Below are 144179 nucleotides of genomic sequence, written 5' to 3'. Positions count from 1 at the left end.
GAAATCAGAGTATGTGTTTCTAGATATAACCATTACCTGTACGATAGATGAATGAACGCATCTCCACATGCTCCACTCTGGAATCTGAATGTGTGTGAATGACATCTATGTCTTGCTTGTTGGGAACACTGAGTTTCTGCGTTAGGGGAAATACACTACTTACATACCTGTTTGGAGTCACTCATTCCTTCTCTGTTTTCCAGCACAAACTGCCTTTCCCTTGGAAACATCACTAGGCAACATGCTGAGAAATCATAGTAAGTGTTTCTAGATATACCTATGCTCTGTATGCTAGACAAATGAACACCCCTTCACATGATCCATTCTAGGATCCGAATGTGTTTGGAAGCCATCCTTCACATAGCTTGTTGGGAACACAGACTGTCTGTGGTTGGGGAAAAACTCTACTTACATACCTATGAGCATGCACTCTCTCCAACTCGGTTTTCCAGCACAAATTGCCTTTCTCTTGAAACCTGCTCCAGGAAACATGCTGAGCAAACAGGATAAGGGTTTCTAGATGTACACCTGCCCCTTGTGCTAGATGAATGAACGCTTCTTCACATGTTCCATTTTGAGTTTCTAATCTGTGTGGAAGCAGTCCTTCACCTACCTTGTTGTTAACATGGAGTTTCTGGGATAGGGGCACTGGCCAAATTGTATATATAAGGGAAGGCTCTCGATCCAACTCGACTTACCAGCACAAACTGCCTTTATATTGAAACCGGCTCAATGAACCATTCTGAGAAGCAGGGTATGTATTCAATATATATATTTCCATTTTGAGCTAGGTTAGAGAGTACTTCTCGTCATGTTCCATTCTGGGATCCGAATGTGTGCATAAGCCAACCTTCACAAACCTTGTTGTGAACACAGAGTTACTGGGTTAGAGTCACTGGCCTACCTATATATATTAGGGGATAGCCTCACTCCAAGTCATTTATTAGCACAAACTGCCTTTACCTTGAAACTGACTATAGGAAACATGCTGAGAAATCAGGGTAATTGTTTCTAGATGTACACTTGCTCTCTGTGCTAGATAAATGAATATTTCTCCACATTTTCCATTCTGACATTCGAATGTGTGTGCAAGCCCTCCTCACATACCTTGTTCAGAACACAGAGTTTCTGTATTAAGGGCACTAGGCTACTTATATATATAAGAGGAGGCACTCACTTCAACTCAATTTTCCAGCGCAAACAGCCTCTTCCTTGAAACTGGCTCGATGAAATATGCTGAGAAACCAGGCAAAGTATTTCCACGTGTAACCTTGCCCACTCAGCTAGAATGAAAGAATGCTTCTGTGATCCTAATGTGTGCAGAAACTGTGATTCACATACCTTGATCCGAACACAGAGTTTCTGGTTTAGGGGCACTGGCCTTCCTATATATATTAGGGGAGACACATGCTCCAACTCAGTTTTCCAGTGCAAACTGCCTTTACCTTGAAACCTACTCTAGGCAACATGCTTAGAAATGAGGGTAAGTGTTTCCAGATATACACTTGCCCTTTGTACTAGATGAGTGAATGCTTCTCCACATGTTCCATTCTGGGAACTGAATGTGTGTGGAAGCTGTCCTTTACCTAGCTTGTTGGGAACACAGAGGTTCTCAGATAGGGGCAGTGGCCAACCTATGTATATTATGGGAGGTACTCACTCCAACTCATTTTTCCATTGAAAACTGCCTGTACCTTGAAACTGACTGTAGAAAGCATGCTGAGAAATCAGGGTAACTCTTTCTAGATGTACCATTTCCCTTTGTGCTAGATGAATGAACGATTCACCTAATGTTCCATTTTGGGATCCAAATGTGTGTGGAAGTCATTCTTCAACTGTGTTGTTTGTAGCACAGAGTTTTTCGGTTAGTGACACTGGCCTACCTATATATGTAAGGGGAGACAATTGCTCCAACATGATTTTCCAGTGCAAAAGCCTTTACCTTGAAACCTGCTCTAGGAAATATGCTGAGAAATCATGGTTAGTATTTTCAGAAGTACTCTTGCCCTTTGTGCTAGCTCAATGAACGCTTCTCCACCTGTCACATTCAGGGATCCAAATGTATGTGTAAGCCACCCTTCACCTACCTTGTTGGGAAAAAAGTGTTTCTGGGTTAGGGGTAATGGTCTACCTGTAATAAAAGTGGAGTGAATCACTTCAACTCGGTTTTCCAGCACTAACTGTGTTTACCTTGAAACCATCCCTAGAAATCATGCTGAAAAATCAGGGTAGGTGTTTCTTTAGGTACTCTTGCACTTTCTGCTTGATGAATGAACACCTCTGCACATCTTTAGTTCTGGGATCAGACTGTGTTTGGAAGCAGCCTTTCACCTACTTTATTCTGAATGCAGTGTTTTTCGGTTAGTTGCATTGGCCTACCTATTTATAGAAGGGGAGGCACTCACTCTAACTTGGTTTTCCAGAGCAAACTGCCTTTACCTTGAAACCCACTCTAGGAAGCATGCTGAGAAGTCAAGGTACTTGTTTCTAGATGTACATTTGCCCTTTGTGCTAGCTGAAAGAAAGCTTCTCCACATGTTCCATTCTAGCATCCGAATGTGTGTGTGTAAGGCAACCTTCACCTACCTTGTTCAGAACACAGAGTTTCTGGTTTAGAGGCACTGGCCTACCTCTGTATGTAAAAAGGGGAGTGACTCTCTCCAACTTAGTTTTCCAGCAAAATTGCGTTTACTTTGAAACCCTCTCTAGGAACCATGTTGAGAATTCAGGGTGTTTCTAGATATGTCCACGCCCTTTCTGCTGCAAGAATGAACGCTTCTCCACTTGTTCCATTCTGGGATCTGAAAGTGTGTAGAAGCAGTCTTTCACCTACACTTTTGTGAAAATAGTTTCTGGGTTAGTGGAACTAGCCAAACTTTATATATAAGTGAAGAACACACTCCAACTCGGTATTCCAGCACAAACTGCCTTTACCGTGAAACCAGCTCAAGGAACATGATGAGAAAGGGTAAGTGTTTCTAGATGTAATCTTGCCTTTTGTGCTCGGTGAATGAACGCTTCCCTACATGATTCATTCTGGTATCCAAATGTGTGTCGAATCCTTCATTCACATACCTTGTTCTGAGCACAGAATTTCTCGGTTAGTGGCACTGGCCTGCCTATATATAAAAGGGGAGTCACTTGCTCCAACTCGGCTGTACAGAGCAAACTGGCTTTACTTTGAAACCAGCTTCAGGAAACATGCTGAGAAATGAGGTTAATTGCTTCTAGATATACCCTTTTCTTTTGTGCTACGTGAATGAACGCTTCTTCACATGTAACATTCTGAGATTCATCTGTGTGTGGAAGCCTTCCTTCAACTACATTTTTATGAACACAAAGTTTCTCGGTTAGTGGCACTGGCCCACCTGTACATATAAGGGAGGCACTCTCTCCAACTGTTATCCAAAGCAAACAGCCTTTACTTTGAAATCGGCTGGAGGAAACATGCAGAGAAACCAGGGTATGTGTTTCTAGATGAACCCTTGTCCTTTGTGCTAGATAAATGAACACATCTCAACATGTTGCATTCCGACATCCCAATGTGTGTGGATGCTGTCATGTAACTACCATGTTGGGAAAACAGAGTTTCTGGGTTAGGGGGTCTGTCCTACCTTTATATATAATGGGAGGCACATGCTCCAACTTAGTTTTCCAGAGCAATCTGCCTTTACCTTGAAACGGCTTGAGGAAACATGATGAGAATTCAGGGTAAGTGTTTGTAGATGTACCCTTGTCCTTTGTGCTAGATGAATGAACGTTTCCACATGTTCCATTCTGGTATCCAAATGTGTGTGGAAGCCATCCTTCAACAACCTTGTTGGGAACACAGTGTTTCTGGGTTAGGGGCACTTGCCTGCCTATATATATATAAGCAGATTCACTTGCTCCAACATGGTTTTTGAGCACAAACTGCCTTTACATTGAAACCATCACTAGGAAACATGCTGAGAAATCAGGATAAGTGTTTCTAGATATATCCTTGCCCTTTGTGCTACATGAATAAACTCTTCAGCATATGTTCCATTCTGGGATCTGAATGTGTTTAGAAACCGTCCTTCAACTACCTTGTTTGGAACACACTGTTCCTAGGTTGTGGACACAAGCCTATATATATATATATATATATATATATATATATATATATATATATATATATATATATATATATATGGCAGGACATATTCCAGCTCTGTTTTCCAGGGCATACTGCCTTTTCCTTGAAACCTGCTCTAGGAAACATGCTGAGAAATCAAGGCAAGTGTTCTCAATGTACTTTTGCCCTTTCTGCTAGATTACAGAATGCTCCTGCATATGTTCCATTATGGGATCCTAATGTGTGTGGAAGCTGTCCTTCACCTACCTTGTTGAGAACACAGAGTTTCTGGGTTAGGTGCACTGGCCTACCTGTATATAAAAGTGGAGTCACTCGCTCCAACACGGTTTTCAAGCACAAACTGCCATTACCTTGAAACTGTCTTTAGGAAACATGCTGAGAAATCAGGGTAAGTGTTTCTAGATGTACCCTTGTCCTTTGTGCTAGATGAATGATCGGTTCTACACATGTTCCATTCTGGGATCTGATTGTCTGTGGAAGCCGTCCTTCAACTACCCTGTTGGTAACACCTAGTTTATGGGTTAGTGGCACTGGCCTACCTATATATATAAGGGGAGACACTCACTCCATCTTGGCTTTTCAGCACAAACTTCCTCTCCCTTGAAACCAGCTCTTGGAAACTTGCTGAGAATTCACATTGTTTATACTTGTACCCTTCACTTTCAGTCTAGCTGAATGAAGGCTTTCCCACATGTTCCATTTTTTGATCCAAATGTGTGTGCAAGCTGTTATTCACCTACCATGTTGGGAACAAAAATTTGTTGTGTTATGTTGACAGGCCTTCCTAAATACATAATGAGAGGCACTCTATCTAACTCGGTTTTCCAGCTCAAACCTCCTTTAGCTTCAAACCATCTCTACAGAACTTGATTTTTATTTCAGGGTAATTGTTTCTAGATATACCATGCCTATTCTGGCTAGCTGAATGAACGCTTCTCCACATGTTCCAATCTGGGATCTGAATGTGTTGGAAGCTGTCCTTCAACTACCTTGTTGGAAACAGACTTTCTTTGTTAGGATGACAGGCTTACCTATGTACATAAGGGGAGCAATCACTCCAAATCAACTTTCCAGCACAAACTGCCTTAATTTGAAACTTTCTCTAGGAAACATGCTGAGAAATCAGAGTATGTGTTTCTAGATATATTTATGTTTTACATGAAGTTCTATGATTCATTTTGAGTTATTTTTACATAAGGTGTAAGACTTAGGTCAAGGTTCACTTTTTTCTATGCATATCCAATTGTCCCAGTACCTTTGGTTGAAAAGACTTTTCAAAAGTTGCTTTTTGTATCTTTGTCAAAAATCAGTTTCCTGTTCTTGGGTGGGGGCTATTTCTGGGTTTTCTATTCTGTTCCATTGACTTATGTGTCTATTGACTAATATAAATTTTATTTAATGGTTCTAAATATTTCCTACTATACAATCTAGTCGCCTGTCTACTGTAGTCTCCTGTTCATTGCTGTCCTCAACCAGGGACTCTTATCATTATGTTCCTGGTGTAAGTTTTTTGCTTTGGGGTTTGTTTTTTATTTTTGGTCTATAAAGAAGATATAGAGAATCTTGAATATTATTCTATTTAATGGTATTTTGTGAATTTCCTTGTGAAGAATTTAGTCTCTTTATTAAGCTTTCTTAGAGGGAAAGCCCTCAGCCTCACCATTGAGTATATTAGCTGTGGGCTTTTCATATGTATCATTTATTATGTTGAGGTAGTTATCTTTTATTCCTAGTTTGTTAAGGGTTTACATAATTAAAAGGTGTTAAATTTTGTCAAATGCTCTTTCTGCATAAATTGAGATGATCATGGGTTCCCTTCATCTTTATTCTGCTACTGTGGTATATTAAATTGATTAATATTTGTATGTTGAACCATTCTTGCATTCCAGGAATAAATTTCCACTTGGTCACAGTGTATAATACTTACAAACGTGCTGTTAAATTGTCTGCTGATATTTTCTTGAGAATTTTCATCAGGGATATTGGTCTGCAATTTTTATAGTGTCCTTGTCAGGATTTGGTATCAGTGTAATGCTGACAGCATAAAATGAGTCTGGAAATGCTCCATCCTCTTCAAATTTTTGGAAGAGTTTGGGGGAGAATTAATGTTAATTCCTCTGTAAATGTTTGGTAGACTTCACAAGTGAAGTCTTCTGGCCCTGAGCTTTTATTTGTTGGAAGTTTTTTGATGATTGATTCAATCTCCTAAATAGTTTTGGATGTTTAGATTTTCTATTTCTTTATGGTTCAGTCTTGGTAGGTTTTGTGATTCTAGGAATTTGTCCATTTCATCTGAGATATCCAAATTTTTGGTGTACAATTTTTCATAATGCTTTTATAACACTTTTTATTTCTGTAATATTTATTGCAATATCCCTTCTTTCATTTATGATTCTAGTTATTTGAGTCTGTTTCCTTTTTCCATAGTCAACCTAGGAAAAAGTTTGTCAATTTTGTTTATGTTTTCAATAAAGCAACTCTTGGTTTTATTGATTTTTCTCTGTAGCTTTTCTATTCTCATTTTGAGTATCTCTGCTTGAATCTTTATTATTAAATTTCTGCCACTAGTTTTGCATTTAGTTTGTTCTTTTTTAGTTTTTAAGTTGTAAATTGTTGATTTTGGAATTGTTCTTTTTTTAATATAAGCATTTGCAGGTATAAATTTCCTTCTTAGTACTACTTTTGCAGAATCCCTAAGTTCTGTATGCTAAGTTTTCATTTTCATTTGACTCAGGTTTCCTAAATTTTCTTATGGTTCCTTGTCTGACCCATGGGTTGTTTAAGGGTGTTAATTCCTCACATTAGTGGATCTTCCCAGTTTTTTTCTGCTACTGATATCTAGTTTCATTCCATTTTGATTTAAAAGATTATTTGTATGGTTTCAATCTTTTTAAATTTATTGAGACATTTTTGTGGCCTGACATATAGTGTAACCTGGAGAATATTCCATATGTATTAGTGAACAATGTGTTTTGTTGTTTTGTGAAGTGAAGTTTTCTATATATATTTCTCTTAGATTCAACTGATGTATAATGTTGTTCAAGCCACCTATTTCCTTATTGACCTTCTGTCTTGTTGTTCTACCTATTATTGAAAGTGTGTTATTGATGTCTCCTACTATTATTGTAGAGCTGTCTACTTCTCCCTGCAATTTTGTCAAAGTTTTCTTCATATATTTAGGAGCTTTTATGTTTGTTACATATATCATTATAAATTATATTTGTATAACAACTCAATTGAAAAATAGGCAGGAGACCTGAATAGACATTTTGCCAAATAAGACATACAGATGGCCAACAAGCACATGAAAAGATGCTCACCACCACTAATAATCAGAGAAATGCAAATCAAACCCACAATGAGGCATCACCTTTCACCTGTCAGAATGGTCATCTAAAAGAACCCAAATAACAAATGTTGGCAGGGATATGGAGAAAAGTAATCCCTCATATGCTGTCAGTGAGAATGTAAATTGGTGTAGCCATTGTAGAAAACAGTATGGAGGTTCCTCAAAAAGCTAAAAATGGAACTACCATTTGATCCTTGGTGTATATATATAGATACATATATACACACACACATACATACAATGGAATACTAATCAGCCATAAAAAATGAAAATTTGCCATTTACAACAACATGGATGGACTTGCAGGGTGTTATGCTTGGTGAAATGAGGCAGACAGAGAAAGACAAATACTGTATGATATCACTTATACGTGGAATCTAAAAAATACAACAAATTATAAACTAGTGAATATAACAAAAGAAACAGACTTATAGAGAACAAACTAGTGGTTACCAGGTTACATTGTTTGTCTTTGTGTTGCTTTGTTAAGTGACTGTGCTAGTTTGTCATCATTCAGGATCATCAGGGTGTGCTTAAATAACACATTTCTCATAATAATTGAATCATCTTACTTTTTGGAACTCTTAAGAGTTTCTTCATTTCTAACATATGAGAGTTTTCTCCTGCACAGTGAAAAAAAAGTGACAATGAATATATGTATGTTCATGTATAACTGAAACTTGTGTTCTAAACTGGAATTTGACACAACACTGTAAAATGACTATTACTCAGTAAAAAAAAAAAATTAAAAAGAGAAAAAGAAAAAAAAAGAAACTTTTTTAATACAAAATAAAGCACTAAAATATAAAATAGAGAAAAAAAAAGAGTTTTCTCCTGGATCCATCTCCCTGTACTCACTTGAAACTCTCATTTTAAAATGTTGCTTTATGGTTTGGTTTGAAGTTTCTAACACTAGTCTGTATTAACTTTTATATCTTTTCCTTTTTAAAGTTTATCTGAAAAGAAAACTAGAAAAAAAAACCCTCTTGCAGCTGTGATATCAAACAGAATTATATTACAATAAAAGTCTTATAAATGATGAAATGCGTTTTTAAACACCTGTAAACAGAACTTACCTGCATGAGGTATGGTTACTAAGCCTAATGTATGGATTTTCCTTGCTTCTGCTTTGAAGTCCATGATGCTGAACCAGCAGAGGGTGTTGTTGTTTTGTCCCTCCATGGTGTCATGCAGGTGGTCCCCCTATGGTGGTACAAAGAATGACCAGCAATACACCAGACAGGAGATCGTGTCTGGTATGAAAGAGATGACCATGGCCTATGCTGGGAAGAAAACAGTAAAGGTAGGTTTAATTTAGAGCCTTTTTATTTATGGTCAACAGACAAGCCAGAATTTCACTTTCAGCAGTAGATTTTTTTAAGATTCAGAAAACTTAATTCTTTCCTGTAAACTGAATATAGATAGTGAATGCCTTAAAATCTTTGAGCAACTGCTTTAAAGTAGAATAGTTACTTTGCTTTTGGTCTTTAACTTAAGGGAATATCCAGAAGTCCAGTGGCATTTCAAAAGCAAGGGCTTGATCCTTGCCTATTACATTTTTTAAGCACAGTAAGAATAACTGTAGACTAGGGTACTGTGGATAACTCAAGAGCTACTTGGATATGTTATATGAAAGTTATATTATCAAAAATTAGAAATATCATGAAAATCAATCAACCTTGGAGGTCAATTTGGTATAATTTATTCTTTAATAATGTAGATTTAGATAGCCCTTTTGTATTTGTAACACTTATGAAGATAAGTTGGCTTTATATAGCTCCTTTGTAGATAAATGATTAAAAATTTGATTTTTTTATCATTTGCTTCTTAAAAATAGAATATTAATTGCATAAAATATATTTTCCTTCAAATTCATAATTTTTCCCTATACTATCTTCACTTGTTTAGATAATTGAACCCACAATCTGATTTATTTTAAACACTCAGTATTGCTTCTGTCAGTTGCTTTATTAGATAGCAAGAATTCTTTATTATTTTTAATAAAATGCACTAGCAGGAAACTATACTGGGATTCTTCCATTCACAGAGTCAAGCAATGATACCTGTTTTGTTAGATCAAGTGTCTAAGCCTCTCAACTTCCAAAAGATTACATGGACAAAGTTAAAAAAGTCATAAGTGATCAACTAACAAAATTTAACATGTTCCTTGATTAAAAGTATAAATATGGGTCAATCTTAAATTCGGATGTAAAGCTTTTATGAATTACATGAGTTTTCTCCAAAATTCTTTAATTTGGGCTTTAAACCCTCCAGTAAAAAACTGGTTTGAAGGAAGAAGAAAGTCGAAAATAGATTCAATCCAAATTCTATGGGAATAAACAAAGCTAAATGTTTCAGTCATTTTTTGAAGCAGAACAGATATGTTTTCTGCACCATATGATTTTAATAGTATTCATCTTAACATACAGTTTAGACACCATGAGACCACAAGCCAACAAACAAGATCTCAGGCAAATCAAGAAAAACAACTAAGGGGATTTTCTATTGCAAAATTACCCCCAACTAGAACTGTAATAGAGGAGAACGAATCTGACGCCATATTGGATCTGTTCCTTTACTTTGAAGCACTGTGCCCTGTTTTCCAGGCTTAATCTTGCTGGCTCTGCATCTTTTGTAAAACAACGTTGCCTTTAGCCTAAAACCTACAGGAAAGCCTATTCTTGGGGCTCTGACCTTTAAGGATGTTAGCACTTCTGCACTTAGGCAGAGATGGCAAGTTGCAAAATAGAGAATAACCATTGTTTTGTTGGAGGTTTACAGGGACACCATAGCCTGACCCACATGGATGGCTACAAGAACAAAGAATGCCTGCAGCAAGAAGTTTGCACAATCAACCACACCCCCTCTCCTTTTTAGTTTAAAAGGAGCCTGAATTCTGACGGGCAAGATGGTTCTCCAGGACATTTGTCCCCCATCTTCTTGGTCTGCCAGCTTTCTGAATAAAGTTACTATTCCTTGCCCCAAAACCTCATCTCCTGATTTATTTATTTATCACTGTTGGGCAGTGAGCAGAACAAGTTTGGCCTCGGTAACAGAACCAGCTTTGTCATTTCCTCTGATGTGAAATCTCTCTGGGTGTACACGTGCTTGCCTGGTGGTGGTGGTGGTGGTGGTGATGGTGTTGGTGGTGGTGGTAAGCAAAAATATTTCACTTCTCCTAGATTTCAATAGGCTAAAATTTCCTGTTATTTAATTCAACTCTAGACTTTTACATAATCACCTGCAGATGTGCTTCTGGAAGCTACAAAAATTCCAACAAGGAAAACAATTCTATTGTCTCCTGACAAGATACTTTTCCTCAAAACTGAGCAGCTCTGAAATACACTGCAGGAGTACAGATAGATGAAGTGTGCTTCATTTCCCATGTTGTTCCAACACAATTTTCCACTTATATCAAAGTAAATTAAAATCAGCCTTCAATAGCAGATGCTCTAGCATGATACAATAATGTCAATTTCACTTATTTATTGGGCCAGAGCAGCTTTAGAATAAATTATTTGATACCAAACTCCTGCTTGATGCCCTGTCTTCTCCCTGGTGGCTAATTTCTTCTTCTTACTTCCTTAAAGTTCTACTGTTATGGGAAGTTAGCCTTTACTATGCACATTTGATTGGGAAGGCACAAATAAAATATGTGAGGGGATGACATACATGTTTAATTCTTACTTATACATATATACAAGCACACAGGACCTGTGTCTTGGAAGATGTCATTTCCTAATGTGGGCAAGAGGATGGTCTATAGTACAATCAATGATCTAAAAGCAGTTTTCTAGGGTATAATAAAGCAATGCCTGAGTTATAAGGCAGAACAACTACTGGATATGGATCAGTGGCACCAATCAGTGGGTGCACGTGTGTACACAAACACGCCCATGCACATGGAGCAGCCTTGGAGACAATCCATCTGTGTTGATGGAGCCAAGCCATGCTAGGGTGATGAGGAAAAAGTGCCTAATACAATCAAACCAGGACACCTGAGTAATGGGTAATAGGAGTCAATTGAATTTTCTGGTTAGCTGAAGGTGAAACAAAAACACTTTTAGTTACAAATGTCATTGCTAAAAATTTCCTTAAAGCACGGGAGCCCGCTTTCCTGCCTTGCTTAGTGTCATATGACATATTAAACATGACAGATTCATACTTCTCTGAATGTGGAACTCGAAAGGCCTCGCTGTCATATTTCTGAACATTAGTCTATGTTTTGCAGCACAGTGGATACTGAAAATGGGGCAATTTGAGTGAATGGAAATGGACATAATCTAGCAGTCATTGTCTGTGTGTGATTTGCCAACTTTCTCCAAAAAGTAGGGGTAGCAAGCAAATCAGATAAAGTGAGTGTTTTTGGGGTGGGGAGTCAGGTGGGCTGACAGCTAAGTGGTCCCAGGAATCTTGTTTTACTGTGTAAAATTGTGACTATGATCCAGACAGTGACACATTGTCAAATTCTTGTGCCTGTAGCTTTGATACCTGGCCAAGTCTGTGCAGCCAATTTTATCGATGGTGCATAATGAAGATAACTAACATTCCCTGAGGACCAGGTTGTGTGACTTCCATGCATTGACTCACTGAATTCCCTAAGCACTCTTTGTGGTACATAACAGTCTTAAAATATGCGGCAGGGAATTATTCTGTTTACAGATGATAAAATGAAGCTGTGAACAGTTGAAGCCTGGCCCGAAATCATGCAGATGGGAATCTGCCATGCTGGGAGCTGAGCTCGGGCCAGACTCTAAAACCTGAAGTGCCCAGCAAGTCCCCTAACCCAGGAACCTGGCCCACAGCCACTGCCAGGCCCTGTTCTGTTTCTATGAATGCTCATGGGAAAATGCCAGGGACTCAGGGCCAGTGTGACTTGATTAAGAAATTCACACTGCAACAGCCTTTTGTTGGGGACTGTAATCTGGGAGTGAAATTGGCAGTGTAGTAAGGGAGGAAACAGCCCTGGTTGTAAGGGTATTTCTAGGGAAGGAGGTTCCCTGATGGGCTGGCATGGGAATCTGTGGTTGTGAGCCCCCAGTTGCCCTGTGGGAGTGGAGGCAGGGAAGGAGAGAGATTCTTCAGACTGGTCATAGTCAATACAGTTTGTAAACAGCTGAGTTCTGTTCCCTCACAGCTCAGACACATTCAGGGCATGAGGATGCTTAGCTAATGAACAACAGTGTGTAGTAAAGGCCAAGAGTGGGGTGGGGAGGAGATATGTGACCACCCCCTGGAAGGACCTCTGCCCCAGGGGACCAGGAAGGTAATGAATGTTTGGGGATGCACAAAGTGTTTATATGGCCTCATCAGGTAGTTCCCACTTTAAACTGATAGTCTGGACTATATGGTAAAATACGGTGGAATGACTGCTCTTATTTTAGGTTCTACAAACTCTTAAACAGATAGATTTGTATCTCCATTATACAAGCACTGCTGGGTAACCTTTATATTCATGTTAGGATCAAAAGAGTGAGTACTTATTAATATTATTATCATGCTTCTACTGAATTAACACTCCAGCAACAGTATAATGGTCCCACTTCTTAACAACTGCTTCTGTAAGAGCCCTTGTAAGTCACAAATAATAATTATAAAGAAAATACATTAAAAATAATAATTACAGTTACAACAACTATGTTATTTTTAACGATGATAGTGTTAGCATCTCCCTCTCATATTAAACAATACCCAACACTGGATTCCTTAGGAAGGACCGCTAATGCATTTTTGGACTATTCAAGGTCTTCACCGTGTGAAGCCTTTTTACTCACATTGGTCCACCAGAGCCAGAATTGCTGTTCCTTGCATGATGGGCAGCCACGATCTGATGTCCTGGCCTTTTTCTGGCACCATGCATCTCTACTGGGTAGTCAAGTTTCCACGTGTCCACTCTGATTTCCAATATATTGTTCCCCAGAGCCAACAGTGGGGCCAGTGGAAAAGAGGCCACAAATAAGGTGGTGAATCTAAGTTGAATAACTGTTGAAGGAATGGACACACATCATGGAGTGGTGGATGGATGGAAGGACAACATATATTCCTTTACTCCTGTAAAGAGAGGGAGGCATATGGTGAACAAAATCCCAAAGAGAAAAGACGGTCATGGTAATAATAATGTTCAATAGTGAAAGAATCCAATCAAAAGACAAATATAAAATCTCTGGGAAGAAGACTAATTACAACCTGTTTCTTTCACGTATATACCCTTAATAGGAATAACATACTTAAGAATCTTTAACCAACCATAGTTATTTGCTGATAATAAACTTGGGAATCTTGAAGCATATTATTCATTCTCAGTGTTGAAATAATACAATCTTGGAAGATGATTTGTAATTGAGGATTAAAAAAAGAATATTGTGGAAGTATCTAACAATTTAAATAGAAATAAGAAATGTACCTTTGGGAAAGCTATGCATAGAGAATGTTGGAGGAAATATGCTGCAAATAGGCAAGTGAGCAAGCTCCCTTGAGTCTGGGAAGGTGAGTGCAGCACATCCAGAGAGTCTATGAAGTTGTTACAAGTCACAGAAAGGTATGCAATTAAAGTGTCTTCATAAGCAAAATATCCTTCTTCAGGAATTTTTATATTGATATTTCTATGGTCTGTGTGGTCACAGGAAGTGAAAATTATGGTGGTGGCTTGGAAGTTCTTTTCTCTTTGTCTGTAATTTACACGGCATTGTTACAGGTGGGGCAACAGAGACCTGTGGTAAGCTGTTCCATGGGGTGGGGGAGCAGTTAGAAATGATAAGGCCAGAGATCTAAAAGACTTTTAGACCCTCCCTTCCTAACTGGCAGACCTTTAAAGTAAACTAGCACAGGTATGTAACTAAGACAGTGGATGAGAGGCAAATTTATGATCCCTTTAGGGTTACTGCTCAGTCAAGGGATAGGGACTTCTCGTGCCAGGAACGGCAAGACCGTGGATGGGGTGGATGGGTAGGAGGAGCTGACATTTGCTTCTGACCTGAGAGGCAGGGTTGTGTTGCAGAAAAGCAGACAGTTTTGGAAAGATACAGCAGCTCCATAGCCCAGAAGGAGCTGTCATATTCAGGGAGGTCATAGAGGCAAGAACCAGAGTTAGTGATGCCACAAAGTCAGCAGCGTGGCAGCAGTGATGTCAGTATCTGTGTCCATAACCCACCTAACCCTACATGAACTCATCTGCCTACAGGGGCCAGGTAAGTAACAGAAATGTGTGAAGTGGGTGCAGTTACTGGCAAATTGGCAAGTGGATATCCTAATGAAATGCACTGCTCACAATCACCATATTGGAAAGTGGGCCCCACACTGTCAGATCTCCTTCTCATTCAAGAGAAGCTAGAAATTAAGACTTTATTAGAAATCAACCCAGTTCAAATCCCAGAAATCATTTATAATGAAAACAAAAGCACAGACTATTTAGAAATAAATTAGTGAAAAATGTTAAGATGGTTCTGATAAATGAGTTAAAAAAAAAAAAAAGATGATTGAATGAACATTAGAATGCACCATACTCTTCATTGGGCAGACTCAAATTTGGGAGACATAGCACACTTTTTCTGCAAAATAAATTTAGAATCTGAATGCAAATTTAGTTAATAATCCCAAATGGATTTAAGAAAAAAAGCTGAAAGGTGATGCTAAAATTCTTCCAGAAAAATACACAAATATACAAGTAAAATAATGAGGAGGGATGGTTGAATTGGTAATATTAGGGACCTTCTGGAAAAGGATAAAGTAGGACCAACTCTAGGAGGTATTAATCTATGGTCATGGAAACAGTTTAGAAATAGTGCACTGAGATTATGAATGAAATAGAATACATTTCAAGAACAGATGTGGATATTTATGAGATTTCAGTAATATTATAAAACTGACACTTCAAATCAGTGGATTACACTATTGGAGTAATTAGCTAAATCATTGGAAGTCCTGGTAGAGTGTCCTCACTTTTGACATTAAAATAAATTCCAGATAGCTTTTTTTAATTAAAAACTAGAACACCAGAAAAAAAAAAACCCAACATGATTTAATCTGTTCAGATATTCAAGCGAGAAGAACTTTCTAAAAAGCTTTTGGAACAAAGACCAACAACAACAAAGGCCTAGCAACTCAGCAAGGCCAGAAAAGCCCACTGTAAAACAAAACTAACCCTCACCTGACCTTCTCTCACAGCCCTGTATTGCTCTCTGATACTTTATACACTTTATTCTTCCCTTTAAATTCCAGTTTCTTGGGGAAGTACATGCGCTGAAAACTCCTCCAGGGCTCAGAGCCCTGCATCCCCCATGGCCCTCACCATGGCACTGAGAAGGATTTGCACTGTCGGTGGCTGTGAGTTCCAAACCAGTGGGCGTTTTCAGTAACTGTTTATTTGATTACCAGGTAGCTTTTGCTGTGGACAAATATTTTCCTCTCTGTGGAATGTTCTTTCCCCTTGAATTTTGTTTTACTTAAATAAAATTAAAAAGCCCAGGCAGATATACACAGATCAATTTTTTAAAGGCTACCTAAGTATAGTTCTCCTCCTCCATTTCCCCAGTCTTGGCAATTAAAGGTGGGCTTTAGCTCTTGCTTTTTTGCCCCACACACCCACCTTTCTCACTATGCTTCTTTTAGTCAGTGTTCAAATCCCTCTTAAACCAGGTTACAGTCTTCCCTGTGTTGCTTCAACTAGTTTTCTCCCAACTGCTCTGCTATTCTTCTTTCTCTTGGTGGATTTCTCTTCTCCCATTTGCCATGTACATGGCCATTTTCCCCAGGGCCTCGTCTTCAATCCTCTGCCTGGGAGGACTGAATCACCCCCATGGCCTCACCCACAGCACCTCTGAGATCCTGACTGGTGAATCCAGCTTAACAATGGACATCACCCCTCAGATGTCCCATAGACACTTCACACTCAAAATGCCACACACAGAACCACCTCCTCAAAACCAGCTTCTCCTCTTGTACTCCCCCTGCAGACCCACTCTCCGGATGGGTCGCTGGAAAGTCATCTCAGCAGCTCTGTGCCCCGCCGCCATGCAGTCACCTCTAGAGCAGTTACCACTTCTGCCGCCCATGTCACTATCACTCTGCCCAGGGCCTCTCTGCACGTGTGTGCCACTTGTTGTCAGGGTTACCTGGGGTGGCCCCCTGAAGTATCATTTCCCCCAAATATGGGCCTCCCCCCAAAATAGTATCTTCCATTCTGCTGCCAGAATAACCAGATATTCTCTAACATAAACATTATGCAATTCTCTTGCTTACAAATATTCCAATTTATACCTGTTTCTTTAAGGATACATAAAGTATACTCATCATGACAGAGGCCTTGTGTACCTTATATTTCCACCTGTGGATACTTTGTTCTAGCCCTACTTGTTCTTCAGTCTGGCCAAGCTGCTTCATGCCCGTGTACTCTTATATGTCTCCACCTCTCTGCATGAAGTGTCCACTTTCTCTACCACATGTTAGAGAACTAACTTCCATTCATCTTTCAAAATTCAGTTCAAATATCTCCAGGTCTAGGAAGTCCAATTTGCGTTCACCTGCTTAGTAATCCATCAACTACCCGCCATGCCTCACCTGGCCTGGGGAGTGCAGACACCAAGTCTTACCTGTCTTGGTCTCCCCAGCAGTTGATACAGTTTTTGGCATAGCAGGTGCTCAATGTTTGTTGGGTGGATAAATGAATGAGTGAGTAAAGAGATGAGCGGTCTACAATCCCCCCAGTTACTCAGCTGCCATTTTGGAAAGTTCATTCTGCAGAGACAAGGAAATCTCAGTGCAGGTGGTGGGCAGACAGAGCAGAGGTGAGGGCGTGGGGGAGACAGGCCTGGTCCTGGAGAGCGCAGAAGAGGTGTGGATGGGATAGCACTGGAGAGAGGGGGAATGAAGGGGGCAGGTGCAAGGAGATGTTGAAGAACAACTGATATTAACTGTAGTAAATTAAAAGGAGAACATATTATATGAAGGGAAGATCAAGTTAACACAGCACAGGTGGAAGAGGCAGTACCAGAGACAAAGAGGTCTCACTTCATCATTCACTGCATTTCACTTATGGCACCTGCCCTCTGGGAAGGCATCACCAAATTCTTGACAGACTGGTGTTTGTGTTGTGGGTGCTCTAAGTACAAAAACATATCTTATGGCTTCCAGATTTTAAGAATGATAGATTATTTCTCTTATGTCCCATGTCTGAGTTCTCAGACAGCAGGATCATTTGCTGGTGGGGGGAGAGCTATTGTGGTTAACAACTCATGGTTACTCTAATAATCTCAAAGGATGGTAGGGAATTCACTAAAACAACTAAAAGAGAAATTTCACTCAGAAAAAAACATATGCCATATAGAATCTTGTGGGGGCCTTGAGGGCAATGTTACCACCAACTCATCTAAGAGTTGTACATGAGTGTGTTGAAACTCCAAGCTCAAGTCACTTAAACACGTATGAGAACCAGGGTCCAGGCTGTGGTGCTCTGGACATGGACAGGAAGATGCAAAGCCTTACTACTGCCTCCAACAGGATCAGTCCAGCTGAGGAGCACAATGGACACGGACACAATCACACACCATCAAGAGAAGAATCAAGTGCAATTCATGCCTAGAGAGGAGAGCAGAAAATCTCTAAAAAGTGGAGGGGTTCCTGCCAAGGCTTGGCAAGAATCCTTCCAGGTAGAAAAGCAGAGAAAGGTACTTCAGGAGAAGGAGAATAGGGTTGATGTCTGGGTGCGAGGCCTAATGAAGCACAGGTGGAGGGCTCCAGGATCACCTCTCAGAAGCTGTTCCCCTTCAGCAGCTAAGAGGTATAACTAAAAAGGCAGGTGGGGTGTCATTAATGATCATGGGGAAAACTGGGAGAAGGAAACTGAGGTCAGGAGATCATCACCAAAGGCACTTTATTTTAGAGGAACAAAAATAATTCAAAAAGCAATTGGAAATTCTATCTCCCATGAACCAAAAGAACAAAAAATAGGTTTCACTCCAGCGTTGAAAACAGAATAACAGACTGCCTACTCTCAGAAATGGATTGAATTTTCTAATTCATTATGGATTATTTAGATAATAGGAAAACTAATAAATCTGAAAAATCTCTCTAGAATTGATGTTACTCCATCCTGTTTTGCAGGGTAGGGGGAGGCTGAATTATTTAATTGGTATTTTAATGAGACTATAAAGTTCTAAAAATCCTATCAATTTCTCCCGAAAGCCTACAACTTTTCCTTTCAATTCCCTTTATTTGACTTAACTAGAACAATACATTATTTCCAAGGCTTTTTCTGTGTGTGTTAAAATAATAAATGCTATGCTGCCCACAGAATGTTGTTGTTATTATTAATGCTGATAATAGCTCCAATAAGAAATATTTACAATTATGACTCATTTTGGAATAACAGATCATTGTCTTATATTCCTTTTGAAAATAAGCAAAATAAACGAACATAACTTCTACACCAGGGACTGCAGCTGCACCCTTAATGGAACCTGGTCATGAAACACAGCAAAAGCAAAAATGTAACTCAAATCAGTCCCCAGGCCACAAAGCATCACTGACTGAAGATGCCACAAGATGACCTTTCACTCACTGAGGGAACCAGATGCGTTTCCATGTATAATGTATATTTTTTAAAGCAATTATTTTATATATAGAATGTGATTTAGGAAAAAAACCTTCCCCTATCTCTAGACTTATAAACAGGAAGCACAAAGTGGTGCCTTTGCAGACATGAACCCTCATGCATAAATGCAAAGCTTATTGGCCAAAATCCTTTTCTGTCTCCTAAGCTTAAAAAAAAAAAACTAATTCAAGGCAGTGGTGAGCTGAAAGGGCTCAGATAGAAAACGTGCACATCATCAGCTTTCTAGTAGATAAAAGTGTCCCATGCATAATAGAAAAGATGGCTTTTCCTATGGAAATCTATTTTAAGATACAACCATTTAAAGGCAACTGAGATCTCAAAACCAAGCTCAACCAAAGAGAAACAGAGCCCAAGCAAATGTACAGAAATGGACAAAGATATTGGAGAAGGAGGGGATCTGTGCTTAACCGATATATGAGATCAGCAAGTTCATCCTGAATTCAAGCCAGTGATGTGCCATGAGGTCACTCAAGGAACCAGGCAGAAACCATCGGTCAGAAGAATGTGAAAAGGAACAATGTGAAAGGCAGGTGTGAGATGTTTAAGGGGTGACACTGTGAACCTTGCTGCCATGACACAGGATGCTCTTGCAGGCTTTCTGCACAGGCTGGCGGGCTCACATGACTCTGTTTAGAAGGATATCAGCCAACAGCTGTGCCACACGGGCTACATGAATATTCCATTTCATTCCTTTGCAGTAAATCTTCAGCTTTGTACAACATAAATATTGACAAAGATACACAGAGGCACCCTGTGTTTGAAAGCCTGACTGCATAATTGCATCTAATGGAGAAAAGCGGGCTCCGTTTCGGTATGATGGTCATTGTTTGGCTCAGTAACCGATGCTTCTGAGACCCAAAACATACTCTAGTATAACTGACAGCACTGAAATCTCCACTGATGACTTACTCATTTCAAGGTATTCATAAAATAACCCCAGTTTGCCCATGGGCTGCAGATGGCAGTACCGTTCCCATCGTGGGGTGGTCTGTTCTGCTTCCGAAACTGCAGCACCATTAGATTCATGACCCAGATGCCAAACAGATCAAATTATAAAGCAGGATATTATCAGACGAAGGTCATAAAAGTATTACTGACAGTCCAAGCTGAACACATCATCTTCCCAAGAATTTAATTTCTTGTTTTCAGGATAAATTTCTTTTTATTGCTGCCACCCTACCCCCAAACATTGTGAAAACTAGTCCTGACTACGTATCTGTGTTTACCAAAACTGTAATGACTGCTAATTTATCTCCTACCTCCTTTTCAGGTGGGCATTTTAGCTTTTAGAAGATACCTTCCCTCATTTGTCTTTTTTCCCCCATTTCTCTGCTATTATCCACCATGGCCTTTCCAGTCTGAAAATCATCGGAGAAAATAAGTAAAAGAAAGAAAGACAGGGTCTGTGAGCTGGTGATAAGTGCTGTGGAGGAAAATAAAGGAGGACGAGGAATTTGTGGTAGGGAGGATTGGGGATGGTGCAGTGACCTTTGAATAAGGCAAAGAATGAGGCAAAGGGGTGGGCAGAGAGAACAGTGATCACGGGCCTGGAGGTCCCTCACGCTGGACAGACAGCATGGAGACTGGTGTGGGCCAGAGCAAACAGGAAATCAGTGGTGGTTTTGGGGGTGGAGCCTAAGAGACCACAGTGAGGATGTGGGCATTTTTCCCTCTGTAAGAATTGGAGAGCCATGGAGGGTCACCGAGCAGAAAAGTGCTACTCTAACTTTGGATCAAACAGGTCCAAGGCCCTAATTTAAGCAGAATAAATCAAGGGTCAGAGAAGTGACATGCCGCCTCAAAGTCAGTGCAGAGCTTAAAAGAAACACAGCCTCGACTTACAGCCTAGTGCTCTGCCCCCTCCTGGATGCTGTCCCACAGAGCTGTCTCTAAGGTTACCATTTTTCCTCACTCAGAGGCTTGTGGGCCAACTGAATGCTTCCCCCTATTTCAAATGGCAATTTGTCCTGAAATGAAATTGGGGTTGGCAGTGAAACAAGGCATGGGCCTGTAGCCTACAGAGCTGTTGTCCCTGAAAGCAACAGCTGGCACGTGGCTTATTCATGGAATTCAGGAGAAGAGACAGAGCAACAACAGACAACTTAGCGTCTGGCAAAGCTTCGGCTGACTGCACTGCACGTTTGGATGGATTTCAAATTTGGACAGAGTGGCAGCTTCACACGAAAGGCCGGTGTATACACCGTACATGCACACACGTCTATATGCACACACACACGGACACACACAGAGTATGTGATGTGACTTGTAAAGAGCTGCCCCTGCTAGGTTTCCCACTGCCTCTGATCTCAGCTTTAACCTTTCCCTGGCCATGCTCCCAGGTTTGCTACGAGATTTCTTTGCAATGGAACATGCCCTTCGCTTCACAAACTTTCCCCACTGCTTTCAATGACATTAGGGGAAGAGCAGGGAGCTCTGGGAAGTGGTGGGGATATGGACTGAAGATACCCCTGAATCTGAATTCACACTTCATGGCTTATTTGTTATTTAACTTTATTTACATTCAAAATGCAATTGTTGCAGATCTCAGAAGATGATTTACACTCACTGCTATGGCAGAAAGTTGCGGTTAGTAGACCCACCACTGGATCCTCTTATTCAACACGTTCTTCCAATAATTCAGATATTACTGTATCACAAATGTCCATTTCTATATTTTGATATCTGCTTTTCAGTATAATTATCTTCCTTCTTTATTCTCTAAATCTTAAGATTTTAAAACATTTTTCTGAGAAGTGGTCCACATGCTCTTTAATTATGATAAGTAGATAAAGAGATCCTGGAGATCAAAACCACATTTAAATCCTGAGATAAACTCAACTCTGTCATATACATGGCTAGGTTTAGTCTGCAAATACCTTGTTTAGTAATTTTTGCATCAAACAACAAGGTCCTACTGTATAGCACAGGGAACTACATTCAAAAAATTTTAATAGCCGATAGTGAAAAAGAATATGACAAGGAATATATATATATATATATATATATATGTATGTATAACTGAATCGCTATGCTGTACACCAAGAATTAACACAATATTGTAAACCAACTATACTTTCAACAAAAAAAAGTTGAAATAAAATTGGGAGATGAAACTTCCACTGCCCAGGCTGCTGTCAGGATGAAACGATTCAGAGCAGGCCAGGTATTAGCAACCTCCCTAACACATCAAAATGCGGGATCTTCCTTTTGAGCAGCACAGGCTAACTGGCTGTGGCCACCTGTAAATAAGGCTGAAGTCAGTTAGACCCTTGGTTTGGGGACACTGTGGCCACAGGGTTGGGGGTCACTGCAGCACCTACGAGAATGACGGGGACAGCCTGCTGCTGAAGCTGCTCCCCAGTATGCAGCCCAGAGTGCTGCAGTCAGGTCTGAGGTTCGGCCAGGAGCACGCAGCTCCACAGCCACTTGGAGCCCTGCGGTGCGGGTGGCCCTGGGACCGCGCTCGTCCATCACCCTTCCTGGCACCCAGACTCGGGAGTCTCTTGGGGGAATTTTTCTCTGCCTCATACTTCCTGTCTCAGCCTCTTGTGGAATCCGGTCCATGTCCCACGGAAACAGGGCTTTTACCCTCCAGGACCTAAATCCATCACGGTTTGGATCCAGGATGAAACTTCCATGCTAACTCATCTGGCAATAACTTCTTGTGCTGAAATGCTCTCCCCCGCCGATGGTATTAGGTCATATTAGAAGTCCCGACTTGCTTGTCCTTAGCTAAGACTCTGACCCTCTTTATCAGTCTTCCTGAGTGGAACCACTCATCTGTCGCAGAAAATCTTGGGCTGTCGTCTACCCATCATTGTCCTCGGTCTTTTGGGTTTTCTGTTGGGTTATGGTTCTTGTGCAGGGATATCAATTTGCACATGCGAAGCACCTGTAGACATTTTAAAAAATACAGGCACTGGATCCTCCCCCCTCTCTGGCCAAGGCTGGAAGCTTTCTTCCTCTAGCAGGGGTTACACAATCATTTGCTTGGGAATTGACCACAGATTAGCATAATCATAGTAAATTGCCCTTTACTCAGTGCTTGCCACGTGGCACTTTCTACTTCATGTTGTCTTTGTACCTTCATTATCACATTTAATCTCTGCATTATAGATAATCACCATTTCTGTTGAGGACACTCCCACTTGCTAATCTTGAATAAAAGTATCTTTGATTCTCTGAATCTATTTCATTCCTGAGTTTCCTGTTCCTGAATTTAAAGAGTGAATTACAGACACATGTATTTAAGATTCTCTTATTATATGTCTCTGCCTCATCCTCTAACCAAATCATATCTGGAGAAGAGAGATTTTCTTATTATATAGTAGTGCATACCCGTGGTGGAAAATGTAGAAAACATAAAGTAAGAAAATTACAGCCATACATTATCTAAACACCAAAGGACAATGCTATGCCATTTTGGGCATTTAACTATTTTTCTTAATATTTTATCCTAAAATTTCTCCAGGGCATGTTGCTTAACCCTGGAGTCATACTAGCCTTTTGTCAAGTACAGAATAACATTCCCAGAAATGATCCCAATATCAAAATAGTATGTGAGGCTGGGAAGGCCACAGGGCTCTCAGCTTATTCTCTGAGTCCTACAAATAATGCTGTTAATTCACTGATATTATGCATTCGATGCCTGTGAGTCACTCACTCATCAGCTGGCTTGGACTGAGACCTACTATATACCAGGTGCTGATCCAAGTGCTGGGGAGACCCCAGTGGGAGCCTGGATCATGGCTTCACTGTCCTTCTTCATTTGCTCCCAGAATCCTACTCAAGAGCCCCACATGGAATTGGGGGGTGTAGGCAGGTGAGTTATTTCATTTCATTATGTTCCTTTGGACATATTTAAATAGCATGAAAATTGTCGCTAAATTTGATAAGTTTTCTTTTCCCTTCCTATGTATTTTTGATGATGGGTGTAGTTTTGGCATAGCAGGAATTACTGATAGATATTTGGTATGTTAGGATTTAATATGAAAAAGTAAGAAGGAAACTGTCACCTTATACAAAGAGAAGAGGCAGTGAGGAAAACACAAGCCACCTTCGAACTTGGCTACCACTCAGCATTCCTGGTTTTCAAACAAGGGAATTATAATTCAAAACATATTCCCTAAATATTTTAGCCCATAGTAGAAATACATGGAGGCAAAGTTCAGCTCACTGGAACCTACAACAATGAGCTTACTTAAGCAAAAGAATAAACAGACCACAGATACTATAATGCATCCTTTACTTTAAACTAGTTCATGTGAGCAAGTTTCATTTCACATGAATTTCTCAGTACCAATTTAGGAAATATATCCTTCTCCTTGATTGGTTAAAATAGCTCACTGACAACCAGGTTCAACAAAATTTAGTGTTAAATAATTAACCTATTTCCTTAAGGAAATGCTTTTGAGTAACCTGAGTTTAGTATTTCCTCTATCTGATCTATTTCTTTTCACAGAGAAAAATAGTATTATTTGCACATGAGCTACATTTACTCCTCTGGAAAAATCTGACTGTGGGCTCAGTGTAAGAGTTGTGCACTGCACAGTAGGGAAAAAAAAGATTCATTTCACAGCAAAGATCAGAATCTTTTTTTTGAGGGGTGTTGTGAGATGGGGGACAAGGGAAATGCCTTTGTTTAGAGACAGGCCCCAGTAATCCATACTGAACCATACTGAACCTTGTGAAGAAATGTGGAAGGACACGCTGACACCCAAAGTTGTTCACTCTGCAAAAACAGAAAGAAAGAAAGAAAAAATAATTTAACTGCCCTATAAAGAGAATGGACAGAAACTTGGTAATAAGGGAGAGAGAAGGAAGGTTTAGGGAAGGGAGGAGAAACAATGAAAGGGAAGTTGGGTGTGGTGGGCAGAATAGCAGGTTTCTGGAGCTTACAATGAAGGATGATAAGAAAAAAAGTAAAGTTTTAAAAAAGTAACAAAGTTTAAAATAGTTTAAAAATTAAAAAAAGAAGTTAAAAAATAAATTTTTTATAGTGGCATGGAAGATTTTAAAATGATGGATGTTTTTTATTTCAAAATTCAAGTTGTTTGAGTTTCTCCTCCATGCTCCAAACATCAGTAAGGCTTGCTTGTGTAAGTGGTTTTGGGGGACACCACAGAGAGGGGTGAGCTCTGCAGTTAGGTTGACCAGGAGAAGAATGCTGGTGTGGAAGGCAAGACAGAAGAGAGATCAACAGTTTTGTGAGAACAGAAACTGAAAGCCAAACATTATCCTAAAAAGGTTAGCATGGTAGGCAGAAAAATGGTCCCCCCCAAAGATGTCCATGTCCTAATCCCCAGAACATATGAAGAGGTCAGGGTCCCTGGCAAAGGGGGACTATGGTTGCAGATGCAGTTAAGGTTGCTAACCAGCCAACTCTAAGAGAGAGGTGGGCCCAGTGTAATCGCCAGGGTCATTAAAGGAGGAAGAGGGAGGCAGAAGAGGGGAGAGAGGAGAGGAGATATGACCACAGAATCAGAGTCAGAGGCACACCGTGCTGACCTTGAGAGAGAGAAAATAGGTCACAGGCCAAGAGACACAGGTGGCCTCTGGAAGCCAGAAGAGGCAAAGATACAGGTTCCCCTGGGGCCTTCAGAAACAGCCCTGCCAACACCTTGACTTCAGCAGGCTTCTGCATTCAAGAACCCTAGGAGGTTTAATTTGTGTTGTTTAGTGGAGACTTTTTCTTTTTTCCTCCTACTACCATGACGCTTGGGGATACTTGTTACAGCAGCAACAGAAAGTGAATACAGTAAGCTCCTTGAATTGTGCAGAAATTGCAGATAACACTGGACTGTCCACCTTGATATGGGATTGGGCTTATGTGAAAATCTAAAGGACAGTGTGACCTTAGCTAATATCTGCTTTTCTCATTTTTAGGAAGAGAACAGTAAGTCAAAACCTCTGTAGTTATTATTTTAGACAAGTGTCTCTTAAAACATTATGTAACCCTGTGCCTTAGGACCCCAAGAGAGCCTCTGTTCTTAGAAGAACATGGATTCAGAGAGATAGGGTCTTACATCTGAGTCCCACAGTGGTCTCTTATTGGCAATGAGAGCTTGGGCAAATCACTTACCCTCTTTAAGCCACAGGATCTTCATTTGCAAAAGGGAGATAAGAATAAGGATTGTTTGGGTGATTAAATTATACACACACACGCACACACACATATATGTACAACACTTAATACAGTGACTAGCACATACTAGGCACTCAACAAATTCCTGTTATGGATTTTTAAATGCATGTATAAAAGGAGGAGAAAGTTGTGGGAAGTTGTGGGAAATCTTAGCTCACAGCCCCAACAAGGGCCATCTCTCAAAGGGCTCTGATCAGTCAGCCCCCAGTGATGGGCTAATAAGCAGAAATTATAGCACTTGGGGATTTAAGTTAAACATAAAAAGAAGGTATTTAAGCATAATTATTAAACAGCAGGTACGTTTACACTGTTGGATGGATCTTCTTATCTTTAATAAGCAGAGTCTCCCCTGTTTTAGAGATGGGCATGCAGGAAAATGACTTGGATGGGTGGGCCGTTCTCACCCCAAGATCACATGACTTAGTATTCATGGAAGTAACACCTCTTGTGTGTTATTCCAGATTGACTGTCCTCCCATTATTATTGTCAGCTGTGTCATCAGTTCAAGGAGACAGCCACCTGGGTCACACTGGAATATTAGAAAGAAAATATCATTTAAATTTTAGATAGCTATAACATGAAATAAAGTCATTATTTTATGGCTAAAAAAATCTAAGGAACAGACAGTAAAGACACTCTTCTTTGAGCAACTAGGGGAAAACATGAACCAGGTTAGACTGTCAGAACACAAAGCTGTATTCACAGCACTTCATTTCTGTATTTTCACAGCCAATACATCGGATCTCCTGGATAAGTCACAAATCTGCCCTTAAAGAATGTGATGTAGAAACACGAAGAGTAGTAGTTGACAAACTGGAACAAGAACACCTCCATGGCTAGGTTGTTCTCATAGTCATTCTGGTCCTTGGGAGCTCTGCAGCTAGAATAAAGAAAAGTTAAGTCTCTAAAGCTGTAAACAGCTTTGAGACTAATCAAATCCACGGATACATGAGTTAACACGGTATATATATATATATATATATATATATATATACACAATTCACACTGTTTTCATTTAAGCTGTTTTGAATTCCTTAACATAGCTACTATGTTAATTCCAAGTGTACACACTGTTGTAAGAGTTTCTCACACTATGAACACAATATCCCACAAGGCAAAAAAAATAGTCAGCTGTTCCTTAAAATTTGTAAGCACAACAGTATCCAATGGGCAAGAACTGTCCTCTGTCAGGTGTAAGTTGATAGAAAACTACTTCTGAACATCCTGCTAAATGATATTCTCTTGTCTCCCTGAAAGGCAGGAAGGTAGGACTATTGAAGAAAACAAACAAAACACGGGCAAACTTGCTAGAAGAATTTGGGGAACATAAAACAGGTCATCCTCCTAGTTTAGAATTTAAATTGGTCTTAGTGTTTTCAGAAGATGACTACTGAGCAGACCACTGGGAGAACGACCCAGCCACATGCAGCTTGTGGGAAGCACTTGGGCCGCTAAGCCGCTGGCTGGGATAAAAGCCAGAGAGAAGAAACATTTTTTATAGAAGCTATAGATGATGAGAATGGAGCTACACTAACAGGAACAGCATTGGGAAAGACACATAACACTGTGATTACTTGTCCTCTCCGTAACACATGAGCAAATCTGCCACTGGAACCATGACCCTCTTCCACTTATTTGCAATAAAGAGACTATTTACTTTCAACAATAGGGTACATGATCTAATGTAATTGAAAATACTATTCAGCACTGACCTCTTTACACAGAGCTTGGACATTCTAATGCTTGCTTTGTCCCTTTAACTAATGCAAAGCCGGAGCTAATTCACTTCTCATATAGGCTAGAGAAAATACGTTTACACTTGACGTTTTCTAAAGACTGTAATGTACTGGAATTGAAGTGTCCAAAAGATACAGTTTCTGTTTTGACCTGGTTCTAAAAGTGGTGTAGAAATGACCTCAGCTGCAGTAGGAGCTTACCAGAGTCAGTCCTCATGATTGCCACTTTCTCATATACTGCCTTCAGGGTCACAATTATGATAAAACTGATGAGAGAAGCAGTGATGGGCGTGGCCCATCTGCACAGTCAGGTACTTCTGGATTGGGTCTCTTCCATGCAGGTTCTTGGGAAGTTTTGCAGAAAATACAATGAACACTGAGAGTCCGTAGACAATGATCCCAATAACTGAAGCAATGGTGAACAGGACCTGACAACCCAAAAACCCAGCAGCATGAGACTCACTAATGATCATATTTTTACACAGAAAACTTGCCCCAACCCACGCTTAAACAGACAACATGCATGTGCTCTAAACCTCAAATAAACATGAGAAGTGATGTAAATCACACATAAATGCCACAAGACATGTGAATATCAGGTACGTTAATCTTTAGGGTAGGAGGAATGAAGGATGTCAAAAAGAATGAGTGCATCCACTAATGTAACATGCTGACAGCAGGAGCAGCTGTGTGCAGAGCATAGGGAATATATGGGAACTCCACTTTCTGTGAATTTTTCTGTAAACCTAAAACTGCACTAAAGAAGGAAGCCTGTTAAGTATATCTTTAAATGGGTGAAAATGGAGTAACTGGTGACATGTTCTTTTGGAGACAAGTCTGTGATAGCAGAACCAATGAAAATATCCCTTCTACATCTATAGAATTACATAGGTCATGAACTAGTTGTAACCCGTGAAGGGGATATGCTTCCTTTAAAGGGAGAACCTATCACTGATTCAGGGGCCAGCAGGTGCTAGCTGTCGTCTTCATTCTGAATAGGACCAGTGAAGCTGTGGACATGTCCTGAGGGAAACACTGGAAATGACAGCAGATCTCTGTTGATGAAAGCTTCACATGCTTTTCATACTCCTTGAGATTTTAAAATGGCAGGTATTCATACTCCCTGCATTTGCACAAGATTCATGTCCCTGATCCATTGTAGTTCTGACTGTGTGGACCCAAGGGCAACGGGGGTGTGAAGCATAATTTGCACGTGGCTGATAGGGTTTCAGTTCCTCACTAGGCAGGTTTTTTTCTGGCCATTGAAGAATGCACATTAAAGATCCCATTTTTAAACTGTTTTCCTTCCATCTATCTTCTTGGTCATAGTCCAGAAGCATGTCTCAGTGTCCCTGGCTGCTCCTGATGGCTTCCCCAGAGAGAAAGCTCCAAAGAATGTGAATTTCAAGACTAAGTAAACCACATCATGTTATTTACAGTAATAGCGGGAGGCTGGCTTGCACCTGCAGGAGAGAGCAGAGGGAGTGTTTACAAGCCCCTCCTGGAGCCACACTCCTGCATCTGGATCCCAGCTCTGGTGCTAGCTGTGGGGCCTTGTGCAAATTTCTTAACCTCTAGGGGCTTCAATCTCCTCACCCATATAATGGGGGGATAATAATAGCAATTTATAGGATTATTGTGATGAGTCAATGATTTACTAATTGTGAAAACAATTAGAACATTAATCACAGGCATGTGAAAAACTCTACCTAATTATTAGCTATGAATATGGTGACCAAAGTCTTAAAAAGGTGTTTTTTTTCTTAGTTTTTAAGCCATCAGTTTGTAGAGAAAGCATTTTATTTCCTCCTCTACTCTCTTTCATTATCCTTTTCTTCACAGTTAAGGCTTCATGCTTGTGAAAGGAATAACATTTTGGTGTGTGTGTGTGATTAAATGTGAAAATTAGTTAAGGCTGAGAAAAATGTATTATAGAAGGTTTATTAAGCTTTCCTCTCTTGTACAACACATATAGGCCATTTAAATAGTATGCATTTTTAAAAAGTCTGCATAATAAATTTTTTAATTATGTATTAAGTAATCAAAATAGTTAAATTCTTTAAATGCTTACTATTGCTTCAGCACAGATCTATTTTTCTAAATCCTCACAATCACCCTGTGGGAAAGGTAATATTATATCTCTTTTACAGACGAGGAAATAGATCCACGTGGAGATGATGCAATTTGCCCCAAATGAAACAACTATTAAGTGAAAGAACTGAAATACTCAAAGAGCCCAAAGACACACTAACCGTTTAGCACTGCCTCCTAAATGGACTGTGAAATCAATTCTAATTCATTTCAGAACTTATACAAACTTGACACATTTCCATTTTTCTTCCAAGAACTTAATGGGCTCAATATTTCTTAAGAAACAGGAAAGCTTTCCATTCTCCTTCCTCAAGTTTCTTCTTACTTATCATCTTTTCTGATCATAACTTTAATATTTGCTCATTAATGAAAATTTGAAAGTACTCAGTAGTGGACAGAACTGCTGTCCTGGAGCTGTCCCCAGTCTTAGAAGAGGACCCAGATTTTGCTTTAGGATAAATAACTTCCCTTCTATCTTTAGTCCTGTGATTTAAGCTTGATTGACACACTCTTTCTGAAGCACCAGAGGTAGATCTCAGTTGGTTTAAGACAAATAATACCCCTCATTCTATTGGTCTCACACATGATTTGAGAATTGGCAAATAACACAGTAAAAGTCACTGTTATGTGAGGAGATACGTGCTGGTGCCCATGTGAATGATGAGCTTCCTCTATCAAGAGAGGAAGCTGCCAAAAGAGACCTCTCTTGGCTTGGACGGATGTGTGATCTGTGATGCTGAGTGCCTAGAAGCAGCATGCTGAGACATCCTTGGACACAGAATGAAGGCAGGTCAAAAGCAGCCCTTGACATCATCTGGGCTACAGTATCTCTCCTTGACTGAAGCCAGACCTCAGACCTGAGGTTTTCATTTACAGGAACCAATAAATCCCATGCATCCCCATTTTTTGGTTGTTGTTTAAACACATTGGAGATTGATTTTGTCACCTACAATCAAAAGACTCCAACTCTGAAAATGAATAAAAAATAAAATAAGAAAAATGCTTCTACCTATAGACATAATTCCTTCAGAACTGTGCATTGTTTGTATATTAAAAATCATTTTATATATTAATTTTATTCTCAAGCCTATCATAAGCATAACACTTTGACATGTCATAAAATATATTCATGGACACACTTTTTCATGACTGCAAAATATTCTACTATGTGAAGTGTTGGAAGAATATTTTGGCTGAGATTTTATATATATATATATATACATCTAAAAGTATGTCTGTGACTTTCATCCATACTGACTTTTCCCTGCCATTTTGAAATACTTCCTTATTAAAAGTTTTTCAAAGCTGAATTAGTGGATTAAAGCATATGAATATTTTTGACTCTTGATATGAACTGCCAGACTGCTCTCTAAGAAGGCTGGAGGAGTACACCAGAAACTAACACAGCATTGTAAATCAACCATACTTCACAAAAACTATCCAGTAGCCTAGGCATGGGATTGGTGATCACTGGCTCTTCATCCTCATAAACAGAGCTGTGTCACTTGAGAGGTGGAAAACTATTTCATTCTGATGTGCACTGACTGAATTACTATTGGAGTGTGACATCTATTTTTTCCTTTGTGAATATGTGTTCATCTTCTCTGCCTTCTACGCTCCTGAGATTTTTTGGTGTTACGTTTGAAGTGATCTGAACTCTCTGTGTATTGAAGGAATTAGCCCCTTGTCGGATTTGTAAACAAATAACATCCTCTGGTGTTTTGTTTAAAATTAGGATGCTTCTGATGCATGGAAATCTTTATATATTTTCCTCTGAAACTTACTGCTCATCTAGAGGTTGTATACTCATCCATATTTATTTCTAGTTTTTTTCTAATTGTGTTACTTTTTTAAATATTTCTGGAATTTCTCACAATATATGGTTCACTGTTTTATTTCAATCTTTTCTTTTCCCCTCAAGTAGCTATCATATGTTCCATTTATTGAATAACCTTTATTTATCTCCCTGATTTGTAATGCCTTCCATCTCATATATTAAATTATTATTGATATCAGAAACCATATCTGGACTTCCTGTCCTATTTTCTAATCTGGCTATTCTTGAGCTAGTAACACTCTCATTGTCTTATTAATTATTATATTAGTAATATGATTTTATTCACAATAAACCACAAATCAATTTTATAACTTCTGATATTTTGGAGATATGATCTTTTAATCTAGAATCATGTGATTAAAGCTTCTTTTATGTCTTTCAGTAGTTTTTATTTATTTAATTTTTTTTGACAGTTCCTACTATCCTTTTGTTAGGCTATTCCTAGACATTTTACCTTGGTTGTTACTCTTGGAAAATTTTAGAATTCTTAATGCCTCCATCTGGTCTCTTAATCAGAACCTGGAGAATCCTAAAGCACTGATCTGATTTGAACAAATGAGTTGAAAAGAACTGGGGGAAGCACTGTGAGCAGAAGAGACTCTGGAACCTCCTGATTGGAGCCCTGCATTGGCTGAGGTGTTCTCTGGAAACAGTTTTCTCTATGAGACTACATATTCCCCAGCTTGACTTTCAGTTTCCTCAGCATTTCACATTAGATTTTAAGAAGTCTGTGGCAGATTCTTACCCAGAAAAAGAGCACTTGCACAAAGGGTTATATGTATACACTTTCCCCAGGTGGTAAAAGGAACACGCTCTTCTTCCTAATTAAAAAAAATGTTTAGTCAATCAAGGGATTACACCAATGAAATGATTTTTCTCCTAACTGGTCACTAAATCCTAAGCATAATTTAAAAAAAAAATAATTTTCAGACATAGCCTCCTTATTTTTTAACTGCATGGGTTTTTTTCCTTTTTTTTTTTTTCTTTTCTTTTCTTTTCTGTTAATGATGTCAAACACACAACAAAATACGTACAGTGTTCATTTTAATATTATTTTTTGAAAATGCACATGTGAACAGCAAACTGTTTCCCTGCCATGGTCTGAGCTTAGGGGTCTGGGTACCTGACGAGGCCAAGCTTTAAAGCTCTATTCCTGAGCTTGCCTTAGATTTCAGAAGTGACTGAAGTGACAGCTTAGAGTCCATGCAGGACAGAAAGTTTCACAGGTGTCTGCAGCTAACTGGTCTCCACTGTGTGTTTCTTGGTTGGGCTTTGTGTGTTAATTAGCTACAACTATGAAGTTTTAGAGTTTCCATTTTAGAGTTTATATTTAGATGTTTTTTAGCGATGATATCAGTAAGACTCAAGGTTTACCTGGATTATAAAAGCAGCAGGAGTATAATAATACCTGTAACTAAGTACATGGCCCCTCCTCTGTGCCAGGAAGTCTTCCAAGTAGATTCTGTACATTAATTCGACCCGTCCTTACCACAGTCATGAGGAACTCTCCTATTCTTATTTTATAGGAAACTATGGCACAGAGAAGTTAAGTTGTCCAAAATCACTCAGGAAGCAAGCTGCTGTGCTCAAATATGAATTTAGGCAACTTCATTCCCAAGGTCTCACTACCACAATGCTGGCCTCTCTAAAAAATGGAGCATGCATTTGCAATTGAAATAAAACACTTCAATTAAAAAACTAAAAAAAAATTAAAATTTTTTTTAAATAAGGAAGAATGATAAAGTGAAATGAATCTTCATCTTCAATTTTTCAACAAGTATGTTCCAATGAAAATTTAAACTTATTAGTTGGCAATTTTAAATTTAAAATTGGCAGTTTAAATGACCAAAAAACTTTTCTTCAGTATTTTTTGTATTCTGCCAATATGATACGTTTTTGTTTTTCAGGACTCAAAAACATTATGAACATCTAATTTTGTCTGTTTCAGCTTTCATCTCTGAATTTACAGTCTTTCACAAACATATGCTTTGACCGCCATCTTCAGTTGTAAACAATGGGAACTATTCATAATGGGGATTATTAGAAGCTTATTACATTTTAAAAGGCAAATGTCACTTTCTATTGGTAGCTGAACCTCATTTTTTTTCCATTTATACAAAGAGGAGTTTGACCTGCTCCCTCCAGACCTTTTCAGTGCCAACGTTCTGTAGATCTGTGATTCAATTTATAAAATCTATAGTTGGAGACATTTTCAGATGCTCCTAGTAAAAGCATTTTATTTCCAAGAGTTATTCATGCTCACAACCTGCTCTCCTGCTGCTGCTGACTGCAAGTACCATCAGCTCTAAATTATCTCAGCTGATGAAAAGAAGCAATAATACAGATGACTCAAAAAATCATCATTTCATAGCTCTGGAAGGTTGATACAAAGATATATAGTTTTATTTTTTTTAATTTTGCAGCAGGAGTGGCAGCAATAAATTTACATTTCCAATTATATAAAATGCCTAGCTCAGTGCACAAACACTGATGGCACCTCAACAAAGGTTTCCCTGCTTCTTCTACCCTTTCTCTGACTTTAGGATGAGAGCCACGCTGCTTTGTGCACATCCCAAAAGGAAGGGGGAGCAGTGATCAGGACTTAGTTCAAGCAAAAGGGCACCTAGTCTATGATGAAAAGGAGGCCGCAATAATGAAGGCACATGTGAAAAAATGGGAGTCAACTATAAAAACCAATGTGTCTTTCTTTCTACATCTATGTCATAGTGGCTAATTTATATTTTGCATTTTTTTTATTGGTGTTATGAAATGATGCAATTCAATGCCTCTTTTCTTATACAATTACCAGCCTTTTCCTTTTCCCCCTTTTTACTGTTATTATGAAGGAAGGACCACACTTCTCTTCTGTGTCCACCATTCCAGGCAGTGCTCCTTCACCTTGGCTGCACATTAGAATAACCAGAGGAGCTTTAAAAACTTCCCTATGCCAGAATGCACCCCAGGCCACTAAGTACCATCGGAGTTTGCAGTGATGGAATCCAAGCACCAACATTTTTTAAGGTTCCCTGGTGATTCCAACATGCAGCCAAGGTGGACAACTCCAAAAGTAAACAGACTAAAGTGCATCTAATCAGCGCCTGCTTTTCCTGGGTAATCACATCTATCTCCACGTGGGGACACCACACCTCCTATTCTGACCAGACTTGTTCTTCCTGCTCAACCCTGTCCCATTTGTACTCAAGTTCTGCCTGGCGCCGCTTCCAGAACTCCAGAAGTATGGTGACTAACACAGAGAGAGAACAGCAGAATGTGGATCTTCAGTGAAGACTGATGCTTCAGAAATCTGTACTTAATATTTATTACACTTAACACTTTGGTAAATGATTAATAAAATCACATTTTATTTATAGGCGATACTAAAGAGAAACATGAGTTAATGCCTTTCTTTTAAGAAAAAGGAAAATGTAGATAATTTATTGAACTTGTGAAAACAGAATATCTAGCTCTCTAGCTCAGGGGAAAGGTATTAATGTGATGGTCAGAGGCAGGTGACTGTGTCTGATGCTAAAGTACCTGCTACAAGCACATTATGCCCACTAAAAACACAAATATCGGGGGGAAGGGTGGGTATAGCTCAGTGGTAGAGCACGTGCTTAGCATGTACAAGGTCCTGGGTTCAAACCCCAGTACCTCCATTACAAAAGAAAGTTAAAAAAAAGCACAAGTAACTGTCATAATTTAAAAGCAGTGCATGGTCCACCCTCCAAGTCTTCTCCTCACATCACTCTGTCTCTTCTGTCCGAAGGACCTGAGGGTAGGGAAGGGGATGAGAATGCTTTAGTAGCCCCTGCATTTCTATTCCACAACCCCAGTCACACAAAATTTAAATAATATTCTTAAATATGGGAAACTGCCATTTTCCTCAATCTTCGGTAAAGTAATTTTTAGAAATCGTCATTCTGTTTTAAGACTCAACACTTCAAATAGTAGACAAAAACAACATGAAATGTTAATTGAAAATGTGGCTTCAGGGTAAATCACCTAAGCCCTTCTTCCAACCAGACTGTTACCCCTAGGCCCCAACTACAGAGAAATTTCAGAATAACCACTGTTCCCTCCACCATTATACCTGAGTCTCTACCATGCCCTGAGAATAAAGAGAAAAGAGACACAGTCCCTGCTTCCGGGAGCTCCTAGGTGCACAGAAGTCATCATGAAATGAAGGCTGAGGAGGCGTGTTAAGAGGTCTTGGATAACAGTCAGCAGAGGGTGCTCGGGGCAGAGAGCCAGAACTGTAGCCAAGGCTTTCCCAGAGGAGGGAACCACTGTGGTGAGTTCTGAGATTCCCTAGAAGTTATCAGGTGAAGGTATAATGTTAAGGCAATTTCTCCCTGGGGAGCTGCACATGCAATGGTGGGAGGCCAAAGAGAGCCAGGTCCCTTCCAGGAACTCCAAATAGTCTAGAAGTGAGCACAGGGTGTGGGAAGCAGGTGAGGCAACCAGGTGGAGAGATCACAGGTGCACATCACAAAGGACTCTGTGTGCCTCCAAAGTAGAGGAGACATGCAAAGTGATCAAGAAAGAGACAAGATAGAGGCAGGGAGACCTATTGGCAGGTTCATGTGAAGGCCTGCTGAGGCCCCGCCAGGAGGAGAGAGAAGAAAACATTTAAGCAGGTGGACGGATTGGCCACAGGTGTGATGGAAGGGAAGGAAGAGGTCAAAGATGCCGGGCAGCTTTCTTGCTTTGGCAGTGTCTTAAATTATAGTGCCATTCCCTGAAATAAGAAGGGCAGGAAGAGGGGCAAGCCATGAGAGGAGACAACTGATTCAGTTCTGGGTGGGTGCCTGTGGGCTCCAGGAGAGATGTCCAGTAGGCAAATCAAAGTCTAGAAATCAGGAGAAAGTTCTAGGCTGAGCCAAGTAGTTTTCCTGTTTCAAGAGGATAATGGGTGTGAGTGGACAAGCTCAAGAGAAGAGGTGTGGAGGGGTAGCTCTCACCCTCCTGCACATGGGAAGCATCTGGGAGCCTTTAAAAAATAGTGTGCCCCAGCCTGGAGTGGGGACTTTGTACTGTTTATTGTTTTTTAAATACGTCTTTCCTTTTTTGGGAGGTAGTTAGTTTTATTTGTTTTAATGGAGGTACTGGGAATTGAACCCAGGACCTCTTGCATGCTAAGCACGGGCTCTACCACTGAGCTGTACCCTCCCCACCTTTTTTTGTTTTTAGACATTAGCTCTACTGAGCAGTCAGGGTTGAGACTCAACCTGTAGAGAGCAGAGAACCTTGGGGTAGAGATCAAGGAGAAGATGCCCAGATCCCTGCAGACCCCACCAGGGGCAGCCAGAGACACAGGGAGCCTCGGAAGGGCTGTGAGGAACATGAACTCAACACTTCCCAATGGCGAAGACGACAAACATGTTTCAAGCACCCACTTCCCAGCAGTGTTTGTTCTGACTTTACTAGATTTCCAGTAATACTGAGTGAGAATAGAAATAATCTGGACACAGGGATCAAATTCAAATGCCGGCTCTGACCATTCTTAACTGCGTGATTACTGATTAAAAAGCTACCCATCTGCCACGTGTAAAATGGGGGACCTAGAACCGTGCATGTGGGCTGCTGTGAGAGTAATGAAATGACATCTATAAATGCCCTCCTGACTCTCAGAGGTAATTGCTACTATTGTCCCTATTTGGGACACCAAGAAACAGAGGCACAGAAAGCTTCAAACACTTGCCCAACATGAGGGTTGGGGTCAGGAATCAAGCCAATGACTTCTTGGATCCAGAGCCCAGGATCTTCTTATGAACAACACATCACTGCCCAGGCTCCCTGCTCCAAAACCCGCCTCCCTTTGGCTCAGTTCCATGGCACCTGCACTGCACAGATGTCGTCACTGCCTGTCTGCCTGCCTGGTGTCTGATCCTGGCACTCCTCCCTCCATCCCACACAGCACTTCCTTGGGCACACCAATCCTCACAAGACCATTGCTGTGGCTACTCGGATGTTTACATGGAAACGCAGGTGGCAGCCCAGCTTTTTGCTATAGATGCTGCTGTCAGTGGAGGCAAAGAGCTCACAGTTTGTGGGGGAGGCCAATTCTGGTCTCCTCTTTGGCTGGAGAGCTGGATGGAATCTAGTTTCCCTCTGCAACTTAGACATCCAGCATGAGAGATACGTAAGGCCATCTGGCCTCTCAACATAGAAATAATGCCCCCACAGTTGTACTTAACATTGTAATCTCCTGGCTCCACCAGAGAGCAGAGGCCATGGCCTGTTGTCCACCAAGTTTTGTTTCCTTGCATGACAGCTACAATGGGGTGAGTTAACACTGGACCAGAAAATCTACAAAGCCCTCGTGTACTATTTCTTGACACCTGCAGGTCACCCAAATATCCCAGATCCTCCAAGTAAACAACTAGTAAGAGGAACTGAGCTGGTTCATCTCTCAGACCCCTGATGGCAGGACTGATTTGGCCTATCCTGCTCTTGGGATGATCTGTTCTCCTTCTATGTGCTCTATCCCGATTGAAAGAGACTGTTCTTTGTTAATGGGCTAGGGAGTATTTGTGGCTTTCTGACCAGAACCTTCAAAAGTAGAGCTCTTAGTTTGAATGGAAGCATGGCACCCACATCTCATGAGATCAGCTACCCAACAGCCTCATCTAGCCAAGACTGTGGCCAAAACCAGGGGTCCATGCTGTTGAGTGTTGGGTCTGGAGAGCAATGCCTCCACCACTGAGAAGCTGCCCCGCCACTTGTGCCCTTGTCCCCATCCAGGGGGAGGTGACACATCCATGGGATGAAAGCCTTGAGGGCACTAGGTGACTGTGGACCAAGCTGTGACTGGCTGGTCCTTCTCCCAATGTGACCCATGTTAGCCTCACAAGCAGAAAATCCCCAAAGAGACCCCTGCTTGAGTGAATGGGTCACGTATCAGCCAACTGTCCTCGGGCCACCTAAGAAGCAACACAGTATACACAGTGAGCCACCAACTCACTGAATTCCCCAAGGCTCACAGCTCCCTAATTTGACACCAGGTACCCCCAGCAAAAAGAAGACCCTTACTTTATAATTGAGTTGAGAATTCTACTGCCAATGCTGCCTTCACCTTCCACTTATGAAATTCTTTCCACTCTGTCCCCTGCTCTGCAATTGTGCAATCAGTCCAGAGCTCCTTCATGAGACAGGAGGGAAGGGGGCTGGGCAGAGCCATTAAAAGAATGGCACAGCCATTAGCACCAAGACGGTGGAAAAGTCAACTCCCAGTAGATTTTTAGCTTCAACACACATTCACTGAAATACAGCAGGATGCTAAATGGCACTCCCACAGGTGCCAGGACAGGTTCAAGGCTGACCATAAAAGGTCAAAGGGTCAGTGGTGGCCCAATTTCTGGGAACCCCAACACCTTCCCCAAAACGGTTGGAATATTCCTCCCACTTATTAGCATATGAAGATACTGAGTGCATAATAACTAACCCCACACCTCGTGGCTGCTCTCTCTGCTGAGGGACACAGCCCACACTCTGTCTGTGGAGTGTGTATCTACTTTTACTTTAAACTGGAGCACCCAACTCACACGCCTCATGGCCTTTCTCTTGCCTTCTGAAACAACCCAGTCTGTCTATGGAGTATATATCTCTCTGAATAAATCTACTTTTACTGAACTGTGTCTCTCTCTTGAATTCATTCCTGTGCAAACCAAGGACCCACAATTGGCAAGGTGCATCCCAGGGATCCAAATAAGACCTGGGATACGGCCATCCTCTCCCCCCCATTTTCCTGTATCATACATTCCTTCCCAAAGGATCTCACATTGTGCACTCCAAAATAGACAGCACTCATGTGTCATGACCTGGATCTGCTTCTGCATGTATCATTCTCATGTCCACTAGAATGTCACCTTCATGAGGACAGGGATTTGGTTCTGTTCACAATGGAAGCACAAGCACATCACAGGTGCTGGAGAAGTATTAACTGATTGAATGAGCTGTGGGAAGTCCTGGGAATTCCACCTGCAACTCCTAGCCTCTTGGGACCCAGCTGACTCCAGTTGCTCCCGGCTAATCATGGCTGACCTCTTGCCACCGCTCTCAACTCTGCCACCACCTGAGCCGGGATGAGCTTAGATGAGCACACACCCCAGAGAGCATGGCAGCTGGTTCATGAGGTTGCAACACACTCACCCCTTGACTGCTAGGGGTTACTTAGGATGGACAAACTGAAGGAAGCACCATGTGCACCGCCCTACCCCACAAATCACTTGAAGCACCAGGACTGCACACAGGGGAAACGCTGGCCCTTTCCAACCTAAGGAGAGGGACTATGGGTGAGAAGAGGGTCTCTGTCAACTAACAGTCTCTTTACAAGCCCAGTCTTAGAAAAGCTCTTTAAAGACACTTTTGGTATCTTCATTGTGTTTCTGTAATCTCTCTAGATTTTGTCATTTTCATCTACACATCAGAAATACAGATGCTCTTGAAATCTCTATTGATTTTCAATGAAGAAAATCCTCAATTTCCTTCTCTGCTAAGAAAATTACTGCACTTTATATTAAAAAAAAGCAGCTTCCTTTCATGAGTTTCTATCTTCAAACACCTAATTTCACAAGAATCAGTGAAGCAGGACATGAAAATCATGCTGTGCTTTACCACCTACTGGTGGGCAGGAATGAAATGTATGAGTACTGATCTCATGAGATGGGAAGGCTGGGGCTGTCTTATTCCTGCTACAGATGGAAGGGTCCATACCTGTAAGGGTGAGGAAGGACCAAAGATGAGAAACCAAAATTATCTAACCCATTTCCCTTTTTCAGAGTCCCAGACAAAACAGGGTGATTGTATCAACAAAAACAAGAACATCTGCACCCTTCTAAAAGCATGCTACGAATTTACTACTACACACGGCACTCTGTCACTGACCTAAAGGCTGATGACAGCCAAGAAATTTGCAGGGATCTTATTCTGTGCTCATCCCTTTTTGTCTTTGGAACCTCAGGAAATTTGCCTCCTCTCCATCAATGTCATTTTCCTCATCCTTCAAATGGGAGTGTAACAGTCATTCATTTGCTCAGTGTCTATTCGACAACAGGAGACGGCTTATGAAAACAACAACAAAAAAAAGCAAAACAGCTATTCTGATCTGTGCTGTCTTCCTCCTCCTCCCTGAACATGAACTTAAAGGGTAAAATGGTATCTTTCACTAAATCCCGAACTTAAGGAGCACTTCTGATAAGGAAGTCAGAGGACTGCCGTGTAACCGAGAAATGACCTGGTGCAAAAGAATGAGTTGCCAGCAAATCCTCAAAACCCGTAAGGGTGCAAACCCTGGGAGTTACAGGCATGGGTGGGAGTTCCTTAGTTCCCCATTTCACAAAGCCGAGAACTTTGCAGGGTCCATGAAAGACAAAGATAGCCCAGTACAACCACACCATGTTTTGGAGTACACTGGGACCACATCACTGCTGACCTGTACTTCTTTGTGTCCCAGAGCAAAAGCCCTGGGTGGGGGTGAATTTGATTGAGGATGGACAAGAAATTCCTGTTTTGTCTCTTTTGCTCTCTCACTTCCTGCAGTAAAACAACTGGTAGGATTCTGGTGGGGAGCACTGCACCTACATTCTCTGGCAAACCACAAACCAGGCAGCTCTAGCTGATCTGAGAGAGGAGTCTTCAATGAACATATATACACCAAAGTCAGGCAGAAGGCTGCCTGTGACCTTGGGAATCCAAACCAGCTTGTCCTGTTAATCAGGATGTTAGACATCTAAAGAAAGTGTGCACCAGGTGAAGACGATGCCTTAGACAGCATTGGTGGTTATGTTCAGCAGTTTCTAAGGGCAAGTCATGCTCTGGTAGATGGGAGCATTTTGGTTGCTTTAAGAGCTTGCTACTGAAGGGCTGGGATATTTAATTGGGCCTTGAATCTCCAGACCTCTTTATTCACAAAGGCAGACAAATTAGGTAAGCCAGCTCAGTCTTTATTCCAACTTCCTAACCAAAAGGCTATGAGGTTGAAAATATATTTCTCAGACTCTTCTGCAGCAAGGGTTCCAGATGTGGTTTTAAAAATGCCCATCAGAGATTGAGATTTGAAAATATCAACTACTATATATAAAAATAGCTAAAAAAACTAAATTTCTTCTGTATAGCACAAGGAACTATATTTAATATCTTGTAATAACTTTAATGAAAAAGAATATGGAAAGGAATTCATACATATATATGTGTATATGAATGACTGGAACATTGTGCTGTATATTAGAAATTGACACATTGTAACTGACTATACTTCAATTAAAAAAATATATATATATAATGCCCATCAGCAGCATCTGAGTGTCACTAAAAGCAGAAACACAGATGAATAGAGGCAGAGGTGGTTGGAGGAGCTACATTAATTTGCTGGGGTGGATGTAGCCTGCATGGCAGAGATATAGAAGTAATGGTCACAACAGCCACTCACTGATCTGCAAGTGAGTTAGGGTAACAGCTTCCTGAAATCCTCCCCACCCCTCCTGATGAGCCAGTTGTTTGGCGTTTTTCTGGAAGTCACTAGGCGCAGCCTGGAACTCAAAGGTAAAAATTAAAAACTGCAGTCAGGCTGCAAATGGCCTGGCAGGACACATTGGACAAAATTAGGTCACAAAGAACAAGGAATGGGGAGGGGATAGAACGTGTGCTGAGGACCCTGACTTCAGTGGTGGATTGTCTGTGTTGAGGAATCTGAGTCAGTATGAGTAGATGGATTTGTGTGGACTAAAATGGTGGCCATTCTTCAGATAAGTGTGTGATTTGGATGATATTTATTAGAGGAGGGTTTTTTTTCCCCCTTCAACATTGATCATTTCTAGGGAGCAGAAAAATACTCTGCCACACAACATCTAATTGCAAAAGAGATGCTACGGGCTGATGGTGATATAAAAAATTTCAGTTCTGCAGTTCCAAGGTTTCTTTAATGAGGTTCACAGCAGTAGGTACTTAAAATAAAATAAGGTACTTAAATAAAGACATCATCATATGTACATATCCTTAAAGATACACATATGGTTCTATAAGTGGGCCTGAAATGTGTTCTGCATTATAAAATCCAATGAAATAAAATCAGTAGCTCAATATGCCTGTCGGCTCTATAAACATGATGTAGCTAATGATCACAGAAAGCAAGATCAGCTAGCAAATTTGAGATTTGTCTTTTCTAGTGTCAAAGATAATATTTTTTGCTTTACTTAAAAAGCATTTTTTTAATTAGGGCTCTCAGCATCCATTGGTGTACGGGGTTTAGTAGATGTGTTCAGATATTCTAGACAGTGAATCAGAGCAAAGACTGAGGTTTAGACAGTAGTTAAATGTCACACCCGTGTGATCAGCATCCACATATTGCTATACTGAAAATCCTTAAAAGTGAGAACTTCATTAAAGCAACAAAAAGAGACGGAAAAAAATAGCCACAGACTAGTGGAAGTTTTTTATCGTGTAAAAATGACAAAGGGCTATTCATGAGCATATTTTAAAAACTCTACACTTTAATAAGAAAAACAATAAACTGACAACAGATTGCACACTGCTCCCTGTAGGAGAAGCCATGCAGAAGGACTCTTATATGAATGGGGCTGGAGCTGTAGAATTAGTTAGTCTTGCAAGTAATTCAGTTAAAAACAAATGCACATGGGATACACTTCTAGAATATCTGAGTAAAAATCTTGGAAAACTTACTCCTCTATGAAGCAATGACAATGGCAAAATTTGTCAAAATTAACCTCTGCAGAACTCTGGAAATTAAACAGAGGCTTCCAGCAGTACAGGGAGTGTTTATTTGAGGGAAAAAAACCAGCTAAATCTCCATAAAGATAGTGAGTTTTGTGGCATTGTAACTTGATCTACCCCCATCCCCGTATCCTCACCTAAATGGTGGCCTTTAAAAGCAACAGTCTCACAATCAAGGTAGGGGCAGAAGTGATTTGAAGTTACCCAAAAAATCCGTCCCCAGAGAGCTGTCACTATTTGACCTATCTCAAACTCATGCTGTGCAAACAGCCTGTCCCCAGAGTGTGTGTGGAAAACAATCAGCAGTGAGTATTTAACATTACAACTGCCTGAGGCAGTGGTACCAGTAGAGGCTAACTAGATGTTGACTAGGAAACTTAGAAGGCAAAATTGAGTAATGAGACATTCTGGGGGTGGAGGTACTGTTAAAAATCTCCAAAAAAATTCTGAGAATTGTAGAAGGCCGTACATATGTGTGGCACATGGCAAGGAAAGATCTGAGAAAATCTTAAACCTTCAACTCTGGCTGAAATTGAGGTTCTGCATAAGCAAGAACTAAAGGCTTTGGAAGAACTGCAGACTGCCTGCTGGTGCTGAGGGCATCCCTCAGCACGCAGACACACAGCCACCTGGCAACAGCTCAAACTATTGGCTCCAGGCATTGAAAGAAATCCCTGTCCAATCATTATTACAGTGATGACAACTAGGCTTTCTGCACACACACTGATCTCATGGCCATGCATGATAAAGAATACAGATTTTACAGAATTTGTTCAGAAAAGTAACTAAATAAATAGCTGCAGCAGTAATGACAATGGAAGCAACGATAAACCCAGGAGATGAGGAAAATCTGGCTTTCAGATCTGCCACATTGTAATATTTTAAATGTCCAGTTTTCAACAGAAAATTACAAGATGTACAAAGAAACAGAAAAATTTGGCCATAACACAGGGGAAAAAGTAGTCAATAGAAACTCCCTGAGGAAACCCAGACACTGGACTTACTAGACAAAGACATAAATAAGCAATTACACATATATTCAAAGAGCTAACAGAAACCATGCCTAAGGAATTAAATTATGTGAACATCTCATTGTACAGAGAATATCAATAGGTAAAATTTATATTAAAAACCAACTAGAAATTCTAGAGATACAAATATAATGACTAAAATGAAAAATTCAATAAGAGATTTCTTTGTAGATATGAACTTGTTGAAGAAAAAGTCAGTTAACTTAAAACTACTGAGATTATCCAGTCTGTGGAGCAGAAAGAAAAAGGAATGAAAAAAAAAGAACACTGTGTCAGAGATAGGTGGGACACCATCAACAATACCAATAAACACATAATGGGAGCGCCAGAAGGAAGGAGAGAAAAAAAGGGTTAGAAAGATTATATAAAGAATAATGGCTGTAAACTTCCCAAATTTGATGAAAACATTAATTTGTACATCCCAGCAGCTCAACAACCTCCACGTGGTATAAACATAGAGACATCAAAAATAGGCACATCAGACTCAGTGTGTCAAAAGACAAGAACAAAGAACCATGACAGCAGAAAGAGAAAAGTGGCTCAACATATACAAAGGCTCCTCAGTAAGACAGTTGATTTCTCATCAAAAACCATGGAGACCAGAAGGCAGTGGGATGGTATTGTCAAAGTGATAAAAGGAAAAGACTGTCACCAAGTATTTTATAGCCAGCAAAGTGATTCTTCAAAAAAATTAAAGGAGAAATTAAGACCCTCCTACAAAAACAAAATCTGAAAGAATTCATTGCTAGCAGACCTGCCCTACAAGAAATACTAAGGATAGTCCAGCAGGTGTAAATGAAAGGACACTCACCTGAAAAATAAAGAGCACTAGTAGAGGTAACTACATGAGTTAAAAAAAAAAACACAGTATAAATATAGTATTACATGTAAGTGTTTTCTTCTATTTGATGTAAAACACAACTGCATAAAACAATACTTATGAAACTCTATAAATGTGCTTATAAATGCATAAAGGTGTAATTTGTATGACAGTGACAGCATGAGGAGGGGGAGGGAAAAGATTGATACCAAAGCCAAGTTTTTGTGTACTATTGAAATTAAGTTGGCATTCATGTGAACTAGATTGCTTTAAAACAAGATGTTAATTATAATCTCCAGGGCAATGGAGGAGAAGGAGGAGGAGTAGGAGGAGGAGAAGGAGAAGAAAAAGATAAAACAACAAATTAAAATGGCACACTGGAAAATGCCTCCTTTTACCAAAAAAGTGTAGTAATAGAGGAATGGGAAAAAAACGCATATAGAGAGCAGATAGCTGAGTTAACTTCAACCTGATAATAAATTACATTAATGTAAATGAATTAAACATTCTAATCAAAATACTAAAGGCAGAAATAAATGGAATAGAGAATTGATGAACAACAGAGAATAACCAACAAGAAGAAAAGTTGGTTCTTTGAAAAGATCAACAAAATTGACAAAGTTTAACTAGTACTGAAGACAAAAAGAGAGAAGATTCAAATTACTAAAAAGAAATGAAAGAAGGATGTCACTACTGCCCTTACAAAAATAACAAGGAATATAAGGAAATACCATGAATAATTATATAGCCAATAAATGAGATAATCTAGATGAAATGGATAAATTCCTAGAAGGACATAAATGACTGAAGCTAATTCAAGGAGAAATAGAAAACTCAAATAATCCTACAATAAGTAGTGACTGAAATAGTAATCCAAAACATTCCCACGAGGAAATGCTAGGCCCCTATGGCTTTGCTGGTGAATCCCTTCAACTACTTAAAGAAAAAAAAAAACAAACAAACAAAAAAAAAGAAAAATAAACAATGCTTCACAAACTCGTCTAAAAAAAAGAGGTGGGCACACTTCCCAATTCATTCAATGAGACTAGTATCACACTGATACCAAAACCAGACAAAGGCATCACAAGAAACTAAAGACTGTCTCTTATGAATATAAAGGCAAAAATCCTCAACAGAATACAAGCAAATCCAATCCAGTAACATATAAAATAGGCCACAATTAAGTGGGATGTATCCAGGTATGCAAAGGCAGTTCAACGTACAAAAGTCAATTCATGTAATATGCCATATTAATAGAATAATGGATAAAAACTAGGAATAGAAGAGAACTTCCTCAAATTGACAGACAACATCTATGAAAAACCTGGAGCAAAGATCATACATAATGGTGAAAGACTGAATTATTTCCTCCCAAAATCAACATTGTACTAGAGGTTCTAGTCAAAGCAACCAGAGAAAGAAAATAAAGCCTCTAGATTAGAAAGAAAGAAATAAAACTATTTCGATTCCACATGACATGATATTATATATTGAAATCCCAAGGAATCCACAAAGAAAAAGAGAGAGAAAAGAAAAAAAAAACTTATTAGAATTAATAACCCAGTCTGACAAAAATTGTAAGACACAAATCAATATATAAAAAAGTAATCATACTTCTATACAACAGCAGTGAATAATCTAAAAATAAAATGAAGGAAACATTTTCATTTACAATAGCATCCAAAAGAATAAAATACTTAGGAATATTAAGAAAAATATGTGGAATACTGAGAAAAATGTCTGAAACTTGTATATTGAAAAGTAAAATACTACTGATAGAAGTTAAAAATGACCTAAAATAAATGGAAAGCTCTTCTGTGTTCATGGATCAGAAGCCTTATTGTTAGGATGGCAATTGTCCTCAAAATGACCTATAGATTCAATGCAACTCTGGCTTTTTGGCAGAAATGAACAAGCTGATCCTAAAACTAATATGGAAATGCAAGATACCCAGAATGGTCAAAAAAATCTTGAAAAAGAACAAAGTTTTGAATTTTCCAAATTGAAAACTCACTGAAAAAACTGTAATCCATACAGTGTGGTACTTGCATAAAGGACAGACAAATAGATTGAGAGAAAAGAACTGAGAGTCCATAAATAAACTCTTACACGTAGCCAGTTAATTTTTGACAAAGGTGCCATGACAATCCAATGGGGAAAAATAATCTTTACAAAAATGATGCTGGGACACCTGAACATACACCTGGAAAGAAAGAAAACTGAACTTTTATCTTAACAGCATTTATGAAAATTAACTCAAAATAAATCACAGACCTGAAACTATAAAATTTTACAAAATGAACAATGAGAAAATCTTCAGGACATTGGATTACAAATACTTCTAAGATATGACACCAAAAGCACAAACAACAAAAGAAAAAAAATCAAGTAAACTGGACTTCCGTAAAATTAAAACCTTCTTTGCTTCAAAGGTCTTCATCAAGAAAGTAAGAAGACAATCCACAGAATGGGTGAAAATATTTCAAATATTTTCCCTGATAAGGGACTTTTTTCCAGAATAGACAAAGAAGACTTAAAACGTGACAATACAAAGACAAATACAATTAAAATGGGCAAAGAATTTGAATAGATGTTTCTCCAGAGAAGACATACGAATGGGAAATAACCACATAAAAAGATGTTCAACATCAGTAGGCATTAGGGAAACAGAAATCAAAAGCACAATGTCATGCCACTTCATACCAACTAGGGTGACAAATATATATGATATATGATATATAAATATGTATATATAAACCCGGTAATAAAAAGTGTTGATGAGGATGTGGAGAAACTGGACTCCTCATACATTACTACTGGAAATATAAAATGGTGCAGTCACTTTAAAAACTACTTTAGCAATTCCTCAAAATGTTAAAAGTAGAATACATCCCAGCAATTCCATTTTTTGATATATCCTCAAGAGAACTGAAAATATATGTTCACACAAAAACTTGTCCATGAGCATTTACAGCAGAATTATTCATCATCAACAGATGGATGGATAAGCAATGTGGTGTATTTATAAAAATAGCAAATTATTTGAACACAAAAAGGAATTTGGGTACTTATATATGCTACACCATGGATGAGCCTTGACAACGTCACACTAAATGAAAGACAACAATCAAAAAAGGCAGCATACTGTATGGTTCTACTTATATGAAATGCCCAGAACAGGCAAATCCATAGAGGCAGAAAGTAGAGTGGTGGCTGCTGGGGGCTAAGAGAAAGGAAGGTTAGGAAGTGACTTACAAAAGGTACTGCTTCCTTTTGGGGGTGATGGCTACACAACCCTGAAATGTACTTAAAACCCTAATGCACACTTTCAAAGGTTGCATTTTACGGCATGTGAATTATATCTCCATAAAGTTGTTATTCTTGAAGCTGAGCCCACCTATGGAGCAAGTGGCACAGCACTGACTGTGGCATCTGGAGGGGGAGTGACCCACCCGCCCACCACAAAGGAGAGCAGCATCTGATCCAGTGCTGGAGGGGCACGATCTTCTTGCCGACAGACACTGTGAGCAGCACAGACGAGGGTATCAACAGAGCAAGCTGAGTTCGTGAAACAGGGCAAAGACACAAAGACCTCTCAATAAAACCATTAAGAGCGCAGTCTTTAGGAGAACACATCTTTGTTTTTTAAATCTTTTTATATCTGTTTTATTTTCTATTACCTTTTTAACCTTTACTTTTTAAACATTTCTATATGTTTACAGTTCTCATTTCATTTTTAATTCTCTTGGTTTTGATCTGTTATTATTATTCACAGGTTTCAAATATTGTGTTTTGATTTTTTCTTCTTTTTATTAACATTTTTAAAAGACATCTCAACTCGATTCCTATTCTGCTTCAACTTGCTCTTCTATTATTTATGATACACTGTTTTCAAACCTTCTTTTCCTCCATTCTTTTAAAATTCTCTCTCTCTCTCTCATTTTTAAGTTTTATTCCCACATAGGCTTTAGATATATAAATAAATAAACATCCTTTAAGGACCACAATAGATAACTGATACTCCTTAAGCCACAGTGCCAGAGAGATATGAGCAGCATGAAGAAGCAGAGGAAGCACTCCCAATTAAAAGAGCAAGAGAAATCCCCTGAAAGAACGGTCAATAAAATAGGCATTGATGGCCTACTAGATCAAGATTTCAAAAAAGATGTATCAAATTACTGAAGGAACTAAAAGAGATAGTGTTTAGAGACATAAAATATGCCAAAAACAAAATAGAAGCTATAAAGAAGAGCCAAGTAGAATTGGTAAATTCATTGGCTGAAATGAGATCTGACCTAAAGCTTATATAAAGCAGGCTAGAAAATGCAGACTAACGAATAAGTGACCTAGTAGACAGGACAACAGAAAGCACCCAATCAGAACAGATGAGAGAAAAACAAATAAAAAACAATGAAAACAATATAAGGAACCTATGGGATAATATAAAGCATGCCAATCTATGCATAATATGGATTCCGTAAGGGGAAGAAAAAACAAAGGGGATGGAAAAGGTATTTAAAGAAATCATGACTGAAAACTTCCCAAACCTAAAGAAGGAATCAGACACCAAAATACAGGAGGCTCAGAGATTCCCAAACAGGAAGAGCCCAAAGAGACCCACACCAAGACATATCATAATCAAGATGGGTAGACTGAAGGATAAAGAAATGATCCTAAAGGCAGCAAGAGAAAAAAAAAGAGTGAGTTACAAGAGAAGACTCTCAGCTGATTTCTCTACAGAAACACAACAGGCCAGAATGGAGAGGGAAGTTATATTCAAAGTCCAGAATGAAAAAAAAAAAAAAAAAAAAGCAGCCAAGGATACTTTCTCCAGCAAGGCTATCCTTTAGAATAGACGGAGAGATAAAGAATTTCACAGAGAAGCAAAAACTAAAAGACTTTAGCAACACTAAACACATGCTAAAAGAAATGTGGATCCAGCAGCCACAACAAGCCTCGTGGAACACACCAAAGTTCCACCTGGAATCCAACCGGTAACTGCCATCCACAAAGGTTGCAGCATTTTTTCAGTGTTGGGGGAGGGACTGCATCAGACGAGAGATTCCTAAGTTAAAAGTAATTCTCTCCATTAGCATCCCATTGTCTTGTTTTTCCGACACTCTTTCCTTTAGTTCAGATGTCAATACACATTACAAAGAGAGGGAAGTGTGTGAATATTAAGTTTATATTTCCACACGACTTTAAGCTTTCTAACAGTTAACAATTCACAAAGACCACCCAAAGGAATCTTATGTTTGTGTAATAGCCATTCACTCAGAATACATATCCGTCTGTTGCTTTTCTGCTGAAAAACCCACAGTCACAAGACATGGATCCATTTGTTTCATGGGGGCTGAAATTCCTAGAAATGAAGCCCATCCCAATATACTCTTTACTGTCTTTCTATTTTGTACTTAGAACTGTTTTGTAGAACTACTTGTATTTGTTATGGGTATATGCCATTTATTCTCTAACTAGGGATGAATATCACATTCAATCTTCCTGTTGGAAGAAGAGTCAACCTATATAAAGTAATATGAATCAAATTTATACAAAATAGGCATTTGGTTAGGTCACGATTTGCTCTTATGAATTAACATTTTTCAAACTTATTGCTCGCATCTGTTTTCTGAATACAAGTGTGTTGAGTACATGCAAGCAGCGATACTGTGTCGGTGCGTGCTGAATGATACTTGACAGCCCTTTGAGTATTTTCCATTGAATTCTCATGGTTCCTTTGCATATATGTCAGCCAACAGTACTCTTTGGTGTTTGTTTGTTTGTTTGATATTTTGATTGTTTCCTTGTTGTTTGTTTTGCAAACACATTAGGCCATGCATCTCTCCATTTGCATTAAACAGAGAGCCATATTGGATGATTCAGTTAGTATAGTGCTGAATATCACCTATGTTTTCCTGCTTGCCTCTCCCATCTGTAGGCTTTTGATGTCCTCCTTGTCTTCTTCTTGTTAATTCTCTGCAACTCATGGCTCTTCTTGCATTTCCAATGATGGTTTTCTTATTTCCATTTCATCTTGCTACTTTTCTCTTCAGGGTAGTATTGTCAAACTTTGTCTAAGGATTAGAATTGAACTGCTGAATTCTATTCAGTTTTGCCACTCTGTGAAATTGTCTATATCTGCTGTTACCAGATATGGCGTTCTTGTGGCATAGGCTACTCTAGATTGAAGCTTTTACTCATTCAGGTTTCAGTGTTTGTCCTGGCACTCCTTCCTGTCCTGAAATATTTGTGTCAAGTTATCAGCTGAAACACTTCAGGAGTTCTGTTGTGACTACTTTTCTATTCAGGGTAGAATTCTCAATCTTTCTTTTAGGATAACTATTTAACTGCTGAATTATTTTACACTTTGCCAATCAGCGAATTTGCCAAGTTCTCTCTTTAATGGTAATGGCTGTCTTTTGGCATAGGCTACCGTATAATGCAGCTTTGTCTCATTCATGATTTGGTGTATGTCTTGGCACACATTCCTGTACTGTGATATTTATGTCTAGGAATCAGCTGAAACACCTGTGGGAGTTCTGTTGTGATTGAGTTGCTGTCCTCTAGGTGCATCGAAAATCACAGAGCTTATCATGATCTTTGATGATTTGAATGAAAATATAGCTGCTTGTAGATCTATTGGGATTCCACATTATTTGGATGCTGTTTGCTCCTGGTTTCTTATAGATAATTGTTTCTTGGCTTTCAGTAAGTTTCAGTCTGATTTTTTTCTAAATACCTATTCAGAGTTTGATTTTTATATCTAGTTTTTCCCTATGGGGCTCTTATGAATCCTAGTCTTTCATGCTTTGTCTTACCCAAGGATTCAACAGCAATATTTGCATTGGTTTACACTTGTATTTCTATGCCATCTTCTGATACAGGGATTTCTTTTCCCTTGTGTTCACGGACATTCACGAGTCCCTCTGCATTATCTAGTCTGCTTAGGACTGAATTTTGCCCTGCTATTATCTCATACATTAAGTGTTCTGATTTTATTTGGCTCATCTAAATGTTTCGCTTCCCCATTTCTGGTATTGTGCCTTTTGGGATTCTAAGACACTGTTTTACTTCAGTGTTTCTCTCACCTCGGTTTTCAATACATGCTTTGATAATGTTTCATAATCTGGTTGTTTGAAAGCTTTTTCTTGGACCTTCAATCTCTTTGAAACAGAAAATGGTACTTCCTGTTTCGTGTACTATACTTCTTTATCTCTACTGGTCTATTACTATGAGGTATCTACTGTAAAATTTTAGGGATTTGTAGAGTGAAAATTTTAGTCTCTTATTTTTAGGCAACTCCATGATATTACTGTGAGGACAAATTTTCCTGCACATTGATTCCATGTCGTTTTCCTGTGTGTGTTGTCTTGTGTATCTTGAACTGCTGGTGTTGCCTTTGATGTCATCAACGCAACATACTCTCATCGTTTAGAACAATCTCATTTTTATTACGCTTATGTCACTTTTCTGAAAGTTCAGAAGACACTTCCCCTTGTGGAAACGGAGCATCTAAATATATTCAGCTTTGCAGGCTGTTGTATGTCATTTTGAAGTGTTTTCTAAAGAGCACATTGACAGTGCGCTTGTCCTTTCTACTTCAATAAGAATGTTCAAATCATACCAGTTCTTCCCAGAGCTTCTCTGTCCACAGAAAAACCTGTGGAAACATATCTATGCATGTCATGCATCAGGGCCTGCTGCCATTATTGCTCACCCCGCCTTGGTGTCCACGGGTCTGTGCAATTTCAACGCCATCCAAAATGAAGCATCTGCATTTGGGAGATAATGGTGAAGGAAATGCTTCATCTTCTCATGCTGCAGACCTAGACAAATGCTCTTTGTTCTCTCATCCTTGTGGCTTGGGACCACGAATGGAAACCCAGCTGTCCCGCATCCTCTGCCTCATACCAAACACTAATCCCATTCCTGGCTAGGAGTTTAGCTCATCCAAAGGCTTCGGAAACTGATTTCTATCCCAAGGCCCCCTGGATTCCTCACATCAGATGCATTATTTCTCTGATTGAGCCCCCACATTCCCTATTGGCAAAATTCCAAATTTATCCCTGGGCCTGCAGATGCAGTGCATGTGGCCATGAGAAATTTCGATAAAGTCAACTTTGCACAACGGAGGGGTTGCTTTCTCATTGGTGTTCAACGTCAGTTTTCTGTCTTGGTAGGGACAAGCACAATCCACAACACACTCCAGATCCCTGAGACAAAGTGAGTTACATCATTCATAGTCCTATACCTCATTTTAGGCAGCCACTGCTAGCTCAAATTCGGCTGCTCGTTTCTTGGCCTCAGAATCAATTTTCTGGACAATTTGTGCTGATTTATTTCAGTTCCGTCAGCTTACCATCTGCTGTGCACTCTTCTAACACTCAGCGCATCACTTTGAATCCCATGTGTGCGGTCCACATAAGAGTGTGCGAACAACTGTAACAGAGTTAAACTTTTGCTTCTCCATTACCAGAGGTCAGGTACTGCACTGATTTCCATTCTCAACTTTGCTTCTCCTCCATCCACGTTTTCTGAGGCATCATAATGTCCTTGCAAGTAAGGGAGCACTCTTCGACAAGTCTTCTGAACAAAGGGCTTGGTGAGTGGATGTTTAAAATTCTGTGAAATTGGGAGCGAGTTAGCGTATGATGCACTGGTACACTGCCACCTGGGCATCAGTAAATAAACACTTTCCATATATACCTCGCCGAAATGGGATTCTCGTTTATCTCTTTTTTCTATACAGTCTTGATGTTAGTGTTTGTCCGAAGACTCCATTTTTGTCATTGTGTTGATACCTCAGTTGCAGCCTTTCAATAGTGTAATACAATTGATTTACATATTTTGGGATTTATATGAAAATGAAGTTAGTTTTTGAAACATACTAAATCTACTTACAATCCACACTTGTCAAATTCAGGTACCATTTTGTCATCTCTAAGGAAAAAGTAGACAGTTAAAATGTAAAATACCACTCGAAAATGATGAAGGGGACAGGTAAACTCTTTACTTTTGATGCCTCCAACACCAACAGGAACCATGAAATAATTATTGTAAGCATGAAATTACCCCCAAACTTGTTTTCAATTGTGAATGTGGTGCCCTATCCACCCAACGACACATACTGGCCAATGTTGTCATTTCAAGCAGTACCATTTCTCTCCAGGAAAACACAAGGAATCTGAAACAAGATATTAATATGTAGGCTTGGTTCAAAAAGGAACTATGAGCATTAGACTAATGAGATATCTGCTGCAGCTTTGCTAGTCTATTGAGAACCAGGTGCTCTTCTATCAACCATGAGAACACTTAAACGTCCAAACATGTTGGGTAAAGCACCTTAACACAACCAAGTCTGCACCCACATGATATACTGCACCCAGGCTTGAATGAAGGGAAAAGACGGTCCACATAAAAATATTTCCTTACATGTCTACGGCGACTTTTACAGTTCACTTCACTAACTGATTTATAATAGTTACCTATACTGTCTAAAAAAACTGAGGCCTAATACATATTCAAGTTCAGTCAAAGAATCCCCTCAGTTACCACACTCCCTTCACCCCAAAGAAGACGTAACCCCAGAATTTGCTGAAACTAGGGGAATATCATCATTTCTTTGTGTGAGCAAATTATGTAATTTCTATCTATGATAGCCGAGAGTATTTGACAATTGAGGAATTCAGTGTTGTGCACAGATTGTGAAGTTGTAGGAAAACTGGTTCTAGGAGGGGTTTGCTCTTCTCCTATTGGCTTCATTGCAGCTCAAGTGCTGATCCTCTGGAATGGATGAATGAGTGGTTGGGAGGGAATGGCAAGTGCTTAATAGGTATGACCAAACCCGGGTAAAACTTACCAGGACTTCGTGCTCTGTGGTCTGTGTGATTTTTAAATGCCCCTTGGGAAGTGTGGATTCTCACGGCCTCTTTCAAAAACATGAGCTATTTTATCAACTCTGCCATCTCTTCTCTTTTAGACGTCAGGGATATTGGACATCTACTTTGAGCAGAGAATACAGTACCTTCTTCAAGTTCACGTTGACCCTCCACAGGTTTCTGCTAGTATCAGCCAGGCTCAACATGTCTCATGAATGTCTTTGGAGTGTGGTGTTCTGGAAAGAATTCTCCATGCCATTATTCTCCATTGTAGCAGAACAACTCTCATCAATGTGTTCGCATCTCTCCTCAACATATGCAGCCAGCTTTTCTTCATGCTTCTCTTCGTGTCTCCCATAAAGTCGACTTCTACATTACTGGGCAAGTCTGAAAGTACCTCGGAGCCTCACCAGTATGCTGATGACGGGCATATCTTCCAATGTCTGACTTTTCAGTTTCTAGAAATTGACCTGTGATCTCAGGTGATTGGGCAGCAGAAGTATCACGAACATAAATAGCTCCCCATATAATAGACCTAAGCCTAGCTCCACAGAGGGTGTCAGCACCTACATGACTCTGATCCACCCACAGAGCTCTGCCGAGTTACCTTGGATCCGGAAGCCACAACAAGCCTCGTGGAACACACCAACGTTCCACCTGGAATCCAACTGGTAACTGCCATCCACAAAGGTTGCAGCATCTTTTCAGTGCTGGGGGAGGGACTGCATCAGACGAGAGATTCCTAAGTTAAAATTAATTCTCTCCATTAGCATCCCATGGTCCTGTTTTTCCAACCCTCTTTCCTTTAGTACAGATCTCAATACAGATTACAAAGTGAGGGAAGTGTGTGCATGTTAAGTGTATATTTCCAAGGGCTTTAAACTTTCTAACAGTTAACAATTCACAAAGACCACCCAAAGGAATCTTATGTTTGTGTAATAGCCATTCACTCAGAATACATATCCGTCTGTTGCTTTTCTGCTTAAACTCCCACAGTCTCAAGACATGGATCCATTTGTTTCATGGGGGCTGAAATTCCTAGAAATGAAGCCCATCCCAATGTACACTTTTCTGTCTGTCTCTTTTGCTCTTAGTACAGTTTTGTAGAACTACTTGTCTTTGTTAGAGGCGTATGCCATTAATTCTCTAACTAGGGATGAATATCACATTCAATCTTCCTGTTGGAAGAAGAGTCAAACTATATAATGGAATATGAATCGATTTTATACAAAATAGGCATTTGGGTTAGGTCACGATATGCTCTTATGAATGAAAATTTTTCAATCATTTTGCTCGCATCTGTTTTCTGAATACAAGTGTTTTGAGTACATGCAAGCAGCGATACTGGTTCGGCGTGTGCTGAATGATACTTGACAGCACTTTGAGTATTTTCTTTTGAATTCTCACGGTTCTTTGCATATATGTCAGCAAACAGTACTCTTTGGTGTTTGTTTGTTTGTTTGATATTTTGATTGTTTGCTTGTTGTTTGTTTTGCAAACACATTAGGCCATATATCTCTCCATTTGCATTAAACAGAGAGCCATATAGGATGATTCAGTTAGTATATTGCTGAAAATCACCTATGTTTTCCTGCTTCCCTATCCCATCTGTAGGGTTTTGATGTCCTCCTTGCCTTCTTCTTGTTAATTCTCTACAACTCATGGCTCTTCTTTATTTCCAATGATGGTTTCTTATTTCAATTTCATCTTGCTACTTTACTCTTCAGGGTAGAATTGTCAACCTTTGTCTAAGTATAAGAATTGAACTGCTGAATTCTATTCAGTTTTGCCGCTCTGTGAAATTTTCTAGATCTGCTGTTATCAGATATGGCATTCTTGTGGCATAGGCTACTCTAGATTACAGCTTTTTCTCATTCAGGTTTCAGTGTATGTCATGGCACTCCTTCCTGTCCTGCAATATTTGTGTCGAGTTATCAGCTGAAACACTTCCGGAGTTTCTTTTGTGACTACTTTTCTATTCAGGGTAGAATTCTCAATCTTTCTTTTAGGATAAGTTTTTAAATGCTGAATTATTTTACACTTTGCCGATCTGTGAAATTGCCAAATTCTGTTGTTAATGTTAATGGCTGTCTTGAGGCATAGGCTACCGTAATTGGAGATTTGTCTCATTCATGATTTGGTGTATGTCTTGGCACTCCTACCTGTACTGTGATATTTCTGTCTAGGTATCAGCTGAAACACATGTGGGGGTTCTGTTGTGACTGAGTTGCTGTCCTCTAGGTGCATCGAAAATCACAGAGCTTATCATGATCTTCGATGATTTGAATGAAAATATAGCTGCTTGTAAGTCTATTGGGATTCCAAATTATTTGGATGCTGTTTGCTCCTGGTTTCATATAGATGATTGTTTCTTGGATTTCAGTAATTTTCAGTCTGCTGTTCTCCAAATACCTATTCAGACTTTGATTTTTATATCTAGCGTTTCCCTATGGAGCTCTTATGAATCCTAGTCTTTCCTGCTTTGTCTTACCCAAGGATTCAACAGCAATATTTGCATTGGTTTACACTTGCATTTCTATGCCATCTTCTGATACAGGGATTTCTTTTCTCTTATGTTCACGGACATTCACGAATCCCTCTGCATTATCTAGTCTGCTTAGGACTGAATTTTGCCCTGCTATTATATCATAGATTGAGTATTCTGATTTTATTTGGCTCGTCTGAATGATTCTCTTCCACATTTCTGGTATTGTGCGTTTTGTGATTCTGAGACACGGTTTTACTTCAGTGTTTATATCACCTCGGTTTTCAATAAAAGCTCTGATAATGTTTCATAATCTAGGTGTTTGAAAGCTTTATTTTGGACCTTCAATCTCTTTGAAACAGAAAATGGTACTTCCTGTTTCTTGTACTATACGTCTTTATCTTTACTTGTCTAGTATTATCAGGTATCTAATGTAGAATTGTAGGTCTTTTTAAAGTGAAAATTTAAGTCTCTTAGTTGTAGGCAATTCCATGATATTTCTGTGAGGACATATTTTCCTGCACATTGATTCCATGTCTTTTTACTGTGTGTGTTGTCTTGTATATCTCTAAATGCTGGTGTTGCCTTTGATGTGATCAATACAACATACACTCATCGTTTAGAACAATCTCATTTTTATTACGCTTATGTCACTTCTCTGAAACTTCAGAGGACCCTTCCCCTTGTGGAAACAGAGCATCTATATATTTTCAGCTTTGCAGGATGTTGCATGTCATTTTGAAGTGTTTTCTAAAGAGCACATTGACAGTGCGCTTGTCCTTTCTACTTCCATAAGAAAGTTCCAATCTTACCAGTACTTCCCAGAGCTTCTCTGTCAACAGAAAATCCTGTGGAATCATATCTTTGGATGCCATGCATCAGGGCCTGCTGCCATTATTGCTCAACCCACATAGTTGTCCTCGGATCTGTGCAATATAAAGGCCATCCAAAATATAGCATCTGCATTTGGGAGATAATGGTGAAGGAAATGCTTCATCTTCTCAAGCTGCAGACCTAGACAAATGCTCTTTGTTCTCTCATCCTTGTGGCTTGGGACCTCGAAAGGGAACCCAGCTGTCCTGCATCCTCTGCCTCATACCAAACCCTAATCCCAGTCCAGGCTATGACTTTAGCTGATCCAAAGGCTTTGGAAACTGATTTCTATCCCAAGGCCCCCTGGATTCCTCAGACCAGATGCATGATTTCTCTGATTTAGCCCCCACGTGCTCTATTGGCAAAATGACAAATTGGTCCCTGGGCCTGCAGATGCAGTGAATGTGGCCATGGGACATTTCGATAAAGTCAACATTGCACACCGGAGTGGTTGATTTTTCTTTGGGGGTTAAAGGCCAGATTTCTTCTCTTGGTAGGGCCAACCACAATCCACAACACACTCCAGATCACTGAGACAAAGCGTGTGACATCATCCATTGTCCTATACCTGATTTTACGCATCCACTTCTAGGCAAAATTCGGTTGCTAGATTTTTGGCCTCAGAATCAATTGTGGGGACAATTTGTGCTGAATTATTTCAGTTCTGTCAGATTAGCATCTGCTGTGCACTCTTCTAACACTCAGCGAATCGCTTTGAATCACATGTGTCTTTTATCCTTAAAATTGTGCGTATATTTGAAGCAGAAGTTCACCTTTGCTGCTCCATTACCAGAGGTCAGGTACTGCACTGATTTCCATTCTCAACTTTGCTTCTACTCCATCCACGTTTTCTGAGGCATCATACTGTCTTCGGATTTAAGGGACAACTCTTTGGCAAGTCTCATGAACCAAGGGCTTTGTGAGTGGATTTTCAAAATTCTGTGTAATTGGGAGCGAGTTAGCGTATGATGCACTGGTACACTGCCACCTGGGCATCAATAAATCAACACTTTCCATATATACCTCGCTGAAATGGGATTCTCGTTTATCTCTTTTTTCTATACAGTCATGATGTTATGTGTTTGTCTGACAACTCCATTTTAGTCATTGTGTTGATACCTCAGTGGCAGCTTTTCAATAGTGTAATACAATTGATTTACATATTTTGGGATTTATATGAAAATGAAGTTAGTTTTTGAAACATACTAAATCTACTTACAATCCACACTTGTCAAATTCAGGTACCATTTTGTCATCTCTAAGGAAAAACTAGACAGATAAAATGTAAAATTACACTCGAATATGATGAAAGGGACAGGTAAACTCTTTAATTTTGATGCCTCCAACACCAACAGGAACCATGAAATAATTATTGTAAGCATGAAATTACCCCCACACTTGGTTTCCCTTTTGCATGTGGTTCCCTTTCAACCCAATGACACATACTGAACATTGTTGTCATTTCAAGCAGTAATATTTCTCTCCAGAAAAACACAAGGAGTATGAAACAAGATATTTATATGTAGGCTTGGTTCACAAAGGAACTAGGGGTATTAGAGCAATGAGAAACCTGCTGCAGCTTTGCTAGTCTATTGAGAACCAGGTGCTCTTCTATCAACCATGAGAACGCTTAAACGTCCGATCATGTTGGGTAAAGCAGTTTAACACAACCAAGTCTGCACCCACATGACATACAGCACCCAGAATTGAATGAAGGGAAAAGACGGTCCACATAAAAAAAAAATGTCCTTACATGTCTAAGGCGACTTTTATTGTTAACTTCAATAACTGACTTACAATAGTTACCTATACGATCTAGAAAACCGGAGGAGTAATACAAATTCAATTTCAGTCAAAGAATCCTCTCAGTTACCACACTCCCTTCACCCCACAGAAGACGTAACCCCAGAATTTGCTGAATCTAGGGGAACGTCATCATTTCTCTGTGTGAGCTATTTATTTAATTTCTATCTATTATAGTCGAGAGTATTTGACCATTGAGGATTTCAGTGTTGTGCACAGAGTGTGAAGTTGTAGGAAAACTGGTTCTAGGAGGGGCTTGCTCTTCTCCTATTGGATTCATTGCAGCTCAAGTTCGGATCCTCTGAAATGGATGCCTGAGTTGATATGAGGGAATGGCAAGTGCTTGATAGGTATTCCCAACCCTGGGTAAATGCTTACCAGGAATTCATGCCCTGTGGTCTGTGTGATTTTTAAATGCCCCTTGGGACTTGTGGATTCTCACGACCTCTTTCAAGACCATGGGCAGTTTTATCAACTCTGACATCACTTCTCTTTTAGACGTCAGGAATATTGGGCCACTTCTTGGAACAGAGAATAGAGTACCTTCTTCAAGTTCACGTTGACCCTCCACAGGTTACTGCTAGTATCAGCCAGGCTCAACATGTCTCATGAATGTCTTCTGAGCCTGGTATCCTGTAAAGAATTCTCCATGCCAGTATTCTCCATTGTAGCAGAACAAGTCTCATCAATGTGTTCGCATCTCCCCTCAATCTCTGCAGCCAGCTTTTCTGCAGGCTTCCCTTCGTGTCTCCCATAAAGTCGACTTCTACATTACTGAGCAAGTCTGGAAGTTCCTCGGAGCCTCACCAGTATGCTGGTGACGGGGAGATCTTCCACTGTCTGACTTTTCAGTTCCTAGAAACTGAACCGTGATCTAAGGTCATTGGACAGCAACAGTATCTCGTACTTAAAGAGCTCCCCATACAATAGACCTAAGCCAAGCTCCATGGAGGGTGTCAGCCCCTACATGTTTCTGATCCACCCACAGAGCTCTGCCGAGTTACCTTGGATCCAGCAGCCACAACAAGCCTCGTGGAACACACCAACATTCCACCTGGAATCCGACCGGTAACTGCCATCAACAAAGGTTGCAGCATATTTTCAGTGTTGGGGGAGGGAATGCATCAGTCGAGAGTTTCCTAAGTTAAAAGTGATTCTCTCCATTAGCATCCCATGGTCCTTTTTTCGACCCTCTTTCCTTTAGTTCAGATCTCTATACACAATACAGAGGGAAGTGTGTGAATGTTATGTATAATTTTCCACACTTCTTTAACCTTTCTAACAGTTAACTGTTCACAAAGACCCCACTATAGGAATCTTATGTTTGTGTAATAGACATTCACCCAGAATACATATCCGTCTGTTGCTTTTCTGCTGAAACTCCCACACTCTCAAGACATGGATCCCGTTGTTTCATGGGGGCTGAAATTCCTAGAAATGAAGCCCCTCCCAATGTACGCATTACTGTCTGTCTTTTTTGCTCTTAGTACAGTTTTTTAGAACTACTTGTCTTTGTTATGGGCGTATGCCATTTATTCTCCATGTAGGGATGTATATCACATTCATTCTTTCTGTTCAAAATAGACTCAATCTATATAAAGGAATATGAATCGATTTTATAGAAAATAGGCATTTGGATTTGGTCACGATATGCTCTTATGAATGAACATTTTTCAATCTTTTTACTCTCATCTGTTTTCTGAATACTTGTGTGTTGAATACATGCAAGGAGAAATACGGTGTCGGTGCTTGCTGAATGATACTTGACACCCCTTTGAGTATTTTGTTTTGAATTTTCATGGTTCCGTTGCATATATTTCAGCCAAAAGTACTCTTTGTTTTTTGTTTGATATTTTGATAATTTGCTTGTTGTTTGTTTTCCAAACACATTAGTCCATGCATGTCGCCATTTGCATTAAACAGAGAGTCACATAAGATGATTCTGTTAGTATAGTGCTGAAATTCACCTATGTTTTCCTGCTTCCCTCTCCCAACTTTAGGGATTTGTTGTCCTCCTTGCCTTCTACTTGTTTACTCTCTACAACTCATGGCTCTTCATGCATTTCCATTGATGTTTTTCTTATTTCCATTTCATGTTGCTACTTTTCTCTTCAGGGTAGAATTCTCAATCTTTGTTTAATGATAAGTTGAATTGTTGATTTCTTATCAGTTATGCCAGTCTGTGAAATTGTCTAGATCTGCCATTATCAGATATGGCGTACTTGTGGCATAGGCTTCTCTAGAATGCAGCTGTTTCTAATTCAGCTTTTGGTGTATGTCTTGGCACTCCTTCCTGTCCTGCAATATATGTGTCGAGTTATCAGCTGAAACACTTCCGGAGTTACTGTTGTGACTACTTTTCTATTCAGGGTAGAATTCTCAATCTTTCTTTTAGGATAAGATTTTAAGTGCTGAATTACTTTACACTTTGCCGATCTGTGAAATTGCCAAGCTCTGTCGTTAATGGTAATGGCTGTCTTGTGGCATAGGTACTGTATAATGCAGCTTTGTCTCATTCATGTTTTGGTCTATGTCTTGACACTCCTTCCTGTACTGCGATATTTCTGTCTAGGTATCAGCTGAAACACCTGTAGGGGTTCTGTTGTGACTGAGTTGCTGTACACTGCATGCATTGAAAATCACAGAATTGATCATGAACTTTGATGATTTGAATGAAAATATAGCTGCTTGTATGTCTATTGGGATTCCAAATTATTTGGATGCTGTTTGCTCCTGGTTTCGTATAGGAGATTGTTTGTTGGCTTTCAGCAAGTTTCAGTGTGTTTTTCTCCAAATACCTATTCAGAGTTTGATATTTATATCTAGCTTTTCCCTATGGGTCTCTCATGAATCCTAGTCTTGCATGCTTTGTCTTACCCCAGGTTTCAACAGCAATATTTGCACTGGTTTACACTTGCGTTTCTATGTCATCTTCTGATACAGGGATTACATTTTCCCTGTGTTCACGTACATTCACGAGACCCTCTGTATTATCTAGTCTGCCTGGAACTGAATTTTGCCCTGCTATTATCTCATACATTGAGTATTCTGATTTTATTTGGCTCGTCTCAATGTTTCTCTTCCCCATTTCTGGTCTTGTCCCTTTTTTATTCTGAGTCACTGTTTTACTTCAGTGTTTCTCTCACCTCGGTTTTCAATACATGCTCTGATAATGTTTCATAATCTAGTTGTTTGAAAGCATTTTTTTGAACCTTCAATCTCTTTGAAACAGAAAATTGTACTTCCTGTTTCTTGTACTATACTTCTTTATCTCTACTGGTCTAGTATTCTCAGGTATCTAATGTAGAATTGTAGGGCTTGGTAAAGTGAAAATTTTAGTCACTTTGGTGTAGGCAATTCCTTGATATTTCTATGAGGACAAATTTTCCTGCACATTGATTCCATGTCATTTTCCTGTGTCTGTTGTCTTGTATATCTCTAACTGCTGGTGTTGCTTTGATGTGATGAACGCACCATACTCTCATGGTTTAAACAATCTCATTTTTATTACGCTTACGTCATATATCTGAAAGTTCAGAGGACCCTTCCCCTTGTGGAAACGGAGCATCTATATATATTCAGCTTTGCAGGCTGTTGTATGTCATTTTGAAGTGTATTCAAAAGAGCACATTGACAGTGCCCTTGTCCTTTCTACTTCTATAAGAAAGTTCCAATCTTAACAGTTTTTTCCAGAGCTCCTCTATCCACAGAAAAACCTGTGGAAACATATCTTTGGATGCCAGGCATCAGGGCCTGCTGCCATTATTGCTCACACTGCCTAGGTGTCCGCAGGTCTCTGCAATGTCAAGGCCATCCAAAATTTAGCATCTGCTTTTGGGAGATAACGCTGAAGGAAATGCTTCATCTTCTCACGCTGCGGACCTAGACAAATGCTCTTTGTTCTCTCATCCTTGTGGCTTGGGACCACGAAAGGAAACCCAGCTGTCCCGCATTCTCTGCCTCATACCAAACCCTAATCCCAGTTCAGGCTATGACTTTAGCTGATCCAAAGGCTTTGGAAACTGATTTCAATTCCAAGGCCCCCTGGATTCCTCAGACCAGATGCATGATTTCTCTGATTGAGACCCCAAGTGCTCTTTTGGCAAAATGCCAAATTGTTCCCTGGTCCTGCAGATGCAGTGAATGTGGCCATGTGAAATTTCGATACAGTCAACTTTCCACACTGGAGTGGTTGCTTTCTCTTTGGTGTTCAAGTTCATTTTTCTCTGTTTTTAGGGTCAACCTCAATCCACAGCACACTCCAGATCGCTGAGACAAAGCATGTGTCATAATCCAGAGTCCTCTACCACATTTTACACAGCCACTGCTAGCTCAAATTAGGCTGCTCGTTTCTTGGCCTCAGAATCGATTTTGGAGACAATTTGTAGTGATTTATTTCTGTTTTGTCAACTTAGAATCTGCTGTGCACTATTCTAACACTCAGCGCATCACTTTGAATCCCATGTGACCGGTCCACTTAAGAGTGTGCATCCAATTGAAAAAGAGTTTCACCTTTGCTGCTCCATTACCAGAGGTAAGGTACTGCACTGGTTTCCATTCTCTACATTGCTTATCCTCCGTCCACGTTATCTAAGGCATCATACTGTCTTTGGAATTAAGGGAACACTCTTTGGCAAGTCTCCTGAACCAAGGGCTTGGTGAGTGGATGTTTAAAATTCTGTGTAATTGGGAGCGAGTTAGCGTATGATGCACTGGTACACTGCCACCTGGGCATCAATAAATCAACACTTTCCATATATAACTCGCCGAAATGTGATTCTTGTTTATCTCTTTTTTCTATACAGTCATGATATTATGTATTTGTCCGAAGAAATCATTTTTGTCATTGTGTTGATACCTCAGTTGCATCCTTTCAATAGTGTAATACAATTGATTTACATATTTTGGGATTTATATGAAAATGAAGTTAGTTTTTGAAACATACTTAATCTACTTACAATCCACACTTGTCAAATTCAGGTACCATTTTGTCAGCTCTAAGGAAATTCTAGACAGATAAAATGAAAAATACCACTCGAATATGATGAAAGGGACAGGTAAACTCTTTAATTTTGATGCCTCCAACACCAACAGTAACCATGAAATAATTATTGTAAGCATGAAATTACCCCCAAACTTGGTTTCCCTTGTGCATGTGGTGCCATTTCCACCCAATGACACATACTGACCAATGCTGTCATTTCAAGCAGTAACAATTCTCTCAAGGAAAACTCAAGGAATCTGAAACAAGATATTTATATGTAGGCTTGGTTCACAAAGGAACTAGGGGCACTAGAGCAAAGAGAAACCTGCTGCAGCTTTGCTGGTCTATTGAGAACCATGTGCTCTTCTATCAAACATGAGAACGCTTAAACGTCCGATCATGTTGGGTAAAGCAGTTTAACACAACCAAGTCTGCACCCACATGACATACAGCACCCGGGCATGAATGAAGGGAAAAGAAGGTCCACATAAAAAAAAATGTCCTTACATGTCGATGGCGACATTTAATGTTCACTTCACTTACTGACTTATAATAGTTACATATAATGTCTAGAAAACCAGAGGCCTAATACATATTCAAGTTCAGTCAAAGAATCCCCTACTTACCACACTCCCTTCACCCCAAAGAAGACGTAACCCCAGAATTTGCTGAATCTAGTGGAACGTCATCATTTCTTTGTGTGAGCTATTTACTTAATTTCTATCTATTATAGTCGAGAGTATTTGACCATTGAGGATTTCAGTGTTGTGCACAGAATGTGAAGTTGTAGGAAAACTGGTTCTAGGAGGGGCTTGCTCTTCTCCTATTGGCTTCATTGCAGCTCAAGTTCTGATCCTCTGAAATAGATGCCTGACTGAATGGGAGGGAAGGGCAAGTGCTTGATAGGTATTCCCAACCCTGGGTAAATGCATACCAGGACTTCATGCACTGTGGTCTGTGTGATTTTTAAATGCCCCTTGGGACGTGTGGATTCTCACTACCTCTTTCAAGACCATGGGCAGTTTTATCAACTCTGACATCTCTTTTCTTTTAGACGTCAGGAATATTTGGCCACTTCTTGGAGCAGAGAATAGAGTACCTTCTTCAAGTTCACGTTGACCCTCCACAGGTTTCTGCTAGTATCAGCCAGGCTCAACATGTCTCATGAATGACTTCTGAGCCTGGTATTCTGTAAAGAAGTCTCCATGCCAGTATTCTCCATTGTAGCAGAACAAGTCTCATCAATGTGTTCGCATCTCCCCTCAACCTGTGCAGCCAGCTTTTCTGCAGGCTTCACTTCATGTCTCCCATAAAGTCGACTTCTACATTACTGAGCAAGTGTGAAAGTTCCTCGGAGCCTCACCAGTATGCTGATGATGGGCAGATCTTCCAATGTCTGACTTTCCAGTTCCTAGGAACTGACACGTGATCTCAGCTCATTGGGCAGCCACATTTTCTCGAACTTAAAGAGCTCCCAATACAATAGACGTAAGCCAAGCTCCACGGAGAGTGTCAGCCCCTACATGACTCTGATCCACCCACAGAGCTCTGCCGAGTTACCTTGGATCCAGCAGCCACAACAAGCCTCGTGGTACACACCAGCATTCCACCTGGAATCCAACCGGTAACTGCCATCCACAAAGTTTGCAGCATCTTTTCAGTGTTGGGGGATGGACTGCATCAGATGAGAGATTCCTAAGTTAAAAGTGATTCTCTCCATTAGCATCCCATTTTCCTTTTTTTCCGACCCTCTTTCATTTAGTTCAGATGTCTATACACAATACAGAGGGAAGTGTGTGAATGTTATGTTTATTTTTCCACACGTCTTTAACCTTTCTAACAGTTAATAGTTCACAAAGACCCCACTATAGGAATCTTATGTTTGTGTAATAGACATTCACCCAGAATACATATCCATCTGTTGCTTTTCTGCTGAAACACCCACACTCTCAAGACATGGATCCAGTTGTTTCATGGGGGCTGAAATTCCTAGAAATGAAGCCCCTCCAAATGTATGCATTACTGTCTGTCTTTTTTGCTCTTAGTACAGTTTTTTAGAACTACTTGTCTTTGTTATGGGCGTATGCCATTTATTCTCCATGTAGGGATGGATATCACATTCATTCTTTCTGTTCAAAATAGACTCAATCTATATAAAGGAATATGAATCGATTTTATACAAAATAGGCATTTGGGTTTGGTCACGATATGCTCTTATGAATGAACATTTTTCAATCTTTTTACTCGCATCTGTTTTCTGAATACATGTGTGTTGAGTACATGCAAGGAGCAATACTGGGTCGTGCGTGCTGAATGATACTTGACACCCCTTTGAGTATTTTTTTTGAATTTTCATGGTTCCTTTGCATATATGTCAGCCAACAGTACTCTTTGGTTTTTGTTTGATATTTTGATTGTTTGTTTGTTGTTTGTTTGGCAAACACATTCGGCCATGCATCACTCCATTTGCATTAAACAGAGAGTCATATAAGATGATTCAGTTAGTATAGTGCTGAAAATCTCCTATGATTTCCTGCTTGCCTCTCCCAACTTTAAGGATTTGTTGTCCTCCTTGCCTTCTACTTGTTTATTCTCTGCAACTCATGGCTCTTCATAAATTTCAATTGATGTATTTGTTATTTCCATTTCATGTTGCTACTTTTCTCTTCAGGTTAGAATTCTCAATCTTTGTTTAAAGATAAGGTTTGAACTGTTGAATTCTATTCAGTTTTGCCAGTCTGTGAAATTGTCTCGATGGGCCGTTATCAGATATGGCGTACTTGTGGCATAGGCTTCTCTAGAATGCAGCAGTTTCTAATTCAGCTTTTGGTGTATGTCTTGGCACTCCTTCCTGTCCTGCAACATTTGTGTCGAGTTATCAGCTGAAACACTTCCGGAATTTCTGTTGTGACTACTTTTCTATTCAGGGTAGAATTCTCAATCATTTTTGTGGATAAGATTTTAACTCCTGAATTATTTTACAATTTGCTGATCTGTGAAATTGCCAAGATCTGTCGTTAACGGTAATGGCTGTCTTGTGGCATAGGCTACCGTATAATGCAGCTTTGTCTCATTCATGATTTGGTCTATGTCTTGGAAATGCTTCCTGTACTGTGATATTTCTGTCTAGGTATCAGCTGAAGCACCTGTGGGGGTTCTGTTGTGACTGAGTTGCTTTAATCTACGTGCATCGAAAATCACAGATTTGATCATGAAAATTGATGATTTGAATGAAAGTATACCTGCTTGTATGTCTATTGGGATTCCACATTATATGGATGCTGTTTGCTCCTGGTTTCGTTTAGGAGATTGTTTTTTGAGTTTCAGCAAATTTCACTCTGATTTTTCTCCAAATACATATAAATTGTTTCATTTTTATTTCGAGGGTTTCCCAATGGAGCTCTTATGTTTTCTAGTCTTTCATGCTTTGTCTTACATCATGTTTCAACAACAATATTGCATTGGTTTACACTTGTTTTTCTATGTCACCTTCTGATACAGGGATTTCTTTTCCCTTGTATTCATGGATATTCAAGAGTCCCACTGCATTATGTAGTCTGCTTAGGACTGAATTTTGCCCTGCTATTATCTCATTCATTGAGAATTCTGATTTTATTTGGCTCGTCTAAATGATTCTCATCCCCATTTATGGTATTGTGCCTTTTGTGTTTTGAGAAACTGTTTTACTTCAGTGTATCATTCACCTCGGTTTTCAATACATGCTCTGATAATGTTTCATAATCTAGTTGTTTGAAAGATTTTTCTTGGACCTTCAATCTCTTTGAAACAGAAAATATTACTTCCTGTTTCTTGTATTATACTTCTTTATCTCTACTGTTCTCATACATTCAGGTACAAAATGTAGAATTGTAGGGCTTGGTAAAGTGAAAATTTTAGTCTCTTTTGTGTAGGCAATTCCTTCATATTTCTATGAGGACAAATTTTCCTGCACATTGATTCCATGACGTTTTACTTTCTGTGTTGTCTTTTATATCTCTAACTGCTGGTGTTGCCTTTGATGTGATGAACGCAACATACTCTCATCGTTTAGAACAATCTCATTTTTATTACGCTTATGTGAAATTTCTGAAAGTTCAGAGGACCCTTCCCCTTGTGGAAATGGAGCATCTAAATATATTCAGCTTTCCAGGCTGTTGTATGTCATTTTGTAGTGTATTCAATAGAGCACATTGACAGTGGGCATGTCTATTCTACTTCCATAAGAAAGTTCCAATCTTACCAGTTTTTCCCAGAACTTCTCTGTCCACAGAAAAACCTGTGGAAACATATCTTTGGATGCCATGCATCAGGGCCTCCTTCTATTATTTCTCACACTGCCTAGGTGTCCGCAGGGCTCTGCAATGTCAAGGCCATCCAAAATTTAGCATCTGCATTTGGGAGATAATGGTGAAGGAAATGCTTCATCTTCTCACACTGCGGACCTAGGCAAATGCTCTTTGTTCTCTCATCCTTGTGGCTTGGGACCACGAAAGGAAACCCAGCTGGCCCACATCCTCTGCCTCATAGCAAACCCTAATCCCATTCCAGGCTATGACTTTAGCTGATCCAAAGGCTTTGGAAACTGATATCAATCCCAAGGCCCCCTGGATTCCTCAGACCAGATGCATGATTTCTCTGATTTAGCCCCCATGTGCTCTATTGGCAAATTGCCAAATTGGTCCCTGGGCCTGCAGATGCAGTGCATGTGGCCATGGGATATTTCGACAAAGTCAACTTTGCACACCAGAGTGGAGCATTCACGTTGGGGTTCAACTTCAGTTTTCTCTCTTTTTATGGCCAACCTCAATCCACAGCACACTCCAGATCGCTGAGACAAACCATGTGTTATAATCCATAGTCCTATACCTCATTTTACGCAGCCAATGCTAGCTAAAATTACGCTGCTCCTTTCTTGGCCTCAGAATCAATTTTGGGGACAATTTGTGCTGATTTATTTCAGTTCTGTCAACTTAGCATCTGCTGTGCACTCTTCTAACACTCAGCGCATCGCTATGAATCCCATGTGTCCGGTCCACTTAAGAGTGTGCGTCCAATAGAAACAGAGTTTCACCTTTGCTGCTCCATTACCAGAGGTCAGGTACTGCACTGATTTCCATTCTCTACTTTGCTTCTACTCCATCCACGTATTCTAAGGCATCATACTCTCTTTAGAATTAAGGTAAAACTCTTTGGAAGGTCTCATTAACCATGGCTTGGTGAGTGGATGTTTAAAATTCTGTGTAATTGAGCGAGTTAGCGTATGATGCACTGGTACACTGCCACCTGGGCATCAATAAATCAACACTTTCCATATATAACTCGCCAAAATTGTACTCTTTTTTATCTCTATTTTCTATACATTCATGATGTTATGTGTTTGTCCAAAGACCCCATTTTTGTCATTGTGTTGATACCTCAGTTGCAGCCTTTCAATAGTGTAATACAATAGATTTACATATATTGGGATTTATATGAAAATGAAGTTAGTTTTTGAAACATACTAAATCTACTTACAATCCACACTTGTCAAATTCAGGTACCATTCTGTCAGCTCTAATGAAAAACTAGACAGATAAAATGTAAAATAACACTCGAATATGATGAAGGGGACCGGTAACCTCTTTAATTTTGATGCCTCCAACACCAACAGGAACCATGAAATAATTATTGTAAGCATGAAATTACCCCCAAAATTGGTTTCCCTTGTGCATGTGGTGCCCTTTCCACCCAATGACACATACTGACCAATGTTGTCATTTCAAGCAGTAACATTTCTCTCCAGGAAAACACAAGGAATATGAAACAAGATATTTATATTTAGGCTTGGTTCACAAAGGAACTAGGGGCACTAGAGCAATGAGAACCCTGCTGCAGCTTTGCTAGTCTATTGAGAAACAAGTGCTCTTCTATCAACCATGAGAACCCTTAAACGTCCAATCATGTTGGGTAAAGCAGTTTAACACAACCAAGTCTGCACCCACATGACATACTGCACCCGGGCATGAATGAAGGGAAAAGACAGTCCACATAAAAAAAAATATCCTTACATGACTATGGCGACTTTTACTGTTCTCTTCACTAACTGACTTATAATAGTTACCTATACTGTCTAGAAAATCTGAGGCCTCATACATATTCAAGTTCAGTCAAAGAATCCCCTCACTTACCACACTCCCTTCACCCCAAAGAAGACGTAACCCCTGAATTTGCTGAATCTAGGGGAACGTCATCATTTCTTTGTGTGAGCAAATTATTTAATTTCTATCTATTATAGTCTAGAGTATTTGACCATTGATGATTTCAGTGTTGTGTACAGAGTGTGAAGTTATAGGAAAACTGGTTCTAGGAGGGACTTGCTCTTCTCCTATTGGCTTCATTGCAGCCCAAATTCTGATCGTCTGAAATGGATGCCTGACTGGATGGGAGGGAAGGGTAAGTGCTTGATAGGTATTCCCCACCCCGGTTAAATGCTTACCAGGAATTCATGCTCTGTGGTCTGTGTGATTTTAAATGCCCCTTGGAACGTGTGGATTCTCACGACCACTTCCAAGACCATGGGCTGTTTTATCAACTCTGACTTCTCTTCTCTTTTAGACGTCAGAAATATTGGGCCACTTCTTGGAGCAGACGATAGAGTACCTTCTTCAAGTTCACGTGGACCCTCCACAGGTTTCTGCTAGTATCAGCCAGGCTCAACATTTCTCATGAAAGTCTTCTGAGCCTGGTATTCTCTAAAGAAGTCTCCATTTTAGTATTCTCCATTGTAGCAGACAAGTCTCATCAATGTGTTCGTATCTCCCCTCAATCTCTGCAGCCAGCTTTTCTGCAGGCTTCCCTTCGTGTCTCCCATAAAGTCGACTTCTACATTACTGAGCAAGCCTGAAAGTTCCTCGGAGCCTCACCAATATGCTGATGACGGGCAGATCTTCCACTGTCTTACTTTTCAGTTCCTAGAAACTGACCCGTGATCTAAGGTCATTGGACAGCAACAGTATCTCGAACTTAAAGAGCTCCCCATCCAATAGACATAAACCAAGCTCCACGGAATGTGTCAGCCCTTACCTGAATATGATCCACCCACAGATCTCTGCCGAGTTACCTTGGATCTAGCAGCCACAATAAGCCTCGTGTAACACACCAGCATTCCACCTGGAATCCAACCGGTAACTGCCATCCACAAAGTTTGCAGCATTTTTTCAGTGTTGGGGGAGGGACTTCATCAGACGAGAGTTTCCTAAGTTAAAAGTGATTCTCTCCATTAACATCCCATGGTCATTTTTTGTACCTCTTTCCTTTATTTCAGATGTCTATACAAAATACCGAGAGAAGTGTGTGCATGTTATGTTTATTTTTCCACACGTCTTTAACCTTTCTAACAGTTAACAGTTCACAAAGACCCCACTAAAGGAATCTTATGTTTGTGTAATAGACATTCACCCAGAATACATATCCGTCTGTTGTTTTCTGCTGAAACACCCACACTCTCAAAACATGGATCCCGTTGTTTCATGGGGGCTGAAATTCCTAGAAATGAAGCCCCTCCAATTGTACGCATTACTGTCTGTCTTTTTTGCTCTTAGTGCAGTTTTTTAGAACTACTTGAATTTGTTATGGGCGTATGCCATTTATTCTCCATGTAGGGATGTATATCACATTCATTCTTTCTGCTGGAAGTAGACTCAATCTATATAAAGGAATATGAATCGATTTTATACAAAATAAGCATTTGTGTTTGGTCACGATATGCTCTTATGAATGAACTTTTTTCAATCTTTTTGCTCGCATCTGTTTTCTGAATACATGTGTGTTGAGTACATGCAAGGAGCAATACTGGGTCGTGCGTGCTGAATGATACTTGACACCCCTTTGTGTATTTTCTTTTCAATTATCATGGTTCCTTTGCATATATGTCAGCCAACAGTACTCTTGGGTTTTTGTTTGATATTTTGATTGTTTGCTTGTTGTTTGTTTTGCAAACACATTAGTCCATGCATCTCTCCTTTTGCATTAAACAGAGAGTCACATAAGATGATTCTGTTAGTATAGTGCTGAAATTCACCTATGTTTTCCTGCTTCCCTCTCCCAACTTTAAGTATTTGTTGTCCTCCTTGCCTTCTACTTGTTTACTCTCTACAACTCATGGCTCTTCATGCATTTCCATTGATGTTTTACTTATTTCCATTTCATGTTGCTACTTTTCTCTTCAGGGTAGAATTCTCAATCTTTGTTTAAGGATAATTTTTGAACTGTTGAATTCTATTCAGTTTTGCCAGTCTGTGAAATTGTCTAGATCTGCCGTTATCAGATATGGCGTTCTTGTGGCATAGGCTACTCTAGAATGAATCTTTTTCTCTTTCAGGTTCCGATGTATGTCCTGGAACTCCTTCCTGTCCTGAAATATTTATATCAAGTTATCAGCTGAAAGACTTCTGGAGTTTTCTGTTGTGACTACTTTTCTATTCAGGGTAGAATTCTCAGTCTTTCTTTTAGGATAAGTTTTTAAATGCTGTATTATTTTACACTTTGCCGATCTGTGAAATTGCCAAGCTCTGTCATTAATGGTAATGGCTGTCTTGAGGCTTAGGCTACCTTATAATGTAGCTTTGTCTCATTCATGATTTGGTCTTTGTCTTGGAAATGCTTCCTGTACTGTGATATTTCTGTCTAGGTATCAGCTGCAACACCTGTGGGGGTTCTGTTGTCACTGAGTTGCTGTACTCTTCGTGCATCAAAAATTACAGAGTTGATCATTGACTTTGATGATATGAATGAAAAGAATGCTGCTTGTAAGCCTATTGGGATTCCACATTATTTGGATGCTGTTTGCTCCTGGTTTCTTATAGGAGATTGTTTGTTGGCTTTCAGCGAATTTCACTCTGATTTTTCTCCAAATACATATAAAGTGTTTCATTTTTATATCGAGGTTTACCCAATGGGGCTCTTATGATTTCTAGTCTTTCATGCTTTGTCTTACATCATGTTTCAACAGCAATATTGCATTGGTTTACACTTGTTTTTCTATGTCATCTTCTGAAACTGGGATTTATTTTCCCTTGTATTCACGGATATTCAAGAGTCCCTCTGCATTATGTAGTCTGCTTACGACTGAATTTTGCCCTGCTATTATCTCATTCATTGAGTATTCTGATTTTATTTGGCTCGTCTCAATGATTCCCTTCCCCATTTCTGGTATTGTGCCTTTTGTGGTTCTGAGACATTGGTTTATTTCAGTGTTTCTCTCACCTCGTTTTTCAATACATGCTCTGATAATGTTTCATAATCTAGTTGTTTGAAAGCTTTTTCTTGGACCTTCAATCTCTTTGAAACAGAAAATGGTACTTCCTGTTTCTTATACTATACTTCTTTATCTCTACTGGTCTAGTACTATCAGGTATCTAATGTAGAATTGTAGGGCTTGGTAAAGTGAAAATTTTAGTCACATTGGTGTAGGCAATTCCATGATATTTCTGTGAGGACAAATTTTCCTGCACATTGATTCCATGTCGTTTTCCTGTGTGTGTTGTCTTTTATATCTCTAACTGCTGGTGTTGCCTTTGAATTGATGAACGCACCATACTCTCAATGTTTAGAACAATCTCATTTTTATTACGCTTACGTCACATTTTTGAAAGTTCAGAGGACCCTTCCCCTTGTGGAAACGGAGCATCTAAATATATTCAGCTTTGCAGGCTGTTGTATGTCAGTTTGAAGTGTATTCAAAAGAGCACATTGACAGTGCCCTTGTCCTTTCTACTTCCATAAGAAAGTTCAAATCTTACCAGTTCTTCCCAGAGCTTCTCTATCCACAGAAAAAACTGTGGAAACATATGTTTGAATGTCATGCATCAGGGCCTGCTGCCATTATTGCTCACACTGCCTAGGTGTCCGTAGGGCTCTGCAATGTCAAGGCCATCCAAAATTTAGCATCTGCTTTTGGGAGATAACGCTGAAGGTAATGCTACATCTTCTCACGCTGCGGACCTAGACAAAAGCTCTTTGTTCTCTCATCCTTGTGGCTTGGGACCACGAAAGGAAACCCAGCTGTCCAACATCCTCTGCCTCATACCAAAACCTAATCCCAGTCCAGGCTATGACTTTAGCTGATCCAAAGGCTTTGGAAACTTATATCAATCCCAAGGCCCCCTGGATTCCTCAGACCAGATGCATGATTTGTCTGATTGAGCCCCCATGTGCTCTTTTGGCAAAATGCCAAATTGGTCCCTGGGCCTGCAGATGCAGTGCATGTGGCCATGGGACATTTCGACAAATTCAACTTTGTACACTGGAGTGGTAGATTTCTCTTTGGGGTTCAAGTTCATTTTTCTCTTTTTAGGGCCAAACTCAATCCACAGCACACTCCAGATCGCTGAGACAAAGCATGTGTCATAATCCATAGTCCTATACCTCATTTTACGCAGCCACTGCTAGTTCAAATTAGGCTGATCTTTCTTGGCCTCAGAATCAATTTTCGGAAAAATTTGTGCTGATTTACTTCAGTTCTGTCAACTTAGCATCTGCTGTGCTCTCTTCTAACACTCAGCGCATCACTTTGGATCCCATGTGTCCGGTCCCCTTAAGAATGTGCGCCCAATTGAAACAGAGTTTCACCTTTGCTGCTCCATTACCAGAGGTCAGGTACTGCACTGATTACCATTCTCTACTTTGCTTCAATTCCGTCCACTTTATCTAAGGCATCATAATGTCTTTGGAATTATGGGAACACTCTTTGGCAAGTCTCCTTAACCAAGGGCTTGGTGAGTGGATTTTTAAAATTCTGTGTAATTGGGAGTGAGTTAGCTTATGATGCACTGGTACACTGCCACCTGGGCATCAATAAATCGACACTTTCCATATATAACTCGATGAAATGGGATTCTTGTTTATCTCTTTTTTCTATACAGTCATGATGTTATGTGTTTGTCTGAAGAATACATTTATTTCATTGAGAAGATACCTCAGTTGCAGCCTTTCAATAGTGTAATACAATTGATTTACATATTTTGGGATTTACATGAAAATGAAGTTAGTTTTTGAAACATACTAAATCTACATACAATCCACACTTGTCAATTTCAGGTACCATTTTGTCAGCTCTAAGGAAATACTAGACAGATAAAATGTAAAATACCACTCGAATATGATGAAAGGGACAGGTAAACTCTTTAATTTTGATGCTTCCGACACCAACAGGAACCATGAAATAATTATTGTAAGCATGAAATTACCCCCACACTTGGTTTCCCTTGTGCATGTGGTGCCCTTTCCACCCAATGACACATAATGTCAAATGTTGTCATTTCAAGAAGTAACATTTCTCTCTAAGAAAACACAAGGAATATGAAACAAGATATTTATATGTAGGCTTGGTTCACAAAGGAACTAGGGGCATTAGAGCAATGAGAAACCTGCTGCAGCTTTGCTAGTCTATTGAGAAACAGGTGCTCTTCTATCAACAATGAGAATGCTTAAACTTCCGATCATGTTGGGTAAAGCAGTTTAACACAACCAAGTCTGCACCCACATGACATAAAGCACCCGGGCTTGAATGAAGGGAAAAGACGGTCCACATAAAAAAAAAAAAAAATGTCCTTACATGTCTATGGCGACTTTTACTGTTCACTTCACTTACTGACTTATAATAGTTACATAAAATGTCTAGGAAACCAGAGGCCTAATACATATTCAAGTTCAGTCAAAGAACCCCCTCACTTACCACACTCCCTTCACCCCAAGGAAGACATAACCCCAGAATTTGCTGAATATAGGGGAACGTCATCATTTCTCTGTGTGAGCTATTTACTTAATTTCTATCTATTATAGTCGAGAGTATTTGACCATTGAGGATTTCAGGGTTGTGCACAGAATGTGAAGTTGTAAGAAAACTGGTTCTAGGAAGGGCTTGCCCTTCTCCTATTGGCTTCATTGCAGCTCAAGTTCTGATCCTCTGAAATAGATGCCTGACTGGATGGGAGAGAAGGGCAAGTGCTTGATAGGTATTCCCAACCCTGGGTAAATGCATACCAGGATTTCATGCCCTGTGGTCTGTGTGATTTTTAAATGCCCCTTGGGACGTGTTGATTCTCACGACCTCTTTCAAGACCATGGGCAGTTTTATCAACTTTGACATCTCTTCTCTTTTAGACGTCAGGAATATTGGGCCACTTCTTGGAGCAGAGAATAGAGTAACTTCGTCAAGTTCACGTGGACCCTCCACAGGTTTCTGCTAGTATCATCCAGGCTCAACATTTCTCATGAAAGCCTTCTGAGCCTGGTATTCTGTAAAGAAGTCTCCATGCCAGTATTCTCCATTGTAGCAGAACAAGTCTCATCAATGTGTTCGCATCTCCCCTCAATCTCTGCAGCCAGCTTTTCTGCAGGCTTCCCTTCGTGTCTCCCATAAAGTCGACTTCTACATTACTAAGCAAGTCTGAAAGTTCCTCGGGGCCTCACCAATATGCTGATGATGGGCAGATCTTCCACTGTCTTACTTTTCAGTTCCTAGAAACTGACCCGTGGTCTAAGTTCATTGGGCAGCAACAGTATCTCGAACTTAAAGAGCTCCCCATCCAATAGACATAAGCCAAGCTAAACGGAATGTGTCAGCCCCTACATGTTTCTGATCCACCCACAGAGCTCTGCCGAGTTACCTTGGATCCAGCAGCCACAACATCCCTCATGGAACACACCAGCATTCCACCTGGAATCCAACCGGTAACTGCCATCCAGAAAGGTTGCAGCATCTTTTCAGTGTTGGGGGAGGGACTTCATCAGACTAGATTTTCCTAAATTAAAAATGATTCTCTCCATTAACATCCCATGGTCCTTTTTTTGTCACTCTTTCCTTTAGTTCAGATGTCTATACACAATACAGAGGGAAGTGTGTGCATATTATGTATATTTTTCCACACGTCTTTAACCTTTCCAACAGTTAACAGTTCACAAAGACCCCACTATAGGAATCTTATGTTTGTGTAATAGACATTCACCCAGAATACATATCCGTCTGTTGCTTTTCTGCTGTATCACCCACACTCTCAAGACATGGATCCCGTTGTTTCTTGGGGGCTGAAATTCCTAGAAATGAATCCCCTCCCATTGTATGCATTACTGTCTGTCTTTTTTGCTCTTAGTACAGTTTTTTAGAACTACTTGTCTTTGTTATGGGCATATGCCATTTATTCTCCATGTAGGGATGGTTATCACATTCATTCTTTCCGTTGGAAATAGACTCAATCTATATAAAGGAATATGAATCGATTTTATACAAAATAGGCATTTGGGTTTGGTCACGATATGCTCTTATGAATGAACATTTTTCAATCTTTTTGCTCGCATCTGTTTTCTGAATACATGTGTGTTGAGTACATGCAAGGAGCAATACTGGGTCGTGCGTGCTGAATGATACTTGACACCCCTTTGAGTATTTTTTTTTGAATTTTCATGGTTCCTTTGCATATATGTCAGCCAAGAGTACTCTTTGTTTTTTGTTTGATATTTTGATTGTTTGTTGTTTGTTTGGCAAACACATTCGGCCATGCATCATTCCATTTGCATTAAACAGAGAGTCATATAAGATGATTCAGTTAGTATAGTGCTGAAAATCTCCTATGATTTCCTGCTTCCCTCTCCCAACTTTAGGGATTTGTTGTCCTCCTTGCCTTCTACTTGTTTACTCTCTACAACTCATGGCTCTTCATGCATTTCCATTGATGTATTTCTTATTTCCTTTTCATGTTGCTACTTTTCTCTTCAGTGTAGAATTCTCAATCTTTGTTTAAAGATACGTTTTGAACTGTTGAATTCTATTCAGTTTTGCCAGTCTGTGAAATTGTCTAGATATGCCGTTATCAGATATGGCGTTCTTGTGGCATAGGCTACTCTAGAATGAATCTTTTTCTCTTTCAGGTTCCCGATGTATGTCCTGGAACTCCTTCCTGTCCTGAAATATTTATATCAAGTTATCAGCTGAAACACTTCTGGAGTTTCTGTTGTGACTACTTTTCTATTCAGGGTAGAATTATCTGTCTTTCTTTTAGGATAAGTTTTTAAATGCTGAATTATTTTACACTTTGCCGATCTGTGAAATTTGCCAAGCTCTGTCGTTAATGGTAATGGCTGTCTTGAGGCATAGGCTACCGTATAATGCAGCTTTGTCTCATTCATGATTTGGTCTTTGTCTTGGAAATGCTTCCTGTACTGTGATATTTCTGTCTAGGTATCAGCTGCAACACCTGTGGGGGTTCAGTTGTCACTGAGTTGCTGTTTTCTTTGTGCATCGAAAATTACAGAGTTGATCATGGACTTTGATGATTTGAATGAAAAGAAAGCTGCTTGTAAGCCTATTGGGATTCCACATTATTTGGAACCTGTTTGCTCCTGGTTTCGTATAGGAGATTGTTTGTTGGCTTTCAGCAAATTTCAGTCTGATTTTTCTCCAAATACCTATACAGAGTTTTATTTTTATATCGAGGTTTTCCCAATGGGCTTCTTATGATTTCTAGTCTATAATGCTTTCTCTTACCCCATGTTTTAACAGCAATATTGCATTGGTTTACACTTGTTTTTCTATGTCATTTTCTGATACAGGGATTTATTTTCCCTTGTGTTCACGGATATTCACGAGTCCCTCTGCATTATGTAGTCTGCTTAGGACTGAATTTTGCCCTGCTATTATATAATAGATTGAGTATTCTGATTTTATTTGGCTCGTCTCAATGATTCCCTTCCCCATTTCTGGTATTGTGCCTTTTGTGTTTCTGAGACACTGGTTTATTTCAGTGTTTCTCTCACCTCGGTTTTAAATACATGCTCTGATATTGTTTCATAATCTAGTTGTTTGAAAGCTTTTTCTTGGACCTTCAATCTCTTTGAAACAGAAAATGGTACTTCCTGTTTCTTATACTATACTTCTTTATCTCTACTTGTCTAGTACTATCAGGTACCTAATGTAGAATTGTAGGGCTTGATAAAGTGAAAATTTTAGTCTCTTTTGTGTAGGCAATTCCATGATATTTCTGTGAGGACAAATTTTCCTGCACATTGATTCCATGTCGTTTTCCTGTGTGTGTTGTCCTGTATATCTCTAACTGATGGTGTTGCCTTTGATGTGATTAACGCACCATACTCTCATCGTTTAGAACAATCTCATTTTTATTACACTTATGTCACATTTCTGAAAGTTCAGAGGACCCTTCCCCTTGTGGAAACGGAGCATCTAAATATATTCAGCTTTGCAGGCTGTTGTATGTCATTTTGAAGTGTATTCAATAGAGCACATTGACAGTGACCTTGTCCTTTCTACTTCCATAAGAAAGTTCCAATCTTACCAGTTTTTCCCAGAGCTTCTCTATCCACAGAAAAACCTGTGGAAACATATCTTTAGATGCCATGCATCAGGGCCTGCTGCCATTATTGCTCACACTGCCTAGGTGTCCATAGGGCTCTGCAATGTCAAGGCCATCCAAAATTTAGCATCTGCTTTTGGGAGATAACGCAGAAGGAAATGCTACATCTTCTCACGCTGTGGACCTAGACAAATGCTCTTTGTTCTCTCATCCTTGTGGCTTGGGACCACGAAAGGAAACCCAGCTGTCCAGCATCCTCTGCCTCATACCAAACCCTAATCCCAGTCCAGGCTATGACTTTAGCTGATCCAAAGGCTTTGGAAACTTATATCAATCCCAAGGCCCCCTGGATTCCTCAGACCAGATGTATGATTTCTCTGATTGAGACCCCAAGTGCTCTTTTGGCAAAATGCCAAATTGGTCCCTGGGCCTGCAGATGCAGTGCATGGGGCCATGGGACATTTCGATAAAGTCAACGTTGCACAGTGGAGTGGTTGCTTTCTCTTCGGTGTTCAAGTTCATTTTTCTCTGTTTTTAGGGCCAACCTCTATCCACAGCACACTCCAGATCGCTGAGACCAAGCATGTGTCATAATCCATAGTCCTATACCTCATTTTACGCAGCCACTGCTAGCTCAAATTAGGCTGCTCTTTTCTTGGCATCAGAATCAATTTTGGGGACAATTTGTGCTGATTTATTTCAGTTCTGTCAACTTAGCATCTGCTGTGCACTCTTCTAACACTCAGAGCATCACTTTGAATCCCATGTGTCCGTTCAACTTAAGAGTGTGCGTCCAATTGAAACAGAACTACACCTTTGCTGCTCCATTACCAGAGGTAAGGTACTGCACTGATTTCCATTCTCTATTTTGCTTCAATTCCGTCCACTTTATCTAAGGCATCATAATGTCTTTGGAATTAAGGGAACACTCTTTGGCAAGTCTTCTTAACCGAGGGCTTGGTGAGTGGATTTTTAAAATTCTGTGTAATTGGGAGTGAGTTAGCTTATGATGCACTGGTACACTGCCACCTGGGCATCAATAAATCAACATTTTCCATATATAACTCGCCAAAATGGTATTCTTGTTTATCTCTTTTTTCTATACAGTCATGATGTTATGTGTTTGTCCAAAGACTACATTTTTGTCATTGTGTTGATACCTCAGTTGCTGCCTTTCAATAGTTTAATACAATTGATTTACATATTTTGGGATTTATATGAAAATGAAGTTAGTTTTTGAAACATACTAAATCTACTTACAATCCACACTTGTCAAATTCAGGTACCATTTTGTCAGCTCTAAGGAAATACTAGACGGATAAAATGTAAAATACCACTCGAATATGATGAAAGGGACAGGTAAACTCTTTAATTTTGATGCCTCCAACACCAACAGGTACCACGAAATAATTATTGTAAGCATGAAATTACCCCCACACTTGGTTTCCCTTGTGCATGTGGTGCCCTTTCCACCCAATGACACATACTGACCAATGCTGTCATTACAAGCAGTAACATTTCTCTCCAGGAAAACACAAGGAATATGAAACAAGATATTTATATGAAGGCTTGGTTCACAAAGGAACTAGGGGCTTTAGAGCAAAGAGAATCCTGCTACGGCTTTGCTAGTCTATTGAGAACCAGGTGCTCTTCTATCAACCATGAGAACGCTTAAACATCCGATCATGTTGGGTAAAGCATTTTAACACAACCAAGTCTGCACCCACATGACACAGAGCACCCGGGCATGTATGAAGGGAGAAGACGGTCCACATAAAAAAAAATGTCCTTACATATCTATGGCGACTTTTACTGTTCACTTCACTTACTGACTTATAATAGTTACATATAATGTCTAGAAAACCAGAGGCCTAATACATATTCAAGTTCAGTCAAAGAATCCCCTCACTTACCACACTCCCTTCACCCCAAAGATGACGTAACCCCTGAATTTGCTGAATCTAGGGGAACGTCATCATTTCTTTGTGTGAGCTATTTACTTAATTTCTATCTATTATAGTCAAGAGTATTTTACCATTGAGGATTTCAGTGTTGTGCACAGGATGTGAAGTTGTAGGAAAACTGGTTCTAGGAGGGGCTTGCTCTTCTCCTATTGGCTTCATTGCAGCTCAAGTTCTGATCCTCTGATATGGATGCCTGAGTGGGTAGGAGGGAAGGGCAACTGCTTGATAGGTATTCCCAACCCTGGGTACATGCTTACCAGGACTTCATGCCCTGTGGTCTGTGTGATTTTTAAATGCCCCTTGGGACGTGTGGATTCTCACGACCTCTTTCTAGACCATGGGCAGTTTTATCAACTCTGACATCTCTTCTCTTTTAGACGTCAGGAATTTTGGGCCACTTCTTAGAGCAGGGAATTTAGTACCTTCTTGAAGTTCACGTTGACCCTTCACAGGTTTCTGCTAGTATCACCCAGGCTCAACATGTCTCATGAATATCTTCTGAGCCTGGAATTATGTAAAGAAGTCTCCATGCCAGTATTCTCCATTGTAGCAGAACAAGTCTCATCAATGTGTTCGCATCTCCCCTCAATCTGTGCAGCCAGCTTTTCTGCAGGCTTCTCTTCGTGTCTCCCATAAAGTCGACTTCTACAGTACTGAGGGAGTCTGAAAGTTCTTCGGAGCCTCACCAATATGCTGATGACGGGCAGATCTTCCAATGTCTGTCTTTTCAGTTCCTAGAATCTGACCCGTGATCTAAACTCATTGTGCAGCCACATTATCTCGAACTTAAGGAGCTCCCCATACAATAGACCTAAGCCAAGCTCCACGGAGGGTGTCAGCCCCTACATGACTCTGATCCACCCACAGAGCTCTGCCGAGTTACCTTGGATCCAGCAGCCACAACAAGCCTCGTGGAACACACCAACATTCCACCTGTTATCCAAACGGTAACTGCCATCCACAAAGGTTGTAGCATCTTTTCAGTGTTGGGGGAGGGACTGCATCAGATGAGAGTTTCCTAAGTTAAAAGTGATTCTCTCCATTAGCATTCCATGGTCCTTTTTTTCCGGCCCTCTTTCCTTTAGTTCAGATGTCTATACACAATACAGAGGGAAGTGTTTGCATGTTATGTTTATTTTTCCATACGTCTTTAACCTTTCTAACATTTAACAGTTCACAAAGACCCCACTATAAGAATCTTATGTTTGTGTTATTGCCATTCACCCAGAATTCATATCCGTCTGTTGCTTTTCTGCTGAAACACCCGCACTCTCAGTACATGGATCCATTTGTTTCATGGGGGCTGAAATTCCTAGAAATGAAGCCCATCCCAATGTATTCATTACTGTCTGTCTTTTTTGCTCTTAGTACTGTTTTGTAGAACTACTTGTCTTTGTTCTGGGCGTATGCCATTTATTCTCCATGTAGGGATGGATATCACATTCATTCTTTCTGTTGGAAGTAGAGTCAAAATATATAACGGAATATGAATCTATTTTATACAAAATAGGCATTTGGGTTTGGTCACGATATGCTCTTTTGAATGAACATTTTTCAATCTTTTTGATCGCATCTATTTTCTGAATACAAGTGTGTTGATTACTTGCAAGCACCAATACTGTGCATGCTGAATGATACTTGACACCCCTTTGAGTATTTTCTTTTGAATTATCATGGTCATTTGCATATATGTCAGCCAACAGTACTGTTTGGTGTTTGTTTGTTTGTTTGATATTTTGATTGTTTGCTTTTGTTTGTTTTTGAAACACATTAGGCTATGCATCTCTCCATTTTCTTTAAACTTAGATTCATATAAGATTATTCAGTTAGTATAGTGCTGAAAATCACCTATGTTTTCCTTCTTCCCTCTCCCATATTTAGTGTTTTGATGTCCTCCTTGACTTCTTCTTGTTTATTCTCTGCAACTCATGACTCTTCTTGCCTTTCCAATGACGGTTTTCTTATTTCTATTTCATCTTGCTACTTTACTATTCAGGGTAGAATTCTAAATTTTTCTTTTAGGATTAGTTTTGAACTGCTGAATTCTTTTACATTTTGCTGATCTGGGAAATTGCGTAGTTCTGCTGTTTTTAGAGATGGCGGTCTTGTGGCTTATGCTGCTCTAAATTGCAGCTTTTTCTCATTCAATTTTTGGACTATGTACTGGCACTCTTTCCTTTCCTGCAATAGTCCTGTCAAAATATCAGCTGAAACCCATCTGTAGATTGTGTTGTGACTAAGTTGCTTTCCTCTAGGTTCATTTAAAACATCTGGGTTGATCACGAACTTTAATTATTTGAATGATATAACAGCTTCTTGTATGTCTATTGGTATTCCAGATAATTTAGATGCTGTTTGCTTCTGGTTTCTTATAGATGATTGTTTCTTGGCTTTTAGTAATTTTCTGACTGGTTTTTCTACAAATTAATTTCCAGAATTTTTTTTTAATATATCTTGCTTTACCCTCTGGGACTCTTATGAGTCCTAGTCTTTCATGCTTTGTCTTACCCCAGGGTTCAACAGCAATATTTGCATTGGTTTTCACTTGCTTTTCTATGTCATCTTCTGATAGATGTATTTCTGTTCCCCTGTGTTCACAGTCATTCACGAGTCCCTCTGCATTATTTAGTCTGCTTAGGACTGACTTTAGCCCTGCTATTTTCTCATCCATTGAGTTTTCTGATTTTATTTGGCTCCTCTTTAGAGGTTCTCCTCCCCTTTTCTGTATTCTTCCTTTTGTGATTCTGAGACACTGTTGTTCTTCAGTATTTCCCTCACCTCTGTTTTCAATAATTGCTCTGGTAGTGTTTCACAGTCTAGATGTTTGAAAGCTTTTTTGGGGGCCTTCAATTTCTTTTTAACTGAAAATTGTACTTCCTGTTTATTTTACTATACTTCTTTATCTCTACTGGTCAAGTACTCTCAGGTATCTAAGTAGACTTCTAGGGCTTTGTTAAGTGAAAATTTCAGTCTCTTGTTTGTACACAATTCCATGATATTTCTGTGAGGACAATTTTTCCTAGACTTTGATGCCATGTAGTTTTCCTTGTGTAATATCTGGTATATATGTAATTGCTGGTGATGCCTTCGTGGTGATGAACACACCATACTCTCATCGTTCAGTATAACCTCATTTTTATTATGCTTATATCACTGTTCTGAAAGTCTACAGGATCCTTGCTCTAGTGGAAACGTAGCATCTAAATGTTTTCAGCTCTGCAGGCTGTTGTATGTCATTTTTGAGTGTTTCCAAAACAGCATCGTGTCAGTGCACTTGTCCTTTCTATTTCCATAGGAATGTCCCAATGTTAACAATTCTTCCCAGAGCTTCTCTCTCTGCAGATAAACCTGTGGAAACATATCTAAGGATGTCATGCATCAGGGCCTTCTGCCATTATCACGCAGCCCCACCTAGTTTTCCTCGGTGCCGTATAATGTCATGCCATTCAAAATGTGGTTTCTGCTTTTGGGAGATAATGGTGAAGGAAATGCTTCATCTTCTCACACTGTGGAATAGACCACTATTCTTTGTTCACTCATCCTTGTGGCTTTGGACCATGAAGGGAACCACAGAGCTGTCCCGCATCCTCTGCCTCATACCAAACTCTAATCCCAGACCAGGCTATGAATGTAGCTGATCCTAAGGCTTTTGAAACTGATTTCATCCCCAAGGCCCCCTGGATATCTCAGACAAGATGCATGATTTCTCTGATTGATCCCCACGTGTGCTCTATTGGCAAATTGCCAAATTGGTCCCTGGGCCTGCAGATGCAGTGGATGTGGCCATGGGATATTTCAAAAAACTCAACTTTGCCCGCCAGTGTGGTTGCATTCTTATTGGGGTCTAAGGTCAGTTTCCTCTCTTGATAGGGCCAACCACCATCCAAAATACACTCCAGATCACTGACACTCAGTGTGTGCCATGATCCATAGACCAATATCTCATTTTCCACAGCCACTGCTAGCTCAAATTTGGCAGCTCAGATCTTGGTCTCAGAATCAATTGGGATAATTTGTGCTGTTTCTTTCAGTTCTGTCAGCCAAACATGTGCTGTGCACTCTACTAACACTCAGCGCATCCCTTTCAACCCCATGTGTGCTGTCAACTTCAGATTGTGCATCCAAGTAAAACAGAGTTTCACCTTTGCTGCTCCATCATGAGTTCAGGTCCTGCACTGATTTTTCTTCTCTACTTTCCCTTCTCCTCCTTCCAGGTTTTCTGAGGCCTCATTCTGTCTTTGGTTGTTAGAGACCACTCTTCAGCATTTGGCCTGGACCACGGGCTGGGTGAGTGGATACTTATATTGCTGTGTTCATTGGGAGCGAGTGAGCATACGTTGCACTGGTACTCTGCCAACTGGGCTTTGATAAATCGACACATTCCATATATAACTCACAAAAATTTGATTCTTGTTTATCTCTTTGTTCTATACTGCCCTGGTGGGAGGGATTGCCCGAAGACACCAGCTTTGATATTGTGTTGATTCCTCAGTTGCAGTCTTTCAAAAGCTTAATAGAATTTATTTACATATTTTGGGATTTATATGAAAATGAAGTTAGGTTTTGAAACATACTAAATCTACTTACAAGCCAGACTTGTCAAATTCAGGTACCATTTTGTCAGCCCTAAGGGAAAAATAGACAGATAGAATGTAATATAGCAGTCTAAAATGATGAAGGGGACAGGTCAACTTTTTACTGTTGATGCCCCCAACACCAACAGGAACCATGAAATATGTATTGGAACCATGAATTAACACCCACCCTGGGTTTCCCTTGAGAATGTGGTGCCCTTTCTCCCCAGTGATACATAAAGGCAATTGTTGCCATTTCAAGGGGTAACATTTCTCTCAAGGAAATCTCAAGGAAATAAAAACAGCATATTTAAATGTAGGCTTGGTGCCAAAAGCAACTAGAGACATATCTATGAGAAAACTGCTGACGATATTCTAGGCTATTGAGAATCATGTGCTCTTCTATCAACAATGAGAACACTTAATCTTCCAATCATGTTGGGTAAAGCAACTTAACCCAACCAAGTCTGCACACCCCATGATATACTGCACCCGGGGCTTCAATCAAGGGAAAAGTTGGTCCACATAACATGTGTCTTTACATGTTTATGGTGACTTATACTGATATCTTCACAAACTGCCTTACAATAGTTACCTATAATGTCTTAAAAAACTGAGGCCTAATATATATTCAAGTTCAGTCAAATATTCCCCTCATTTACCACACTCCCTTCACACCAAAGAAGACATAACCCCAGCATTTGCTAAATCTAGGGGAAGGTCATCATTTCTTTGTGTGAGCTAAGTATTCCATTCCTATATATTTTAGTCGAGACTATTTGACCCTAGAGGATTTCACTGTTGTGCACAGACTGTGAAGGAGGAGGAACTCTGATTCTAGTAGGGGCTTGCCCTTGTCCTACTTCCTTCATTGCAGCTCAGGTGCTGATCATTTGAAATGGATGCCTGAGTGGAGGAGAGGGAAGAGCAAGTGCTTGATAGATAGGCCCAAACCTGGGAAAAGGCTTACCAGGCCTTGGTGCATTGTGGTCTGAATGGTTTGTAAATGCCCCTTGGGACGTGTGGATTCTCACGACTTCTTCCAAGAACATGAGTGGTTTGAACATCTCTGCCATCTCTTCTGTTTTATACATCAGGAATCTTGGACCCGTTCTTGCAGCAGTGAATTGAGTACCTTCCTCAAGTGCATGTTGACCCTCCACAGGTTTCTTACAGTATCAGCAACGCTCAATATGTCTCATGAAAGCCTTTCAAGCCTGGTATTATCTACAGAATTCTCCATGTCAGTATTCTCCATTGTAGCAGAACAACTCTTATCAGTGTATTCGCATCTCACCTCAGTCTGTGCAGCCAGCTTTTCTGCTGGCTTCTCTTCATGTCTTCCATAAAGTCGACTTCTACAGGACGGGGCAGTCCTGAAATTACCTCAGAGCCTCAACAGTAAGCTGATGACTGGCAGATCTCCCACTGTCTGCCCTTTCAGGTATGGAAACTGACCCATGAACTCAGGCCATGGTCAGAAGCAGTATCTCTAACTTACACAGCTTCCCGTACAAGAGACCTAAGCCAAGCTCCACAGAGGTCGGCAGCCCCTCCATGACACTGATCCACCCACAGAGCTCTGCCCAGTTACCTTGGCTCCACCAGCCACAACAAGCCTCGTGGAACACACCAACATTCCACCTGGAATCCAACCGGTAACTGCCATCCCCAATGTTGGCTGCATCTTGTCAGTGTTGGGGAAGGGGCTGCATCAGTCGAGAGGTTCCTAAGGTTAATGTGATTCTCTCCATTAGTGTCTGATTGTCCTTTATTTCTTCCCTCTTTCCTTTTGTACAGATCTCTATACAAATTACAAACGGAGGGTTATGAGTCCACGTTAGTTTTATTGTTTCTCACTTCTTTAATCTTTCTAACAGTTAACAGTACACAGAGACCCACTATAGTAATCTTATGTTTGTGTAATATCCATTCACCCAGAATACATATTCGTCTTTTGCTTTTCTGCTGAAACACCCACACTCTCAGAACATGGATCCATTTGTTTCATGGTGGCTGAATTTCCTAGATATGAGGCTAATCCCAGTGTACACTTTACTTCCTGTCTCTTTTGCTCTTAGTACAGTTTTCTAGAGCTATTTGTCTTTGTTATACGCGTATGCCATGTATTCTCTACGTAGGTTTGAATAAGACATTCATTCATCCTTTTGGAAGACCCGTAAGCCTATATCACGGACTATGAAACCATTTTATTTAAAGTAAGCATTTGGGTTAAGTCACTCTGTGCTCTTATGAATCAATATTTATGAATATTAAGGCACGCATCTGTTTTCTGATTACAAGTGTGTTGAGTACATGCAAGCAGCGATACTGTGTTGATGCGTGCTTAATGATACTTGACATCACTTTGAGTATTTTCTTTTGAATTATCATGGTTCCTTTGGATATATGTCAGCCAATCGTACTCTTTGGTGTTTGTTTTTTTGTTTGATTGTTTGTTTCTTTACTTTCTTTTTCCTTTGATTCATCATTTGTGTAAAGAAATGCAAGTGATTTTTAACATTAATCTTTTAACCTGCTACCTTGCTAAATTCTTCAATCAGCTCTAGTCGTTTTGTGTGGAACTTTTATGGTTTTCTATATATAGTATCATGTCATCTGCATATAGTGACACTTTTACCTCTTATTTTCCAATTTAGACCCCTTTTACTTCTCTTTCTTGCCTGATTGCTGTGGCCAGGGTATCCAAGACTATGTTGAATTGGAGTGGTGTTAGTGGGCATCCTTGTCCTGTCCCAGATTTTAGTGGGAAGGTTTTGAGTTTTTCACTGTTGAGTGCTATGCTGGCTGTAGGTTTGTCATATATAGCTTTTATGATGTTGAAATATTTTCCCTTAATACCCACTTTGGTGAGAATTTTTATCATAAATTGGTGTTGAATTTTATCAAAATCTTTTCTCCATCTATTGAGGTGATCATATGGTTTTTGTCCTTTCTCTTGTTGATGTGAAGTATTACATTGATTTATTTGCATATGTTGAACCACCCTTGTGTCCCTGGGGTGAACCCCTCTTGGGCATGTTGTATAATCTTTTTTATGTGCTGTTGGAGTCTATTTGCTAGTATTTTGGTAAGGACATTTTCATCTGTGTTCATCAGTGATATTGGTCTGTAATTCTCTTTTTTGTTGGTGTCTTTGCCTGCTTTTGTTATAAGAGTGATGGTGGCTTCATAGAATGAGTTTGGGAATATTCCTTCTTTTCAAACTTCTGGAAGAGTTTGAGAAGGACTTGTATGAGTTCTTCTTTGTATGTGTGGTAGAATTCCCTGGTGAAGCTGTCCAGTCCTGGACTTTTATTTGTAGGGAGGTTTTTTTATTGTTAATTCGATTTCATTCCTTGTGATCGGTTTGTTCAAGTGGTCAGTTTCTTCTTGATTCAGTCTTGGTGGACTGTATGTTTCCAGAAACTTGTCCATCTCCTCTAGGTTATCCATTATTTTCCATGTAGTTTTTCATGATATTCTCATATGATATTCTGTATTTCTTTGTTATTTGTTGTAATTTCTCCATTTTCCTTTCTTATTTTGCTTATTTGTGCTCTCTCTTTTTTCTTCTTTGTGAGTTTGGCCAGAGGTTTGTCGATTTTATTTACTCTTTCAAAAAACTAGCTTTTGGTTTGACTGATTATTTTCTTTATTTTTTTTAATCTCTATTTTATTTATTTCCTCCCTGATCTTTATTATTTCCTTACTTCTGCTGACTTTTGGGTGTTTTTGCTCTTCTGTTTCTAGTTCTTTTAGCTGGTGGGTTAGATTGTTTGTTTGATATTGTTCTTCTTTTTTGAGGAAGGCCTGTATCACCCTAAACTTTCCTCTTAGCACTGCTTTTGCTGCATCCCATAAGTTTTGTGTGTTTGTGTTTTCATTTTCATTTGTCTCAAGGTATTCTTTAATTTCAACTTTGATTTCATCATTGACCCATTGGTTTTTTAATAAAATGTTGTTTAATCTCTATGCTTTCCTTTTTTTCTCCTTTGTTTCTCTGTAGTTGATTTCTAGTTTCAATGGCATTATGGTCAGTAAAGATGCTTGAGATAATTTCTATCTTCTTAAAGTTGTTGAGGCTTCTTTTGTGACCAAGTGCATGATCAATCCTAGAAAATGTTCCATGCACACTTGAAAAGAATGTATATCCTATTTTGGGGGGTTGTAATGTTCTGAAAATATCCACTAAATCTAATTTTTCTATTGTATCATTTAATTTCTCTGTTGCCTTATTTATTTTCTGTCTGGAAGATCTACCTAGTGATCTTAATGTGTTGTTAAAATTTCTGACAATGATTGTATTCCCATCAATTTCCCCCTTTATCTCTGTTAGTAGTTGTTTTATGTACTTAGGTGCTCATGTTGGGTGCATATATATTAATGATTGTAATATCCTCATCTTGTATTGCTCCTTTAATCATTATAAAATGTCTTTATTTATCTTTCTTTATGACCCTTGTTTTAAAGTATATTTTGACTGAAATCAGTACTGTTACACCTGCTTTTCTGGCATTTCCATTTGCATGGAATATCCTTTTCCCTCCATTCACTCTCAATCTATATGTGTCCTTCTTCCTAAAGCGTGTCTCTTGTATGCAGTGTACTGAAGTTTCCTGCTTTATTATCCAGTCTGCCACTCTGTCTTTTGACTGGAGCATTTAGTCCATTAACATTTACAGTAATTAATGATAGATGAGAGTTTATTGCTATTTTGAACTTATTTTTGCAGTTGATTTGGTATTTCTTCTTTGTTCCTTTCTTCATCCTTTTGTGGTATGGTAAATTTCCTTTGTATTATCTTGGATTGTATTTAGTTTTTGTGACTCACTTGTAAATTTTTGGCTTGTGGTTTCACTTTTTTTAAGTCTGTTAACCAATTAATGTAACTGTGTGTACTAAACAGATAGTAATGTAATTTCAAACCCATCCTACCGAGAACAAAACATTTAAAAAAAAAAGGAGAAAGAAAAAAATACTCTATATTTTCTTGTTTCCCTCTCCCACTCAATGGTTTAGATGTCTTCTTTTACAATTTCATGGTTATTCTATTTGTAATTCATCGTAGTTATCACCTTTCCATTTATGAGTTCTCATTTCTGTAGCATCCTGCTTCTTTTCTATTTAGAGTAGACCTTTCAATATTTCTTTTAGCATGGCTTTAGTGTTGCTAAAGTCTTTTAGTTTTTGCTTCTCTGTGAAATTCTTTATCTCTCTTTCTATTCTAAAGGATAGCCTTGCTGGAGAAAGAATCCTTGGCTGCTTTTTTTTTTTTTTTTTTTCATTCTGGACTTTGAATATATCTTGCCACTCCTTTCTGGCCTGTAGTGTTTCTGTAGAGAAATCAGCTGAGAGTCTTCTCTTGTAACTCACTCTTTTTTTTTTCTCTTGCTGCCTTTAGGATCATTTCTTTATCCTTCAGTCTGGCCATCTTGATTATGATATGTCTTGGTGTGGTTCTCTTTGGGCTCTTCCTGTTTGGGAACCTCTGAGCCTCCTGTACTTGGGTGTCTGATTCCTTCTTTAGGTTTGGGAAGTTTTCAGTCATGATTTCTTTAAATACCTTTCCCATCCCCTTTGTTTTTTCTTCCCCTTCTGGAACCCATATTATGCATAGATTGGCATGCTTTATATTATCCCATAGGTTCCTTATATTGTTTTCATTGTTTTTTATTTGTTTATCTCTCATCTGTTCTGATTGGGAGCTTTCTGTGGTCCTGTCTTCTAGGTCACTTATTCGTTCCTCTGCATTATCTAACCTGCTTTGTATAGGCTTTAGGTGAGATCTCATTTCAGCCAATGAATTTACCAATTCTACTTGGCTCTTCTTTATAGCTTCTATTTTGTTTTTGGCATATTTTATGTCTCTAAACACTATCTCTTTTAGTTCCTTCAGTAATTTGATACTTCTTTTTTGAAATCTTGATCTAGTAGGAAATCAATGCCTATTTTATTGACCGTTCTTTCAGGGGATTTCTCTTGCTCTTTTAATTGGGAGTGCTTCCTCTGCTTCTTCATGCTGCTCATATCTCTCTGGCACTGTGGCTTAAGGAGTATCAGTTATCTATTGTGGTCCTTAAAGGAGTTTACTTATTTATATATCTAAAGCCTATGCAGGAATAAAACTTAAAAATGAGAGACAGAGAGAGAATTTTAAAAGAATGGAGGAAAAGAAGGTTTGAAAACAGTGTATAATCAATAATAGAAGAGAAAGTTAAAGCAGAATAGGAATCGAGTTGAGATGTCTTTTAAAAATGTTAATAAAAAGAAGAAAAAATCAAAACACAATATTTGAAACCTGTGAATAATCAATAACAGATCAAAACCAAGAGAATTAAAAATGAAATGAGAACTGTAAACATATAGAAATGTTTAAAAAGTAAAGGTTAAAAAGGTAATAGAAAATAAAACAGATATAAAAAGATTTAAAAAACAAAGATGTGTTCTCCTAAAGACTGCGCTCTTAATGGTTTTATTGAGAGGTCTTTGTGTCTTTGCCCTGTTTCACGAACTCAGCTTGCTCTGTTGATACCCTCGTCTGTGCTGCTCACAGTGTCTGTCGGCAAGAAGATCGTGCCCCTCCAGCACTGGATCAGATGCTGCTCTCCTTTGTGGTGGGCGGGTGGGTCACTCCCCCTCCAGATGCCACAGTCAGTGCTGTGCCACTTGCTCCATAGGTGGGCTCAGCTTCAAGAATAACAACTTTATGGAGATATAATTCACATGCCGTAAAATGCAACCTTTGAAAGTGTGCATTAGGGTTTTAAGTACATTTCAGGGTTGTGTAGCCATCACCCCCAAAAGGAAGCAGTACCTTTTGTAAGTCACTTCCTAACCTTCCTTTCTCTTAGCCCCCAGCAGCCACCACTCTACTTTCTGCCTCTATGGATTTGCCTGTTCTGGGCATTTCATATAAGTAGAACCATACAGTATGCTGCCTTTTTTGATTGTTGTCTTTCATTTAGTGTGACGTTGTCAAGGCTCATCCATGGTGTAGCATATATAAGTACCCAAATTCCTTTTTGTGTTCAAATAATTTGCTATTTTTATAAATACACCACATTGCTTATCAATCCATCTGTTGATGATGAATAATTCTGCTGTAAATGCTCATGGACAAGTTTTTGTGTGAACATATATTTTCAGTTCTCTTGAGGATATATCAAAAAATGGAATTGCTGGGATGTATTCTACTTTTAACATTTTGAGGAATTGCTAAAGTAGTTTTTAAAGTGACTGCACCATTTTATATTTCCAGTAGTAATGTATGAGGAGTCCAGTTTCTCCACATCCTCATCAACACTTTTTATTACCGGGTTTATATATACATATTTATATATCATATATCATATATATTTGTCACCCTAGTTGGTATGAAGTGGCATGACATTGTGCTTTTGATTTCTGTTTCCCTAATGCCTACTGATGTTGAACATCTTTTTATGTGGTTATTTCCCATTCGTATGTCTTCTCTGGAGAAACATCTATTCAAATTCTTTGCCCATTTTAATTGTATTTGTCTTTGTATTGTCACGTTTTAAGTCTTCTTTGTCTATTCTGGAAAAAAGTCCCTTATCAGGGAAAATATTTGAAATATTTTCACCCATTCTGTGGATTGTCTTCTTACTTTCTTGATGAAGACCTTTGAAGCAAAGAAGGGTTTAATTTTACGGAAGTCCAGTTTACTTGATTTTTTTTCTTTTGTTGTTTGTGCTTTTGGTGTCATATCTTAGAAGTATTTGTAATCCAATGTCCTGAAGATTTTCTCATTGTTCATTTTGTAAAATTTTATAGTTTCAGGTCTGTGATTTATTTTGAGTTAATTTTCATAAATGCTGTTAAGATAAAAGTTCAGTTTTCTTTCTTTCCAGGTGTATGTTCAGGTGTCCCAGCATCATTTTTGTAAAGATTATTTTTCCCCATTGGATTGTCATGGCACCTTTGTCAAAAATTAACTGGCTACGTGTAAGAGTTTATTTATGGACTCTCAGTTCTTTTCTCTCAATCTATTTGTCTGTCCTTTATGCAAGTACCACACTGTATGGATTACAGTTTTTTCAGTGAGTTTTCAATTTGGAAAATTCAAAACTTTGTTCTTTTTCAAGATTTTTTTGACCATTCTGGGTATCTTGCATTTCCATATTAGTTTTAGGATCAGCTTGTTCATTTCTGCCAAAAAGCCAGAGTTGCATTGAATCTATAGGTCATTTTGAGGACAATTGCCATCCTAACAATAAGGCTTCTGATCCATGAACACAGAAGAGCTTTCCATTTATTTTAGGTCATTTTTAACTTCTATCAGTAGTATTTTACTTTTCAATATACAAGTTTCAGACATTTTTCTCAGTATTCCACATATTTTTCTTAATATTCCTAAGTATTTTATTCTTTTGGATGCTATTGTAAATGAAAATGTTTCCTTCATTTTATTTTTAGATTATTCACTGCTGTTGTATAGAAGTATGATTACTTTTTTATATATTGATTTGTGTCTTACAATTTTTGTCAGACTGGGTTATTAATTCTAATAAGTTTTTTTTTTCTTTTCTCTCTCTTTTTCTTTGTGGATTCCTTGGGATTTCAATATATAATATCATGTCATGTGGAATCGAAATAGTTTTATTTCTTTCTTTCTAATCTAGAGGCTTTATTTTCTTTCTCTGGTTGCTTTGACTAGAACCTCTAGTACAATGTTGATTTTGGGAGGAAATAATTCAGTCTTTCACCATTATGTATGATCTTTGCTCCAGGTTTTTCATAGATGTTGTCTGTCAATTTGAGGAAGTTCTCTTCTATTCCTAGTTTTTATCCATTATTCTATTAATATGGCATATTACATGAATTGACTTTTGTACGTTGAACTGCCTTTGCATACCTGGATACATCCCACTTAATTGTGGCCTATTTTATATGTTACTGGATTGGATTTGCTTGTATTCTGTTGAGGATTTTTGCCTTTATATTCATAAGAGACAGTCTTTAGTTTCTTGTGATGCCTTTGTCTGGTTTTGGTATCAGTGTGATACTAGTCTCATTGAATGAATTGGGAAGTGTGCCCACCTCTTTTTTTTAGACGAGTTTGTGAAGCATTGTTTATTTTTCTTTTTTTTTGTTTGTTTGTTTTTTTTTTTCTTTAAGTAGTTGAAGGGATTCACCAGCAAAGCCATAGGGGCCTAGCATTTCCTCGTGGGAATGTTTTGGATTACTATTTCAGTCACTACTTATTGTAGGATTATTTGAGTTTTCTATTTCTCCTTGAATTAGCTTCAGTCATTTATGTCCTTCTAGGAATTTATCCATTTCATCTAGATTATCTCATTTATTGGCTATATAATTATTCATGGTATTTCCTTATATTCCTTGTTATTTTTGTAAGGGCAGTAGTGACATCCTTCTTTCATTTCTTTTTAGTAATTTGAATCTTCTCTCTTTTTGTCTTCAGTACTAGTTAAACTTTGTCAATTTTGTTGATCTTTTCAAAGAACCAACTTTTCTTCTTGTTGGTTATTCTCTGTTGTTCATCAATTCTCTATTCCATTTATTTCTGCCTTTAGTATTTTGATTAGAATGTTTAATTCATTTACATTAATGTAATTTATTATCAGGTTGAAGTTAACTCAGCTATCTGCTCTCTATATGCGTTTTTTTCCCATTCCTCTATTACTACACTTTTTTGGTAAAAGGAGGCATTTTCCAGTGTGCCATTTTAATTTGTTGTTTTATCTTTTTCTTCTCCTTCTCCTCCTCCTACTCCTCCTCCTTCTCCTCCATTGCCCTGGAGATTATAATTAACATCTTGTTTTAAAGCAATCTAGTTCACATGAATGCCAACTTAATTTCAATAGTACACAAAAACTTGGCTTTGGTATCAATCTTTTCCCTCCCCCTCCTCATGCTGTCACTGTCATACAAATTACACCTTTATGCATTTATAAGCACATTTATAGAGTTTCATAAGTATTGTTTTATGCAGTTGTGTTTTACATCAAATAGAAGAAAACACTTACATGTAATACTATATTTATACTGTGTTTTTTTTTTTAACTCATGTAGTTACCTCTACTAGTGCTCTTTATTTTTCAGGTGAGTGTCCTTTCATTTACACCTGCTGGACTATCCTTAGTATTTCTTGTAGGGCAGGTCTGCTAGCAATGAATTCTTTCAGATTTTGTTTTTGTAGGAGGGTCTTAATTTCTCCTTTAATTTTTTTGAAGAATCACTTTGCTGGCTATAAAATACTTGGTGACAGTCTTTTCCTTTTATCACTTTGACAATACCATCCCACTGCCTTCTGGTCTCCATGGTTTTTGATGAGAAATCAACTGTCTTACTGAGGAGCCTTTGTATATGTTGAGCCACTTTTCTCTTTCTGCTGTCATGGTTCTTTGTTCTTGTCTTTTGACACACTGAGTCTGATGTGCCTATTTTTGATGTCTCTATGTTTATACCACGTGGAGGTTGTTGAGCTGCTGGGATGTACAAATTAATGTTTTCATCAAATTTGGGAAGTTTACAGCCATTATTCTTTATATAATCTTTCTAACCCTTTTTTTCTCTCCTTCCTTCTGGCGCTCCCATTATGTGTTTATTGGTATTGTTGATGGTGTCCCACCTATCTCTGACACAGTGTTCTTTTTTTTTCATTCCTTTTTCTTTCTGCTCCACAGACTGGATAATCTCAGTAGTTTTAAGTTAACTGACTTTTTCTTCAACAAGTTCATATCTACAAAGAAATCTCTTATTGAATTTTTCATTTTAGTCATTATATTTGTATCTCTAGAATTTCTAGTTGGTTTTTAATATAAATTTTACCTATTGATATTCTCTGTACAATGAGATGTTCACATAATTTAATTCCTTAGGCATGGTTTCTGTTAGCTCTTTGAATATATGTGTAATTGCTTATTTATGTCTTTGTCTAGTAAGTCCAGTGTCTGGGTTTCCTCAGGGAGTTTCTATTGACTACTTTTTCCCCTGTGTTATGGCCAAATTTTTCTGTTTCTTTGTACATCTTGTAATTTTCTGTTGAAAACTGGACATTTAAAATATTACAATGTGGCAGATCTGAAAGCCAGATTTTCCTCATCTCCTGGGTTTATCGTTGCTTCCATTGTCATTACTGCTGCAGCTATTTATTTAGTTACTTTTCTGAACAAATTCTGTAAAATCTGTATTCTTTATCATGCATGGCCATGAGATCAGTGTGTGTGCAGAAAGCCTAGTTGTCATCACTGTAATAATGATTGGACAGGGATTTCTTTCAATGCCTGGAGCCAATAGTTTGAGCTGTTGCCAGGTGGCTGTGTGTCTGCGTGCTGAGGGATGCCCTCAGCACCAGCAGGCAGTCTGCAGTTCTTCCAAAGCCTTTAGTTCTTGCTTATGCAGAACCTCAATTTCAGCCAGAGTTGAAGGTTTAAGATTTTCTCAGATCTTTCCTTGCCATGTGCCACACATATGTACGGCCTTCTACAATTCTCAGAATTTTTTTGGAGATTTTTAACAGTACCTCCACCCCCAGAATGTCTCATTACTCAATTTTGCCTTCTAAGTTTCCTAGTCAACATCTAGTTAGCCTCTACTGGTACCACTGCCTCAGGCAGTTGTAATGTTAAATACTCACTGCTGATTGTTTTCCACACACACTCTGGGGACAGGCTGTTTGCACAGCATGAGTTTGAGATAGGTCAAATAGTGACAGCTCTCTGGGGACGGATTTTTTGGGTAACTTCAAATCACTTCTGCCCCTACCTTGATTGTGAGACTGTTGCTTTTAAAGGCCACCATTTAGGTGAGGATACGGGGATGGGGGTAGATCAAGTTACAATGCCACAAAACTCACTATCTTTATGGAGATTTAGCTGGTTTTTTTCCCTCAAATAAACACTCCCTGTACTGCTGGAAGCCTCTGTTTAATTTCCAGAGTTCTGCAGAGGTTAATTTTGACAAATTTTGCCATTGTCATTGCTTCATAGAGGAGTAAGTTTTCCAAGATTTTTACTCAGATATTCTAGAAGTGTATCCCATGTGCATTTGTTTTTAACTGAATTACTTGCAAGACTAACTAATTCTACAGCTCCAGCCCCATTCATATAAGAGTCCTTCTGCATGGCTTCTCCTACAGGGAGCAGTGTGCAATCTGTTGTCAGTTTATTGTTTTTCTTATTAAAGTGTAGAGTTTTTAAAATATGCTCATGAATAGCCCTTTGTCATTTTTACACGATAAAAAACTTCCACTAGTCTGTGGCTATTTTTTTCCGTCTCTTTTTGTTGCTTTAATGAAGTTCTCACTTTTAAGGATTTTCAGTATAGCAATATGTGGATGCTGATCACACGGGTGTGACATTTAACTACTGTCTAAACCTCAGTCTTTGCTCTGATTCACTGTCTAGAATATCTGAACACATCTACTAAACCCCGTACACCAATGGATGCTGAGAGCCCTAATTAAAAAAATGCTTTTTAAGTAAAGCAAAAAATATTATCTTTGACACTAGAAAAGACAAATCTCAAATTTGCTAGCTGATCTTGCTTTCTGTGATCATTAGCTACATCATGTTTATAGAGCCGACAGGCATATTGAGCTACTGATTTTATTTCATTGGATTTTATAATGCAGAACACATTTCAGGCCCACTTATAGAACCATATGTGTATCTTTAAGGATATGTACATATGATGATGTCTTTATTTAAGTACCTTATTTTATTTTAAGTACCTACTGCTGTGAACCTCATTAAAGAAACCTTGGAACTGCAGAACTGAAATTTTTTATATCACCATCAGCCCGTAGCATCTCTTTTGCAATTAGATGTTGTGTGGCAGAGTATTTTTCTGCTCCCTAGAAATGATCAATGTTGAAGGGGGAAAAAAAACCCTCCTCTAATAAATATCATCCAAATCACACACTTATCTGAAGAATGGCCACCATTTTAGTCCACACAAATCCATCTACTCATACTGACTCAGATTCCTCAACACAGACAATCCACCACTGAAGTCAGGGTCCTCAGCACACGTTCTATCCCCTCCCCATTCCTTGTTCTTTGTGACCTAATTTTGTCCAATGTGTCCTGCCAGGCCATTTGCAGCCTGACTGCAGTTTTTAATTTTTACCTTTGAGTTCCAGGCTGCGCCTAGTGACTTCCAGAAAAACGCCAAACAACTGGCTCATCAGGAGGGGTGGGGAGGATTTCAGGAAGCTGTTACCCTAACTCACTTGCAGATCAGTGAGTGGCTGTTGTGACCATTACTTCTATATCTCTGCCATGCAGGCTACATCCACCCCAGCAAATTAATGTAGCTCCTCCAACCACCTCTGCCTCTATTCATCTGTGTTTCTGCTTTTAGTGACACTCAGATGCTGCTGATGGGCATTATATATATATATTTTTTTAATTGAAGTATAGTCAGTTACAATGTGTCAATTTCTAATATACAGCACAATGTTCCAGTCATTCATATACACATATATATGTATGAATTCCTTTCCATATTCTTTTTCATTAAAGTTATTACAAGATATTAAATATAGTTCCTTGTGCTATACAGAAGAAATTTAGTTTTTTTAGCTATTTTTATATATAGTAGTTGATATTTTCAAATCTCAATCTCTGATGGGCATTTTTAAAACCACATCTGGAACCCTTGCTGCAGAAGAGTCTGAGAAATATATTTTCAACCTCATAGCCTTTTGGTTAGGAAGTTGGAATAAAGACTGAGCTGGCTTACCTAATTTGTCTGCCTTTGTGAATAAAGAGGTCTGGAGATTCAAGGCCCAATTAAATATCCCAGCCCTTCAGTAGCAAGCTCTTAAAGCAACCAAAATGCTCCCATCTACCAGAGCATGACTTGCCCTTAGAAACTGCTGAACATAACCACCAATGCTGTCTAAGGCATCGTCTTCACCTGGTGCACACTTTCTTTAGATGTCTAACATCCTGATTAACAGGACAAGCTGGTTTGGATTCCCAAGGTCACAGGCAGCCTTCTGCCTGACTTTGGTGTATATATGTTCATTGAAGACTCCTCTCTCAGATCAGCTAGAGCTGCCTGGTGTGTGGTTTGCCAGAGAATGTAGGTGCAGTGCTCCCCACCAGAATCCTACCAGTTGTTTTACTGCAGGAAGTGAGAGAGCAAAAGAGACAAAACAGGAATTTCTTGTCCATCCTCAATCAAATTCACCCCCACCCAGGGCTTTTGCTCTGGGACACAAAGAAGTACAGGTCAGCAGTGATGTGGTCCCAGTGTACTCCAAAACATGGTGTGGTTGTACTGGGCTATCTTTGTCTTTCATGGACCCTGCAAAGTTCTCGGCTTTGTGAAATGGGGAACTAAGGAACTCCCACCCATGCCTGTAACTCCCAGGGTTTGCACCCTTACGGGTTTTGAGGATTTGCTGGCAACTCATTCTTTTGCACCAGGTCATTTCTTGGTTACACGGCAGTCCTCTGACTTCCTTATCAGAAGTGCTCCTTAAGTTCGGGATTTAGTGAAAGATACCATTTTACCCTTTAAGTTCATGTTCAGGGAGGAGGAGGAAGACAGCACAGATCAGAATAGCTGTTTTGCTTTTTTTTGTTGTTGTTTTCATAAGCCGTCTCCTGTTGTCGAATAGACACTGAGCAAATGAATGACTGTTACACTCCCATTTGAAGGATGAGGAAAATGACATTGATGGAGAGGAGGCAAATTTCCTGAGGTTCCAAAGACAAAAAGGGATGAGCACAGAATAAGATCCCTGCAAATTTCTTGGCTGTCATCAGCCTTTAGGTCAGTGACAGAGTGCCGTGTGTAGTAGTAAATTCGTAGCATGCTTTTAGAAGGGTGCAGATGTTCTTGTTTTTGTTGATACAATCACCCTGTTTTGTCTGGGACTCTGAAAAAGGGAAATGGGTTAGATAATTTTGGTTTCTCATCTTTGGTCCTTCCTCACCCTTACAGGTATGGACCCTTCCATCTGTAGCAGGAATAAGACAGCCCCAGCCTTCCCATCTCATGAGATCAGTACTCATACATTTCATTCCTGCCCACCAGTAGGTGGTAAAGCACAGCATGATTTTCATGTCCTGCTTCACTGATTCTTGTGAAATTAGGTGTTTGAAGATAGAAACTCATGAAAGGAAGCTGCTTTTTTTTAATATAAAGTGCAGTAATTTTCTTAGCAGAGAAGGAAATTGAGGATTTTCTTCATTGAAAATCAATAGAGATTTCAAGAGCATCTGTATTTCTGATGTGTAGATGAAAATGACAAAATCTAGAGAGATTACAGAAACACAATGAAGATACCAAAAGTGTCTTTAAAGAGCTTTTCTAAGACTGGGCTTGTAAAGAGACTGTTAGTTGACAGAGACCCTCTTCTCACCCATAGTCCCTCTCCTTAGGTTGGAAAGGGCCAGCGTTTCCCCTGTGTGCAGTCCTGGTGCTTCAAGTGATTTGTGGGGTAGGGCGGTGCACATGGTGCTTCCTTCAGTTTGTCCATCCTAAGTAACCCCTAGCAGTCAAGGGGTGAGTGTGTTGCAACCTCATGAACCAGCTGCCATGCTCTCTGGGGTGTGTGCTCATCTAAGCTCATCCCGGCTCAGGTGGTGGCAGAGTTGAGAGCGGTGGCAAGAGGTCAGCCATGATTAGCCGGGAGCAACTGGAGTCAGCTGGGTCCCAAGAGGCTAGGAGTTGCAGGTGGAATTCCCAGGACTTCCCACAGCTCATTCAATCAGTTAATACTTCTCCAGCACCTGTGATGTGCTTGTGCTTCCATTGTGAACAGAACCAAATCCCTGTCCTCATGAAGGTGACATTCTAGTGGACATGAGAATGATACATGCAGAAGCAGATCCAGGTCATGACACATGAGTGCTGTCTATTTTGGAGTGCACAATGTGAGATCCTTTGGGAAGGAATGTATGATACAGGAAAATGGGGGGGAGAGGATGGCCGTATCCCAGGTCTTATTTGGATCCCTGGGATGCACCTTGCCAATTGTGGGTCCTTGGTTTGCACAGGAATGAATTCAAGAGAGAGACACAGTTCAGTAAAAGTAGATTTATTCAGAGAGATATATACTCCATAGACAGACTGGGTTGTTTCAGAAGGCAAGAGAAAGGCCATGAGGCGTGTGAGTTGGGTGCTCCAGTTTAAAGTAAAAGTAGATACACACTCCACAGACAGAGTGTGGGCTGTGTCCCTCAGCAGAGAGAGCAGCCACGAGGTGTGGGGTTAGTTATTATGCACTCAGTATCTTCATATGCTAATAAGTGGGAGGAATATTCCAACCGTTTTGGGGAAGGTGTTGGGGTTCCCAGAAATTGGGCCACCACTGACCCTTTGACCTTTTATGGTCAGCCTTGAACCTGTCCTGGCACCTGTGGGAGTGCCATTTAGCATCCTGCTGTATTTCAGTGAATGTGTGTTGAAGCTAAAAATCTACTGGGAGTTGACTTTTCCACCGTCTTGGTGCTAATGGCTGTGCCATTCTTTTAATGGCTCTGCCCAGCCCCCTTCCCTCCTGTCTCATGAAGGAGCTCTGGACTGATTGCACAATTGCAGAGCAGGGGACAGAGTGGAAAGAATTTCATAAGTGGAAGGTGAAGGCAGCATTGGCAGTAGAATTCTCAACTCAATTATAAAGTAAGGGTCTTCTTTTTGCTGGGGGTACCTGGTGTCAAATTAGGGAGCTGTGAGCCTTGGGGAATTCAGTGAGTTGGTGGCTCACTGTGTATACTGTGTTGCTTCTTAGGTGGCCCGAGGACAGTTGGCTGATACGTGACCCATTCACTCAAGCAGGGGTCTCTTTGGGGATTTTCTGCTTGTGAGGCTAACATGGGTCACATTGGGAGAAGGACCAGCCAGTCACAGCTTGGTCCACAGTCACCTAGTGCCCTCAAGGCTTTCATCCCATGGATGTGTCACCTCCCCCTGGATGGGGACAAGGGCACAAGTGGCGGGGCAGCTTCTCAGTGGTGGAGGCATTGCTCTCCAGACCCAACACTCAACAGCATGGACCCCTGGTTTTGGCCACAGTCTTGGCTAGATGAGGCTGTTGGGTAGCTGATCTCATGAGATGTGGGTGCCATGCTTCCATTCAAACTAAGAGCTCTACTTTTGAAGGTTCTGGTCAGAAAGCCACAAATACTCCCTAGCCCATTAACAAAGAACAGTCTCTTTCAATCGGGATAGAGCACATAGAAGGAGAACAGATCATCCCAAGAGCAGGATAGGCCAAATCAGTCCTGCCATCAGGGGTCTGAGAGATGAACCAGCTCAGTTCCTCTTACTAGTTGTTTACTTGGAGGATCTGGGATATTTGGGTGACCTGCAGGTGTCAAGAAATAGTACACGAGGGCTTTGTAGATTTTCTGGTCCAGTGTTAACTCACCCCATTGTAGCTGTCATGCAAGGAAACAAAACTTGGTGGACAACAGGCCATGGCCTCTGCTCTCTGGTGGAGCCAGGAGATTACAATGTTAAGTACAACTGTGGGGGCATTATTTCTATGTTGAGAGGCCAGATGGCCTTACGTATCTCTCATGCTGGATGTCTAAGTTGCAGAGGGAAACTAGATTCCATCCAGCTCTCCAGCCAAAGAGGAGACCAGAATTGGCCTCCCCCACAAACTGTGAGCTCTTTGCCTCCACTGACAGCAGCATCTATAGCAAAAAGCTGGGCTGCCACCTGCGTTTCCATGTAAACATCCGAGTAGCCACAGCAATGGTCTTGTGAGGATTGGTGTGCCCAAGGAAATGCTGTGTGGGATGGAGGGAGGAGTGCCAGGATCAGACACCAGGCAGGCAGACAGGCAGTGACGACATCTGTGCAGTGCAGGTGCCATGGAACTGAGCCAAAGGGAGGCGGGTTTTGGAGCAGGGAGCCTGGGCAGTGATGTGTTGTTCATAAGAAGATCCTGGGCTCTGGATCCAAGAAGTCATTGGCTTGATTCCTGACCCCAACCCTCATGTTGGGCAAGTGTTTGAAGCTTTCTGTGCCTCTGTTTCTTGGTGTCCCAAATAGGGACAATAGTAGCAATTACCTCTGAGAGTCAGGAGGGCATTTATAGATGTCATTTCATTACTCTCACAGCAGCCCACATGCACGGTTCTAGGTCCCCCATTTTACACGTGGCAGATGGGTAGCTTTTTAATCAGTAATCACGCAGTTAAGAATGGTCAGAGCCGGCATTTGAATTTGATCCCTGTGTCCAGATTATTTCTATTCTCACTCAGTATTACTGGAAATCTAGTAAAGTCAGAACAAACACTGCTGGGAAGTGGGTGCTTGAAACATGTTTGTCGTCTTCGCCATTGGGAAGTGTTGAGTTCATGTTCCTCACAGCCCTTCCGAGGCTCCCTGTGTCTCTGGCTGCCCCTGGTGGGGTCTGCAGGGATCTGGGCATCTTCTCCTTGATCTCTACCCCAAGGTTCTCTGCTCTCTACAGGTTGAGTCTCAACCCTGACTGCTCAGTAGAGCTAATGTCTAAAAACAAAAAAAGGTGGGGAGGGTACAGCTCAGTGGTAGAGCCCGTGCTTAGCATGCAAGAGGTCCTGGGTTCAATTCCCAGTACCTCCATTAAAACAAATAAAACTAACTACCTCCCAAAAAAGGAAAGACGTATTTAAAAAACAATAAACAGTACAAAGTCCCCACTCCAGGCTGGGGCACACTATTTTTTAAAGGCTCCCAGATGCTTCCCATGTGCAGGAGGGTGAGAGCTACCCCTCCACACCTCTTCTCTTGAGCTTGTCCACTCACACCCATTATCCTCTTGAAACAGGAAAACTACTTGGCTCAGCCTAGAACTTTCTCCTGATTTCTAGACTTTGATTTGCCTACTGGACATCTCTCCTGGAGCCCACAGGCACCCACCCAGAACTGAATCAGTTGTCTCCTCTCATGGCTTGCCCCTCTTCCTGCCCTTCTTATTTCAGGGAATGGCACTATAATTTAAGACACTGCCAAAGCAAGAAAGCTGCCCGGCATCTTTGACCTCTTCCTTCCCTTCCATCACACCTGTGGCCAATCCGTCCACCTGCTTAAATGTTTTCTTCTCTCTCCTCCTGGCGGGGCCTCAGCAGGCCTTCACATGAACCTGCCAATAGGTCTCCCTGCCTCTATCTTGTCTCTTTCTTGATCACTTTGCATGTCTCCTCTACTTTGGAGGCACACAGAGTCCTTTGTGATGTGCACCTGTGATCTCTCCACCTGGTTGCCTCACCTGCTTCCCACACCCTGTGCTCACTTCTAGACTATTTGGAGTTCCTGGAAGGGACCTGGCTCTCTTTGGCCTCCCACCATTGCATGTGCAGCTCCCCAGGGAGAAATTGCCTTAACATTATACCTTCACCTGATAACTTCTAGGGAATCTCAGAACTCACCACAGTGGTTCCCTCCTCTGGGAAAGCCTTGGCTACAGTTCTGGCTCTCTGCCCCGAGCACCCTCTGCTGACTGTTATCCAAGACCTCTTAACACGCCTCCTCAGCCTTCATTTCATGATGACTTCTGTGCACCTAGGAGCTCCCGGAAGCAGGGACTGTGTCTCTTTTCTCTTTATTCTCAGGGCATGGTAGAGACTCAGGTATAATGGTGGAGGGAACAGTGGTTATTCTGAAATTTCTCTGTAGTTGGGGCCTAGGGGTAACAGTCTGGTTGGAAGAAGGGCTTAGGTGATTTACCCTGAAGCCACATTTTCAATTAACATTTCATGTTGTTTTTGTCTACTATTTGAAGTGTTGAGTCTTAAAACAGAATGACGATTTCTAAAAATTACTTTACCGAAGATTGAGGAAAATGGCAGTTTCCCATATTTAAGAATATTATTTAAATTTTGTGTGACTGGGGTTGTGGAATAGAAATGCAGGGGCTACTAAAGCATTCTCATCCCCTTCCCTACCCTCAGGTCCTTCGGACAGAAGAGACAGAGTGATGTGAGGAGAAGACTTGGAGGGTGGACCATACACTGCTTTTAAATTATGACAGTTACTTGTGCTTTTTTTTAACTTTCTTTTGTAATGGAGGTACTGGGGTTTGAACCCAGGACCTTGTACATGCTAAGCACGTGCTCTACCACTGAGCTATACCCACCCTTCCCCCCGATATTTGTGTTTGTAGTGGGCATAATGTGCTTGTAGCAGGTACTTTAGCATCAGACACAGTCACCTGCCTCTGACCATCACATTAATACCTTTCCCCTGAGCTAGAGAGCTAGATATTCTGTTTTCACAAGTTCAATAAATTATCTACATTTTCCTTTTTCTTAAAAGAAAGGCATTAACTCATGTTTCTCTTTAGTATCGCCTATAAATAAAATGTGATTTTATTAATCATTTACCAAAGTGTTAAGTGTAATAAATATTAAGTACAGATTTCTGAAGCATCAGTCTTCACTGAAGATCCACATTCTGCTGTTCTCTCTCTGTGTTAGTCACCATACTTCTGGAGTTCTGGAAGCGGCGCCAGGCAGAACTTGAGTACAAATGGGACAGGGTTGAGCAGGAAGAACAAGTCTGGTCAGAATAGGAGGTGTGGTGTCCCCACGTGGAGATAGATGAGATTACCCAGGAAAAGCAGGCGCTGATTAGATGCACTTTAGTCTGTTTACTTTTGGAGTTGTCCACCTTGGCTGCATGTTGGAATCACCAGGGAACCTTAAAAAATGTTGGTGCTTGGATTCCATCACTGCAAACTCCGATGGTACTTAGTGGCCTGGGGTGCATTCTGGCATAGGGAAGTTTTTAAAGCTCCTCTGGTTATTCTAATGTGCAGCCAAGGTGAAGGAGCACTGCCTGGAATGGTGGACACAGAAGAGAAGTGTGGTCCTTCCTTCATAATAACAGTAAAAAGGGGGAAAAGGAAAAGGCTGGTAATTGTATAAGAAAAGAGGCATTGAATTGCATCATTTCATAACACCAATAAAAAAAATGCAAAATATAAATTAGCCACTATGACATAGATGTAGAAAGAAAGACACATTGGTTTTTATAGTTGACTCCCATTTTTTCACATGTGCCTTCATTATTGCGGCCTCCTTTTCATCATAGACTAGGTGCCCTTTTGCTTGAACTAAGTCCTGATCACTGCTCCCCCTTCCTTTTGGGATGTGCACAAAGCAGCGTGGCTCTCATCCTAAAGTCAGAGAAAGGGTAGAAGAAGCAGGGAAACCTTTGTTGAGGTGCCATCAGTGTTTGTGCACTGAGCTAGGCATTTTATATAATTGGAAATGTAAATTTATTGCTGCCACTCCTGCTGCAAAATTAAAAAAAATAAAACTATATATCTTTGTATCAACCTTCCAGAGCTATGAAATGATGATTTTTTGAGTCATCTGTATTATTGCTTCTTTTCATCAGCTGAGATAATTTAGAGCTGATGGTACTTGCAGTCAGCAGCAGCAGGAGAGCAGGTTGTGAGCATGAATAACTCTTGGAAATAAAATGCTTTTACTAGGAGCATCTGAAAATGTCTCCAACTATAGATTTTATAAATTGAATCACAGATCTACAGAACGTTGGCACTGAAAAGGTCTGGAGGGAGCAGGTCAAACTCCTCTTTGTATAAATGGAAAAAAAATGAGGTTCAGCTACCAATAGAAAGTGACATTTGCCTTTTAAAATGTAATAAGCTTCTAATAATCCCCATTATGAATAGTTCCCATTGTTTACAACTGAAGATGGCGGTCAAAGCATATGTTTGTGAAAGACTGTAAATTCAGAGATGAAAGCTGAAACAGACAAAATTAGATGTTCATAATGTTTTTGAGTCCTGAAAAACAAAAACGTATCATATTGGCAGAATACAAAAAATACTGAAGAAAAGTTTTTTGGTCATTTAAACTGCCAATTTTAAATTTAAAATTGCCAACTAATAAGTTTAAATTTTCATTGGAACATACTTGTTGAAAAATTGAAGATGAAGATTCATTTCACTTTATCATTCTTCCTTATTTAAAAAAAATTTTAATTTTTTTTTAGTTTTTTAATTGAAGTGTTTTATTTCAATTGCAAATGCATGCTCCATTTTTTAGAGAGGCCAGCATTGTGGTAGTGAGACCTTGGGAATGAAGTTGCCTAAATTCATATTTGAGCACAGCAGCTTGCTTCCTGAGTGATTTTGGACAACTTAACTTCTCTGTGCCATAGTTTCCTATAAAATAAGAATAGGAGAGTTCCTCATGACTGTGGTAAGGACGGGTCGAATTAATGTACAGAATCTACTTGGAAGACTTCCTGGCACAGAGGAGGGGCCATGTACTTAGTTACAGGTATTATTATACTCCTGCTGCTTTTATAATCCAGGTAAACCTTGAGTCTTACTGATATCATCGCTAAAAAACATCTAAATATAAACTCTAAAATGGAAACTCTAAAACTTCATAGTTGTAGCTAATTAACACACAAAGCCCAACCAAGAAACACACAGTGGAGACCAGTTAGCTGCAGACACCTGTGAAACTTTCTGTCCTGCATGGACTCTAAGCTGTCACTTCAGTCACTTCTGAAATCTAAGGCAAGCTCAGGAATAGAGCTTTAAAGCTTGGCCTCGTCAGGTACCCAGACCCCTAAGCTCAGACCATGGCAGGGAAACAGTTTGCTGTTCACATGTGCATTTTCAAAAAATAATATTAAAATGAACACTGTACGTATTTTGTTGTGTGTTTGACATCATTAACAGAAAAGAAAAGAAAAGAAAAAAAAAAAAAGGAAAAAAACCCATGCAGTTAAAAAATAAGGAGGCTATGTCTGAAAATTATTTTTTGTTTAAATTATGCTTAGGATTTAGTGACCAGTTAGGAGAAAAATCATTTCATTGGTGTAATCCCTTGATTGACTAAACATTTTTTTTAATTAGGAAGAAGAGCGTGTTCCTTTTACCACCTGGGGAAAGTGTATACATATAACCCTTTGTGCAAGTGCTCTTTTTCTGGGTAAGAATCTGCCACAGACTTCTTAAAATCTAATGTGAAATGCTGAGGAAACTGAAAGTCAAGCTGGGGAATATGTAGTCTCATAGAGAAAACTGTTTCCAGAGAACACCTCAGCCAATGCAGGGCTCCAATCAGGAGGTTCCAGAGTCTCTTCTGCTCACAGTGCTTCCCCCAGTTCTTTTCAACTCATTTGTTCAAATCAGATCAGTGCTTTAGGATTCTCCAGGTTCTGATTAAGAGACCAGATGGAGGCATTAAGAATTCTAAAATTTTCCAAGAGTAACAACCAAGGTAAAATGTCTAGGAATAGCCTAACAAAAGGATAGTAGGAACTGTCAAAAAAAATTAAATAAATAAAAACTACTGAAAGACATAAAAGAAGCTTTAATCACATGATTCTAGATTAAAAGATCATATCTCCAAAATATCAGAAGTTATAAAATTGATTTGTGGTTTATTGTGAATAAAATCATATTACTAATATAATAATTAATAAGACAATGAGAGTGTTACTAGCTCAAGAATAGCCAGATTAGAAAATAGGACAGGAAGTCCAGATATGGTTTCTGATATCAATAATAATTTAATATATGAGATGGAAGGCATTACAAATCAGGGAGATAAATAAAGGTTATTCAATAAATGGAACATATGATAGCTACTTGAGGGGAAAAGAAAAGATTGAAATAAAACAGTGAACCATATATTGTGAGAAATTCCAGAAATATTTAAAAAAGTAACACAATTAGAAAAAAACTAGAAATAAATATGGATGAGTATACAACCTCTAGATGAGCAGTAAGTTTCAGAGGAAAATATATAAAGATTTCCATGCATCAGAAGCATCCTAATTTTAAACAAAACACCAGAGGATGTTATTTGTTTACAAATCCGACAAGGGGCTAATTCCTTCAATACACAGAGAGTTCAGATCACTTCAAACGTAACACCAAAAAATCTCAGGAGCGTAGAAGGCAGAGAAGATGAACACATATTCACAAAGGAAAAAATAGATGTCACACTCCAATAGTAATTCAGTCAGTGCACATCAGAATGAAATAGTTTTCCACCTCTCAAGTGACACAGCTCTGTTTATGAGGATGAAGAGCCAGTGATCACCAATCCCATGCCTAGGCTACTGGATAGTTTTTGTGAAGTATGGTTGATTTACAATGCTGTGTTAGTTTCTGGTGTACTCCTCCAGCCTTCTTAGAGAGCAGTCTGGCAGTTCATATCAAGAGTCAAAAATATTCATATGCTTTAATCCACTAATTCAGCTTTGAAAAACTTTTAATAAGGAAGTATTTCAAAATGGCAGGGAAAAGTCAGTATGGATGAAAGTCACAGACATACTTTTAGATGTATATATATATATATATAAAATCTCAGCCAAAATATTCTTCCAACACTTCACATAGTAGAATATTTTGCAGTCATGAAAAAGTGTGTCCATGAATATATTTTATGACATGTCAAAGTGTTATGCTTATGATAGGCTTGAGAATAAAATTAATATATAAAATGATTTTTAATATACAAACAATGCACAGTTCTGAAGGAATTATGTCTATAGGTAGAAGCATTTTTCTTATTTTATTTTTTATTCATTTTCAGAGTTGGAGTCTTTTGATTGTAGGTGACAAAATCAATCTCCAATGTGTTTAAACAACAACCAAAAAATGGGGATGCATGGGATTTATTGGTTCCTGTAAATGAAAACCTCAGGTCTGAGGTCTGGCTTCAGTCAAGGAGAGATACTGTAGCCCAGATGATGTCAAGGGCTGCTTTTGACCTGCCTTCATTCTGTGTCCAAGGATGTCTCAGCATGCTGCTTCTAGGCACTCAGCATCACAGATCACACATCCGTCCAAGCCAAGAGAGGTCTCTTTTGGCAGCTTCCTCTCTTGATAGAGGAAGCTCATCATTCACATGGGCACCAGCACGTATCTCCTCACATAACAGTGACTTTTACTGTGTTATTTGCCAATTCTCAAATCATGTGTGAGACCAATAGAATGAGGGGTATTATTTGTCTTAAACCAACTGAGATCTACCTCTGGTGCTTCAGAAAGAGTGTGTCAATCAAGCTTAAATCACAGGACTAAAGATAGAAGGGAAGTTATTTATCCTAAAGCAAAATCTGGGTCCTCTTCTAAGACTGGGGACAGCTCCAGGACAGCAGTTCTGTCCACTACTGAGTACTTTCAAATTTTCATTAATGAGCAAATATTAAAGTTATGATCAGAAAAGATGATAAGTAAGAAGAAACTTGAGGAAGGAGAATGGAAAGCTTTCCTGTTTCTTAAGAAATATTGAGCCCATTAAGTTCTTGGAAGAAAAATGGAAATGTGTCAAGTTTGTATAAGTTCTGAAATGAATTAGAATTGATTTCACAGTCCATTTAGGAGGCAGTGCTAAACGGTTAGTGTGTCTTTGGGCTCTTTGAGTATTTCAGTTCTTTCACTTAATAGTTGTTTCATTTGGGGCAAATTGCATCATCTCCACGTGGATCTATTTCCTCGTCTGTAAAAGAGATATAATATTACCTTTCCCACAGGGTGATTGTGAGGATTTAGAAAAATAGATCTGTGCTGAAGCAATAGTAAGCATTTAAAGAATTTAACTATTTTGATTACTTAATACATAATTAAAAAATTTATTATGCAGACTTTTTAAAAATGCATACTATTTAAATGGCCTATATGTGTTGTACAAGAGAGGAAAGCTTAATAAACCTTCTATAATACATTTTTCTCAGCCTTAACTAATTTTCACATTTAATCACACACACACACCAAAATGTTATTCCTTTCACAAGCATGAAGCCTTAACTGTGAAGAAAAGGATAATGAAAGAGAGTAGAGGAGGAAATAAAATGCTTTCTCTACAAACTGATGGCTTAAAAACTAAGAAAAAAAACACCTTTTTAAGACTTTGGTCACCATATTCATAGCTAATAATTAGGTAGAGTTTTTCACATGCCTGTGATTAATGTTCTAATTGTTTTCACAATTAGTAAATCATTGACTCATCACAATAATCCTATAAATTGCTATTATTATCCCCCCATTATATGGGTGAGGAGATTGAAGCCCCTAGAGGTTAAGAAATTTGCACAAGGCCCCACAGCTAGCACCAGAGCTGGGATCCAGATGCAGGAGTGTGGCTCCAGGAGGGGCTTGTAAACACTCCCTCTGCTCTCTCCTGCAGGTGCAAGCCAGCCTCCCGCTATTACTGTAAATAACATGATGTGGTTTACTTAGTCTTGAAATTCACATTCTTTGGAGCTTTCTCTCTGGGGAAGCCATCAGGAGCAGCCAGGGACACTGAGACATGCTTCTGGACTATGACCAAGAAGATAGATGGAAGGAAAACAGTTTAAAAATGGGATCTTTAATGTGCATTCTTCAATGGCCAGAAAAAAACCTGCCTAGTGAGGAACTGAAACCCTATCAGCCACGTGCAAATTATGCTTCACACCCCCGTTGCCCTTGGGTCCACACAGTCAGAACTACAATGGATCAGGGACATGAATCTTGTGCAAATGCAGGGAGTATGAATACCTGCCATTTTAAAATCTCAAGGAGTATGAAAAGCATGTGAAGCTTTCATCAACAGAGATCTGCTGTCATTTCCAGTGTTTCCCTCAGGACATGTCCACAGCTTCACTGGTCCTATTCAGAATGAAGACGACAGCTAGCACCTGCTGGCCCCTGAATCAGTGATAGGTTCTCCCTTTAAAGGAAGCATATCCCCTTCACGGGTTACAACTAGTTCATGACCTATGTAATTCTATAGATGTAGAAGGGATATTTTCATTGGTTCTGCTATCACAGACTTGTCTCCAAAAGAACATGTCACCAGTTACTCCATTTTCACCCATTTAAAGATATACTTAACAGGCTTCCTTCTTTAGTGCAGTTTTAGGTTTACAGAAAAATTCACAGAAAGTGGAGTTCCCATATATTCCCTATGCTCTGCACACAGCTGCTCCTGCTGTCAGCATGTTACATTAGTGGATGCACTCATTCTTTTTGACATCCTTCATTCCTCCTACCCTAAAGATTAACGTACCTGATATTCACATGTCTTGTGGCATTTATGTGTGATTTACATCACTTCTCATGTTTATTTGAGGTTTAGAGCACATGCATGTTGTCTGTTTAAGCGTGGGTTGGGGCAAGTTTTCTGTGTAAAAATATGATCATTAGTGAGTCTCATGCTGCTGGGTTTTTGGGTTGTCAGGTCCTGTTCACCATTGCTTCAGTTATTGGGATCATTGTCTACGGACTCTCAGTGTTCATTGTATTTTCTGCAAAACTTCCCAAGAACCTGCATGGAAGAGACCCAATCCAGAAGTACCTGACTGTGCAGATGGGCCACGCCCATCACTGCTTCTCTCATCAGTTTTATCATAATTGTGACCCTGAAGGCAGTATATGAGAAAGTGGCAATCATGAGGACTGACTCTGGTAAGCTCCTACTGCAGCTGAGGTCATTTCTACACCACTTTTAGAACCAGGTCAAAACAGAAACTGTATCTTTTGGGCACTTCAATTCCAGTACATTACAGTCTTTAGAAAACGTCAAGTGTAAACGTATTTTCTCTAGCCTATATGAGAAGTGAATTAGCTCCGGCTTTGCATTAGTTAAAGGGACAAAGCAAGCATTAGAATGTCCAAGCTCTGTGTAAAGAGGTCAGTGCTGAATAGTATTTTCAATTACATTAGATCATGTACCCTATTGTTGAAAGTAAATAGTCTCTTTATTGCAAATAAGTGGAAGAGGGTCATGGTTCCAGTGGCAGATTTGCTCATGTGTTACGGAGAGGACAAGTAATCACAGTGTTATGTGTCTTTCCCCGATGCTGTTCCTGTTAGTGTAGCTCCATTCTCATCATCTATAGCTTCTATAAAAAATGTTTCTTCTCTCTGGCTTTTATCCCAGCCAGCGGCTTAGCGGCCCAAGTGCTTCCCACAAGCTGCATGTGGCTGGGTCGTTCTCCCAGTGGTCTGCTCAGTAGTCATCTTCTGAAAACACTAAGACCAATTTAAATTCTAAACTAGGAGGATGACCTGTTTTATGTTCCCCAAATTCTTCTAGCAAGTTTGCCCGTGTTTTGTTTGTTTTCTTCAATAGTCCTACCTTCCTGCCGTTCAGGGAGACAAGAGAATATCATTTAGCAGGATGTTCAGAAGTAGTTTTCTATCAACTTACACCTGACAGAGGACAGTTCTTGCCCATTGGATACTGTTGTGCTTACAAATTTTAAGGAACAGCTGACTATTTTTTTTGCCTTGTGGGATATTGTGTTCATAGTGTGAGAAACTCTTACAACAGTGTGTACACTTGGAATTAACATAGTAGCTATGTTAAGGAATTCAAAACAGCTTAAATGAAAACAGTGTGAATTGTGTATATATATATATATATATATATATTTACCGTGTTAACTCATGTATCCGTGGATTTGATTAGTCTCAAAGCTGTTTACAGCTTTAGAGACTTAACTTTTCTTTATTCTAGCTGCAGAGCTCCCAAGGACCAGAATGACTATGAGAACAACCTAGCCATGGAGGTGTTCTTGTTCCAGTTTGTCAACTACTACTCTTCGTGTTTCTACATCACATTCTTTAAGGGCAGATTTGTGACTTATCCAGGAGATCCGATGTATTGGCTGTGAAAATACAGAAATGAAGTGCTGTGAATACAGCTTTGTGTTCTGACAGTCTAACCTGGTTCATGTTTTCCCCTAGTTGCTCAAAGAAGAGTGTCTTTACTGTCTGTTCCTTAGATTTTTTTAGCCATAAAATAATGACTTTATTTCATGTTATAGCTATCTAAAATTTAAATGATATTTTCTTTCTAATATTCCAGTGTGACCCAGGTGGCTGTCTCCTTGAACTGATGACACAGCTGACAATAATCATGGGAGGACAGTCAATCTGGAATAACACACAAGAGGTGTTACTTCCATGAATACTAAGTCATGTGATCTTGGGGTGAGAACGGCCCACCCATCCAAGTCATTTTCCTGCATGCCCATCTCTAAAACAGGGGAGACTCTGCTTATTAAAGATAAGAAGATCCATCCAACAGTGTAAACGTACCTGCTGTTTAATAATTATGCTTAAATACCTTCTTTTTATGTTTAACTTAAATCCCCAAGTGCTATAATTTCTGCTTATTAGCCCATCACTGGGGGCTGACTGATCAGAGCCCTTTGAGAGATGGCCCTTGTTGGGGCTGTGAGCTAAGATTTCCCACAACTTCCCACAACTTTCTCCTCCTTTTATACATGCATTTAAAAATCCATAACAGGAATTTGTTGAGTGCCTAGTATGTGCTAGTCACTGTATTAAGTGTTGTACATATATGTGTGTGTGCGTGTGTGTGTATAATTTAATCACCCAAACAATCCTTATTCTTATCTCCCTTTTGCAAATGAAGATCCTGTGGCTTAAAGAGGGTAAGTGATTTGCCCAAGCTCTCATTGCCAATAAGAGACCACTGTGGGACTCAGATGTAAGACCCTATCTCTCTGAATCCATGTTCTTCTAAGAACAGAGGCTCTCTTGGGGTCCTAAGGCACAGGGTTACATAATGTTTTAAGAGACACTTGTCTAAAATAATAACTACAGAGGTTTTGACTTACTGTTCTCTTCCTAAAAATGAGAAAAGCAGATATTAGCTAAGGTCACACTGTCCTTTAGATTTTCACATAAGCCCAATCCCATATCAAGGTGGACAGTCCAGTGTTATCTGCAATTTCTGCACAATTCAAGGAGCTTACTGTATTCACTTTCTGTTGCTGCTGTAACAAGTATCCCCAAGCGTCATGGTAGTAGGAAGAAAAAAGAAAAAGTCTCCACTAAACAACACAAATTAAACCTCCTAGGGTTCTTGAATGCAGAAGCCTGCTGAAGTCAAGGTGTTGGCAGGGCTGTTTCTGAAGGCCCCAGGGGAACCTGTATCTTTGCCTCTTCTGGCTTCCAGAGGCCACCTGTGTCTCTTGGCCTGTGACCTATTTTCTCTCTCTCAAGGTCAGCACGGTGTGCCTCTGACTCTGATTCTGTGGTCATATCTCCTCTCCTCTCTCCCCTCTTCTGCCTCCCTCTTCCTCCTTTAATGACCCTGGCGATTACACTGGGCCCACCTCTCTCTTAGAGTTGGCTGGTTAGCAACCTTAACTGCATCTGCAACCATAGTCCCCCTTTGCCAGGGACCCTGACCTCTTCATATGTTCTGGGGATTAGGACATGGACATCTTTGGGGGGGACCATTTTTCTGCCTACCATGCTAACCTTTTTAGGATAATGTTTGGCTTTCAGTTTCTGTTCTCACAAAACTGTTGATCTCTCTTCTGTCTTGCCTTCCACACCAGCATTCTTCTCCTGGTCAACCTAACTGCAGAGCTCACCCCTCTCTGTGGTGTCCCCCAAAACCACTTACACAAGCAAGCCTTACTGATGTTTGGAGCATGGAGGAGAAACTCAAACAACTTGAATTTTGAAATAAAAAACATCCATCATTTTAAAATCTTCCATGCCACTATAAAAAATTTATTTTTTAACTTCTTTTTTTAATTTTTAAACTATTTTAAACTTTGTTACTTTTTTAAAACTTTACTTTTTTTCTTATCATCCTTCATTGTAAGCTCCAGAAACCTGCTATTCTGCCCACCACACCCAACTTCCCTTTCATTGTTTCTCCTCCCTTCCCTAAACCTTCCTTCTCTCTCCCTTATTACCAAGTTTCTGTCCATTCTCTTTATAGGGCAGTTAAATTATTTTTTCTTTCTTTCTTTCTGTTTTTGCAGAGTGAACAACTTTGGGTGTCAGCGTGTCCTTCCACATTTCTTCACAAGGTTCAGTATGGTTCAGTATGGATTACTGGGGCCTGTCTCTAAACAAAGGCATTTCCCTTGTCCCCCATCTCACAACACCCCTCAAAAAAAGATTCTGATCTTTGCTGTGAAATGAATCTTTTTTTTCCCTACTGTGCAGTGCACAACTCTTACACTGAGCCCACAGTCAGATTTTTCCAGAGGAGTAAATGTAGCTCATGTGCAAATAATACTATTTTTCTCTGTGAAAAGAAATAGATCAGATAGAGGAAATACTAAACTCAGGTTACTCAAAAGCATTTCCTTAAGGAAATAGGTTAATTATTTAACACTAAATTTTGTTGAACCTGGTTGTCAGTGAGCTATTTTAACCAATCAAGGAGAAGAATATATTTCCTAAATTGGTACTGAGAAATTCATGTGAAATGAAACTTGCTCACATGAACTAGTTTAAAGTAAAGGATGCATTATAGTATCTGTGGTCTGTTTATTCTTTTGCTTAAGTAAGCTCATTGTTGTAGGTTCCAGTGAGCTGAACTTTGCCTCCATGTATTTCTACTATGGGCTAAAATATTTAGGGAATATGTTTTGAATTATAATTCCCTTGTTTGAAAACCAGGAATGCTGAGTGGTAGCCAAGTTCGAAGGTGGCTTGTGTTTTCCTCACTGCCTCTTCTCTTTGTATAAGGTGACAGTTTCCTTCTTACTTTTTCATATTAAATCCTAACATACCAAATATCTATCAGTAATTCCTGCTATGCCAAAACTACACCCATCATCAAAAATACATAGGAAGGGAAAAGAAAACTTATCAAATTTAGCGACAATTTTCATGCTATTTAAATATGTCCAAAGGAACATAATGAAATGAAATAACTCACCTGCCTACACCCCCCAATTCCATGTGGGGCTCTTGAGTAGGATTCTGGGAGCAAATGAAGAAGGACAGTGAAGCCATGATCCAGGCTCCCACTGGGGTCTCCCCAGCACTTGGATCAGCACCTGGTATATAGTAGGTCTCAGTCCAAGCCAGCTGATGAGTGAGTGACTCACAGGCATCGAATGCATAATATCAGTGAATTAACAGCATTATTTGTAGGACTCAGAGAATAAGCTGAGAGCCCTGTGGCCTTCCCAGCCTCACATACTATTTTGATATTGGGATCATTTCTGGGAATGTTATTCTGTACTTGACAAAAGGCTAGTATGACTCCAGGGTTAAGCAACATGCCCTGGAGAAATTTTAGGATAAAATATTAAGAAAAATAGTTAAATGCCCAAAATGGCATAGCATTGTCCTTTGGTGTTTAGATAATGTATGGCTGTAATTTTCTTACTTTATGTTTTCTACATTTTCCACCACGGGTATGCACTACTATATAATAAGAAAATCTCTCTTCTCCAGATATGATTTGGTTAGAGGATGAGGCAGAGACATATAATAAGAGAATCTTAAATACATGTGTCTGTAATTCACTCTTTAAATTCAGGAACAGGAAACTCAGGAATGAAATAGATTCAGAGAATCAAAGATACTTTTATTCAAGATTAGCAAGTGGGAGTGTCCTCAACAGAAATGGTGATTATCTATAATGCAGAGATTAAATGTGATAATGAAGGTACAAAGACAACATGACGTAGAAAGTGCCACGTGGCAAGCACTGAGTAAAGGGCAATTTACTATGATTATGCTAATCTGTGGTCAATTCCCAAGCAAATGATTGTGTAACCCCTGCTAGAGGAAGAAAGCTTCCAGCCTTGGCCAGAGAGGGGGGAGGATCCAGTGCCTGTATTTTTTAAAATGTCTACAGGTGCTTCGCATGTGCAAATTGATATCCCTGCACAAGAACCATAACCCAACAGAAAACCCAAAAGACCGAGGACAATGATGGGTAGACGACAGCCCAAGATTTTCTGCAACAGATGAGTGGTTCCACTCAGGAAGACTGAGAAAGAGGGTCAGAGTCTTAGCTAAGGACAAGCAAGTCGGGACTTCTAATATGACCTAATACCATCGGCGGGGGAGAGCATTTCAGCACAAGAAGTTATTGCCAGATGAGTTAGCATGGAAGTTTCATCCTGGATCCAAACCGTGATGGATTTAGGTCCTGGAGGGTAAAAGCCCTGTTTCCGTGGGACATGGACCGGATTCCACAAGAGGCTGAGACAGGAAGTATGAGGCAGAGAAAAATTCCCCCAAGAGACTCCCGAGTCTGGGTGCCAGGAAGGGTGATGGACGAGCGCGGTCCCAGGGCCACCCGCACCGCAGGGCTCCAAGTGGCTGTGGAGCTGCGTGCTCCTGGCCGAACCTCAGACCTGACTGCAGCACTCTGGGCTGCATACTGGGGAGCAGCTTCAGCAGCAGGCTGTCCCCGTCATTCTCGTAGGTGCTGCAGTGACCCCCAACCCTGTGGCCACAGTGTCCCCAAACCAAGGGTCTAACTGACTTCAGCCTTATTTACAGGTGGCCACAGCCAGTTAGCCTGTGCTGCTCAAAAGGAAGATCCCGCATTTTGATGTGTTAGGGAGGTTGCTAATACCTGGCCTGCTCTGAATCGTTTCATCCTGACAGCAGCCTGGGCAGTGGAAGTTTCATCTCCCAATTTTATTTCAACTTTTTTTTGTTGAAAGTATAGTTGGTTTACAATATTGTGTTAATTCTTGGTGTACAGCATAGCGATTCAGTTATACATACATATATATATATATATATATATATTCCTTGTCATATTCTTTTTCACTATCGGCTATTAAAATTTTTTGAATGTAGTTCCCTGTGCTATACAGTAGGACCTTGTTGTTTGATGCAAAAATTACTAAACAAGGTATTTGCAGACTAAACCTAGCCATGTATATGACAGAGTTGAGTTTATCTCAGGATTTAAATGTGGTTTTGATCTCCAGGATCTCTTTATCTACTTATCATAATTAAAGAGCATGTGGACCACTTCTCAGAAAAATGTTTTAAAATCTTAAGATTTAGAGAATAAAGAAGGAAGATAATTATACTGAAAAGCAGATATCAAAATATAGAAATGGACATTTGTGATACAGTAATATCTGAATTATTGGAAGAACGTGTTGAATAAGAGGATCCAGTGGTGGGTCTACTAACCGCAACTTTCTGCCATAGCAGTGAGTGTAAATCATCTTCTGAGATCTGCAACAATTGCATTTTGAATGTAAATAAAGTTAAATAACAAATAAGCCATGAAGTGTGAATTCAGATTCAGGGGTATCTTCAGTCCATATCCCCACCACTTCCCAGAGCTCCCTGCTCTTCCCCTAATGTCATTGAAAGCAGTGGGGAAAGTTTGTGAAGCGAAGGGCATGTTCCATTGCAAAGAAATCTCGTAGCAAACCTGGGAGCATGGCCAGGGAAAGGTTAAAGCTGAGATCAGAGGCAGTGGGAAACCTAGCAGGGGCAGCTCTTTACAAGTCACATCACATACTCTGTGTGTGTCCGTGTGTGTGTGCATATAGACGTGTGTGCATGTACGGTGTATACACCGGCCTTTCGTGTGAAGCTGCCACTCTGTCCAAATTTGAAATCCATCCAAACGTGCAGTGCAGTCAGCCGAAGCTTTGCCAGACGCTAAGTTGTCTGTTGTTGCTCTGTCTCTTCTCCTGAATTCCATGAATAAGCCACGTGCCAGCTGTTGCTTTCAGGGACAACAGCTCTGTAGGCTACAGGCCCATGCCTTGTTTCACTGCCAACCCCAATTTCATTTCAGGACAAATTGCCATTTGAAATAGGGGGAAGCATTCAGTTGGCCCACAAGCCTCTGAGTGAGGAAAAATGGTAACCTTAGAGACAGCTCTGTGGGACAGCATCCAGGAGGGGGCAGAGCACTAGGCTGTAAGTCGAGGCTGTGTTTCTTTTAAGCTCTGCACTGACTTTGAGGCGGCATGTCACTTCTCTGACCCTTGATTTATTCTGCTTAAATTAGGGCCTTGGACCTGTTTGATCCAAAGTTAGAGTAGCACTTTTCTGCTCGGTGACCCTCCATGGCTCTCCAATTCTTACAGAGGGAAAAATGCCCACATCCTCACTGTGGTCTCTTAGGCTCCACCCCCAAAACCACCACTGATTTCCTGTTTGCTCTGGCCCACACCAGTCTCCATGCTGTCTGTCCAGCGTGAGGGACCTCCAGGCCCGTGATCACTGTTCTCTCTGCCCACCCCTTTGCCTCATTCTTTGCCTTATTCAAAGGTCACTGCACCATCCCCAATCCTCCCTACCACAAATTCCTCGTCCTCCTTTATTTTCCTCCACAGCACTTATCACCAGCTCACAGACCCTGTCTTTCTTTCTTTTACTTATTTTCTCCGATGATTTTCAGACTGGAAAGGCCATGGTGGATAATAGCAGAGAAATGGGGGAAAAAAGACAAATGAGGGAAGGTATCTTCTAAAAGCTAAAATGCCCACCTGAAAAGGAGGTAGGAGATAAATTAGCAGTCATTACAGTTTTGGTAAACACAGATACGTAGTCAGGACTAGTTTTCACAATGTTTGGGGGTAGGGTGGCAGCAATAAAAAGAAATTTATCCTGAAAACAAGAAATTAAATTCTTGGGAAGATGATGTGTTCAGCTTGGACTGTCAGTAATACTTTTATGACCTTCGTCTGATAATATCCTGCTTTATAATTTGATCTGTTTGGCATCTGGGTCATGAATCTAATGGTGCTGCAGTTTCGGAAGCAGAACAGACCACCCCACGATGGGAACGGTACTGCCATCTGCAGCCCATGGGCCAACTGGGGTTATTTTATGAATACCTTGAAATGAGTAAGTCATCAGTGGAGATTTCAGTGCTGTCAGTTATACTAGAGTATGTTTTGGGTCTCAGAAGCATCGGTTACTGAGCCAAACAATGACCATCATACCGAAACGGAGCCCGCTTTTCTCCATTAGATGCAATTATGCAGTCAGGCTTTCAAACACAGGGTGCCTCTGTGTATCTTTGTCAATATTTATGTTGTACAAAGCTGAAGATTTACTGCAAAGGAATGAAATGGAATATTCATGTAGCCCGTGTGGCACAGCTGTTGGCTGATATCCTTCTAAACAGAGTCATGTGAGCCCGCCAGCCTGTGCAGAAAGCCTGCAAGAGCATCCTGTGTCATGGCAGCAAGGTTCACAGTGTCACCCCTTAAACATCTCACACCTGCCTTTCACATTGTTCCTTTTCACATTCTTCTGACCGATGGTTTCTGCCTGGTTCCTTGAGTGACCTCATGGCACATCACTGGCTTGAATTCAGGATGAACTTGCTGATCTCATATATCGGTTAAGCACAGATCCCCTCCTTCTCCAATATCTTTGTCCATTTCTGTACATTTGCTTGGGCTCTGTTTCTCTTTGGTTGAGCTTGGCTTTGAGATCTCAGTTGCCTTTAAATGGTTGTATCTTAAAATAGATTTCCATAGGAAAAGCCATCTTTTCTATTATGCATGGGACACTTTTATCTACTAGAAAGCTGATGATGTGCACGTTTTCTATCTGAGCCCTTTCAGCTCACCACTGCCTTGAATTAGTTTTTTTTTTTTAAGCTTAGGAGACAGAAAAGGATTTTGGCCAATAAGCTTTGCATTTATGCATGAGGGTTCATGTCTGCAAAGGCACCACTTTGTGCTTCCTGTTTATAAGTCTAGAGATAGGGGAAGGTTTTTTTCCTAAATCACATTCTATATATAAAATAATTGCTTTAAAAAATATACATTATACATGGAAACGCATCTGGTTCCCTCAGTGAGTGAAAGGTCATCTTGTGGCATCTTCAGTCAGTGATGCTTTGTGGCCTGGGGACTGATTTGAGTTACATTTTTGCTTTTGCTGTGTTTCATGACCAGGTTCCATTAAGGGTGCAGCTGCAGTCCCTGGTGTAGAAGTTATGTTCGTTTATTTTGCTTATTTTCAAAAGGAATATAAGACAATGATCTGTTATTCCAAAATGAGTCATAATTGTAAATATTTCTTATTGGAGCTATTATCAGCATTAATAATAACAACAACATTCTGTGGGCAGCATAGCATTTATTATTTTAACACACACAGAAAAAGCCTTGGAAATAATGTATTGTTCTAGTTAAGTCAAATAAAGGGAATTGAAAGGAAAAGTTGTAGGCTTTCGGGAGAAATTGATAGGATTTTTAGAACTTTATAGTCTCATTAAAATACCAATTAAATAATTCAGCCTCCCCCTACCCTGCAAAACAGGATGGAGTAACATCAATTCTAGAGAGATTTTTCAGATTTATTAGTTTTCCTATTATCTAAATAATCCATAATGAATTAGAAAATTCAATCCATTTCTGAGAGTAGGCAGTCTGTTATTCTGTTTTCAACGCTGGAGTGAAACCTATTTTTTGTTCTTTTGGTTCATGGGAGATAGAATTTCCAATTGCTTTTTGAATTATTTTTGTTCCTCTAAAATAAAGTGCCTTTGGTGATGATCTCCTGACCTCAGTTTCCTTCTCCCAGTTTTCCCCATGATCATTAATGACACCCCACCTGCCTTTTTAGTTATACCTCTTAGCTGCTGAAGGGGAACAGCTTCTGAGAGGTGATCCTGGAGCCCTCCACCTGTGCTTCATTAGGCCTCGCACCCAGACATCAACCCTATTCTCCTTCTCCTGAAGTACCTTTCTCTGCTTTTCTACCTGGAAGGATTCTTGCCAAGCCTTGGCAGGAACCCCTCCACTTTTTAGAGATTTTCTGCTCTCCTCTCTAGGCATGAATTGCACTTGATTCTTCTCTTGATGGTGTGTGATTGTGTCCGTGTCCATTGTGCTCCTCAGCTGGACTGATCCTGTTGGAGGCAGTAGTAAGGCTTTGCATCTTCCTGTCCATGTCCAGAGCACCACAGCCTGGACCCTGGTTCTCATACGTGTTTAAGTGACTTGAGCTTGGAGTTTCAACACACTCATGTACAACTCTTAGATGAGTTGGTGGTAACATTGCCCTCAAGGCCCCCACAAGATTCTATATGGCATATGTTTTTTTCTGAGTGAAATTTCTCTTTTAGTTGTTTTAGTGAATTCCCTACCATCCTTTGAGATTATTAGAGTAACCATGAGTTGTTAACCACAATAGCTCTCCCCCCACCAGCAAATGATCCTGCTGTCTGAGAACTCAGACATGGGACATAAGAGAAATAATCTATCATTCTTAAAATCTGGAAGCCATAAGATATGTTTTTGTACTTAGAGCACCCACAACACAAACACCAGTCTGTCAAGAATTTGGTGATGCCTTCCCAGAGGGCAGGTGCCATAAGTGAAATGCAGTGAATGATGAAGTGAGACCTCTTTGTCTCTGGTACTGCCTCTTCCACCTGTGCTGTGTTAACTTGATCTTCCCTTCATATAATATGTTCTCCTTTTAATTTACTACAGTTAATATCAGTTGTTCTTCAACATCTCCTTGCACCTGCCCCCTTCATTCCCCCTCTCTCCAGTGCTATCCCATCCACACCTCTTCTGCGCTCTCCAGGACCAGGCCTGTCTCCCCCACGCCCTCACCTCTGCTCTGTCTGCCCACCACCTGCACTGAGATTTCCTTGTCTCTGCAGAATGAACTTTCCAAAATGGCAGCTGAGTAACTGGGGGGATTGTAGACCGCTCATCTCTTTACTCACTCATTCATTTATCCACCCAACAAACATTGAGCACCTGCTATGCCAAAAACTGTATCAACTGCTGGGGAGACCAAGACAGGTAAGACTTGGTGTCTGCACTCCCCAGGCCAGGTGAGGCATGGCGGGTAGTTGATGGATTACTAAGCAGGTGAACGCAAATTGGACTTCCTAGACCTGGAGATATTTGAACTGAATTTTGAAAGATGAATGGAAGTTAGTTCTCTAACATGTGGTAGAGAAAGTGGACACTTCATGCAGAGAGGTGGAGACATATAAGAGTACACGGGCATGAAGCAGCTTGGCCAGACTGAAGAACAAGTAGGGCTAGAACAAAGTATCCACAGGTGGAAATATAAGGTACACAAGGCCTCTGTCATGATGAGTATACTTTATGTATCCTTAAAGAAACAGGTATAAATTGGAATATTTGTAAGCAAGAGAATTGCATAATGTTTATGTTAGAGAATATCTGGTTATTCTGGCAGCAGAATGGAAGATACTATTTTGGGGGGAGGCCCATATTTGGGGGAAATGATACTTCAGGGGGCCACCCCAGGTAACCCTGACAACAAGTGGCACACACGTGCAGAGAGGCCCTGGGCAGAGTGATAGTGACATGGGCGGCAGAAGTGGTAACTGCTCTAGAGGTGACTGCATGGCGGCGGGGCACAGAGCTGCTGAGATGACTTTCCAGCGACCCATCCGGAGAGTGGGTCTGCAGGGGGAGTACAAGAGGAGAAGCTGGTTTTGAGGAGGTGGTTCTGTGTGTGGCATTTTGAGTGTGAAGTGTCTATGGGACATCTGAGGGGTGATGTCCATTGTTAAGCTGGATTCACCAGTCAGGATCTCAGAGGTGCTGTGGGTGAGGCCATGGGGGTGATTCAGTCCTCCCAGGCAGAGGATTGAAGACGAGGCCCTGGGGAAAATGGCCATGTACATGGCAAATGGGAGAAGAGAAATCCACCAAGAGAAAGAAGAATAGCAGAGCAGTTGGGAGAAAACTAGTTGAAGCAACACAGGGAAGACTGTAACCTGGTTTAAGAGGGATTTGAACACTGACTAAAAGAAGCATAGTGAGAAAGGTGGGTGTGTGGGGCAAAAAAGCAAGAGCTAAAGCCCACCTTTAATTGCCAAGACTGGGGAAATGGAGGAGGAGAACTATACTTAGGTAGCCTTTAAAAAATTGATCTGTGTATATCTGCCTGGGCTTTTTAATTTTATTTAAGTAAAACAAAATTCAAGGGGAAAGAACATTCCACAGAGAGGAAAATATTTGTCCACAGCAAAAGCTACCTGGTAATCAAATAAACAGTTACTGAAAACGCCCACTGGTTTGGAACTCACAGCCACCGACAGTGCAAATCCTTCTCAGTGCCATGGTGAGGGCCATGGGGGATGCAGGGCTCTGAGCCCTGGAGGAGTTATCAGCGCATGTACTTCCCCAAGAAACTGGAATTTAAAGGGAAGAATAAAGTGTATAAAGTATCAGAGAGCAATACAGGGCTGTGAGAGAAGGTCAGGTGAGGGTTAGTTTTGTTTTACAGTGGGCTTTTCTGGCCTTGCTGAGTTGCTAGGCCTTTGTTGTTGTTGGTCTTTGTTCCAAAAGCTTTTTAGAAAGTTCTTCTCGCTTGAATATCTGAACAGATTAAATCATGTTGGGTTTTTTTTTTTCTGGTGTTCTAGTTTTTAATTAAAAAAAGCTATCTGGAATTTATTTTAATGTCAAAAGTGAGGACACTCTACCAGGACTTCCAATGATTTAGCTAATTACTCCAATAGTGTAATCCACTGATTTGAAGTGTCAGTTTTATAATATTACTGAAATCTCATAAATATCCACATCTGTTCTTGAAATGTATTCTATTTCATTCATAATCTCAGTGCACTATTTCTAAACTGTTTCCATGACCATAGATTAATACCTCCTAGAGTTGGTCCTACTTTATCCTTTTCCAGAAGGTCCCTAATATTACCAATTCAACCATCCCTCCTCATTATTTTACTTGTATATTTGTGTATTTTTCTGGAAGAATTTTAGCATCACCTTTCAGCTTTTTTTCTTAAATCCATTTGGGATTATTAACTAAATTTGCATTCAGATTCTAAATTTATTTTGCAGAAAAAGTGTGCTATGTCTCCCAAATTTGAGTCTGCCCAATGAAGAGTATGGTGCATTCTAATGTTCATTCAATCATCTTTTTTTTTTTTTAACTCATTTATCAGAACCATCTTAACATTTTTCACTAATTTATTTCTAAATAGTCTGTGCTTTTGTTTTCATTATAAATGATTTCTGGGATTTGAACTGGGTTGATTTCTAATAAAGTCTTAATTTCTAGCTTCTCTTGAATGAGAAGGAGATCTGACAGTGTGGGGCCCACTTTCCAATATGGTGATTGTGAGCAGTGCATTTCATTAGGATATCCACTTGCCAATTTGCCAGTAACTGCACCCACTTCACACATTTCTGTTACTTACCTGGCCCCTGTAGGCAGATGAGTTCATGTAGGGTTAGGTGGGTTATGGACACAGATACTGACATCACTGCTGCCACGCTGCTGACTTTGTGGCATCACTAACTCTGGTTCTTGCCTCTATGACCTCCCTGAATATGACAGCTCCTTCTGGGCTATGGAGCTGCTGTATCTTTCCAAAACTGTCTGCTTTTCTGCAACACAACCCTGCCTCTCAGGTCAGAAGCAAATGTCAGCTCCTCCTACCCATCCACCCCATCCACGGTCTTGCCGTTCCTGGCACGAGAAGTCCCTATCCCTTGACTGAGCAGTAACCCTAAAGGGATCATAAATTTGCCTCTCATCCACTGTCTTAGTTACATACCTGTGCTAGTTTACTTTAAAGGTCTGCCAGTTAGGAAGGGAGGGTCTAAAAGTCTTTTAGATCTCTGGCCTTATCATTTCTAACTGCTCCCCCACCCCATGGAACAGCTTACCACAGGTCTCTGTTGCCCCACCTGTAACAATGCCGTGTAAATTACAGACAAAGAGAAAAGAACTTCCAAGCCACCACCATAATTTTCACTTCCTGTGACCACACAGACCATAGAAATATCAATATAAAAATTCCTGAAGAAGGATATTTTGCTTATGAAGACACTTTAATTGCATACCTTTCTGTGACTTGTAACAACTTCATAGACTCTCTGGATGTGCTGCACTCACCTTCCCAGACTCAAGGGAGCTTGCTCACTTGCCTATTTGCAGCATATTTCCTCCAACATTCTCTATGCATAGCTTTCCCAAAGGTACATTTCTTATTTCTATTTAAATTGTTAGATACTTCCACAATATTCTTTTTTTAATCCTCAATTACAAATCATCTTCCAAGATTGTATTATTTCAACACTGAGAATGAATAATATGCTTCAAGATTCCCAAGTTTATTATCAGCAAATAACTATGGTTGGTTAAAGATTCTTAAGTATGTTATTCCTTTTAAGGGTATATACGTGAAAGAAACAGGTTGTAATTAGTCTTCTTCCCAGAGATTTTATATTTGTCTTTTGATTGGATTCTTTCACTATTGAACATTATTATTACCATGACCGTCTTTTCTCTTTGGGATTTTGTTCACCATATGCCTCCCTCTCTTTACAGGAGTAAAGGAATATATGTTGTCCTTCCATCCATCCACCACTCCATGATGTGTGTCCATTCCTTCAACAGTTATTCAACTTAGATTCACCACCTTATTTGTGGCCTCTTTTCCACTGGCCCCACTGTTGGCTCTGGGGAACAATATATTGGAAATCAGAGTGGACACGTGGAAACTTGACTACCCAGTAGAGATGCATGGTGCCAGAAAAAGGCCAGGACATCAGATCGTGGCTGCCCATCATGCAAGGAACAGCAATTCTGGCTCTGGTGGACCAATGTGAGTAAAAAGGCTTCACACGGTGAAGACCTTGAAAAGTCCAAAAATGCATTAGCGGTCCTTCCTAAGGAATCCAGTGTTGGGTATTGTTTAATATGAGAGGGAGATGCTAACACTATCATCGTTAAAAATAACATAGTTGTTGTAACTGTAATTATTATTTTTAATGTATTTTCTTTATAATTATTATTTGTGACTTACAAGGGCTCTTACAGAAGCAGTTGTTAAGAAGTGGGACCATTATACTGTTGCTGGAGTGTTAATTCAGTAGAAGCATGATAATAATATTAATAAGTACTCACTCTTTTGATCCTAACATGAATATAAAGGTTACCCAGCAGTGCTTGTATAATGGAGATACAAATCTATCTGTTTAAGAGTTTGTAGAACCTAAAATAAGAGCAGTCATTCCACCGTATTTTACCATATAGTCCAGACTATCAGTTTAAAGTGGGAACTACCTGATGAGGCCATATAAACACTTTGTGCATCCCCAAACATTCATTACCTTCCTGGTCCCCTGGGGCAGAGGTCCTTCCAGGGGGTGGTCACATATCTCCTCCCCACCCCACTCTTGGCCTTTACTACACACTGTTGTTCATTAGCTAAGCATCCTCATGCCCTGAATGTGTCTGAGCTGTGAGGGAACAGAACTCAGCTGTTTACAAACTGTATTGACTATGACCAGTCTGAAGAATCTCTCTCCTTCCCTGCCTCCACTCCCACAGGGCAACTGGGGGCTCACAACCACAGATTCCCATGCCAGCCCATCAGGGAACCTCCTTCCCTAGAAATACCCTTACAACCAGGGCTGTTTCCTCCCTTACTACACTGCCAATTTCACTCCCAGATTACAGTCCCCAACAAAAGGCTGTTGCAGTGTGAATTTCTTAATCAAGTCACACTGGCCCTGAGTCCCTGGCATTTTCCCATGAGCATTCATAGAAACAGAACAGGGCCTGACAGTGGCTGTGGGCCAGGTTCCTGGGTTAGGGGACTTGCTGGGCACTTCAGGTTTTAGAGTCTGGCCCGAGCTCAGCTCCCAGCATGGCAGATTCCCATCTGCATGATTTCGGGCCAGGCTTCAACTGTTCACAGCTTCATTTTATCATCTGTAAACAGAATAATTCCCTGCCGCATATTTTAAGACTGTTATGTACCACAAAGAGTGCTTAGGGAATTCAGTGAGTCAATGCATGGAAGTCACACAACCTGGTCCTCAGGGAATGTTAGTTATCTTCATTATGCACCATCGATAAAATTGGCTGCACAGACTTGGCCAGGTATCAAAGCTACAGGCACAAGAATTTGACAATGTGTCACTGTCTGGATCATAGTCACAATTTTACACAGTAAAACAAGATTCCTGGGACCACTTAGCTGTCAGCCCACCTGACTCCCCACCCCAAAAACACTCACTTTATCTGATTTGCTTGCTACCCCTACTTTTTGGAGAAAGTTGGCAAATCACACACAGACAATGACTGCTAGATTATGTCCATTTCCATTCACTCAAATTGCCCCATTTTCAGTATCCACTGTGCTGCAAAACATAGACTAATGTTCAGAAATATGACAGCGAGGCCTTTCCAGTTCCACATTCAGAGAAGTATGAATCTGTCATGTTTAATATGTCATATGACACTAAGCAAGGCAGGAAAGCGGGCTCCCGTGCTTTAAGGAAATTTTTAGCAATGACATTTGTAACTAAAAGTGTTTTTGTTTCACCTTCAGCTAACCAGAAAATTCAATTGACTCCTATTACCCATTACTCAGGTGTCCTGGTTTGATTGTATTAGGCACTTTTTCCTCATCACCCTAGCATGGCTTGGCTCCATCAACACAGATGGATTGTCTCCAAGGCTGCTCCATGTGCATGGGCGTGTTTGTGTACACACGTGCACCCACTGATTGGTGCCACTGATCCATATCCAGTAGTTGTTCTGCCTTATAACTCAGGCATTGCTTTATTTTACCCTAGAAAACTGCTTTTAGATCATTGATTGTACTATAGACCATCCTCTTGCCCACATTAGGAAATGACATCTTCCAAGACACAGGTCCTGTGTGCTTGTATATATGTATAAGTAAGAATTAAACATGTATGTCATCCCCTCACATATTTAATTTGTGCCTTCCCAATCAAATGTGCATAGTAAAGGCTAACTTCCCATAACAGTAGAACTTTAAGGAAGTAAGAAGAAGAAATTAGCCACCAGGGAGAAGACAGGGCATCAAGCAGGAGTTTGGTATCAAATAATTTATTCTAAAGCTGCTCTGGCCCAATAAATAAGTGAAATTGACATTATTGTATCATGCTAGAGCATCTGCTATTGAAGGCTGATTTTAATTTACTTTGATATAAGTGGAAAATTGTGTTGGAACAACATGGGAAATGAAGCACACTTCATCTATCTGTACTCCTGCAGTGTATTTCAGAGCTGCTCAGTTTTGAGGAAAAGTATCTTGTCAGGAGACAATAGAATTGTTTTCCTTGTTGGAATTTTTGTAGCTTCCAGAAGCACATCTGCAGGTGATTATGTAAAAGTCTAGAGTTGAATTAAATAACAGGAAATTTTAGCCTATTGAAATCTAGGAGAAGTGAAATATTTTTGCTTACCACCACCACCAACACCATCACCACCACCACCACCACCACCAGGCAAGCACGTGTACACCCAGAGAGATTTCACATCAGAGGAAATGACAAAGCTGGTTCTGTTACCGAGGCCAAACTTGTTCTGCTCACTGCCCAACAGTGATAAATAAATAAATCAGGAGATGAGGTTTTGGGGCAAGGAATAGTAACTTTATTCAGAAAGCTGGCAGACCAAGAAGATGGGGGACAAATGTCCTGGAGAACCATCTTGCCCGTCAGAATTCAGGCTCCTTTTAAACTAAAAAGGAGAGGGGGTGTGGTTGATTGTGCAAACTTCTTGCTGCAGGCATTCTTTGTTCTCGTAGCCATCCATGTGGGTCAGGCTATGGTGTCCCTGTAAACCTCCAACAAAACAATGGTTATTCTCTATTTTGCAACTTGCCATCTCTGCCTAAGTGCAGAAGTGCTAACATCCTTAAAGGTCAGAGCCCCAAGAATAGGCTTTCCTGTAGGTTTTAGGCTAAAGGCAACGTTGTTTTACAAAAGATGCAGAGCCAGCAAGATTAAGCCTGGAAAACAGGGCACAGTGCTTCAAAGTAAAGGAACAGATCCAATATGGCGTCAGATTCGTTCTCCTCTATTACAGTTCTAGTTGGGGGTAATTTTGCAATAGAAAATCCCCTTAGTTGTTTTTCTTGATTTGCCTGAGATCTTGTTTGTTGGCTTGTGGTCTCATGGTGTCTAAACTGTATGTTAAGATGAATACTATTAAAATCATATGGTGCAGAAAACATATCTGTTCTGCTTCAAAAAATGACTGAAACATTTAGCTTTGTTTATTCCCATAGAATTTGGATTGAATCTATTTTCGACTTTCTTCTTCCTTCAAACCAGTTTTTTACTGGAGGGTTTAAAGCCCAAATTAAAGAATTTTGGAGAAAACTCATGTAATTCATAAAAGCTTTACATCCGAATTTAAGATTGACCCATATTTATACTTTTAATCAAGGAACATGTTAAATTTTGTTAGTTGATCACTTATGACTTTTTTAACTTTGTCCATGTAATCTTTTGGAAGTTGAGAGGCTTAGACACTTGATCTAACAAAACAGGTATCATTGCTTGACTCTGTGAATGGAAGAATCCCAGTATAGTTTCCTGCTAGTGCATTTTATTAAAAATAATAAAGAATTCTTGCTATCTAATAAAGCAACTGACAGAAGCAATACTGAGTGTTTAAAATAAATCAGATTGTGGGTTCAATTATCTAAACAAGTGAAGATAGTATAGGGAAAAATTATGAATTTGAAGGAAAATATATTTTATGCAATTAATATTCTATTTTTAAGAAGCAAATGATAAAAAAATCAAATTTTTAATCATTTATCTACAAAGGAGCTATATAAAGCCAACTTATCTTCATAAGTGTTACAAATACAAAAGGGCTATCTAAATCTACATTATTAAAGAATAAATTATACCAAATTGACCTCCAAGGTTGATTGATTTTCATGATATTTCTAATTTTTGATAATATAACTTTCATATAACATATCCAAGTAGCTCTTGAGTTATCCACAGTACCCTAGTCTACAGTTATTCTTACTGTGCTTAAAAAATGTAATAGGCAAGGATCAAGCCCTTGCTTTTGAAATGCCACTGGACTTCTGGATATTCCCTTAAGTTAAAGACCAAAAGCAAAGTAACTATTCTACTTTAAAGCAGTTGCTCAAAGATTTTAAGGCATTCACTATCTATATTCAGTTTACAGGAAAGAATTAAGTTTTCTGAATCTTAAAAAAATCTACTGCTGAAAGTGAAATTCTGGCTTGTCTGTTGACCATAAATAAAAAGGCTCTAAATTAAACCTACCTTTACTGTTTTCTTCCCAGCATAGGCCATGGTCATCTCTTTCATACCAGACACGATCTCCTGTCTGGTGTATTGCTGGTCATTCTTTGTACCACCATAGGGGGACCACCTGCATGACACCATGGAGGGACAAAACAACAACACCCTCTGCTGGTTCAGCATCATGGACTTCAAAGCAGAAGCAAGGAAAATCCATACATTAGGCTTAGTAACCATACCTCATGCAGGTAAGTTCTGTTTACAGGTGTTTAAAAACGCATTTCATCATTTATAAGACTTTTATTGTAATATAATTCTGTTTGATATCACAGCTGCAAGAGGGTTTTTTTTTCTAGTTTTCTTTTCAGATAAACTTTAAAAAGGAAAAGATATAAAAGTTAATACAGACTAGTGTTAGAAACTTCAAACCAAACCATAAAGCAACATTTTAAAATGAGAGTTTCAAGTGAGTACAGGGAGATGGATCCAGGAGAAAACTCTTTTTTTTTCTCTATTTTATATTTTAGTGCTTTATTTTGTATTAAAAAAGTTTCTTTTTTTTTCTTTTTCTCTTTTTAATTTTTTTTTTTTACTGAGTAATAGTCATTTTACAGTGTTGTGTCAAATTCCAGTTTAGAACACAAGTTTCAGTTATACATGAACATACATATATTCATTGTCACTTTTTTTTCACTGTGCAGGAGAAAACTCTCATATGTTAGAAATGAAGAAACTCTTAAGAGTTCCAAAAAGTAAGATGATTCAATTATTATGAGAAATGTGTTATTTAAGCACACCCTGATGATCCTGAATGATGACAAACTAGCACAGTCACTTAACAAAGCAACACAAAGACAAACAATGTAACCTGGTAACCACTAGTTTGTTCTCTATAAGTCTGTTTCTTTTGTTATATTCACTAGTTTATAATTTGTTGTATTTTTTAGATTCCACGTATAAGTGATATCATACAGTATTTGTCTTTCTCTGTCTGCCTCATTTCACCAAGCATAACACCCTGCAAGTCCATCCATGTTGTTGTAAATGGCAAATTTTCATTTTTTATGGCTGATTAGTATTCCATTGTATGTATGTGTGTGTGTATATATGTATCTATATATATACACCAAGGATCAAATGGTAGTTCCATTTTTAGCTTTTTGAGGAACCTCCATACTGTTTTCTACAATGGCTACACCAATTTACATTCTCACTGACAGCATATGAGGGATTACTTTTCTCCATATCCCTGCCAACATTTGTTATTTGGGTTCTTTTAGATGACCATTCTGACAGGTGAAAGGTGATGCCTCATTGTGGGTTTGATTTGCATTTCTCTGATTATTAGTGGTGGTGAGCATCTTTTCATGTGCTTGTTGGCCATCTGTATGTCTTATTTGGCAAAATGTCTATTCAGGTCTCCTGCCTATTTTTCAATTGAGTTGTTATACAAATATAATTTATAATGATATATGTAACAAACATAAAAGCTCCTAAATATATGAAGAAAACTTTGACAAAATTGCAGGGAGAAGTAGACAGCTCTACAATAATAGTAGGAGACATCAATAACACACTTTCAATAATAGGTAGAACAACAAGACAGAAGGTCAATAAGGAAATAGGTGGCTTGAACAACATTATACATCAGTTGAATCTAAGAGAAATATATATAGAAAACTTCACTTCACAAAACAACAAAACACATTGTTCACTAATACATATGGAATATTCTCCAGGTTACACTATATGTCAGGCCACAAAAATGTCTCAATAAATTTAAAAAGATTGAAACCATACAAATAATCTTTTAAATCAAAATGGAATGAAACTAGATATCAGTAGCAGAAAAAAACTGGGAAGATCCACTAATGTGAGGAATTAACACCCTTAAACAACCCATGGGTCAGACAAGGAACCATAAGAAAATTTAGGAAACCTGAGTCAAATGAAAATGAAAACTGAGCATACAGAACTTAGGGATTCTGCAAAAGTAGTACTAAGAAGGAAATTTATACCTGCAAATGCTTATATTAAAAAAAGAACAATTCCAAAATCAACAATTTACAACTTAAAAACTAAAAAAGAACAAACTAAATGCAAAACTAGTGGCAGAAATTTAATAATAAAGATTCAAGCAGAGATACTCAAAATGAGAATAGAAAAGCTACAGAGAAAAATCAATAAAACCAAGAGTTGCTTTATTGAAAACATAAACAAAATTGACAAACTTTTTCCTAGGTTGACTATGGAAAAAGGAAACAGACTCAAATAACTAGAATCATAAATGAAAGAAGGGATATTGCAATAAATATTACAGAAATAAAAAGTGTTATAAAAGCATTATGAAAAATTGTACACCAAAAATTTGGATATCTCAGATGAAATGGACAAATTCCTAGAATCACAAAACCTACCAAGACTGAACCATAAAGAAATAGAAAATCTAAACATCCAAAACTATTTAGGAGATTGAATCAATCATCAAAAAACTTCCAACAAATAAAAGCTCAGGGCCAGAAGACTTCACTTGTGAAGTCTACCAAACATTTACAGAGGAATTAACATTAATTCTCCCCCAAACTCTTCCAAAAATTTGAAGAGGATGGAGCATTTCCAGACTCATTTTATGCTGTCAGCATTACACTGATACCAAATCCTGACAAGGACACTATAAAAATTGCAGACCAATATCCCTGATGAAAATTCTCAAGAAAATATCAGCAGACAATTTAACAGCACGTTTGTAAGTATTATACACTGTGACCAAGTGGAAATTTATTCCTGGAATGCAAGAATGGTTCAACATACAAATATTAATCAATTTAATATACCACAGTAGCAGAATAAAGATGAAGGGAACCCATGATCATCTCAATTTATGCAGAAAGAGCATTTGACAAAATTTAACACCTTTTAATTATGTAAACCCTTAACAAACTAGGAATAAAAGATAACTACCTCAACATAATAAATGATACATATGAAAAGCCCACAGCTAATATACTCAATGGTGAGGCTGAGGGCTTTCCCTCTAAGAAAGCTTAATAAAGAGACTAAATTCTTCACAAGGAAATTCACAAAATACCATTAAATAGAATAATATTCAAGATTCTCTATATCTTCTTTATAGACCAAAAATAAAAAACAAACCCCAAAGCAAAAAACTTACACCAGGAACATAATGATAAGAGTCCCTGGTTGAGGACAGCAATGAACAGGAGACTACAGTAGACAGGCGACTAGATTGTATAGTAGGAAATATTTAGAACCATTAAATAAAATTTATATTAGTCAATAGACACATAAGTCAATGGAACAGAATAGAAAACCCAGAAATAGCCCCCACCCAAGAACAGGAAACTGATTTTTGACAAAGATACAAAAAGCAACTTTTGAAAAGTCTTTTCAACCAAAGGTACTGGGACAATTGGATATGCATAGAAAAAAGTGAACCTTGACCTAAGTCTTACACCTTATGTAAAAATAACTCAAAATGAATCATAGAACTTCATGTAAAACATAAATATATCTAGAAACACATACTCTGATTTCTCAGCATGTTTCCTAGAGAAAGTTTCAAATTAAGGCAGTTTGTGCTGGAAAGTTGATTTGGAGTGATTGCTCCCCTTATGTACATAGGTAAGCCTGTCATCCTAACAAAGAAAGTCTGTTTCCAACAAGGTAGTTGAAGGACAGCTTCCAACACATTCAGATCCCAGATTGGAACATGTGGAGAAGCGTTCATTCAGCTAGCCAGAATAGGCATGGTATATCTAGAAACAATTACCCTGAAATAAAAATCAAGTTCTGTAGAGATGGTTTGAAGCTAAAGGAGGTTTGAGCTGGAAAACCGAGTTAGATAGAGTGACTCTCATTATGTATTTAGGAAGGCCTGTCAACATAACACAACAAATTTTTGTTCCCAACATGGTAGGTGAATAACAGCTTGCACACACATTTGGATCAAAAAATGGAACATGTGGGAAAGCCTTCATTCAGCTAGACTGAAAGTGAAGGGTACAAGTATAAACAATGTGAATTCTCAGCAAGTTTCCAAGAGCTGGTTTCAAGGGAGAGGAAGTTTGTGCTGAAAAGCCAAGATGGAGTGAGTGTCTCCCCTTATATATATAGGTAGGCCAGTGCCACTAACCCATAAACTAGGTGTTACCAACAGGGTAGTTGAAGGACGGCTTCCACAGACAATCAGATCCCAGAATGGAACATGTGTAGAACCGATCATTCATCTAGCACAAAGGACAAGGGTACATCTAGAAACACTTACCCTGATTTCTCAGCATGTTTCCTAAAGACAGTTTCAAGGTAATGGCAGTTTGTGCTTGAAAACCGTGTTGGAGCGAGTGACTCCACTTTTATATACAGGTAGGCCAGTGCACCTAACCCAGAAACTCTGTGTTCTCAACAAGGTAGGTGAAGGACAGCTTCCACACACATTAGGATCCCATAATGGAACATATGCAGGAGCATTCTGTAATCTAGCAGAAAGGGCAAAAGTACATTGAGAACACTTGCCTTGATTTCTCAGCATGTTTCCTAGAGCAGGTTTCAAGGAAAAGGCAGTATGCCCTGGAAAACAGAGCTGGAATATGTCCTGCCATATATATATATATATATATATATATATATATATATATATATATATATATATATATAGGCTTGTGTCCACAACCTAGGAACAGTGTGTTCCAAACAAGGTAGTTGAAGGACGGTTTCTAAACACATTCAGATCCCAGAATGGAACATATGCTGAAGAGTTTATTCATGTAGCACAAAGGGCAAGGATATATCTAGAAACACTTATCCTGATTTCTCAGCATGTTTCCTAGTGATGGTTTCAATGTAAAGGCAGTTTGTGCTCAAAAACCATGTTGGAGCAAGTGAATCTGCTTATATATATATAGGCAGGCAAGTGCCCCTAACCCAGAAACACTGTGTTCCCAACAAGGTTGTTGAAGGATGGCTTCCACACACATTTGGATACCAGAATGGAACATGTGGAAACGTTCATTCATCTAGCACAAAGGACAAGGGTACATCTACAAACACTTACCCTGAATTCTCATCATGTTTCCTCAAGCCGTTTCAAGGTAAAGGCAGATTGCTCTGGAAAACTAAGTTGGAGCATGTGCCTCCCATTATATATAAAGGTAGGACAGACCCCCTAACCCAGAAACTCTGTTTTCCCAACATGGTAGTTACATGAGAGCATCCACACACATTGGGATGTCGGAATGCAACATGTTGAGATGTGTTCATTTATCTAGCACAAAGGACAAGGGTTCATCTAGAAACACATACCCTGGTTTCTCTGCATGTTTCCTCCAGCCGATTTCAAAGTAAAGGCTGTTTGCTTTGGATAACAGTTGGAGAGAGTGCCTCCCTTATATGTACAGGTGGGCCAGTGCCACTAACCGAGAAACTTTGTGTTCATAAAAATGTAGTTGAAGGAAGGCTTCCACACACAGATGAATCTCAGAATGTTACATGTGAAGAAGCGTTCATTCACGTAGCACAAAAGAAAAGGGTACATCTAGAAGCAATTACCCTCATTTCTCAGCATGTTTCCTGAAGCTGGTTTCAAAGTAAAGCCAGTTTGCTCTGTAAAGCCGAGTTGGAGCAAGTGACTCCCCTTTTATATATAGGCAGGCCAGTGCCACTAACCGAGAAATTCTGTGCTCAGAACAAGGTATGTGAATGAAGGATTCGACACACATTTGGATACCAGAATGAATCATGTAGGGAAGCGTTCATTCACCGAGCACAAAAGGCAAGATTACATCTAGAAACACTTACCCTTTCTCATCATGTTCCTTGAGCTGGTTTCACGGTAAAGGCAGTTTGTGCTGGAATACCGAGTTGGAGTGTGTTCTTCACTTATATATAAAGTTTGGCTAGTTCCACTAACCCAGAAACTATTTTCACAAAAGTGTAGGTGAAAGACTGCTTCTACACACTTTCAGATCCCAGAATGGAACAAGTGGAGAAGCGTTCATTCTTGCAGCAGAAAGGGCGTGGACATATCTAGAAACACCCTGAATTCTCAACATGGTTCCTAGAGAGGGTTTCAAAGTAAACGCAATTTTGATGGAAAACTAAGTTGGAGAGAGTCACTCCCCTTTTTACAAACAGAGGTAGGCCAGTGCCTCTAAACCAGAAACTCTGTGTTCTGAACAAGGTAGGTGAAGGTTGCCTTACACACACACATTCGGATGCTAGAATGGAACATGTGGAGAAGCTTTCTTTCAGCTAGCACAAAGGGCAAATGTACATCTAGAAACAAGTACCTTGACTTCTCAGCATGCTTCCTAGAGTGGGTTTCAAGGTAAAGGCAGTTTGCTCTGGAAAACCAAGTTAGAGTGAGTGCCTCCCCTTCTATAAATAGGTAGGCCAATGCAACTAACCGAAAAACACTGCATTCAGAATAAAGTAGGTGAAAGGCTGCTTCCAAACACAGTCTGATCCCAGAACTAAAGATGTGCAGAAGTGTTCATTCATCAAGCAGAAAGTGCAAGAGTACCTAAAGAAACACCTACCCTGATTTTTCAGCATGATTTCTAGGGATGGTTTCAAGGTAAACACAGTTAGTGCTGGAAAACCGAGTTGAAGTGATTCACTCCACTTTTATTACAGGTAGACCATTACCCCTAACCCAGAAACACTTTTTTCCCAACAAGGTAGGTGAAGGGTGGCTTACACATACATTTGGATCCCTGAATGTGACAGGTGGAGAAGCGTTCATTGAGCTAGCACAAAGGGCAAGAGTACTTCTGAAAATACTAACCATGATTTCTCAGCATATTTCCTAGAGCAGGTTTCAAGGTAAAGGCTTTTGCACTGGAAAATCATGTTGGAGCAATTGTCTCCCCTTACATATATAGGTAGGCCAGTGTCACTAACCGAAAAACTCTGTGCTACAAACAACACAGTTGAAGAATGACTTCCACACACATTTGGATCCCAAAATGGAACATTAGGTGAATCGTTCATTCATCTAGCACAAAGGGAAATGGTACATCTAGAAAGAGTTACCCTGATTTCTCAGCATGCTTTCTACAGTCAGTTTCAAGGTACAGGCAGTTTTCAATGGAAAAATGAGTTGGAGTGAGTACCTCCCATAATATACATAGGTTGGCCACTGCCCCTATCTGAGAACCTCTGTGTTCCCAACAAGCTAGGTAAAGGACAGCTTCCACACACATTCAGTTCCCAGAATGGAACATGTGGAGAAGAATTCACTCATCTAGTACAAAGGGCAAGTGTATATCTGGAAACACTTACCCTCATTTCTAAGCATGTTGCCTAGAGTAGGTTTCAAGGTAAAGGCAGTTTGCACTGGAAAACTGAGTTGGAGCATGTGTCTCCCCTAATATATATAGGAAGGCCAGTGCCCCTAAACCAGAAACTCTGTGTTCGGATCAAGGTATGTGAATCACAGTTTCTGCACACATTAGGATCACAGAAGCATTCTTTCATTCTAGCTGAGTGGGCAAGGTTACACGTGGAAATACTTTGCCTGGTTTCTCAGCATATTTCATCGAGCCAGTTTCAAGGAAGAGGCTGTTTGCGCTGGAAAATTGAGTTGAAGTGAGTGCCTCCTCTTATATATATAAGTAGCCTAGTGCCCTTAATACAGAAACTCTGTGTTCTGAACAAGGTATGTGAGGAGGGCTTGCACACACATTCGAATGTCAGAATGGAAAATGTGGAGAAATATTCATTTATCTAGCACAGAGAGCAAGTGTACATCTAGAAACAATTACCCTGATTTCTCAGCATGTTTCCTATAGTCAGTTTCAAGGTAAAGGCAGTTTGTGCTAATAAATGACTTGGAGTGAGGCTATCCCCTAATATATATAGGTAGGCCAGTGACTCTAACCCAGTAACTCTGTGTTCACAACAAGGTTTGTGAAGGTTGGCTTATGCACACATTCGGATCCCAGAATGGAACATGACGAGAAGTACTCTCTAACCTAGCTCAAAATGGAAATATATATATTGAATACATACCCTGCTTCTCAGAATGGTTCATTGAGCCGGTTTCAATATAAAGGCAGTTTGTGCTGGTAAGTCGAGTTGGATCGAGAGCCTTCCCTTATATATACAATTTGGCCAGTGCCCCTATCCCAGAAACTCCATGTTAACAACAAGGTAGGTGAAGGACTGCTTCCACACAGATTAGAAACTCAAAATGGAACATGTGAAGAAGCGTTCATTCATCTAGCACAAGGGGCAGGTGTACATCTAGAAACCCTTATCCTGTTTGCTCAGCATGTTTCCTGGAGCAGGTTTCAAGAGAAAGGCAATTTGTGCTGGAAAACCGAGTTGGAGAGAGTGCATGCTCATAGGTATGTAAGTAGAGTTTTTCCCCAACCACAGACAGTCTGTGTTCCCAACAAGCTATGTGAAGGATGGCTTCCAAACACATTCGGATCCTAGAATGGATCATGTGAAGGGGTGTTCATTTGTCTAGCATACAGAGCATAGGTATATCTAGAAACACTTACTATGATTTCTCAGCATGTTGCCTAGTGATGTTTCCAAGGGAAAGGCAGTTTGTGCTGGAAAACAGAGAAGGAATGAGTGACTCCAAACAGGTATGTAAGTAGTGTATTTCCCCTAACGCAGAAACTCAGTGTTCCCAACAAGCAAGACATAGATGTCATTCACACACATTCAGATTCCAGAGTGGAGCATGTGGAGATGCGTTCATTCATCTATCGTACAGGTAATGGTTATATCTAGAAACACATACTCTGATTTCTCAATATGTTTCATAGAGCCGATATCAAAGGAATGTCCATTTGTGCTGGAAAACTGAATTCGGTCCAGTGCCTGCCCACAGATATGTAAATGGCGTTGCTCTCCTTACCCAGAAACTCTGGGTCCCCAACAGGCTAGTTGAAGGATTGCTTCCAAACATGTTGGGAACTAACATTGGAGTATGTGGGTATGAGTTAATTCAACTAGCATACATGGCATGGGTATATCTAGAAACACTTATCTGATTTCTCAGCATCTTTCCTAGAACTGTTTTCAAGGGAAAGGCAATTTGCACTGGAAAACCGAGTTGGAGTGAGTGCCTTTATATAGATTTGTAAGAAGTGTAAATCCCTGAACACAGAAATCTGTGTTCCCAACAATCCAGATGAAGGACGTCTTCCACAAACATTCAGATCCCAGAATGAACCATGTGGAGATGCCTTCATTCATCTAGCATACAGGGCATGAGTCCATGTAGAAACACTCTCTGAATTCTCAGCGTTTATCCTAAAGCCGGTATTAATGGAAAGACAGATTGCGCTGAAAAAACGAGTTGCAGCGTGTGCCTACCCATAAATATATAAGTAGTGTAATTCCCCTAAGACAGAAACTCCATGTCCCCAACAAGCTAGGTGAAGGATGGCTTCCATGTACATTCGGATCCCAGAGTGGAGTATGTGGAGAGACACTCCTTCATCTAGCATACAGGGCATGAATATGTCTAGAAACACTTACTCTGATATCTCTGCAAGTTTCATACAGCCAGTTTCAAGCGAAATGTATTTTGTGCTGGAAAACACAGTTGGAGCCAGTTCCTTCCCATAGATATGTAGGTAGATTACTTCCCCTAGAACAGAAACTGTGATCCCAGCAATCTAGGTGAAGGATGGCTTCCACACACATTCTGATCCCAGAATGTAGTATGTGGAGAGGCGTTCATTCATCTAGCATACAGGGCATGGGTACATCTAGAAACACTCAGCATGTTCCCTAGAGCTGGGTTCAGGGGAATTGTAGTTTGCACTGGAAAACTGAGTTGTAGTGGGTGCCTCCACATAGGTATGTAAGTAGCACAGTTCCCCTAATACAGAATCTCTGTGTTACCAACAAGCTAGGTGAAGGACAGCTTCCAAATACATAGGGATCTAAGAATGGAATATGTGGGGAGGCATTCATTCAACTAGCATACATCACATGGGTATATCTAGAAACACTTACTCTCATTTCTCAGTATCTTTCATAGAGCCGTTTTCAAGGGAAAGGTGGTTTGCGATGGAAAACTGAGTG

Source organism: Camelus bactrianus, chromosome 4, assembly GCF_048773025.1.
Source record: "Camelus bactrianus isolate YW-2024 breed Bactrian camel chromosome 4, ASM4877302v1, whole genome shotgun sequence".
NCBI lineage: Eukaryota > Metazoa > Chordata > Mammalia > Artiodactyla > Camelidae > Camelus > Camelus bactrianus.
This window is presented reverse-complemented; position numbering follows the sequence as displayed.